The sequence below is a fragment of the Gallinula chloropus genome, assembly GCF_964237585.1.
Source record: "Gallinula chloropus genome assembly, chromosome: 2".
Lineage (NCBI taxonomy): Eukaryota > Metazoa > Chordata > Aves > Gruiformes > Rallidae > Gallinula > Gallinula chloropus.
In genome coordinates, this window is record NC_140086.1 from 98,313,540 (window position 1) to 98,457,718 (window position 144,179).

Below are 144,179 nucleotides of genomic sequence, written 5' to 3' on the forward strand. Positions count from 1 at the left end.
TCCAAAGCAAGTAAGATGTATGCAAAATAAGTGGTTTGAAGTGTAAAAGGACAAGTTTTAATAACAGTTGCTTGAAGCTTTCCCTAAAATTATTTTTCTAAAAAGTCTTGATCCTGTTACTCTGCTTGGCCAAGGTAGTTTTAGGTGTGAAGAAGGTAACGAATTTCCAGAAAGTTTTTTAGTGGGGGTTCTTTGTTTTGTTGTGTGCTACTTCTTGTTGTATTTGGATTTTTGTGGGGTTTGGTTGGGTTTTTTTCTTTGTTTTTTAAGTAAAATATTCTTAACTCTACCTCTTGATTTCTGCTCAAACAAGTCTTATTTTTTTAATTAAAAATTTTTGAACTATTAATTTGGCATTTGCAGAACAAGCTACTAATTGCACATTTAGTGCTGTGTCCATTTGTGGGCCTCTCACTACAATAAGGTGCTGGACTGTGTCCAGAGAAGCGCATCGAAGCTGGTGAAGGGTCTGGAGCACAAGTCCTGTGAGAAGCAGCTGAGGGAACTGGGCTTTTTTAGTCTTGAGAAAAGGACTCTGAGGGGAGACCTTATCACTCTCTAGAACTACCTGCAAGGAGGGTCTAGAGAGGTGGGGTTGGTCTTTTCTCTCAGGAAACAAGTGATAGGAGAGAGGAAATGGCTTCAAATTACTCCAGGGGAGATTTGGGTTAGATATCAGGAAGAATTTCTGTAGGGAAAGGGTAGTCAAGTACCGAAAAGGCTGCCCAGGGAAGTGGTGGAGTCACCATCCCTGGAGGTACTTAAAAGGTGTCTACATGTTGTACTTGAGGACATGATCTAGAGGTGGACTAGGCAGGGTTAGGCTGTAGATGGACTTTATGATCTTGAAGGTCTCTTCCAACCCAAGTGATTCAATAATTCTATATTGGTGTTAGCATTTCTGTCACTGTGATTCCAAGTGTCTGGTAATGCCTTAGCTCTGTAAAGGCAGGGACACATAGTGACTGACTGTCCAATCTCAAATATATAGTAGTATGCAGATATAGAAAGAGACACATGGTGGGGGGAGTGGAACTAGACAAAATTCCACACTATACGGTGATAAAAATTAGGGTAATGAGACTGTCTTGATGTGTAATAGCCATGACTAAGCCTCTCAAATTTAAGGATGATGATTCTGTATTTTGGATATTTGGTGGCCTTAACATCTGGTTTAAACCAATTAATTAAGAAATCTTCTTTTAAAGAATTGAGTGTGGGGGTGATTAATAAAGACATTGCGTAATTGTATCCATTGTGCCTTACAAACCTGGAAAATTGCCTCCCTTCCTCCAGCAAAGCCCATTATTTTTATGCTTCATAGAGGAATAAACATAGTCCTCCTTACTTCAAAACATCCCTTTCCTCTGATCCTCAAATAGCTACTCTTGGATAATTTCTTGCCTTTTTTGCTGAAGATCTTGATTTATCTCCAGCCCTGCATATCTTTAAGCAACACATCAGAGCTCTCCCACTAACAGTGTTTATTTTCCTCTCCCACTCTTTAGTTCAAAGTTGGCCCCAAATATTTCTCCGCAGCACATTAATGTACCCAATGCATACAAGTCACAAGGGTAGGATTTAATAAGATTTTCTGCACAGGTGGAATACAAACTCCCTTAATATATACACAAATAGTAGATAGGAAATGCTTAAAATTCTGAGAGTGCCCTGCTTGTAGGGTGAGTTCTGATTAACAGCTGATAAACAGTACTCGAAGGTTTCCTGCCATATGTAATAATATAGGAGATGAAAGAGGATGTAAGTTGCTTCAGGCCTTGTCCATTTTACTGAATGTCATGTTGGGGATTAGATTTAATTTGATCCTTTGTGCGAAGAGGTTTTTTTTTAATAAAGTAGCCATTCAGATTAAAGGATAAATTAATATATTATTCTATAGTAATAAGTGTTAAATTGGATAATGTGTGGCCTCTGATGGTATCACAGAAATGACTTGCTGTGATAAAATCTCGCTTGTACAGTGGAATATAAATATCTCCTAGAAACTGCATCCCCCAAATAAAGGGGTTTGTATCATCCAAATCTCTTATCGTGGAAAGTGAACAAAATCACACTGCCCTTAGTTAAGAAGGAAAAGGGTCTGTTGCAGAAGTCTTGTTGAATAAGTGAAACAACACGTGTTTCTCAAGCACACACCATCCGAACCTGAACCTTTAGAGTCTGACAGCAAAGTCAAAGAAAACCTCACAAAGCAAGGCTCCTTTGTATTCTAGCCCTGTTGTCTTAAGATGGCTTGAAGTTGGGTTTGAGTTGACAGTATAGCTCTTTGAAATGGCATAACTTCTGGATAAAACCCCTCAGACCCTGCCCATGGAGGGAGATGGCATTGCCTGGAAGAAGGTTGTGCAGGCTCAGGAGGAGTGAGGAGTGATCCCTGTCCGAGCTCTGCTTCGTCCTTCCTGCAGAGCTAAAGGCCGGTTTTGCTCTATTTGTTCTATTCTGCACCTTAGCTGAGGCACCACGAGACCCAGAAATTACTTAAATAGCAACACCAGAGATGAGAATATGAAGATTGGTTCACGTGTTAATTAACCAGCTTCACCTTATCATCCACAACGCACCCTAAGACTGTAAAAATATGCCTTGGTGTTTCTGGCTGTTTTTTAATAATTCATACTTATCTAATGAGAACACCTGAAGTGATATTTTATTAAATTTGATGCAAAGTGCATTGAACCCAAGTGGAATAGGCTCCAGTCCTTTAATGTACTGTGGCAGAAGCTGAAGTAACTTTTTATTCTTGGGTATTCTCCTCCTGAAATAATTATTGTCCATTTCTGAACTTGACTACTTTGTTCAGGTAGGCCTTGTTTATACCTGTATATTCTGGTTTTAAAGGGTTGGGTTTTTGTCAGCAAAGTGTGAGATCATTCTCTTCACAAATGATTGGAAAACTGGGGAATAGTTTAATACATGAAGAGCCTCCTGTAAGACTTCCAGGATGTGACATAAGCCACCTGACACTTCCAGCTAGGGCTGTGCAAGTCGGATGGAAAGAAGGTGATGTACATAGTGAAGCTACGATGTGCATGAGCATTCAGAAAGGGAAATCTTGGGATTGTGTGGTTTTTTGGTTGGTTTTCGTTTTCTTTTTTCTTTTTAACAGATTGTATTGTATAATTTAAGCCACCCCTGTAGGTGGTTGTACCTCTGCCAGACAGGAACAGATCACAATCCTGTGTCTTTGAGAATCCTAGTCATTACCTTTTAAAATCAAATACAATGAAGCATTATAACAATATGCAATAATATCCAGTTTCTTGCTAGCTGATTAACCCTGTGCACCCACACACAGAATTAACGTGACTGGTGACCACAATGGTAGGTAGTGGTGCTGGAACCTGCCTGCCCGCTGAGGAGATCCTACAGCATCATCTGCAGGTTGTGGCCAGTGATCATCGGTCCTTCTCCTGTCTTTTCCATGAGTGAAAGTGTCGTGTGGGCTTGGGCTGCCCGTATGCTGCGTGAGCAGAGAGCCAGGTCTTTACTGGGGAGCACTGGATTGACTGAGTTGAAGTTTTCCTTCTGCAAAGGTCTGGACAGGCATCGCAACTTGCACTGAGTGAGTGAGTGAAGCTGTGTGTGAACCCTCACTAATGCAGAAAGTCTTCAATAAATAGTCTTGTCTGCACAAAAGGATGGGCTTCAGATGTTTGCCAGTAAACCCTATTTCTCTCCTTTGTTGGCCTCAGAATGCCTCTCCCTGCAGGGATACTCTTCTAGACACTGATGCCTCGGAAACTTTTCACACTGGAAAAAAATTGTTTAAGGCAAATTAATCACAAGCTGGCTTCGTGCTCCTCTCTTGTCCTATCTCTGTAGTTCTGTGTCTGAAATGGGAGAGAGAGTTTGGGAGGTTTGAGTTGTTTGGGCCGGCTGCAGTTATGTCTAAATGCTTCTCTGCCTTTTAAGTTCTGATAAACTTCACGCAAAATTATTTCTGTGTTTTGTGACTACTCGGTGTGGGTGTGTGTGTACAGCACTTTATATACAGAGATTAGCACAGGCCTGGCTAGGGACCTACTTTGGCTACAGTTTATTTCCTATCTGCGTCTAACTGGGTGTTTAGTCTTAGGATGTAAAACATCTGCTGCTGGTATCTAGAGAGCCACTGTTGTCTACGGTAACTTCAAAGGACATTCACCTAACTAGATCTATTTATTATTAGTTTAAATCAATAATATTTTTTACTTTTGAATATTAAAAAGTGTTACAACATCAGAATATTTGTTATTCTTTCCTTGATGGTAAAAGAAGGAAAGTCTCTCACACTGATCTTGACTTCAGGATTTTTATTTTCATCCGAGTCCCGTGTTAGGACAGTAACTTTATTTATACTGGGCATATAAACGATGCTGTCTATGTGATTTTCTGAAAGAAATGTAGCAAGCAAACAATGTAACTAGACACATTTTGTAACCGAAATGTGTTAAAAAATAGTCTGGTATTGCTCTGGTGGGTGGAAGCTCAGCAACAGTAGGTTAATAATTGCTCTGCAGCCTGTGGTTGTGGTTAGCAATGAATGCGATTTCCAGGAATTTCAGGTTTTCACAGATGTTTGTTCATTTTATGTCATTAACTGTAATGACTTCAGCTTTTCATGTGCAGTTGGTTTTTTTCTCCTAAATACCTTCGTTTCCCCGCAATTCGTATCCTGATTTAGCAGAAACTTTCTTTTTTTCTGGAGTGGAACTTTCAATTTCTGTTTTTCAGTGAAGGTGGGAGTAATTGGGTTACCTTGATTTTAAAAAATGTATTTATTTGTTTTTAAAGTGCCTGTGGAAATGGAAGTGCACAGTCCTCATGGCCTGTGTTACTGATGTAGCAGTAGATGATTTAAGAGCAAATGAAATTTCCCTTTAGTCCTTCAAGTGCTTTTAACCTGACCTTTTCAGTGCAATTTTCATGCCTACATGAAACAAACCACCACCAGAAATATTCTAAGTGTTTTTGCTATCTCTGTGCAGGTGTTTCTGATGCATATATATTGGAATATAAAAATCTGCATATTCAGCCTTCACTAAAGCTGATAAATCGCTGAAACAGCTCTCGCATTGCACATCCTGTACATAGGTGGCTTTGTGAACTAGTCATGCAAACAAGAGGTTTCTAGAGATTTTGTTGAAGAAAAGAGGAAAGAGGCTTCCTATCAGTATTTAGGGCCTGACTCTTCTTCCAACTCAGGTCTTCTGTGAGCATTTATATCTGTGTGAAGTAAGCTTAAGGAGAATTAAAAGAAAAAACAAAACTCCACTGGAATCTACATGGCTCAGGAGGTTCGTAATAGGATGAGTGTCTTTACTTCAGGTCACTGATTTAAATCCCAGTTAGAAATAGCCAGAAGTCATTACAATTTGATGGCGGGTTGGTGACCTATGAAATGAACTGGTGACGGGAGCTACCAGTTGCCACCAGGATGCAGCTACATTTTGCACCTGTGAAGCAGATATAGTGGCCTGCGATTAGAGAAGCCAGAGGGGTTTTTTTCCTTAAGGGACACCTTGTTTCTCATTGCCCAGCCTGCACTGAACAGTGCACAGTTGAGTTTTATCCATTAATAGGAGATTTTCTTAGAATTACAGTCTCGGTAGCTGATCCTTTAAATCTGCAGAGACAACCAGCTGCAGCCTTTAGGTAGTAATTTCTCCTCTGCCTGGCTTTTATCTAGTAAATATTTGCCTCATTTTATGCATATGGTGATTTCTTCAAGCTTTTTCTGTCATCACTGAGGAAGCAGGCTCTCTTTACCCTCTCCCACACTTTATTTTGGTTTGGTAAAAAAAAAAAAAACCTAAACCCCAAACAACAAAACAGTAAAAAAAATGAACCCTGTCCCTCTGAATGTATTGAAAATATTTATGTACGTATAGTTGAAGTCTAATATAAAATACCTATTGACTAACGGACCCCATAAATTACCCAGCATCTGTGGAGGCAGAACCTGGTGTTTATGTGTAATAAATACAGAATTTATAATTTGACTTACAGCCAGAGGTTACTGACAGATTATGGGTGTCTCTTATCTGATTCCAGAGAGTCACATATTACGGATGGCATATTCCTTTCATGACACCTCTGGCATTGAGTAAAGCACCAAATTTGAAGAGAACAGGCATATTTGAGCTTTATTATTTTTTTAATTTAACACATTTTCTTTAAAAAAAAAAGCAGACAGAGAAAAGGGGCAGGGGGCACACAAAGAGGCCTGGGGTTAAGTTTTAATGTTTCAAGCTGTTACCTTTGGAACTTGGAGTGAGCTTGACTGGGACTCTCAAAGCACAGCTGTCATGACTCAGCAAGTTGCATGCATGAGACACTGCAAGAGTGAAGCTGGAGAAAGCGTGCTTTTCCTTACCTACTCATTGCCTGCTGTCTTTGGGTTTGCGTGGGGGCAGGCATTATCAATGTTGATGTCCATGACATTTTTCAGTCTTTCCACCAACAGCTCACTACCTTAAATCATGGGTTTAAGGAAAGTTATTTCCTGTTTTACCAATGTTGACCAATATACACTTAGACTTTCTTGAGGGAGCACAAGAAACATTGTATGGGGACTGTGTATGTTCTGCCTTCTTACTTATTAAATACAGTGATAAATTCAACTTTTATCAGTCTGGCATTGTTATTACGTGTTACCTTATTCATGTCAAGTAACTTTATTCAAGACTGGGACTCCTCAGTATGATGGTTTTCAGTCTACAGTTTGTTTTTAATAAGTGCTTATTAAAACAAGGGCATGCTTTGAAAGAATGTTAGCAGGGTAGATAAATTGTTTTGTGTAAACAGTGACAAAGGAAAAGAAATTGGTAAAGCTGAACAGCTACCATTTTATGAATATGGATCTCCTATGGAAAGCAAGTATTCTGTATTAGTCAAAGGCACAATTTTTTTAATAAATCACAAAAAAAATGGGGTTGTAACTTTCCAGATGAGGTTTCATTTGAAAAATCTGAGAGCAGTGGTAATGTTGAGACTGATAATAATATTGACCCAAAGGACCAAAAAGACAATTATAGAGGTTAGAGACAAAGGAACAAAGAACAGTAATAGAGGTCACAGGCAAATGGAAAACCAGACAGTTAGTTTATCTCATGTCTATATTTACTATGCTGGTTTTACCAGAGCTGGTGCAGTATTTCTGTGCTTATGGTGACCTTGATATTTCTTGCAAAAACAAATCATATTCCATTGCCCTTCACGATGGCAGGTGTATGTCTGCATTTTTGCCATACCTCTTTCTGCATGAAAAGGGTCAGACTCATAAGACCTAAAGAAATAGGAGGTCAGTAATCACATGGGCCAAAATCAAAGTGGAGAGACTGGGCTGGCTTGCTAGATCTGTGGCCAGGAGAACTTGTTACTGTGCAGAGCAGAAAAAAACCCTGTTGTGCTGGTATGGGCTGAATTTTCAGGGTAGCCCCGTGGTGGCCCTGGCAGCTGGCACTTTGCCTGTTTGCATGGCTTCTGGCAGGATAGTGGAGAAAAGTCCTTCCTCTGCTTCCCTTTCCTTGGCTGCTCTCCTGCTCCCTCCTTCATCTGGTGCTTTCTAGCTGTCTCAGCAACAGCTGACCTCCCTGAATGTTGAAACCTCCCATGCCCTGGTCCTTACCAGTACCTAGGGATGCCCAGAGTCAGAAGAGGAGCAGCTTTGCTCTTTCTGTTTGGTTCTTTCTCCTGGCCCTTCATGTGTGAAGGGGAAGTGTATGCTGTCTTGTAGACTTTTTTTTTTGTAATTATTTTATTGAGGGTTGCTGACTGTGTAACCACACCCACACCACATGAAGCAGAAGTACATGTTTTTGGAGGAGTGCCTATGGCTGCGGAGATGGGGAAGTCCCAAATTAGATTTTGAGCCCGCCGCAAAAACCCTATCTACTATCTTTCCATTTGTCTATCCGGACATATTATGAAGGCATAAAGATATATTATTAAGCTACAAACAGGTGTTTCATATGATAACAAGGTGCCTGTTAAACCAGGCTAACATTGTAAGCAGCACTCCAATCTTTTTTCCAGCATCGTCCTGTCTATTCTCTACATGAAGGAATTCAAGACAAGGATTTTACAGTCTCTGTGCTTCACGAATATTCTGCTGAGTGCTCAAGCAGATTTATGAACCAGGGAGATCACACTGACTGTGATCCTAGTCTAGGGCTTTTGTCAGTACTGTGGGGTGCGTTAAAAGAAGTGATGAACTAGAAAGGCTGATATTTTCAGTATAAGCCAGAGAGGAGGATAATTAATCAAATCAGCTAAAAGCTGCTAGAAATAACTTGAACGTTGTCTGAAGGTGAGCAACATGGATATTATCAAACAATATATTCAGAATGTTAGTCTCAGACATCCAAAAAAACCCCTGCCATATCTTTGTAATGATTTTCAAGATATAAGTACTTTAGATAATGTATATACAATATCTCATTCTTGTAACTATATTTGAGCTTAATACAACTCAAACAGATCAAAATTTTCAGGAAGAACTAAGTCCAACTCAATGGTTTAAAACTTTAAGGAAGAAGAAAGACAGGCTGAAACCAGAACTTCCCAAAGATAATCTTATTTAGACTGTAATAATCTTCTATTGGAGTAGTACTCACATTTGTATATAGCATAAATAGGAACAAGAATATGGAAAATTAGTTGTTGTGGTTTAGCCCCAGCCGGCATCTGAACACTACACTGCTGCTTACTCACACTCCCCCACCCCTGTCTCCTACAGCAGGGTGGGGAAGACAAAGGCAAAACCTCCAGGGCTGGGATAAGGACAGTTTACTAGGACAACACAGGGAGGGGGAAATAACAACAGGACTTAGAATATACACAACTGTGACATGCAATGAAGTTTCTCACCAGCAGCTGCACGACTCAGACTGCACGCTCAGACCCATCACAAGCCACAAATCTGCGCCCTTCCCTGACTACGCCCTCCCCCCCCCCCCGCCCTTTTATACTTATAGTATGAAGTATCACTTTGGCTAGTTTGGGTCACCTGTCCTGGCTGTGTCCCATCCCAACTTTTGGTGAAAATTAACCCCATCCCAGCCAAACCCAGGATAGTAGTGGTTTTTTTGCTTTCTCTATTAAGAGTAGCATGAAAGTGGCCTGAATTTTTCAGCTTGCAGTGGAGTTTTCATTATTCATAATAGAAGTTTTCATTTTGAAAGAATAGCAACTGTAATAGCAACCATCATATACAACCATATTGCTGAAAAAAAGTCCTTTTTTGCACTTGTTTGGGAATTACCTATTTCTCTGGGGATCCTTGTGCAAGGTCTGTTAGAAGAACCTTAGGCTCTGGAGAAGGAAGTGGCAGAAACATTTAAAATGGGCCCAAGTCTGTGTCAAGTAACTTATTTGCCAGGTAAGAAGGGTGGGTTAAATGGGGCAGAGCAAAGAAAACAAGATATAAAGGCAGGTGGACAAAGAGCCTCTGGGGTACATATATAAAAAAAAAAAGAAAAAAAGAAGTTATGCTAATAGGGTCTTTGAGATAAAAATTTCCTTGGCTTGATCAAGAGGGGACACTTGATGGAGAAGAAGATCAGAGAGGATTTCACTACCTTTTTTCTGGCTCAGGGGAAAACATAAGGAAAATGCAGGTAGTTCATAATCAGTTGCAAGTTGTATTTTCTTTCTCTAGAGTATGGATGTTGTGAACAACCTTCGGGTGAGTCAAAAGAATGCAGTGCTGGAAAGCTCATGTTTTTCTACCCTTTTGGAATAATACTGGGGTTTTGCAAACAAATGTTTCCAATATATGCATTTCCAAAACAAACATCCTAAGAATTTGCTGAGTATGTTTCTCTGGACAAGAATATAACCATGCCAAAACAGTTCTTTCATTTGCAACCTTGTCTGTCTCGGTCTTTACATTTACAGGAGTGGATTGACCTGATGATTTTATTCATACTTCTACAAAAGAGAGTAACAGTGAAATCAGCCTCTGCGTATAGAAGAATAAAACTGAAGGAAAAAACAAAAACTTGCTAGGACAGCAGAGCCCAGGAGGTCCTCTTAGTTAGTCTGCTAAAGGACCACCTTTTGCCGATCTTCCTCTGAACTGCCTGTCTTCCTATACATGGCAACATCCAAAAGCTCATAAGCATTCAGATGCTTTCAGAAGATGAGTGCTGGTTCACTTCTCAGGGAGGTGTCAAACAAGACTAAACAACTTTTTGTGCAGGCTTTTCTTACAGTAAATGTAAAGGCAGTTGCTGGAGCTGATGTATGCTAACTTTTCTGCAAGTTCCCTCCTGAAGTTTGACATCTCCAGTGGCATCTATTAAAACAGAAAGAACTGAAACCAGTCCTCCTCTTCTGAGGATCTCAGTATCAGTGGTTTTGTGGATCTTGCATAGTCTGCATTTCCTCTGTACGGCCAGGAAAAAAGACCAGAAGGGATCATGTGGATCTTCAAATCCGGCCTCTTGAAGACTGCGGGTGAAGGGCCACCACCTGTTCAGTCTGGAGAAGTCTGCAGGTGATGTGCTTTTGGACTCCTCCCATTTCTAGTATAACAAAATTTATACAAGAAGCCAAAAAGCCCCACGTAGGATGTGTAAGGGCAGGGAGACGTAAGCAGCACCCCAGATCTCTGCTGCAGGCTGGGCTGCCCTTTGTGTTGATCTGTAGGTGCTTGCAGCATCTGCACACATTTCTGGGCTTTGGGGGTGCCAGTTTTCACATCACTCCTGTGGCGCTGACACACATTTCAACACGTGGCAAACAAATGTTAAATGAATGTCACAGCCCCAAAACCCCACTCAGCTGGTGAACTTCAAGCAGTTGTGTGTTTTCTCGGTAAATGTAATAGAACAAAAACAAGTTAATGTAAGTAATCCCTCAAAGAGATTAAAACAATCCTGTAAGTGCATTATCTCTGCAGGAAGGTTTCCTGTCCTGTGCAGCCAGTCTTGCTTTCAGGCCCCCATTTATAAAATTAGCTGTACACTAATTTAATGTGGTGGTGAGACATAAAATACATTTTACAAAGTAACTAGAAACTAAAGCCAAACAAATTTAAAGTGAAGTGCAGCTTTGGTTGTTGGTCTTTTTAATAGCAAGGCCGACAGTTGACTTATTTCTTAAGGGAAGTTGTTGACTGTGTATCACACAAGGTTTTAACAAAATGGAAAACCTTTCTGGAAGTTAGACGAGTTACATGAGCGCATGTGAAAACCAGAGAAAATAAGGATGGAAGGAATGAAAGGGCAATGGCTCAGTCAACATTGCTCTTCCCCCTGTGCCTACCAGAGCTGCTCTATCACTGCCCTTCTCAGCTGGGCAGGAGAGAGAAAATACAACAAAAGGCTGGTGGGTCGAGGTAAGGGCAGGGAGAGATCATTCAGCAATTACTGTCACAGGCCAAACAGACTCAACTTGCAGATATTAGTTTAACTTATTAACAATCGAATAAGAATAGGACAAGGAGAAATAAACCCAAATCTTTAAAATGCCTTTCCCCTACCCCTCCCTTCTCCCAGGCTCAATTTGACTCCCAATTTCTCTGCCTCCTCACCCCACAGTTGCACAGGGAGATTAGGAATGGAGGTTGTGGTCAGTTCATCACGTGTTGTCTCCATTGCTCCTTTCTCGTCAGAGGAATTCTTCGTTAGCTGCTCCAGCATGGGTCCCCCACGAGGTCACAAGTTCTGCCAGAAAACCCCCTCTGGTGTGGGCTTCTCATAGGGCCGCAGGTCCCATGAGGAGCCTGCTCCACACAGGCTTCCCGTAGGGTCACAGCCTCCTTCAGGTATATACACCTGCTCTGGCATGGAGTCCTCTACAGGCTGCAGATGGACATCTGCTCCACCATCCTCCTCCATGGGCTGCAGGAGGACAGCTTGCCTCATCATGGTCTTCTCCACAGGCTGTGGGGGAATCTCTCTTCTGGAGACCTCCTTCCCTTCCTTCTTCACTGATCTTGGTGTCTGTGGAGTTGTTCCTCTCCCACGTTGTCACTCCTCTCTCCAGCTACAATTGTGTTGATTTATGGGTCCTTTCCAACTCAGTATATCCTATGATTCCCTGTTTCTTCCCTCCCTTCTTAAATATGTGTTGTAGTTTTGTGTGGCTGGGTTCTGGTGGAGAAGTGGGGGCTGCAGTTGTGGCTTCTGCAGGCAGCAGCTAGAAGCTCTCTGCAGGCCTGACAGAGTAAACACCAGCTGACTATGGTGAAACAGGCTGTCTCCCTGCAGCCCACGGATGATGACAGGGAGCAGAGATCCCATCTACAGCCCATGGAGGACCCCATGTCAGAGCTGGGGGAGAGTTTTGGAAGATGCTGTGACCCTGTGGGAAGTCCACGTTGGAGCAAGCTCCTGGCCGCAAAACGTGCAGCCTGTGGAGACTGACCCATGCCAGAGCAGGTTTGCTGGGGGACTTGTGACTCTGTGGGGGACCAGACTGGAGCAGTCTAGGCCTGAAAGTTGGTACCCCATGGAAGGCAGTTGTCCTGATGCACTTGGTAAAGAACTGACGCCCCGACAGAAAGGACTCATGTTGGAGAGGTTGGTGGAGGACTGTCGCCCATGGGTGGGACCCCATGGTGCAGCAGGGGAAGGGTGTGAGGAATGTCCCACCCAAGGCGGGGTGGGGGTCAAGAAGGAAACCAACTCATGAGGAACTGACTGAAACCCCCATTCCAATTCTCTGCCCCTCCCTATGCCAGAGTGGAGTGGGAAGAAGGGAGCAAAATCATGACTAAAGGGAAGTCTGCAGAGAAGGGAAGGGTGGGGGGAGGTGCTTTAAGATCTGTTTGTGCTGCACATTACCCGACTCTGGTGTCACTGTGTGTGTAGTGTAGTGTAGTGTATTGTAGTGTAGTGTAGTGTAGTGTAGTGTAGTGTAATAAATTAGAGAGTTTTCTGTCCTTTTTTCCATGTTGAGTCTGTTTTGCCCATTACACTAATTGCAGAATGATCCCCCCTTGTCCTTATCTTGACTCTAGAGCCTCTCAATATCTATTTTCTCTGCTGTCCAGCTGAAGAGGGGAGTGATGGAGCAGCTTTGGTAGGCATCTGGCCTCCAGCCAGGGTCAAACCACCACAGTATGTTATCCCAGAGGTGCTTCCACCACTGTTGATGGACTTTGCCACTGGTAGGTCTGTCTTGGAGTTGGCTGGCATTTGCTCTGTCAAACATGGGGGAAGCTTCTAGCAGCTTCTTACAGAAGCCACCTCTGTAGCCCTCCCATTACCGAAACCTTGCCACACAAACCAAATACACCATGAAACTGAAGGACTGAGAAAACAAAAATGAGGAGGTAGGAAAAGATAGATAAAACAACGATGGAAATAGTGTAGATGGAGAAAATAAAAATTTAGCAGTGCCAAAAAAGTCAGAAATGGAATGAAAGGAGAAACAGTCTGTACAAAGTAATTTAAGAGGAGAAAATTGTGAAAGTGCTATGATAGTTGCTTCAGAGCACACAGTGCAGAAGAGCAAAAGAAGGTGAAAGGAATGGTAAAGAATGACAGCTCTAAGGAGGCATTTCACGTGTCTGATGTTACATTGTGTTATGCATTATCGTTTCACCTCAGAAATCCAGAATGAAAAACAGCGAAATGCATTGCAGCAGAATGTGGGAAGACAATGTCTGAGAGCAACGTACATCAGCATGGAGTGATGGAAGAGCTGGGGGCAGTTTCTCTGGGGTGCGAGGCTAAAAAGGTTGATACTGGGTAGAGAGTTATAAAGTGTTTTGAAGAACAAGACTTGAGTGTGACAGCACTGGGTAGGAGGGAATGGTTTGAATGAGCCTCAGAACTAGGGAAGGTGGGCACAGGAGCTGGAAGAAAAGGACGAGTTGAGTTGCTAGCATGGAATTAGCATGAGCTGAAGGGAAATAGGAAGGGATGTAGGTGAGCAGGGGTTGTTGGAGGAGTCAACACTACACCAAAGGCTAAATACTGTGCCCTTCCCATCCCGTTTTTCCTTCTTCTGAGGACACACATCTCAGGATCATCCTCTGTTTTCTGACTTTGAAAAACTTGTCCAACCATGTTGGGTGTGGGCTACTGTTAATTACCAATTCCTGGTAACTCCTTCGAGGTTTCTTTTGCTTTTAAGAAGAAAAAAAAGAAAAGAAAAAAAATTGCAAGCTGCACTTGGGGGGCATCTTTGAAGCCTGATCAGCTGCTCCCATGGGGCCTGGGGGCTGAGGAGGGGGACAGCGCTCAGGGCTGCCTGAAGCCAGTGCCAGCAAACCCGCCGTGCACACTCGGTGCACCGTCCCCGCGTGCACACCGCGCACCCACGCAGTGCACGCACGCACGAGCACCCCCAACGCGCCCCTCCACGTGCGCACACACACACGTGCAGACAAAGGGCGGCAGATCCGTTCCCCGACACCCCACCACACCCTGCCCTGCCCGGCAGCCCCGGCCCCGCCGCCCCGACGTGGGGGTCCCGTTGCGGGCGGGCCACCCCGCTTCCCCCTGCCCTTCCCCGTGCAGCGGGTCCGGGACGCTGAGATGCGGGGTGGGCACCAGAAAGTTAGGCACTGGGGGAGAGGAGGGGGGGAGCGGGCGAGGCGGGGGGCGGAGGGGCCGCCCCCCCCCCCCGCGCCTTTGTTCAGCGCCGGGGAGAGGACCCTTGGCGGGGCCGAGCGGAGCCGGGCGCGCACACACTCGCACCCGCTGCCGCCCACGCCCCGGCCCGCAGCGTGAGCCGGTCCCGTGGCCCCGCCGTCGCCACAGGGCCGGGGGGTGGGAAGGAGGAGGAGGAGGAGGATTGAGGCGGAAGGTGTCTCTCCAGCCTCCCTCCCTCCAAGGTGAGTTGCAGCTCTGCTCCGCGATTCTTTTGTCTCGGTGCGAGGCCGCCGCGCACCCCCGCCCCGCCTCGCCAAACTTTCGGCGGGACCTCGGCGCCCCGACGGCCGCTCGCGGGACGGGACCGGGGCCGGGCAGGGATGCGGGGGCAGCCGCGGTTTCCGCCCGGGGCCGCACCGTGGCTGCCGGCGGCGCCCGCGGCGGGAGTCCCCGTGGGGGCGGCCGGAGGGCAGGTGAAGGGGCCGTGGGGCCGTGGGCGGCCCCCTCCTTCCCTTTTGGTTTCTTTGGGACGGATGCGGTCGGCCCCGTCTTTGCGCTTTACGCAACAGGTAGGGATGCCAGGAGCTGGCCGCAGCGGTGGTTGCACGGAGCTGTGGCCAGGAGCTTTCGGGGGGCTTTTTTTTGTTACGGACTCGGGAAAAGTGCAAAGGGGAGGGGGAGGAGAAGCCACATTCTTCCCAAATTCCCCTTCAGTTGTTTATTTATGTACTTCCCGTGTCCATGCAAAAAGGGTTCGTTTCGCAACTCCGGAGATTTTTGTTTTTTTTTCTTTTCCCTTTTCTTTCTTCTTTCTTTTTAAACTTTATCTTCCTTTATGTCCCGCCTTTGCCCGTCTCATTCCGGGAGATCAAACTGACCGAAACTAGATACTCAGAGGCTTGTCCTCACTGACAGTCGGGGGAATCCAAACAAAGAGGTGCATCTACCGGAAATAATGATTTGAGAGATGTTTCTCTCCCTTTCCACCCCCCTCCACACCCCCCGCCTTGAATTACATTGTTTTTCTGGTGCGGGGTTTTGGGTGGGTTTGTTTTGTTGTTGTTGCTTTTTTTTTTTCCTGGGAGGTTCAGTTCGAGGGAAAGTTTTGCGCCCGAGACGGGGTCGGGGCTGAGGAGGGATGGAGAAGACGGAAAGTTGCGGTGGTGGGAGGAGGCGGAGGGGTGGAGAGGGGGGGGCGAGGGCAGCGCGGGACCCCGGCTGCGCCCGGGCCGCGGGGGGAGCAGGGGCGCGGGGGACCTGCCGCCGCTGCCGGCTCTTTGTCTGCTCGGGCAACTTGAACAAAAGGAGAAACTCGGATGAACTCTCCATCTCTCCCTCTCCTCTCCCGGGTTATCTCATCTTCGACAACTTTATCCGGAGAGATTTACTCAACTTTCTCCGAGCTCTCCCGCCGCTTAAAAGCAAACGGCCCCGCTTGTAGAGGCTCGTAAGGAAATCTGCTTTCACAGTTTAAAGAAAGGAGAAGGTACGTTCGGACTTCGGGCTTATTGTTCTTTCTCGGCTCCCTCGGCGCGTCCCCACTCCCGCCCCGCTCCCCGCAAGCTGCGCTCGGGGCTGGGAGTGCGCAGAGGGGGGAGGCTGCGGCCAGCCAAGCCTTTTCTTTGTACTTTTCGGAGCACATGCAGGTATTTTCGGGGAGGATAAGGCTCTCCGTTCCGCCCTAGGTCCGCTAATGCAGGCTGGCGGGGGGGGGGGGGCACTACTCAGGGGGGGTCTTGCCTCCTCGCTGTGCTTTGTGTTTTGTTTTAGTGGGTTTAGTTTATTTCTTTATTGGCGGAGGCGGGGGGGGGGGGGGGAGATGTATGGGAGGGGGGAGTTGGACAGGGAAGTGGGCTCAGAGAGCTTTCTGGGTCGGGCTGGGCTCCTTGAGAGTTTGGACAGAGGAAAGGTGAAGACGGGAAAAAGTTCTTGGGATCGTAGGGAGTCCTGGGGGCCCTGGCTAAGGAGTGGGGGCTGTGGGGCTGGGCAGCGCAGCGCAGTGCTGGGGGCTCCGCTGGATGCCAACTTGGGCCGGGGGTGGGCCGGGACAGCACAGGGGGTCATGCATTGCTGCTCTGGGACCATCCAAGGGGAGCAAGGTGCGCAGAAGTGCGGAGGGACAGGTTTAGGAAGGGAAGGACCGGAGAGAGGACTTTGTTCTTCTGAATACATTGATCATAGGGGAGGGGGAGAGTGGGAAGGGGCAGTCCAGACTGGCCTTTCCTCCGCTTGCCTTCCCGGCACAGTGCAGTCCACTTCGTCCCTTTGGAAAAGCGATAGGTCCTTGGCTTTTGTTCCATTCATTTTCGGTATTCCTGCTTTCTAGAGCAGGCGTCGCAACTTCGGAAAACTTACTCATGTGCTCTTTGTACTTTTCTTAATTATCTTGATTCATTAAGTATTTTCTTATTTCCTCTTCCTTTTTCTATTTTTTCATCCCAGCCCACTACTTTCCTTTCCCCGTGTTATTTGCTTGTCCTAATACGTCAATTGTCCCTCTCCTTTCTTGGATCTACCCATTTCCTAGTTTCTGAAGTCTACTTTTCCATTTTCTATTGTCATTCATTCTCCTTCTTGCAGGTCCCTTTCCACCAGATCTTGCTTGCGTTTCATGTGAGAATCTCTTTTTGCCAGGATCTTTCTTTTCATGCAAGTGTAGATAGCCTCAAGTTTCTCCTAATGTGAAACAAACTTCTTGTTCCCTCTCCCAAAATTATTCTTCTGTGGTCTGCCCTACATGCATATTACTCAGTTATGCAGACAGAGCTCCTAGCAAAAATTCTTGTGCATCCAACAGTATTCACCTTCTCCTTTCTTCTTGTCCTTATGTTGGTGAACATACATCTTCCAGTCTCTAAAAGCTTCTTCTGGTCCTCCTCCTTTGTCCTTGGTGTGGAAGTTTGTTTTCTCCCCTTTTCTCCCACTCCAGCTTGGCAGATCTGACGCTGTTCTTCACATCATTATTCCTTCCTGTGCAGACTGCTCAAACTTTTTTCTCCATTCCTTATATTACCCTTCTCAACCTAAGCAAAAATTTGCAGTTGGTAGTTCTGAAGGAATGGCACAGCAGAAGTACCAGCATAAACAGGCGCATGTTTCACCTCTTTGGCTTGCTCCTTGCTGGTCTGAGTGTCAGCAGTGGTGATTGTTGCCCAAGCCCCAGTTGCTGTACCATATCTGCTGGTGGAGGTGCCATGGAGGTACATTGAGTTGGGGCTAAACAGGGGAGAAAAGATCACCCTTAAGTTCTCTCCCCCACCATCCTGATACGTTTCCCTTCAAAAAGGTTGATATCTTCTATTTTTGCTACTGGGGCTTTTTTCTTGACTTATTCTTTTCATGAGTTTTGAAATACCTGCCAGGGCAGTTGAAGAGCCATTATATTACCTTCTTTTTCTGTCACTTCAATGCTTTCTGTAATGCAAGACTGTAGAATGTGTGAAGAAGTATGAAAGCCCTTTTCTCAAAGCATTGAAAGTACAAGAGTGACAGCATCCAGCCTAATTCTTCTGTTACACTCCAGCCTGGTGATGTTTTTAAAGTGAAATGCCATCACCAGGCTTCAAGCTTAGGATGTGTCTAAATCTGTGAAGAAATGTGTGTTTGAAATTATTCAGAAGAATGTATTTTTGTATTTGTGTGTTAGTCACCGAGTGGTGCAGCAGAGTTACTGTGCTGAACTAATGCTTATTCCTCTTACTTGAATAGGGCAAAACGTGGTCATTGGGAAAATGGGATGGTTGCCAGAACGCCGGTCTGTGATGGGTGCCATATTGCTTCACTCTCTGTGTGGTGGAATACAGCTTGGGATTCTTCAGGGGTGGTTAACGTGGTACAAACTGTACTGTACAGCTGCTGAAGGTCTTAACCATTTGGATTTGTACATCACTTGATTGGCTCCTGGAAGAACTCGAAGAGCCTCTTGCTGAAACTTGAGGATATTGTGGAAAACGCCAATGAGACCCATGTGGATTATATCACTATCTGACACCAAGGATCTGCAGCTGATGAATGGTATGCTTCCCTCCTGCTGCAAAATTAGTATTTTGATGTATGAGACACGGTAAGTGTGTCATCTTTGTTTTACACAAACTTGCTTGGTAATCTTTTTTTTTTGTTATTTCTTCTTTTGTCATTTCCCTGCTGCTGATGCCTACCAATAGTTTTGAGTGGTGTAATGTGTTAGAAATGCCTTACTAAGGGTTTAGCAAGGTGTATAACTTAAAAGTAGAAGGAAAATATGAACATTAAAGTGGTTTTGTTTTCAGAGCTGATACTTTCAAGGTAAAGACTTTGTTAGGTTTAGGAGTGCTTAGCAGCTTTAGAAAACCAGGCTAATTAACTTTTAAGAAAAATAAGTTAAAAACAATTTAAACAAAGCACTTGCCACAACTACCCTTTTCCAAACAGCTGACTTTGTTTGAAGACATGTTACTATTTTGAGTTGAACTCAAGAAAAACATCTTCCATTATTTAACCTCTATTCTTCCAACTAGCAAGAAAAATCTTAATGGGTGGCTTGTATGGAGGAGATAGCAAATAGAAATATTGCACTTAAAAATTCAAGGAATTCTTCTGTTTCATATATTTTTAAAGTTTTGATTTAAGGTTTCTTCCAGAGTGTGTTTGCATCCTGAATGTCCTGGTACTGAGCAGACAGCACTCAGTTTTCTTCTTGTTGTGTGGCATAATCGGTGTATAAAAATGAAATGAAAACTAGTGGAGAAAACAGTTTGTTAATGAGTTATTAATGAATTACAAATTTTTCTTGACTCTAGATTAAATGTTAATCCAGTGGTGAGGAACTCATTGAGCCTCTTAGTGAACTATGAAAATTGTGAAGCAGACTTAAGAACTGTTTAAAATCTGATCCTTTATACCTGCTTTGCACACCTCTTATTTAGAGCTGAAAATGAATGACATGAAAATAGTTGGTGTGGCTGTATATTTCATCTCATCTGATTGGTTCCAGCCTATACCATATGTAGGGCAGACAAGAATTCATAATCTTAAGAAAAGTGCTGAGCTGGCTGGCCTACTTTAGAGCAAAAGAGAAATCTGACTGCATAATCACTTGTTATCCTTTCCAGTTGTAAATAGAGATACAAGAAGCAACGCAGTCCTAATTTCCTGGTTCTGTGGCTTAATAAAGACCTACTCTTAATTTTCTTGATTATTGAGGCTAAGCTTTTTGTTAGGTCCTGAATGCAATTAAGGCACATTTAGGTTTCCCTTCTTAATATTGCTCTGCATTTATGCTATTTTTGAACTTTTGAAGTTAGCCATGTGAGAGTCCTTATTTCGAAGGCTCGAAAAAGGAAAGTCTTAGGTTGTTTGTGGAAAGAGGGAAAAAGAGAGCAATAAATGGATTGTGCTGGATAAAAATATTTAGAGCTGCTATCTAGTGTCTTCCTGGAAAAGAAGCCCAGTCATTGTGTTTGGTATTTAAAAGAAACCAAATCTGCCATCCTTTTTTCTTTCTGTGCAGATTTTCTTCTCTTTCGGTTTTACCTCAGGCACGTGCCACTCTTTAGGAAAACCAAGCTGGACAGAAGAGGTACACTTCATTTATCTGCCTGAAAGCCATTCGCTTTCATCAGCACTGAAAACCGAAGTGGATTTTTATTTAACAGTTAATGTAAATAGAGAGAAGTCCTTGTTTTAGCTTAATATGAGAGTTTGTGTAGATTGAATTTCATCATTGCTATAGGATTCAGAATATATTAAGCACATTATTAGATACAAACACAAATGTATCTGGAACATTTCAGTCGTTAATAACTTGGTGACAAAGCTGTTAAGATTTAAAGAGAGGGAATACAGTTTATCTGTCTTCAAATTTCTCTGTATTGTTTCCAGTAAAATAAGAAGATAAAGATAAGATCTGAAAGAGGAAAAGCAGGGCCAGCCAGCTAGGAAACGTTCAGTGTGGTAGTTCCCAGCTGGTAGGCGTGCTGCACTGGTGGGTGGTGAGACCCTTGCAGGGCTTTCATGGAGAATGGAAAGTTGTTTTTATTGAGTTTTCTGGCTGGAGTATCCTTGTACATTTCCCCTGGGAGCAGTCCCATCAAGAGGGGCAGCATCAGCAGGTGAGGCAGGGATGGACGGAGGATGAGCACTCTGGGGAAGGAGCAGTAGCTGAGCTCTGGGAAAGGTGAGGGGGAGTATCTGCTTTAACTGGGGCAGGAAGCAGCCTTGCTGCATTTGCTGGGGGCAGCTGTGAGGAGTTCTGGAGTTGCTGCTTGAGAGGAGGGATTCAGGTAGGAGTCTGTAGCTCTGAAGTGTGTGGAAAGGGTTGTTCCTGTGGCCTGTCTCTGGTTATGACTGGGCAGTTAGTTGTTTGCTCTGCTTGTGATTGTCCCACAATGTGATGGAAACACTTGCAGGTGTCCTGGGCAGGATGGGTTTGAGGACAAGCTCCGAATTTCCCCTTGCAAGCCTACCCTGGGATATGTTGTTAAGCTGGTAGTAGGGTGTACACCTAAGAGAAGCTAAGCAAACTCCTGGCAGTCTGAGCAGTGTTGCCTCCTTTGAACTGTGCTCTTAGTTAAGGAGGTCTTCTAGTCAACATGCTTTGTTGTGTGAAAAAGGGTCTTGCTCTGTGTCACTAGGGTGAGAGTGGCTATAGGGATCTCTGGCCAATGTAGCACAAGTACAGAAGACCTTTAATGGGCTGCAAGAAGTGCAGTAGTGCTGTGGGTAGGTGAGTTGTGGTGCTGGAGTTTTGAGGAATGGGCAGAGGATAAAAGGACAGGTTTTGTAACTTATGGATTTTTAGGTAACAAATGGATGAGGTGGTGTATGGAACAACTTCCTATCCATTAACGTGTAGGTAGAAGGGAAGATGCAATAAGGACCTCATTTTATTTCTCTGATTGATCCTTATATTTAGTTGAAGTGGGGTTTCTTGGGGGGGTGAACTCCAGTAAAAACTTCTGCAGAACCTTGTGCCCTCCCCCACTAATTCTTGATGCAAAATGGAGACAGGGCTGTGTTCCTGGGGCCCTGCTGCTTTTTGCCCCTCCAGTGAGCAACGCTGCTCCTGGTAGTGTAGGACAAAGGTGCTTCCTTCTCGGGATGCTTTAGTGGAGCACTCTTCTGGGGATGCAGAGGTACGATTTGACTCGAGTAAAATTCTGGGAGAAAACTTCTGGAAATACTACTGTTAGTCACTGAAAGGGCTTAGGAGGAGGATGGCATGGTAAGTAATGACTTTGTGCTCCTCGCTGGGAAAAGTGAGGTTGAAGCTGTAGGGCAGGGCATATTTCCAGAACGGAGTTGGCTTTGCAGCTTTGGTTCCATAGAAAACAGTATTGATAACAGTGTCTGGCTGTTTTGTTTGGTGTCCCTGTTGTCTGTGCCCCGCCCCCCCCCCCGCCCTTTATTTTTGCCAATACTTGTTGAATCTCTTGTGCCTAATCATAGTGTAGCAATCATAATTGTGATTATAATTTTTCTTTTATTTCTCTGCTCTCACTTGTTTGTCACCTTATGGGTAACTTGAGGCACACAATACCCTTGTAGAATCAATGTAAGCATTGTAGTATTGTTTGTTACTATTTAGCTTGTGAGAGCAAATTTTATGAGAGGTAGAAGAAAGTTGATCAAGACTAGGAGAGTTGCCACTTGAAATTAGGGGGTGGTGGTGGAGTTTACACTCCCCATTCTATTACAGTTACAACTCTGAAATACTTGCATGAAAACTTGAAGTGAAATGGAAGCTTCCAACACGGGAGCTGCTTTCTGTAAAATGCTATCAGTTATGTCAAGACAGAGCCATATGGTGTCTGGAATAGTTTTCTTTCTCTTGATTGGATTTATTTTGTGTAGCAAGAAGCTTTTCAGCTCGCTAACAGATTCTATTTTGTGGTGGTCTTTTTTTTTTTTTTTAACTTGCATTGTCATAATGTGAATTTTGTCACAAACCACTTGTGAAGCCTTCTGTAGGGTGCTGTTGTACTTGATACGTTAACCTTTCCTTGATTACAATACATAGATGTGCTTGGGTTTGGTAGGGGGAAACAGTTGAGGTAGATGGATTAAGAGTATTTTAAGACAAAATTAACTGAGGTCCTCATATGAGGACAGGGACAGTATTTCCCCTGAAAGGTTATGAGACTACTGCAAGTGTGGGTTCTGTGTTTGTATCAGTGTGTGTTGTAGATCAGTGAAAACATATTGCATTTAATTCTGTACAAAGAAGAAAGAAGAGAAAAATGCTCATACTTAATCTAAATGTGTGTGTTGCTGCTAAAAATAGCAAAATGATTACCTTATGCTTGAACTAAAAAGAAGCTACACTTCTATTCAAGAACAGTGTTCTCCCCTCATGAGATGTACTAGATTTTGATACAGCTGAAATGTTCCAGTACCCGTTGGTTTTGGGTTGCTTTTCTCTGTGTGGGTATTTGCATTTTTAAAAAATAATTTAAACTGTTTCTGAAGAATTTTGTACGTGAAACAAGTTCCCTTAAGTCCTGTACGGGCAGATGAGTGTGGTGTTGCTTTGGTTCTCCTTCTCCTGAGGAGATGAGGGAGAGCAGCGAAGTAGAACTGTGAACGTCTGCATGGGGTACCTGGCAGGGGTGGAGGGGGAAGGCATGTGCTTGTCACAGCACTTAATGGGAGTGGGTATTCTGGGCCAATAAGGATAGAGGCTGACTTAGCTGCGTGCTAGTGCTGATCTGTGAGGAAAGGACATGGTGAAGCATCTTGAAAAGGAGGGCTAATAGCTAGTGATTGATGGGCCAGAGAAAGGAGAGGTGGATTTCATGGGAAGGGACGAGAAGCAGTTTGTCATAATTTATGTGTCTGGAGGCCTGTGCCATCAGAGCATTTCTAATGGAAAAATGTAGTGAAATCCTTTAAATGGCCTCAGCACAGGTTGTAAATATCTTGGGGACCAGCAATATTGGCTTTTTTTTTTCTGGTGTGTGATAAAATTGTTTCTGTTTAATGCTGTACAAGGAAACAAAGTTGACTTTAGTTTTGCATGTTTTGAATTAAATTTGCTCCGAAAATAACTGTAGCCTGCACCTGAGGATACGAGTTAGCTTCTTCTCTCTGCCTTTGCAATACCCTGCAAGGCAAATACTCATTTTGGTAAGGGGTTCAGGAGGCCCACGTGTTGCTTTGAGAGTATCTCAGACGTGAGACTTTGGCTGCTCATTTAGTTACCTTTCAGAATTTACAAATGGATATTTTTTTTCCTTGCTTGATGTCAGTGCAGTGTTGCTCTGTGTGTATGCTCTTGAAAATAATAGAAGTTGTGATGGCTCCAGAATGCCTAAGAAGGTACCCTACATTTATGCAGCACGCACTGAGGTGTGTTTAAGGAACTTGCTGGTGTAGTGCCGAGAAGGATGGTAATTTAGGCCAGTAAGCTGCTTTAACTGCATAATGGTGGTTGCTGGCAGTGGTCTATTAATTGTTGGTTCTTAGCTGAGCTTATATATGGTGTGACTTCAGCTCAGCTGGTGCTGGAGCTGACCTGAGCAGCTGGTAGCTCAGGGGCTCTTCTCTGGGCTCATCTGAGGGGTGTGAGCATGGACTCAGTCATGCTTTGTAGAGAGGCTGTAGTTTCAAGGTTTTGGGCTTCAAGTGTTGAAAACTGACGAAAGGCAATGGGTGCAAGCTGGAGCATAGGAAGTTCCATGTGAACATAAGGAGAAACCTTTTTACAGTGAGGGTGACAGAGCCACCGGCACAGGCTGCCCGGGGGGGTTGTGGGATCTCCTTCTCTGGAGACATTAAAAATCCATGTGGACACGCTTCTGTGTGATTTAGTCTAGGTGATCCTGCTCTGGCAGGGGGGTTGGACTAGATAATTTTTTGAGGTCTCTTCCAACTCTTAATGTTCTGTGATTGTAAAGGTACTGGAAGAGACGTTCTTCCCCTTACAGAAGATATGTGGCCTTATGGGTAAAAACCAGAAGATGTTTGGAAGGTGTGTTATCTCTGTGGCTTATGTTTTCCATAAAGTTTTATGATGCAACATAGTCAGCACTTCATTCATTTGAGCTCTTGGACTGGACCTGTGGAGCATGTTTAGGCACGGGTCAATATTGAAAAGCAGACATTGGAAGGAAGGGTGGTTCTTGTTCATAACTTGATGTTTTCAGTGCCCTGATTTTTTTATTTTTACTTGTGGAAATTCATTACACTTGCAAAAGAAGGCATGAAAGAAATAGAATTCTAAACCTAAAAGCTGTTTCTTCATCATGAAGACACGTTTTCAGCTTCAGGATTTGTATAAATTATTTTTATATTCTCAAATCTATGCATTATGTGGCTTTATCAGTTTAATGTTTTTCTTTTGCATATGGTCAAAATCTGTGTCTTAGATCATGGCTGGCTTATCAGATTTGGATTAACTGCCATTTCTTATTTTCAAATAGCTTCTTTTCCATGGTATCAACACCTGATATTTGAATATTATCATCCATCTTCAGGAGACTTTGATGCATGAGCATTTCTAGCCTAATTTAGTTGACGATTTGAATGCATCTTGAAAAACTTTGTTTAAATTGAAAGAAAGTTGAGTGATTATTGCTTTTAAGGCATAAATGGGAGCACAGCTTGCAAAAATAAATTAGCTGTCCTTGTAAAAATCTATATTCTCGACTTAGTTACTCCCTATACATCATCTATGGGAGTTAGCTAGGGAGGTTTTGATGTGTATCTCCTGCAGGAATTCCAGCATGTGGGCAGTGGAGGAAGGAAGTTATAGTCTGGTATATGTTCATGATGGTTCATTTCAGTCCTAGTAATAGGACAGAAAAGGAGGTATTGAAGTCAACAGTGAGATAAAGTTGCTCCCTCTCCCCAAAGAACGACAATTTGCTACATGTCCATTGAGATTGGTTTTGGACCTCACAGTGCTTCTGGATACAGGATTAATTAGATGCTAGGTTATTTCAAATATCTTGTTTAAACTCATACTTAACACCTTCCCCATATGCATGTAAGAGTGTAGTAGTTTAAAGCTAATACCTGAAATATTTTCATCAGCCAATTTGACTTATGCAGTGTGCTTTTTTTTTTCCTGTTCAGCCACAGACATTTGAGTGCTGTCTCTAAATCCACTTGTTTAGGTTGATTTTTCAGCAGAGCAAAATAATAGTTGCTATTGATTCCAGTAGTGATAGGGACTACTGGGGTTTCTGGAAAAGCAAGTCTGACACCAGAGCCTCTCTCTGTGTGTATATGTATACACATAGTTTTCCACACTTCTTACATGCTATATTATATATAGAGACGTATACACATGCACATCATACAGTCCAAACCCAAAAGTGTGGTGCCTGAGGCGTCTTCTTGAAGTAAAGCATTTCTCTCCCCCCCCCTCCTTTCGAGTGGTGTCTAGTGCATTCCTGAACTTTTTGTTTCGGTCATCTTGTGTTGCTAATCATCTGTGTGGTGTTTCCCTTTCATTTTGGCTTGTAGCTGCTCAAGACAAAATACATTCCTGTTCCAAATTACTGTTTTGTTTCTTGAAATATATCTTGTGTGTAAATTCTAATCAGTCAAAAAACATATAATGAGAAAGTGGCTATTGAGTTAGTAGTGATGAGGTGTTATGCTGAGAGAATTCACTGTAATCAGCTGTAAAACACAATAGCATGCTGCTCGCTCTCCCCTACACTTCTCCCCACCACCCCTGCACATACCTCACACCCCCACCTCTCCTAGTGGAAGAAGACAACATCACTGAAAAGCAGCAGGCACATCTGAAATGGAGCTATGATGAGCAATACAAGGAAAAAAGTCTTTTGTTTTTAAACTTGTAATCAACCTGGCTTAACTTTTTAGCTATGTGTATACGTATGCACGTACCTGTGTATGTTGGTTTGATGGAATCCATTGACTTAAACTGTGCACAGTGTAATACTTGAAGTGGCTAGAGGAGATTATTTTTTTTTTTAATGATTTCAGTAAGAATTGCTGTGAGTGTCATCAAAACTGTGTGGAATGTTACCGCTTGTGGACTTCACACAGGGTAGATATATTAGTGGCTCTCTGTTTGAGACAAGTAAAAGGATGTTTGCAAAGGAAGACCAGAACCATTCCCGGATTGATTTCTTTGCATTTGCAAATGCAAAGAAATCAATCTACTGCTTCGACCTTGGGTTGCATGTTGCAGTTGAAATAGCTTTTTGCCCTGAACATTGTTGCAAAAGGCAGTAAGTTAAGATATGACAGATTGGAATGAGAGTAGGACAGAAGAGAGGTAGAATAATAATTCTTTTGCGGATTTGTGCGTTTGAGATTGTTGCCCAGGGCTATGTATTTTGAGCCTTTTGTTAGTGTTGGTAGAGTCCTGGGGCAGCATAGTTGGGTTGTCCAGTAACTGTGTAGGATAGCACATTCTAGACACCAAAAAAAATTGTCTATAGCATTATTAAAAATAAGGATTTGCAGACACACTGTAATCTGGTAATAGAAAGCTCCCCTTTGGATTCAAAAACTGGTTTGTTGTTCTACTGTATCAGAAATGGCATGTCTGAGCAATGGATGCTGAATTAAAGCAGTGTGTATCATAGGCTTCTGGTTGCTTAGTGTGAGTGGTGCCATGCAAACAACCCAGGAATTGCCAGGATCCATTTTATGGATAACACTTCCCCTTGTGTGGGTTGTTTGTTTTTTTTCCTACCATAGGCAGTGGTTTATGGTCAGGATTTGTGTAAGAGGAGCAGGGTGTCTTTATTCTTATTTTTCATTCTGAATGTTTCCAAGCTGAAGAGAGCTATGAAATGTAGACCCTGTTATTTCAGGTCAGTGCTTGGATTAACTTCTTGGCAAAAACTTGTTATGGATCATATGCTGTCATTGCTGCAAAACACAGTACGTGAAATAGGGTATCTCTAGTTCTGCTTAGGTGAGATCAATTTCTCCTATGAAAAACAAAATCTCTGTGGAGAGGCAGGGGTTGAATGCAGTATAAAAACCGCTTGCCAGAAATACACTTGATAGTATTTAGCTTTTGAGAGAGATGCTGCAGCTTAGTGTGTCTCTCTAAAGAGAACCACAGTGCACTCGTAGGAAGAATATTGGCCTATCTGTTGGACAACAACTGTATTCTATATGCTTTTAGTGAATTTTGACATTTCGATGCTCAAAGATGAGAAATACAGGCTGAAGAATATTGCTGTGAACTGTTGGTGCCTGCATTTGGGTTTAGGGTCATACTTGCTGTGCAGCAGAGCTGGCAAAATCTATAGGCATTACTAGCTGTCTTATTTTTGTTTTCCCAAGTGGGAAGAGGAACAAATAATTCATTAGGCATAATAGAATATTTAATGTCCTCTTATAATTTTTGTATGGTTCTTGTCCTGTCTTGGTTTTCCAATTCTTGGATTTAGCATTGCTATGTTAGCTGCGTGTACCTTATTTTATGTTGAAATTGAAATAAGTAGAAATTGTATTTGAAAAAATTCAACATTAATTTAAAAATGAAATCTCATATTTAAAGGGTCAAAGCCTTTAGTTTAAGGAAAATTATCAGTATAGAGGCTCTCTTTAACTGAAGCGGTCTCTAATTTATACTTGATTCTTCTGCTAGGTTAATGTTAATTAGTCTAACATATCACTCATAAAAGATGTCATAGTTGAGTCATTGTGTAGGTAACAAATCTTGCACTGGCCAGCAATGAAGAAATATTACCTCTATTAAAACCCACACTTAAATCGTGGAGTCAGTAAGGACTCATGACATTTTGCAGTCATCCAGCTTAATGCATTTTAATGCCTTCGGTGGTGCGAGGTTTTTTCTTGAGGGGGGTATGTTGGGGGATAAGGAAGTGAGGCAGACCTTTCCGTTTATGTGGTGCAGTGTATATAGCCTGTGCCAAATGAGATAACTGGGAGAAATGCTGGCTCAAGCTGGATTTAGGCCTGGATATGTAACACTGGTTTAGCCTTAAAAATAATTTGTCCAGTGTTGGGTTACCCAAGAAAATCATGCAAGGACAAAGGGAAAAACCCCTCAATTCTGCTTATATTCAGAACACATGTAGTTTGATATTAACAGCTAGAAATTTACAAGTGTGTATGTGGGTAATTAGCTAAGCAGTCTCATCCACCTCTGCCCTGAGACAAGCATCAGAACTGGGTCTGTAGTAGCAGGCTAATCGTAGTTGTAATTGTGGAGTTGTTAGTGTGACTCTTAACATTTTTTTCTTACACCCCCCCCCCCCCCGCAATAATCTCCCTGCCTCTCAGAGAAAGTGATGGTGTGGTGCTGCCAACACTGCTGTGAGCCTGTGCCAAGTCCTGCCATCCAAGGTATGGATGGATGGGGCGAGTTAGTCTGACCAGACCTATAACCAAAAGATGGTGACCACATTAATTTATTCGAACCATTGGCATCTGAATGTCAGTGAGGACTTGAATAAGCTTTGCTTTCTCTGCCTCAGGAAGCCTGGGTGTAAGGCCTTTGGTCTCAAGGGTCAGTGGGGTATCAGTTGAACAGTAAAGACAGGCAGGCATGGTCAAGAGACCATGACTTTGCATCAGAAATGTTAAGGTGAGTATGCTTATGCCACCTCCTATGCTAAAGGCCATAAGCACTTACGTGCTACAGGAGCAAGGCAGCCCCCCCAGTATGCAGTGGAGAACATCTGAAACTTTGGAAGGGCACCTCATTGCACCTAAGAAATCACAAACTAACCAAACAACATCTGCTGGCAAGTTGTGTGCATCCCTGTGAAGCAGATTACTCTAGGTTTGTGGCCAAGTAAAGACAATGAGGTTGGTCTGAGGAAAGAATGGTTACCCCCTTGTAATAAAATGCAGGTGAACTGCCAATGTGTTCTATCACCCCACAGTCTGAACGCCAGGAGGAAGTCGGCTACCTCTTCAAGCTTTTAAAGTATCCCACTAAATTCAGTTTTTCAGATTTGAGAAATGGCAGCTCTGCAGCAGATGGAGCTGGTGGAAGAACAGGAGTATTCTTCTGACACCTTTGAAATCTTGTGTGCATTTAAGGTCCAATAAGGCTATTTGTAGAAAGCAGAGATGGTGATTATTTGAGCGTGAAAATTCAATGAAGTAGTGTTCCAAAGAACGTACCATTATTTGATATCCTGCTTTACTGCTAGTAGAACTGGTGTACTTGTTGATTTTTCTCTGCACAGTTAAGTGTGGTGTGAGACAACTATAGTTGGGTGAAGACAAGGCAACTAGCTCTTTGTGGCTACAATCCTCAATGTGTCACATCGACTTTTTAATGAGATCCTACTGTGTATATAACTATGAACATTAGGCTTTCCTTTAACTGAAGGAGACCTCTTCCTACCATCAGGTTGCTCTTCAGGCGCTGTTTTCATGAAATGGTTTTACTCTTAGCTTCCTTAGCCATTTGCTCATTCATTCATTTGCAATTATAAGTTCTGCTTACCAGAAGAGTTGAAAAATTGTAGCAAATGAGACTTCTTTCTGAATTTGCTCCTCACCTTGGATTTGCATTAAGCTTTCAGACTTCCTTTAATTTTAACCATGGAAACGGAATATATTACAGTAATTTTATTAACATCAAAAGGCTTCAAATTGTTCACGTGTAGCTCTTAAAATTTATAAAGCAGCAGTTTAAGACTTTGAAATTCTTAACAGATGCTTAGCTATGTTCTCAGTATTTGAGCTTAAAGCAGAAAGAATTTAACTCAATTATAATATTGTAAACCTTTCCCCTTTGCTTTGCATAATTAAATATTTTCATTTACATAGTGTGGAAGTTTAACATTCCAAACAGGGTAGATGAATAGAAGAAAAAGGCAGACAAAGTTGCGTCTTTGAGGCATGCAGAGTAGTAATGCACTCACTGATAATCTTTCAGTCCCTATTATTAATTTTAACTAGAAATGCACATGTGAACTTATGTGGATATGAATTGGATTTAATGTGTGATTTAAAAATTTTTTAATTGGGTGCATCTCCTGAAATACTCAGTAAAGTGCATTAGAACTGGGGCTGGAATACAGCAGCCTTGTTGTCTTCTGTTACTACTTATTTTATATAGTTAGTGGGAAACGTCTAGGGAAAATTAAGGCTTCCTTTTATTTGTTTGGCCAGCTTATGCAGGAGATGGCTTGAGCATGCAAGTCTGTGTGTCTCTGATTTACAACTGGTGTAGGAAAAACTATACTAGAGGTGGTTATTACTATCACTTTGAGTAATGTTGTGCATCAGGTTCACCAGCCTGCTGTCAAGAGTAGTATCTCTGAGATATAATATGAAGCATCAGGTGTTGTGAGGGCTACAAAATACACCCAAGATCTGCAAATAAACAGGTGCACTTCTCTAAGCTACTGTTGTTTGTCATGTCTGTGTCAGGAAAACGTATCAGACAGAAATTTATCTTTTCTGCGTTTCTGCAGAAATTTAGCGTGACTTTTGTTGTTTGGTTTAATGTTACACTTGAATCTTCTTGGACGTGGGAGGATCATTGATGTTCTCATATATCAAAATGAAGTACTTTGGATTCTTAGATTCCTAAAATCTTAAATTATGTAACATATTACAGATTGCTTCAAACAACGTGTGACTAAATGTAGGTGTGGAAAATAAGAGGAAAACCATCTCTTCGGTTTTGTTAGTGCCTTTTTTGTTTTCTTACCTGGTGAAGTTTGAGAGTATGTGGTGTGGTTTGGTCGAATGTCATGCAGCAAAGCACTGTGGGGGTATTTTTTTTACAGCTATGGCACACTTCAAATATTACATTCAAAATGTCAGTTCATAGGATAAATGCGTGTAAGTATTCTATAGTTAAAGTTGAGAGGATGGGTTTTTAGACAAAGATTACAGTAGCCACTACTTTCAGCATGTGGATGTTATGGCACATATCAAAATACAAAAGGGAATGAAAATCCAAACAAAAAGAGCAGCACCTTTGCATATGTATGTGTACGTAGGCATTGTGGGGTGGGGGGGACACCTTAAAAGAAATTGGTGTATTTATTATTGCTCTTTTATTCACATTTCCTGCAGTCATCCTCAGTTGACAAGCTTTAGGAAAATTTCAGTGGTACTGATATTTCTGGGATTTTCTGACAATTATCTGTGTTTCTTCCATTTACAAATAGTTTTTCTAGTGCACTATAGAAACATTTGTCATCTTTTTTGCCCTGTTTGATGGCAGTGAAGATAAGAGAGCAAGATGCAGGTGAAAAACAATGAGAATCTGTTTTCCAGTGTAGCAAAATGTAATGTCCTTAAGCATCTAAATTCAGGTTACTTGCGTAAAGAATAAGTGAAGCTGCAAAGATCTCATTAATTTTGATTTTTATATAATCCCAAAAGCTTGTAACAGTGTGTGCTTTTGTATCCTTTTTTATTGCCTCTAACATTGATCACTACAGAATGCTTGCAGGGTCTAAAGAAGTCTTTGGGACATCTGAGCACCTTAAAGATAATTTTATTGTTAGAAATGCAGCTGAAGGCTAAGTGTGGTGTTATTTTAATTTTTGTTGTTGCTCTTTTTGCTTTAGGTGTTGGGTATCTTGCCAGTTGTCTGTTCTGTTCTCGCTTCATTAAACTTGTGCTACATTTCTGAAGGGTCGTGAGAAGTTTGCATTATGAAGTAGCTGCTTAGCTTAGGAAATGTTAGTGTTATCTAGTGTTTTAGATGGTTTTGGTTTTGGCTTTTTTGAGTTAAGTGAATGTATTGGACAAGTGTCAGTATGGTGGTCAGATCAGTTGTTTTCATATATGAGGAGCAAACATGGTTCTGTGATTTATTTATTTTTTTTTCTCCTTGTTTGTGTGTGGTGAATTTTTTGTTTGCTTGTTTCTTAACTGGATGTCCTAGCTGTTGCTCTCCAGCTGGTTTTCTATGGTACCATATTCTCTCTGGCTCTGTTCCTGTTCATTTACAACTGGATTTTACTGTACTGAGGCTTCTGTTTGAGGTGAGATAGACAGACAAATGCCTGCCTTCACCTATGTGTATGAGGTTGGATTTGGTTTCTTTTGGTAGTAAGAATCCAGTGCAGAGTGCTTACTGGGTTTTGTTCGCAACTAGTTTATACTATATGCCTTAATTTATTACAAAAGTAGCATGGTGTTGCTTTATTAAGCCTTTCACTCTCCCTTTTCCTATTCTTCACCTTGTCAAAGACTCTTAAAGTAATTTTGTGCTCCTTTTCTCCTTTAAAAACTAATAACCCCTACCTCAATACCTGACATTCTGAAAATAATATGGGAATATTATTGGACTCCTGGGAGTCCCTGGAGTACAACCATTTATTTGTGTACTATGTGCACTTTTTCTCAGGGGTTTATTTACCCAAAGGTTTAGGGGGGTATCTGTGCTCTTTCTACTTCCCAAGTCATTAGTGATATGTGAATGACAGGGTCCAACTTTAACTATTGGCCTGTAATCTCTGGGGGTTAGTATTCCTAGATGTTTTAGTACCTGGGACTGCTGTTAGAAGCTGCAATGAATAAGCAAATCCTGAATTACCTGCATTTAATTAATCCTAAGGCCAGGGAATTGTTCCAGTAAATTTGCACATCTGGAAGAGTGCCCAAGGTTTTTCATGAGTTGTTATAATTTGAGTATTAACCTCTGACTGGAGACTAGAATTAGGGTATCATCCATGTAAAACATAGTTTGTCTGTGGGACCTATTTTAGAATTTGTTAGTGTGTATCAGACCATGGCCCTGATTAGGTTGAAGAGGAGTGGGCCAAGAAAATACTTCTGCTCTGATCTTGGTTGCAAGAAGTATAATTTTTTTAAATGCAGTTTGAATAACAGACCCCTCCACAGCAGTTTAATCCCATTGAGAAACGGTTAGTGTATCTCATTTTCCTAAAGTCTTTGATAGGATAATCCCAGGTAACCCCATCATAAGCTCTTTTCAGCATCTGGCAATATCCCCAATGAGTGCTGTGATACTTCAGGTGACTTGATTTGTTGCTTGAGGTTGCCTGGTTCAGGCTTGAACACAATAAATTTAACTTGATGTGTTTTAATAATTGTGACTGCAAGTTTATTGAACTTGAAAAGAGGGTAGTGGAGAGCTTTGGTGTGTAATCTCTCTGTTGTGGGAGTTTAGAGGCACACTAGAGTGAAGTATTACTGCAGCTGAGGAAGACCATGTTGGGAAACAGTTTAACTGGATACACCAATCCATGGGACTGTGATCCTTGTGTCCTGGTTCTGGCCAGGCTAGAGTGTTAGCTCACCTGTGCTGGTTGATTTGGGAGGTTGAGTTAGCCTGGACTGTTTTCCACAGCACCTGACACTACTACCCATTTTATGGGCTGAGGTGTCACAATTTATTTGAAACATGCTCAGCTGGGTTTTAGTGGACATAGGGGTGTGTTTGTGTGGTTTTATTTTTTGGAGGGGATGTGTGTGTTTATGGGTGTAGGTAATAAGCATCCTTTCTTGAAGTGCCTTGTGGTGGTGGTAAGAATATTTTGCTTTGCTTTCAACATTGCCTAGACCTTGTGTGGCTTTTGTAGCTATATTGGTTTTAATCTAAGAGATGTTTCTGAAATGTTGGATGATGAAGTTCTGGGGAGGACCCTCCCTCCTTCCACACCAGTTGTGCCAATTGGAATGGGAATGTCTTATGGGGTGCCTGCCTCTAGAGCATCTGGGCAGAGTGTTACATCCCTCTGAGGTTTTTCTTTCCTGCCTGTATGGTGGGAATTTTATTTCTTCTTTCAGTTCTGACCACTTTGCTCTACGAGGTGATAGATGGTCCTCTTGTGTATCACTTCTATGCAGAAGCTGTTTAATCATTTTACAAGGACTTTTAGGTTTTTGTTGGCTACTTTGGCAGGCTTGATCTCAACTTGTGTGCTCTATGATCAGAATTTGATGTGTTGTTTTAGGGTGGGGCTTTTTTTGTGTGCAATTTTTTTTTCTCCTTTCTCCTTCCCCGTTGGAACGGGAATACTTGCAGGTCTCTAGTTTGCTGTTAGCAAAATCCTCCTCATCAGTACCTGGTAGGAGGGAGGTATCCGTACCCCCTTCCTATCCCTGTCCTTTGGGAGGGGAAGTTTTAAGTGAACTGGGGATTGTATTGCGTGCTCTGTGATGATCTTTACATAATTATTTGTGTTGAAGACTACTCTGATGTGGTGAATATGAAAATGGTATCTTGCCAATCTATACAGGAAGGATTTATTGTATTGGTAAGAAGGGGGGAGACCTCAGGGGCAGGAATAGTGATAAGTGGTTGAAGTTTTCCCTTTGGGGGACAAGGAATAACAAACACATTAGAACTGTTTGTGGTACATCTGGGTGCAATAGACAATGACAGTGTAGCTGGTAGCTCAGGAACTTTATTGTAGGGTGTATAAGTGGTTTGATTGAAGGCGGACATACTCAAGATACTCACTGAGCTGTTGTTGGTGCTTCGGGAAACATGCTAAAACAGAGTGAGTTTGTATTTACTCTTTCACAGTTTACAGTGACTTATGGCTTGTGATAACTGGAAGTGTCTTTGTAGTTAACGATCATCTGATGTTTTTGTTGGCATCACTTTTGAACCAGTAAGAACTGGTAGTATTCACTGGTCTCACTGCCACTGAATTCCATGGTGGACTTCATGTAAAGGAATCTACTTTGTTTTGGTTTGAACCCGCTGTGAGCTGGGTTCTTCCAACAACCCTCTGTTAATATAACAGGAAAGGTAACTACTTCTTTCCAGTGGCTTGCATTCCCTTGCCATCTAGGATCTTGCAGATCTCTGCATTGTCTCCCTTCAGTGGCCTATTTAAAGAGGTTATGAGGCTAAAGGAGCCACATGTAGGAGCTGTCTCTTAGTCATTTTAGAATCATAGAATGGCATGGATTGGAAGGGACCCCAAAGATCATGGAGTTCCAACTCCCCTGCCACATGCAGGGACACCAACCTCCAGTCCTGGATCTACACAAGGCTGCCCAGGGCCCCATCCAACCTGGCCAGGGACAAGGCATCCACCACCTCTCTGGGCAGCCTGTTCCAGCACCTCGCCACTCTCTCTGTAAAAAAAAAAAAAAACCCAACAAAAAAAACCAAACAAAAAACAACAACAACAACAAAAACCCCCAAAACCCCCAAACTTCCCCCTAATATCTAATCTAAACCTTCCTTCCTTTAGTTTTAATCTATTCCCCCTTGTCCTGCCATTATCTACCCTTTGAAAAAGTTGATTCCCCTCCTGTTTGTATGTCCCCCCGCAGCCTTCTCTTCTTCAGGCTGAACAAGCCCAGCTCCCACAGCCTCTCTTTGTAGGGCAGGTGCTCCAGCCCTCTAATCATACTGTGGCCCTCCTCTGAACCCTCTCCAACAGTTCTATATCTGTCTTGTATTATGGGCCCCAGATCTGGACACAGTATTCCAGACGGGGCCTCAGGATGACAGAGTAGAGAGGGACAATCACCTCCCTGTCCCTGCTGGCCACCCCTCTTCTGATGGAGCCCAGGATACCACTGGCCTTGCGAGCTGCAAGAGCACACTGCTGGCTCATGTTAAGTTTCTCATCTACCAGAATCCCCAAGTCCTCAGCAGGGCTACTTTCAAGAAGCTCTTCTCCCAGTCTGTATCTATGTCTGGGATTCTTCCGGCCCAAGTGCAACACCTTACACTTGGCAGCGTTGAACCTCATTAGGTTCCCCCGGGCCCACCCTTCCAGCCTGTCAAGATCCCTCTGGATGACTTCCTTTCCTTCTGGGGTGTCGACCACACCACTCAGCTTGGTGTCATCCGCAAACTTGCTGAGGGTGCACTCAATTCCATCATCCATGTCATTGATGAAGATGTTAAAGAGCACTGGTCCCAAGACAGACTCCTGGGGGACACCGCTTGTCACCGGCCTCCACCTGGACATAGACCCATCGACCGCCACCCTTTGTCTACGTTCTGTCAACCAGTTTCTTATCCACTGGATGGTCCACCCATCAAATCCACATGTCTCCAATTTAGAGATAAGGATGTGGTGGGGGACTGTGTCAAAGGCCTTGCGTGAGTCCAGGTAGAAGACATCAGTTGCCTTCCCTTTATCTACCGATGCTGTCACTCCATCATAGAAGGTCACCAGACCGGTGAGTCACGACCTTCCCTTGGTGAAGCTGTGCTGGCTGTCCTGGATCATGCGTTCATCCCTCATGTGCTTCAACATGTCATCCAGGAGGATCTGTTCCATGATCTTCCCAGGCACAGAGGTGAGGCTCACCGGCCTGTAATTTCCTGGGTCTTCCTTGTTCCCTTTCTTATAAATGGGAAGTGATGTGACCTTAATTGTATTCTTGATTGTGTTCTTTATTCTGTGTTTTCTAGTTCTGCTGTGTCCCACTGAGAGAAGAAACCAGGTTTATGTAATGGTATACCTATTGTTTTCTTTGTATGCATAATATATGCGTAATAATAAAGTCTCTTTCCTTTCTATTTTCCTTTTGGACTGCTACTGAGAATCAAGATATCTATTGTAATAATCTGTGGTTGTCCCAGAACTTTGTTCCTTACTGGTAGGCCTCATGGTTGCTGATGTAAAGGGAATACTAGGTGTTTGTTCCCTCTCATCCTTTCACTCCACATGTATGTGATTTTTTATCTATTTTTAAAATTCAATTTTACCTATAACTGACATGCTGTAGGCACTGAAGATTATGAAAACCTTTTCTCAGAATTTATAGCTATACCAGCCAGAATGAAACTGAAAACCTATAGCCCTTCCAGAGCTGTCCCAGCCAACAGTGAAGGCCAAAATAGCTGGAAAGGCTCATTCCTCAGGGTGTCAGATAGCAAGTAGAAGAATCAGAGTAGGGATAGTTTGTCCTCATTGTGGACTAAAAATATAGATGCTTGTTTTTATTTTTGCATCCAGTATAACGAAAGAAAAAGGAATGGGTTTTTTACTACTTACTAAGAGGTATTGGTGGAGCAGAGGTTTTTAAGCAAATCTGATTATTTCATTTTGACAAATATTTGTAGCAGAAACTTAGCATGTGCATTTCTACATGTTTACTGCTACATTGTTTTGAAAGTCATGTGTCTGACAGCCATAATTCTGTTTTTGGCTCCTGAAAGTTTCGTAGAAAGTAGCAAAATAACTCTCATGATACAATCAATTTAAATCTTTCAAATGGATTACATATGCTGGGGATCAGGAAAACAGGAAAACAACAAGGTGCTTCAAGTGTGTTTGAAAAGACCTAGTGGGGCTGTCCTGAAACTGTGCAAAACCCAGTGAAAATGTCTTATTTCCTCTCTGTACAAGGTGTATAGGTACAGCACAGTAAAGATGGAGGGTGCTGTCACCATGCCTGGACACAGACTTAACAGACAAGGAAGGATTCAGAGATTAGCAGGAGCTGTGATGAAGTGGCTGAGAGGAGAGGCATTCGGAACAGCGAACATCTCCCTGTGTGTTACAGATATTGGACGTATTTTCATTGACAGCTTTCAGCTTTCATGATTTGAAAGTTGCATAGGGACTCAGATGATATCTGGCAGTTACAGATGTGTTTTTCTATGATTCATGACCAAACAACTACTACTAAAAAAATTGGTCAAGTTGTGTGTTCTACTCTTGTTAAAGGAAAAATTAAAAATGGTACCTCTGGTTTGGTTAAAAATGGACTTCAATTGCAGGAGCTACTTCAGAGTTTTGTGCTGTTTGGCTGCCCTCTGTATACTCCTATCCCGTATTATCAATATAACTATCTCTGTTCTAGGCAGGATTTTGATTAAAGACATTTGCTTTGTGATTCTTAAAGTGTTAAGCTCTTTGAAGAAGGGGTATGACAGATGCTTAGGACCAAAAGGGCAAGAAGATCAGAGTTCTTTTAAACTGGTCCCAAAAGAATGGGGTGTTTAATGAAGCTATTAATTCTTGTGTGTCCCAGAACTTTAAAACCAAACCAAGCCAACGAGTCTGTCCCAGTTGTACAGGGAAAAATGGAGCCCTTTGAGCTAAGTAAGCATGAGTTGGTTAAACTGGTGTTGCTAAAAATGTTTCCTCTGTAGAGATGGTATAGCTGACAATGTGTACCAGTGGTCTTATAAGCTCAGTGAACTTGAGTTTCAGGCACTGTGGATTTAAATATGTAATGACTAGCCTTCAGTAGCTATGTCTAATCGCTTGGTGCGTCTCTGTCAAAATTAGAAAGAACCTATTAAAAAGGATTTGGAATAATTTTGATCTGTATTAATCATATTAAATTATTGAACAGCATCAACAGTGCATGTATCATCACCCGCTGATGCTCTTTTCTTGAAAAGTGGCAGAAAAAAGTCAGTCTGCATTGCTAGAAACTGATGTCAGTCACCAGGGGTTTGTAGATGTATAAAGAGAAAAGTAACTCAAAACAAAAATCCAGTTCTTGCCTGTTTCCACTGCCTGACAAAAAATTGATACTTTGCCTGGCTACAAATGTAAACTTCGGTTTCTGCAATGTGGGGGGTCTTTTAAGACTGCTTTCTTAGATGTGTATCAGTTTAGGAAAATAACATCACCTCTGCAGACCCTAAAAGAGCAGGAGAGAAAAAAAGTTTACTTGATTCAGCTATTTTCCCAAGAAGGCCTCTGAGGAATAGCTTTAACAAATTGGGAAGGGAGGAAGGGAGAACTAGTGGACTTCTGTGGTGTAGTACCAGTGGTGCTGATCTCGGTAGGTGATACAGGGGTCTGATTGCACAGGGCACCTCAGAAATAAACATTGGTTATCTGGTTAGAAGTACTAGAAGTTGTCTGTCAGGGATGATGGTTGTGTTGTGATGGTTTGAGTTTGGCTTTAGAAGGCTGATGTGGGGAATTGTACTGATTTTGGCACAAACATCTCAGACTTAGTGTAATTTTGCAGTGTTAAGAGCTGCTTGCCTGGTACTTCTTTTCTGTCAAATGGGTTCTTGAATGGGAAAGCCCTTTGTTCTCAGTAGGACACCCTTCACTTTAGGTGTGTGAGGTCACAATGCCCCCATAGGCATCAACCAACCTCTGGCACCTGCTTTGGGAATTCCATGCATACAGTTTATTTGGTGAGAACTGCAAAACTGGGCTTATTTGTAAAGAAGCGTGGTGAGTGTCAGGAATCATTCAGACAAGTATTTCATTTCTACACTTTCCTGTTTGCTGTTCTGTAGCTTGCAGCCTCAAATATAAAGGGGCAGAACTTGCCAAGGGGAGCAAAATCTCTCCGGCTTATGTTACGCGTGTATCTGAGTTGCTAGAAAAATGCCTCTGTTCTAAGTTGATGGATTTTTGGAAGAGCATTTTACCTACTCTTGGTGTGCTGTTCTGTTTGGTGGGGGTTTTTTCTTTTACTTTCTTTTCTTTTTTTTTCCTCCTCCTCTTCTGATGTCAAAATGTAAGAGTGAGTTGCAAGCACGTGGCCCTTTTGCCACAGCACTTGGCTCTGGGTATAAGTGGCATACCCCAGGCTATCTGTGCTGGCAGTTGGCCTGAGAGAAGTGTCCACATTCAGAATTCTCATTAGGGACAGTGAGGGATGGCTTTGCTGCGAGCTGCCCTTTCCCCCTTGGCATGAGCCAGGGAAGGAGAGGGTTTCTGAGAAGTTGTCAGCGCTTGATAGCTGTGCAGCAACCTCTGCATGCAGGATCGCTGGAGCAATGCTGAAAGGAGAAAACAAGAATCATCTAGATGTCTGTTCAAACAGTACCCGCTAAGCTTGCTGAAACACACGTAGTACCAAACATGTCAGATGAATCAGGTCTTGTCTCTGGTATCAGATGGGAGTTGAATATTGCATAAATATCAGATTTATTAAGAGCTCTTTTCTTGTTCAGTGAATATTAAAGAATAATTCGTCTTCTGTTGAATAAAGGATAACCTGTTGATAACCATCTTTTTGAATCCAAAGATATCAGGACTGCATTTGGAGAGGTGGTGCTTCCAAGAAATAGATCAGTTGAGAGAATATTTTTTCCTAATTTCTCTTCAGTGAAGAAATGCAGAGATATTAGTTAAACATTTAAAAAAAAAAAGTTATTTCTTGAGACTCATAGTTCGTTTATCCAGTTAAAAGTACCTGGTGGAGATTTATGTAGGTCTTTAAGAAAAAAAAAAAAAAAATTGAGGTTCTCTTAAAGGGGTCTAGCTCAGGAGTTTATTTTTTATAGTTGTGACACGCTGGCTGGTGTGTTCTGGTCCAGCCAGCATGTCACATGCACCACTGTGCTATCCCAGTAAATGATCATACTTGCATTGCTAGCTCTGTCTCTTTGTATTTATACAATACCTTATTTCTCAACTTTTCAGTTAATGCTTAAATAATCCAGTAGGGTATTTATAGGGTATTTCTGCTTCTTGTTCCTTTCCCTCGAGTGAGAACAACAATATATGTTGTGAGGTTGCACAGTTAAATTGAAAGTGTTTCCAGTGCTAGTGTATATCTACATGGAGCCTTTACATACTGACATGTGTCTGAGTTTAGAAATTATGACCTGGTGTTATTGAGTTTACATCTCTATAGCTGGGTCTGGTGCTTAAAGCAAAGATTTTGGCTATGTTTGCAGAATAAAATAAATCTGGTGTATAACAACTTTTCAGGGAAAAAAATATATTTCTGGAGAAATACTTAGAAATGCATTAATTTACTTGAGCTATAAATAAGGTAATTGTAAATAGGAGTCATTAAAGCTGTTTAGAGGATGAGTCAGACTTCTGGTTCCAAGTGTTTTATAACAAAATTACCTAGCTCAAACTGAGAAACTTTTTCTAAATTTAGTGGTCTTGATTGTGTGGTGTTCTTGCATGATGGGAAAAATTCCTTGCTAGAAGGTGAAGAAATGTTTTAGCTCAGAGTTTAACGGAGTTAATTCTTTTCTTAACAATAGCTGTCTTTTCATGTGGTTTTCACATGCCACAGTAATCCTGCTGTCACCTACTGCTCTGCCATAAAAGGAGAAGTGGCGGCGCTTTTTTTTTTTTAAATCAGTGTGATGATTTGGTACAACTGGAAGATCTAACTGCTTTTTATTCAGGTTGGGGTTTTAAGTATGTACTGAAAGAGATGGTGGAGGAGAGGAGCTGCTGGGCTGCAGCAGGCTGTGTGGTGCAGAAGGGGGGTGGAGGGGCTGTGTGTCTGTCTTCCTAGGGGAGCAAGGGAACCTGCTGCTGCCCTTGAGGCTGGCCTGTGCCATGCTCCACTCCATGGTGGAAGTGGGGCTAAGATGAGTTGTCAGCATTTCATAAGCCACCTAATCTGTCCCTGAAGGCTTTAGTGCTGCTCTGCTTGCCTTTTGAGTCCTATTGCTGTACTGTGCTCTACTGTGGGGGGAGTCTTACCAGTGCACTGAGAGGCTGCTGGGGGAAGGTTAAAGTGGGCAGCTGCCTGTGCCTGCCCTGGCTGGCTGAAGAACAGATGCCAGTTCTACATCGTCTGTTACCTCACTGAAAAATGAGCTGTAGGACCTAGGAAACAAATGCACTTCTCATTCTTTCGATTTTGTGGGTTTTAGTCATGCAGACCTTGGAATGAAAACACTGCAGAGCAGCACGTGAAGCCTTTCCAGGCTGTTATCCACAAGCCTTTGGTGGTGGAGTGTGGGGTTTTTGTTTGAGGGAGTAACTCTGAAAGCCTGGTTTTATGTCTACAGACAAAGAAGAGTACATACACAATATACAGTGTCTGTAGTGAAAATGGTCCCATTGGAGGATTTCAGTGTTAGGAGTGCAGTCAAGGTATTAAGTGTGTTTTGGCTGTCATGGAGATATAGGTGGGATGGCGTTATCTATTTTAGGTTCAAATGGAGCCACTCTGTGGTTTTGTTACTTTTGTGAGTTTTGTGTTTGGCTAGGGTTTTTTTTGCCAGTATAAAAGCAGTGAAAAGACAACTTTGTTTAAACTCTGTGACTTAAAAAATATTTCTGCATTTAAAAAAAAAAGTTAAACTGCCATCGGAGTAGTAAGGGATGCTAAGTAGAAAAATAAGATAAGAAGCTGTTGGTAATTTGGTTCTGAGGCTTGAGTGGTTTTTGTACAAAACACTTGGGTAGGTTTCAATTTTTTCCGTGTTTCTTCAATATCTAGATGTACTAATAAAATAACAATTTATTTGTATGAGCAGGGATATAAAGGCTGTAAAATATATGCTTTTTTATTTAGAGATAAAAATGAAATCTATTATTTACAAAGGCCCCTTTCTGAAAGGTTGAGTTGATGAAAATATTATTTAAAAAAAATAATAGTTCAATATTTTCTTGAAATAACATTGAGTTTAAAACTGACTGGAGAGTGAGGCATGAGCATATTTAAGCTTGAGGAAATTACAGTAAGTTTTAAAAAAAAAGAAATTAATAAATGTACTGTTGAACTTGTAGAGAAAATCAGCTTGCTGAGTGGTGGGGGGCTGCTGGATTTATGCCTGAGGTGTGAGCATTTGACAACGGCAGTCTGCTCATACAGAGGGAATATTTTTCTTTCCATTTACTTCCTTATAGTAGCTCTTCCATTCAAAATTAAGAGCAAATTGAAGGAGAAGACAGGATAGCTTGTTTTTCATCTTCTGGCACAAGACAGCACTGGGTGTAGTAGGTGAAGATCTACTAATTTTAAACACTGCAGGGCACGGTCACCAACTGAGTCAATCACATTCACTAAATGTAAATAGAATTTCTGGCAAAGTGCTGGAGTTATTGTGAAGATGATAATGAATTTCAAATGAAAATGTCTTGAAGGTCCCTAAGAGGAGAATTTATTTTTTTTTAGGAAAATATACCTAAAACCAAACAAGCTCTAGTGGTTTGGGGTGGTGTGTGTTTGGTGGGGTTTTTTTTTAGAGTGGTGCAAACTGTTTAGAACTGTTGGGTTTAAGTCCCTTAATTTAAACAATCTTACTGTGATCAAGGTAAGAGTCTATGAAGGGTATTTCCTTTTCATTCATAAGTATTGGAAGTGCTGACATAAAGCTATATAGATAAGGACTATTTTTATCCTTGTCTTTACCTGCCTTTTACCCTCTTGAAGTTAGAGGCCCTTTTCAGGGGGTCTACAGATGAACGAAATGTGTGTCTTGAAAGCCTGTATTTTGTAATTGCATGTGGAAGCTTGTGAAGTGGCATTACTGATAGGGTTGGGAGTTCAGGATCCATGTAAATATTTGAAGGATGCGAATGTAACTTTGCTTAGAATATTTTTTCTGTGACAAATCTGATGTCTAAAGTTCATCTGAGGAACTAATATTTTCTATAAGTGTGGGGCCTTTTTCTTCACTTACACATTGTAAATAAAGAACTTTTTGTTTAGTAGCATTTTATCTATTATTTTCAATTAATGGAGTGTTTTGTTTTGAATGGTTGTTTAATTTTCCGTAGTTCAAGAACAAAAGCAGTAAATAGAAGGTGACAGTTTAGAAGATGATTTAAAAAAACCCCAAAAACAAACAGGAGGATTAAAAACTGGATTCTCCCAACAAACCCCTAGATAGTATCTCTCTCTTCTGCTGTGCTCATTTCCTTATCTTCCCAATCCTAAAGGTCAAACAAAATCACACCCCCACACCCTCCTCTCCCAACTCCAACTCCAAATGAGAAAATCTTTATGCCTTAATTTCTGAATCTATTGCCTTGCCTCATGCTGTTAGACTCCTCCATGCAGTGGGGATAAGTATCCTAGACCCTAATTCTAGGAAAGTATTTAAATGTGTGGTTATATTTGTTCTTGCTATGGCCAACACTGAGGTCTAGATTTTTTTCTGAGTAAAAACCACTTTTTCTGGACTATAGGTTGCAAAATATCCAGTAGTAGTCATAGGTGGAAAACAACTGTATACCCTGCTCGGAGTTTATTTTTGATACTCTACAGGTCACACACATGATTCTAATGGGTTGTATATTAAGGTATTCTTCACACCCTACAGAAGAGAGCGAGGTAGTAATTCAAAAGAAAGTCCTGAAAATAATTTTGGTTTTATAGGGACAGCAGGAAGTTTGAAGGCTGATGAACTGAACGCTCTTAGTAATTGGACATATTCTGATGTGTGAGTCTAGATACTGCTAAAATGTTTCAATGTGTTGAAATTATGAAAATGTTTGTCATTGGCAAGTTAAGCTGAAAACATCAAGTTGCCTTTTAGGTGTCAGAGTGTTCCTTGGTAAATGTTTTTCTTGATTGCAAAGAGAAAGCAGGAACCAGAGTAGATTTAATGAGGTACACAATAAGTCTACAAGGCAATCCTGCTTCTTGCTTCTCTGTTACACGGGTATGGCCTGTGATGAATGTGTATTCACCATGTGGTGCAGTGTTATACCCAGGGCCTGTGCTTTCTGGGTGGAAGGGTTTCCCCTCTGCGTGAGCAAGAGAGATTACTATGTTTCATAGTGACTAGTTGTTGCTTTGGGCTCTTGGCAGAGTATTAGGGTAGCTTCTGGTTGGGTGACGTTTGGATCTGTCTGTTTTGCAAGAAAATATTTTGGCACCATATTATGTGTGGTTTGGTCCAGCAGAAGAGCATGTGGGATGTGTAGCCTTCAAATGGAAACGCTGTAGGAGTATTTATTTTAATCCCTTCTTAAATATGCATCATGGCATGACTAAAAATACCTGCCTACTTCAGTGGAGTGAAGAAAAGCGCTGTAAATATAAACGTAGGTGGTGTGAATGGCTGAGAACTGGGTATCATTTGTTGTAGGCTTCTAGGGGCTGTTTTTTGAGGAAGAATCTAAGTTGCATGTGAACAACTGGCCACATTTTTTTAATTGTTTATCCGTTTATAAACAGCTGGATTTGGAATGTAAAAAGATGATGAATAAAACACAAAGTTGGTTCGTTATCTTGGATAAGGTCAAGAGCACTAACTGCACCGTTCAGATCTGACTCATTTTGTTTGGCTGCGCTGAATGTGATGAAACTATAAAGGCAGTTTTAAAACACTTGGCTACAAATAACTAGTCGGTGTTTGGTGTTGCAGAGTCCACGTAAATCTTTACATCTGGAATGTGTGAACCCACGAGTATCTCCTGTTAATTATACTGTTTGACATTTCCAAAGCTAAATAAGAATGATGGCTAGTTATGAATCATATCTTGCCTTGCTGAAATGCCAAGCTTCATTTTATTGCAATAGAGATTAAGGCCAGCAGAGTAGTAGATATTCTCAGCATCAGAAATTTTGCTACTGTCAAACTGCTGATGCAGCATTTGCTTAATATAAATGAACCTTTGCACCTTTATTAAGTGCTTTAAATCTAGAAAAATTTATGCCTTATCAAAAGGTTAATCCTGACAAATTATTGTAAATTATCTCCTGTCTGTGCAGTGCAGGTGCATTGAGACTCATTCTCTGCCATGTAGCCCGGTGCTTATTTTGGAGGATTGGAAAGCATCATTATTGGTGCTGGTGGCACTGGTGTGGTTGGCAGGAACAACTGGGAGTTGATCTTACAGCACTCTAGCTGGGTCAAATCATTGGGTATCAGTTATGTAGAAGGCAACAAGCTTCACTTCTACTGCTAAATATTTTTGCATACCAGCCTTGTTTCAAGAAAGCGTGGAAGAGACGTGGCTAAATAACATCAAACTTAGTGGCATGTAAATGATGCAGTGAATTAGGGCCTCAAGCTGTGGGCTGTGTGTGTTTTGGTTTGGTTGGTTGGTTTGTTTGTTTGGGTTTTTTAGTAGGATAGCATGCACTTTTTGTCTGGGGTGCTGCATTATTAGTCCACTGTTCATGCAGCGTGCATGTGGAAATACCCTCTGAAGCAGTGAGTGCTGGGTAACCTTCCACCACCACAAAAAAAAAAAATCCAGTTTCAGGCATTTGAGTGTGCTTAACCAACCTCATAGCTCAGACTTAAGCTCTAGTACCTGTCAGTTTCTGTTATTTCTGTTTTGACTAAGAAATACAAAGAACTCTAACTGAAAACTACGTTTTTAATCGCAGCATAAAGTTATGCAAAGGTGCAGGCTTGTACCTGTGTAACTACCTCGTTTGCTTTGACATTTTATACTTTCTCTTACAACATAAAGTATCTGTAAGTACACTGTGGGGTACATTGCATTGAAGTAAAATTCTGAAAACTGCTGTTTTATGGTAACTCCCATGTACCTACAGGGGCACGTAAGCTGCCTGGGCAGGATGCTGCGCTTTCTGTCATATAAGCAGCTGCTGGGCTCCTGGGCAATGAAATGGGGGCACAGTGCTGCATCTTACGTTGATGAGCATTAACCCTTAAACAGGCATACCCACTCAAGGGCATTACAATGCAGGAATTTTTTTCGTTGTTGTTGTTTGTTAACAATGCCTTTTCACAAGTGTGAGACCTGCTTGTTGTATAGCGGTTCAGAAACACAGGTATTTGCTGCCTGAGAGTGACCCATCTTTATTATTTTTCCCCTCTATTTGAGGCAAGGAAGATGCATGTGAAAGGCAAGTGTGACAAATTTTGACAAAAGCTTTGTTTTAACGCCTTGCAACTTGACAGGGCCCAGTGCTGGCCTGTAATACCTGACTGCAGAAACTGAGCTGTGGCCCGCATCTTCCCCTGAAACAGGCCCTTTTGAATGCAGGTTCACTGCTTCCTTTCACTAGGAAACTGTCAAGCCCCCCTGTTTCCCACCTTCCCAGGAGAGCCTCTGACCCACCCAGTCACAGGGCTGGTTTTTGTAGGGGGTATTTTGCTGAGGTGGTGTCAGCCTGCAGAAGGGAGAGCAGAAGGGAGGCCAAGGCTGCTGCTGTGAATGTCCCCTCTCCTTGGTCCAGCAACTATTTATATATTTTTATCGAACAAATGCTTCCGCCTTTTGCTCCCTGCTGGTCTGGTGGTGATGTCTCCCTTTTCTTTTGCTGAGGTACCTTTTCTTCTTTCTCCCCTTCCTCTTGATTGAAGTCCTCCCTTTAACCTCCTATTGTACCTACCCAATTCCATAAATTCTTCTTCTGAATTCCTATTCCTGCCCCACAAAAAGCCCCTTATTCTCAGAGGGGAGTGTGTTTTTTTGCCTGGCCTCTGAACAGCTGTTCTATTCAAAACGTCTCCCCCGGAGTAAGAGGCATCCCACAATTCATTGCTTTTTTTCTTTGCCATGGTAAAAGCTAAAAGAATGTTTAACAAAGACCTGCAATTTGTGAGGGGGGTGGGAAATGTGAGTGTAACTTAATAGTTTCAGAAAACTGCTGAATGGTGTAACTGCTGAATAATATAAGCCTTTAAAGAACCTTTTTGAAAGCTTTATCCTTCTTCATAACCAGCTGATAAAGCAACAAACTTGCAGAATTTGATACAAACATCTCATTGGGACCTCGGTGGCAAGGCATGTAATTTTTTATTATTTAATATTTCAAAGAATCTTTTTCCTTCTTGCCAATACGAGGTGGCATAAAATTAAAGCACACGTTACATGTTGAAGGTTGATAACGGGTAGGTGATTAATGGTTTGTATTGTTATGAGGATTCTGAAGCCAGTAATGCTATGCAAATACAAATTAAGGACAGTAAATTTGCAAAAAGTCGAGGGGTTTTTAGTCGCATTTATCCTTTATAGCTCTTACTTTTTGTTCTAAGGATTTGTGCACATTTGATAAACACTGTTTTGATCATGGGAAGCATTTGTGTTATGAATTTAGATAATAATCTGAACAAGTTTGTTGCAGAAACTGTGTGCTGAAATTGGTGGTTTAAAGGAATGTAATCAAGTTAAAATTAGTTTTGTCTCTACACAACAAAACCTTTAACCTCCTCTTACTTGCAGTGTGTAGCTGCTTGTTCCTCATCTTGCTTTGGGATAAAATACCTTATTTTTTTTGCTAGTTTACTGGGTGCCTTTGGTAGCCTTTCCTTCCTACACATTGGGTCCCAGTGCGTTCTCACAGAGGTCACTTGTTTTTTGTCTGAGACACCTTTTTGCGGCAGCTGGGAACCTCGTGATAACACTTAGTTTTGCATGTATTTAATTTCAAGTGCAAACTTGCGCTATTGCTGCTTCCCGAGTCAAATCGTGGAGGGTGGGGAGGAGGGGGTGGGGGTGGGGGAACTAAGCCTGCCATTTTGATGGGCTAGCATTTCTCACGGTGGCCGTGTTTCCATCCCTGCGTGGTGGCTCATGCGCTCACAAATACACTTGAGGTGACGTGAAGGTTTTGGAGCGCTGCAACTGCTCGGTCCCTTGCTCACTGCCTTGTACCCGCTCCCTGTTTTACGAACCACCTTTTTTTACCCTTGCATGTGTGCCCGGTGTGTCTGGGTCTTGTACCGATGCCTGCCCTGAACCCTAAGGACGTGTGATGTATATCTATGTCTATATATGTGTGTATATATAGAGAGAGGGATTATGTGTATATATAGTGTGCATATATATAAAAAATACGGTGGATGCATCCACGAAGGAGCCATTGCGCTGCATTGCTTCAGCCCTTTGCTTTGTGAGGGCCGAGTTGGTGGACAAAAGATCCCCCCAGCCGGGCTGGGACTGGGCTGGCCACAGCGGCCCCATTGTGAGCGGGGCCATATGCATATGAAAGGCTCTTTAAATATGCATTCGCGCTAACCGTTGCTCTATTGTCACCGGTTCGTGTAATGAAGGGTCCCTAGGTATTCATTAACGTGTGTTGTTTCATAAACATTTCTTGTGCAGAATTCGGAGCCACTACTATTTCCGTGGAATACACAAAATCAGCTTTTTTTTTATTTTAAATTTAAACAACCAGTTAACATATAGAAAAGCTTATGTTAGCTTGGGCAGACTCATGCAAAATATTCATGGCAGAGTTAAGTGCACTTAAAACTGTCCTCTGGTGTTGTGGCAGTGATTACTTTCCCGCTGGTGATGAAACTAGCATTTCAATGAAAGCCAGGCTTCTCTGGTCACAAGCCCTATTTGCTTTGCTGATCTCTGGTGTATTTGCAGGTATGTGGCTCAACATCGCATAACTTCTTTCAGGAAGCTTGTTCAGCAATTCTGCAAATCCAGTCCAAGGTATCCTGTTTTCTTATTGCCAGGTAGCGTGAAAAACCACGATTTAAACGGTCGCTAAGGTTTTAAGCATGTCAGAGCTCCAGTCTGCAGTGGCTACATGGAGGCTTGCATTGTGTCCGTCGCAGCTTGAGGAGCCACACCAGCGGTCTCTGTCTAGAGACTGAGAAGGAGCTTTGTGAAAAGATGACATTTGACTACCAGATGCATTCAAAAACAGGGCCGCCAAGCATTTCCCCATCTGCTTCGACCAGAGCAGCAGTGGTTTTTAATGCCCGTGTACTCATGATGTAGAGGGAGTGGTTCCACGTTTAATACAGGTCTTCGTTAGTTTTATGTAGTCCGGTAGAGTTCTCTAGTGCGAATGTGAAGAAGAGATAAGTCACAATAATCACCTCTCTTCCTTCAGCGTGCGTCTGTTCCTCCCGATGCTCGTCGCAGGGTTTCTGTTGCTGCCTTTTTCTTTTAGGCTGGCACAGGAAGCCTCCAGGAATCGCATGAACGTTACCGCACCTGTGCAACAAGGATTTGGATGTCGGGCAGGGGACTGGAGGCAGCAGGCAGCTCGGTGACGTTAGATTCTTGCCGTGCTTCTTGGGAGTACGCGGCCAGCTGGTGCTGGTGGGCTGCTGCTGGAGTAGCGCAGGGCATGTGAAAAATAAGACCTTGCTTTCTATGGCAAGCATCTCTCCTCCTGGGCTTGCAGTCTCTGCAGGGCACCTGTCATCTTTACGCTGAGTGCCAGACTTCCGTGGTTTGCAGGAGTAGCCAGCAATAAGTTCGAAGGACTTTGGAAAAGTGTGTCAACGGCCCCCTGACAAAGCAGCCTCTGACATGCAAATGCAATTCTCTGACACCTCATTTTCTGATCTCTTCCAAAGCCTTTCCGGTCCCAGCGTGTAGGCGCCGGTGATGCTGTAGTGTGGCATTCGCGTGCTTAGACTGTTGGTCCGTTCTGGAGTCACTGGAAGGAAAGAAGCAGCCGCAGAGCCTGATGCAAGAGATGTGGTTGTGAATTTTCAACGTGTTACAAATAGTAGTGAGAGTGGGAAACACAGCCTGAGACACTCTTCCATCTTTTCCTATATTTATAAATAGTGTGTTTGTGGGTTTTTCCTTTGGATTCAGAACTTCAGGATGTATATCTCTTAAATACTGATTTAAAGTACTAAATCTGTGTGATTAGCTGAAGATCTCCTAGCCATTTATCACAGATTCCCTTCCTGCCCCACCTCTCCCCCCCTCCCCCCTCCCCATTGCTCAGTGCCTTTAGAGATTGCTGTCACTGAGACAGCAAAATTATTTCTGCTGTGAAAGAGCTGGAGTTTGAAGCCTTTGGGTAGGATGCCAGAGTCAGGTTGTAAATTCTTGTTTAAGCTTCATTCCTGACCTCTAATCGCAGCTGGCTCCCAGAGTTCATAGGACTCAGACCCACTCAGGTCCTCCCTGTAAGATGCTGACCTGCTCATTTTGTGCATCTCCTGTCTTGGATGTATGATGGTAGAGATAGCAATGTTGTGGAACCCAGGTGTTAAAAAATTCTTGATTGCTTTTCACCTCCCATTTCAGATAGTGTCTGCATAAGAAAGGCTGTGTTTCAGTAGCATGCCTACTGGCAAGTGCTCATTTATAAGTGCTGATTGGCAGGGCAAAACTGTAGATTGCCAGCTCTTAAAGTGAGATGCAAGAAGAAAATAAGTTGTTTTTACAAGTAGTTATATTATTTCCTGTAAAGTGAATCAATATAAAATCCAGGCAATGATTATCCATCCTAGGATTTAGTGTTATGGTGTCTTCTTTGCTGGTTTAAATTAATATGATGAGAATGGCAAGGACATGCATTCTCTTCTGCTGTCTCTGCTATGCAGATGGCAGTCCTTGGGCAGGAGTGGGATGGGAGAGGACAGTGTCCTACCCCCTGGCAGAAAACGGCTGCAGCTTCCTTGTCAAAGTCCTCATTTACTGCTATAAACCTCTTCCTCTCCTCTTATTTATAGGGAGAGACAAGCTTTCAGGCTTTGTCTGTGGAATGATCCAACTGATGTTTTTAGTAAGACAACTTATGTGAGCACTGCTTCTTGTCTGCAGATATCGCAAATTATACAATGAAAGTAAGAGAGCAAAGCACCCAGGGAAGTGCCATGAGTTGCAGTCTATTTGCAGGCAAACATTGTGCAAAGGTTATTAAACAAAATTGTACTGAAACAACTTGTAAGTGTTAGGCAAATGATGCGGGCTGTGATCTTTATCAGGGGCTAACCTAAAAGTTAGATATGGAGTAGGCTTCCCGAAGGTGATCCTTTTGATTTCTGTGTCTACCGTGGAGTGGGTATTTACATCTCATCATTCCCTTGTTATTCCTTTGTTTACACTTAACATTCCCTTGTTTTGTGAATATAGGTCACAACCATAGACTATTTTGCGCCGCTTTTAATCATGAAAAATTCATGACTGACCTTGAGAAAAATGGCTCCCCGTGTAGTGCCTGTTACTGGTAATAAGTAAAAAAGATACTTCAGTGCCTTTTCTGGGGTGAGGAAATATCCCTCTATATTGGGAGGAAAACAGAGCATTAGGTGAATCTTGTAAGATTTTATCACGGCTGTCTTTAAATCTGTGATGCTGGTTGGCTGCTGCACAAGTCAGTCCATTAAAGAAATGTCAAGTGTAATTTCAGGAGAGATATGTTTTAAAACAATACATGCATAAAAAAATAGCATAAGGAATTTGCCTCTGGGCTGCTGGGAGGGTGACACATTAATTGTCACAGATGAAGAGGTAGACCCCCCTTGGAGCTCATGATTTCACTGTTCATGATTTATTAGTCTTGCCACTCATTAGAGGGGGACACATGCTATTCTCATAGTGTTGAAAAGGCGGTCTGGCTTAGCTAAATATTTGAGCAGCAAACTTTTAACTTCTGAAGATCTACCTGTGTATTCATGTTACTTTTCCTCTGCTTTTTTTATAGAGCAGCAAGTGCAGCTTGTGTGGTGTGGGTTTCTTTTTATGTTGTTGTTCCCCCTTCCTTCCCCTCACACCCCCCCCTTCCCAGCCAAGAATTGGTGCTTTATGATAAATACTGATATTTTCTCTTTTTGTCAGGATGTACTGAAATGCAGACAGTTAAACCAGTGGTTCTTGCATAGTACATAATAAATCATATCTTGTCTATTTTTTCTTTTGTACTTCCTGTTCAGTTTATTCAATCCAGCGCTGTAGTGAGATCAGCTAGATGCTGCTGTTGCAGCAGAAGCAAGACCGTGATGCTGTGGCAAGTACTCCCCCTCCTCCCCCCAGTGTTTATTGCAGCTCAGTTAGTTTCTCTGCCAGTATTCATCTTGGTCTGCACACTTTCTTTCGTGCACAAGCATGCTTTGCTGTTTAGCTAAGAAATTCCACTCCTGTCCTGACAGTGATGATGACCCTCACCCATCAGTTTAACTGCAGGAGGAACATGTGGTGGTGTACAAAAACAGAAATGAAAGTCTTTGATGTGGCCCTTCTCTCACAGGCCTTGAAAATGACTGGGAATATTTCCCTGCCTCCTGTGAGCATTTCTGCCCAGACTACACTATTATAACAGAAAAGATTGAATTTTAAATTTATAGGGCACTAAGAGAACACAGTAGAAGAATATAAACATAAGAACCTGTTACCCAGGCATGGCTTTGGTTATTTTGCTGCCTCCAAAGCAAAACTCTTCTTCTTAAAATAAGATAAGTTTGTTTGGTACTGTGCTGAATAGGGATGCCACATGATTGATTTTTTTTTTTTATTACCCCCACCTCTCATAAGATCAGCTGTGATTGTGTAACAAGTTAAAAAAGCACTTTGAGGTCTTTTCCTTATGTAAGGCTTAGAACCTGTCAAGATCACGATAGTTTTCCAGAAATTACTGATCATTGGAAGACATGTCATACTAACTCTGTTCCTTCTGAAGGCACTGAAGTATATCTGAAATATCTTTCTATATCATATATTGATTTTTATATATACTGAATGGCGATGCAATTCATCAGCTTCAGCATCAGACCTTAAATTGTAAGATTTATTTTTATATATATATATATAAAATCTTACCATGGGATCTCAGTACCATCACCTTGTTTATCTGGTGGGCTTGTGTGAGCATCTCTGGGCTTGTATTGTTGGTGTGTGAGGAAATACCTCACAGAATACCCAGCTGAATTGTGAACAGCGGTGCATAAGGTGATGTGAGGCTTTTGCTCATACCACTGGTCCTCTGCCTTGGGTGTGGACACAGCTTGTGAGCATCTGCAGAGGGTAGGGAAGGCTTGACTGGGGGTTTGCCAGAGCCGAAGTGGGGAGAGCTGAGCTGATACTCTGCTATTGGGATAGCAAGAATGGGGAGGATGCCCGCATGGGAGCAGCATGTCTTTCAGAGCTTTGTCTGTCTTTGGGAAAGATGTTCCCAGTGAGTGCTTCTTGGAAGTACTTTCCTCTTTATGCCTGAAAGTGGATTTGTTTATATTTTCTAAAAAGTTAACATTCTTGCCTTGAAAGAGAGCTCACCACCCCTAGTGCAGCCACAACAGGTAAAAGAACAGATCTATGCCAAAAGAAACCTGCCCGCACTTGTCTCCTGATGGGAGTTCCTGTACATCCCTCAGCCCCCTGAAAGGGAGAGGGAAAGGTGCTATAGGCTGAATATTCATCTTTGGGCTTGAGCTTGCCTCAGCCAACTCTGGCTTTTGTCTGTTAGTGGTTTATTTCTTCTGTTTGGTAGACTTAAATTTTTGCGGGTGTTTGTGGGGGGTGTGTGTGTTTAATGCCTTGTTTCTGTCAACTTGTCACCTCTTTGCCAGAGTCTGAAAAAAAAAAAAAGTGCAACTTTCAGAATAGTAGTGCCTCCAAAAAGTCAATACAAAAGCCATCAGGATTGAATTTTAAGATTTGGTGTTTTTTTGAGACAGTATCTGGAGATTGAAACTTGCCATATCTTGGATCAGCCTGCTGATCAGCATTGTGTGTGTTTATTTCTTTTGATATTTTTATTTAACAGGAAGCCCATAACAATGGTTTTGTGCCCGGATGCTTGGAGAGTGACAAAGGATGTAATAAGCATTTTCCTTATTGTGCAGCTTGCCAAAAAGGTGCTGAGTCTGGCACGGGCACATTGCTTGTGACTGACATCAGTGATCACTCTTAGGCCCTTCATTAATTTCCAAGGATTTTTAAGTATGAATTTGTGGCTTCATACTACTTCTAGTTCTTCTTATGGTCATTTGTATCACATTATTCCAGTGACTCCTATTACTTTGGTGTAGTGTATTTCTAGAAATTCTGAAAATCTGTTTCTTCAGGTAAACTTAGCTTTATGTACTCCACACCTGTAATGTGCTTCCACTTTATTTTTGCTTTTGTATGACTTCAGAATGTTTAAACTTTTTTTTTCAAAATCAGATCAACCATAAACCAAACTCATTAGTTTGGTTTATAAAACCTTGGTTTTGAAACCTTATATTCCAGGAGCTCTCTAAAGATACTGATAGGCAGTACTACTAATCTCCATTTCTGAAGCTGAAACGTTTCTTTTGCAGTCAATAGAGTGACTGGGCGGTGGACTTGGTGATGTGTGTTTTATTTGAACTCAAGTTTCCTTGCTTCCCACTTCCAAGGATATATACATACATATATGGTTTTTTTTTTTTGGCAGACTACTTTGAATGTGATTTACTAAATAAATAGGATATGATTCAGTGTCACAAACACTGCCATAGCACAAGAGCAGGAAAATAACCTCAGAAAAAACCAAAAACCACTTTAAACGCAGTCAGTGTAGCCAATTACACTTAATGGATGTAAGAGGGCTTGCTTTCTTTAAAGCTTCTCTAAAAATCTACGCTATTAATCTCTTAAACCAAGCTGCACCATGCTGACAGTTTAGAGAAGACTTTTCCATTGAGTATGTCAGAAAAAAGTAGAAGTATCTTGAAGATCATGAAGAAGGTGCCTCCAGCACACAGAAAATTGAGATGGGCTTGCAAAACACCTTAAAATCATGACACTGAATAAAAACATGTAATAAAATCTAGGCAATTGCAGGAAAGATTTAATGGCCAGAAAATCTAAACTGTCTTCATGAGTCTATGAAATATATTAGATAACTAACTCTACATCTAGCTAATGCACTTTACCATAATTGCACGCCAGGATGATACTAACCACTTTACCTTGATTTCTGAGGCAACATCACAAAATCCAGCAGTTTGTGATATGCAAGTGCATATGCTTTCAGTAAGTCTTACAGCTTCTGTTGCCCATTAGGAGTTAAATTGAGTAAAACTGATTTTCTGTTGCAAAACATTCTCCAGTCTAAATAAAACATCTTTAGTTGAGGCCACATTTAGTATAATCACTGAATTATAAGGTTGGAAAAGACCTTTAAGATCGAGTCCAACTGTTCCTGTCTTATGCTAAACCATATCCCTAAGTACCTGATCTACCCTTTTTTTAAACATATCCCGGGATGGTGACTCAACCCCCCTCCCTGGGCAGCCTGTTCCAATGCCCTGTAACCCTTTTGGTGAAGAACTTTTTCCTAATGTCTAATCTGATCCTGCCCTGACACAGCTTCATGCCATTTTCCCTTGTCCTATCACCTGGGCAAAGAGACCAACACCCATCTGTCTACAACGTCCTTTCAGGTAGTTGTAGGCAGTGATAAAGTCTCCCCCCCCAGCTGCCTCTTCTCCAGGCTAAACAGCCCCAGCTCCCTCAGCTGTTCCTCATATGATTTGCCCTCCAGCCCCTTCACCAGCCTGGTTCCCCCTTCTAAAAATATGGAATGCTTCATTAATTTGGATGCCATAAGGTGTTTCCTAAGTTGTAAAAACAAATATGAAGTACTTGTTTATGCAGGGAGCACGTGCTCAGAGAGGATGCATTAGTATTAGTGCATCCTTCTTTTGACCTTGGATTCATCACAAGGTATAGTTGAGCTAGTGTGAAGTGGCAAAAGGTGAGGATCCATGACAGCTACAGAGACTGACAGGAGATCTGGGTTTGTTTCTGCATTTTGTGCCAGGCTAATGTCACAATAGATAAGTGGGCTATCTGCTCTGGCTGAAGGGAGCGGGGCCCTGATATTCACTTATGTGCATAATTTTAGTCCCGCATGTGTTCGGTTTCACTTGTGAGGAAATGTTTGGTTAGTGAGCTAAAATCTATAAATTGGTGAACACAAATCTGATGGCGACCTTGGGTGTCACTGCTTAGAGCCATTGAGAGTTTCTCAGGGGCAGGGCTGGGGTTTTGCTAGACCTTTGCAAACTTACAGGTAACTCTCTTGCCCCACCGAGTTTACAGTGTAAATATTGTTATATAGTTGCTGTATTTGTAAATGCTTGGGAGCTTGCCAGGAGGGGGTTGTGTTTGTGCAGAAGGGCTTCTTGGAGAGTCTAGCCTTTTTTGCAAATACCATACTCTGCTCTCACTCGTGTGCAAGTCAGTAGTACCCCAGCAATGCAATGCACTCCCCCCCCCCCCCCCCCCCCCGAAAGTGATGAGTACACAACGAATAACGCAAAAATCTAATGAAAATTAGTGTTTATTGTTAACTTTCTGCTGTGTTTGGATTGTGTATTTTGTTGGGGTGTCTTTCTCCACTCCCTCCCCTCCCCCCATTTGTTTCTGTCTCTCTTGGTTACAAAGCCCAGGAAACAGCTTGTAGTAAAGCTGTGCACTCAAAAATCCGCCGTCAATCAAGTGTGAAGCCTTGGCGCCTCTAAGTTGAGGGATGCCACAGTTTCCCAGTTTGCAGCAGGGTGGCTGTGCTGGCAGCACATCCTGCATCAGGCAGGCATGGCTTATTTCTTAGCCATTCACGGTGCTTTCTCTGACTTCAAAACAGCCTTGGGATTTGTGATCTCTTGTCCTCCCGGGTTTCCAATGCTGCTCCCTTTTTCCTGTGCCTTCGAGAGGGGAGTGGCTTGGTTTCGGGCTTGGGAAGAGTGGGTAGAAGTTTGCACGTTTTAACTCGTTTGCTGCAATGAGACGTATGTAGTGGGTATTTGGAGGGCAGAAATGACACTGTTAAACTTCTGTCTTAAGCTAGTAACTGAGACTAAAACACATACTTCAAAGAGAAAGCCAGTATAACTTACCTGTTCTGCTTCTCGTCACTTGAATGAATGACACAATTATACATTTTCCATTTGAAAATACAATCAGATCATATTTATATCACTAATGGTAATATAAATATTATGTATCCCTCTGCAGGTGTTGGTGAACTATTTTCTGAAGGGGGTGAGAGAAGTCTTTGTTACAGGAACTCAGTGATAGTTCTGGTTCATCACTAGCAGTGGCACTCTTTATAGTGTTTAGAGGATTGCTTCCACAGAATGTTATCTGAAATGCTTTTCTGCTTTTATCTTTAAAAAGAGAGCAAGAGAGTTTAAGGGGGGGTGTGTGTGTGTGTGTAACTGAACCCTTTGTAACAAGGTGAATTGGGCTGTGTTGTCCCAAGAATCAGTATTTTACAACACTTGTTACCCGTTGTATATTCCAGTTACATGTCTCCTTGGTCTGCAGACCTTTAACAACTTAAAATGGGAGTGTCTCTGAGCAACCTGACCTGGTGAAGATGTCCCTGCTTCCTGCAGAGGGGCTGAAATAGATGGCCTTTAAAGGTCCTTTCTGACCTAACGCATCCTATGATTTTAAGCCTTGGCTGTTAGTTCAACTTAAATTTCTGTTTTACAAAGGTAGAGAGTACATGTCTCAACACAACTGCATCTTTAAACTATTGCCAACTTTAGTTGGTAAATAAAGAAGCCACGTATGTAGCATATAAAGGACAAATAGCATACAGAGTAAGATTAGTCTGATAATGCTATTCCTTTTCTTGTTGCTACCCAGCTTGCTTGTGACCCATTTTTAAAGACTAAGACTCAGCTGCTGAAACAGTTATTAGCAAAATGAGAGCTTTACCTTTTTCTTCTAAAAGTAAGATAACATAATTTTTGATGTGGCAAAACCCACCTGTTGTTTCTGCATGTTTTTAGAGACCATGCACTAAACTGTTAAGGTAATGGGGCAGGAGGAGAGGATGTGAGAGAAATGAGGAGGTAAAATGAGGTGTGAACCTAAGGTGATAAGTTTGTCTGATGTGAAGGTATGACGGGGCCAGTCTAATGTGGGCTGTAAGTGAGGGCTGTCTTCAGTCTTATTTCCTCTCCCTGAGGAAAGAGTAACATGAAAAATACAGTTTTAAGATTGTGTTTTGAAAGGACTTCCCTGCAGATGTAGAGGCTAGAGCTGAGCTTGCTGCAGGCTTGGATCTAGACCTTTTTTTACATAGAGAACAGAAATGATATGGGTGACATTTGTATTTGCTTTAAGATTTGGCTGCACTTTATTCAGCTTGTTTCCTACTTCTGTTCTTGATTTCTGGAACAAGCACAACACCTATCCTAACCTGCGTGAATTCTTACGTGTTCTGTTCCCCTCTAACTTCTGCCTTTCAATTCCCTTTGCTTCCTTTGCAAAGCTAATCAGTGCAAAAATAACTTTATTGAAAAAATAATAATGATGCTCAATAATAAAGGCTTATACTCCTGTGGGAGGCTGGACAAAGCCTGTAGTACAAAGACCTTCACAGATGATGAATGTGGTAGGTTTTCTTTTTTCTTTTTGGCCAAGCATGCTTTTGTTTTCCTACTCTGTTTTGCCAAATAGTTGGCACTTGCTTCAGTGCAGTGTAAGATACAGCTTTAATTTCCAAATATTTAATGGTGTTTCCATGTCTTAACTGTGGTGTACTGCAGCCTTTCATATTGACAGCTCGATGTTTTGTATAAATTAACAGGGGAAACCTACATACTTTGGCAACTCAGAAGAAGGTAAATTGTGTTTTGACAGTTGTAGAGACTTTGAAAGATACTTTGGAGCGTGTTGAATTTTAATGACTGAGGGCTACAGGTACGGATTCTGAAGCAATCAGCTGAGGTGAGAGCTAGCTGCTTTAGCTGTCTAAGAATACAACTTTATTGAGTTGCAGCTCTCTTATTATAAATTTGCCTCTGCTACTCTGAGTGCAAGGTACCAACTGAGATATTCTGCCTCGGGAAGTAGAACTCTGAGGATGTTGAAGTTGCTTATGTCACCCTAAAGTTAAATTAGTTACTTGAACTATTTGTATGAATTTGGCATTTCATCACTTTGCATGCACATACTGTGTGCAATTGGATGCATCAGTTATGATCTTGTTTCTCTTCAGATACACTAGTGCTGACACAATTTTTGCATAATTGATTGTAAAATTGGTATCTTAAGGTTTTTTGTAGTCAACAAAAGGTTGTTGACTCAACAACTGGGCATCATATACCCAGTAAATACCTAGTGTGTGGCAATCCCGCTATAGTTTACTACTCTTTCAAGCAGTAAGATATGGAAAAAATATAAAAGACATTAATTTCCTTTTTTTTCTCAGTACAATAAAGGAGCATTTCCATTTTTCATGGTCTAGTTAATGAAAGAAACACGTTACTTTCCACTAATGTAATTGCTAAATATGTCTAGTGTCAGGATGCTTAGTTGAGTTGACTACAGAAGTAGAGGAGAACTTGTTACTCCTTTGAAAGCTTGAGTTTGAATATTGGCAATCATTTCTGTGGAGGTCCCAAAAGAAACTGCTTTGCAGAGGATTTGCTAAGCTATTCTGCAGCTGTATCACACAGTGAGCGGTACTCATGATTTCTTAAAAATAAATACATAAGCTCATGATATATGTTAGTTAAAAAGAAAAATCCCATATATTCTTCTAAGCCTCAAAGCAAAAAGTATTGCGTAGGCAGTGCTCCTAAAAGTGGAAAACGAAGGCAGAGTGAAAATTAGACCAGCTCCCAATAGTTTGCTCATGCTTTTACTACCTCTTTTTTTAACATCTTTAAATTCTAAGTGTGAACATATTTTATTTAACGATGTGTGACAGAAGGCATAGGCTTTTCTTTCCGTTTTCTAGCAACCCACACTTTTCATATGCTAGAGGATGTTAGTATGAAGAGCGGTTTCCCCCCTAGGAAAATAATTCCCATCAGTGGTTGAGGGGAAAAGGGAAGAAAGGATCTAGATTTAAGTATTCCGTTTTAGTTGAGGTACTACTTTAGCCAAATGAAAGGAGGAAAGCTAAAATGAGTGTCATCTCTTTTTTTTTTTTTTTTTTTAATTTCATCAAAGCATCTTTGCTTTATCCCATAATGACCAGTAGCAGATGCAATGCTTTCCAGTTGAAGTTACAAGGTACAGTCATTCATTGCTATGAAAATGTTCTAGTTTGGCCCAGGAGATCGCTTCTGGAGTGCAGTCAAGGCACCAGGAGCCAGGGCTGATCATGACCACATTGATCCATGTTGTAGGGCAATCCTGCAAGCACAAATTGGATTTCTTTCAGATAACACTAATTCAGAAGATTTACACCTACAGTGTACTTCACCTCCCAGTCACCTCTCTACTGGTGTATAGGAGCTGATCTGAAATAAAGCTCCTGAACTGTGCATTGTGCAAATGTTGAGTGCTGAATGTCCGCTGTCTTGAGCTACTTGTCTGCTTCTGGGCTGCATGATGTGATAATGTAGGTGTAGCTGTGAGGCCTTCTGGGTGCCCTAAAAATAAACAGAAGTGGTACCAATTAGGATTTCTTTGTTAGCTTGGGTGAACTTCCTCAAAAAGTGGGGTGTTTTCTTGTTTCTAGCCTGTATGGAGATTTTTGTCAAGTTGTATTGATACCTCACTTTTAATACTTTGGTTTTGAGGAACAATATTTAAATTAAACACTTATTATTTGAAATCACTAGAATGTGATGTTTCTGCAGATCCTCTCAGAATTTTGGTAGCTGCCAGCTGGCTTCTCTTCTGTGATGGTGGATAGAAAGTGTTTCACATAGGATTTGTTGTTAAGCTACATTACTAAATTGAGAAACCTAAAATTTAACGCTGTAGCTGCTACAGTAATGCAGATAAGGCATCAAATATTCATTATTAATGACTACTTGAGCATAGTTAGCGTTTTTCTTGGTTTAGTATCAGATAAGACGGTCTTTCAAAACCTGCCTTGAATGTTTCAAAGCGTTCTGGTTATGAGCTTTTGTGTTTTTGTTGGTCTTGTGACTCCAGATACCATTATAAACAAGTGTACTTCGATTGGGCTTGTGACCCCAGTCATAACTGCTGTCACGCTTGGGGGTTATGACACCTTGTTTGGGACTTGATGCATTAGAACTACATGGAAGAGTTGTTTTCTTGCTAATCCATTAGGAGACAAATGCAAATAACAGTTAAGAAAGCAGTGAAACAGATTAATCATGCAGAGGGTTGTTGTCTTTTTAAAAGGGATACTGAAAAGTAGAAGATAGTTATGTATTCAGTGTCTTAGTCTTTTGTTCCCTTCGTGTAAAACCAAAATACCAAGAACTCACTCATCTTAAATGCATTTGTGAAAACACACAAAAAGTGACCAGCATTATTTTAATGCAAATGCTTGTATTTACTTTGGAAAGTAAAATAAAGACTTTAAAGTGACCATGAGGTGACATCTGTTTCTCCTCTCTTGCCCAACTCCAAGAGCCTTTCGAAGACAGAGATGCTATCTCACATTGAGAACTTGTGTCAAAGTTCAGCCTGGAAAGGCTTGTGTTACAGTATGCAGACCAGTGGTTTGTAATGAAGGTTTTAATGACGTTGCTTCAAAAACACAGGAGAAATGCATGAAAAAGGCAGGGAACTTGAGTATATTATTCCCACATCTAATTTCCTTCATTGTTTTCATACCAAAGTAGTTATTAAAGAAATCCAGGCTCTTCTAGCCTGTGGGTGTAGGTTAGCCCTGTTCTGGTTTGCTTTATGCTCAGTTTATCTAAATTAGTGAAGCTTGTTACTTGAGAAAGGTGACCATAACACATCGTCTAGGGGAAAAAAAGTTTTTCTGAAACAGGAAAGTGAATGCTGATTCAGATTGGTGATGTCAGTGTTATTTTGTCTCTTCAGTCCTAAAAGTGGTTTGAGGTTTCTAATTAGTAAAGCCTAGAACATAAGGATCACAAACTATAATATTGAAAATACAGAGGGCCTTTTTCATGTTGCTAATTCCTTACTGTGATGGCAGTACTTCTAAGGAGGTAAGGAACCTGTATCTCATACCTGGCCATGTAATATTTCTAAGTAGCCTTGGGTGGTGTTTTTTCTCTCTTTACTAATAAGAGTCCTTGTGACCTGTGGACCAAGCAGACACTATCCAGGCATGACTTGGTTCATAGCAAATGTGACTGGATCCCAGAAATGTGGACTCCCCATGAACAGCTTCCAGGCCCTATGGATGGCAAACAAAAAGCAAGGAGGAAGTCTACAGTTCTGTGAACATGTCTGAGACTACTCCTCAGTGATGTCTTAGTGATGCTTCTGGGCAGACTTTGCTTTAGCTCTTACAGATGTGGATGAGGGCCTGTGCTTCCTTTCGCAGAGGTGCAGGCAACTCTGTTCAGTCACACTGCCTGATAACTACTCCCTTGGACTGACAAAGTATCTTAGAGCTAAGGGCAAGGAGTGCACCCCCATTGTTGGTCGTTACACCTGATAGCTTGAGTGCAGTTTGGCTGACACTGCCATTGATAGCAGCTCAACACTTGAGCAAAGCAATGTAACTCATGAAATCCCTTCCATGAAAACAGAAGAGGCTTTGCTAGAGGCAATTCAGGACAGTGCTGAGAGACTTTGGGTGTTGCATGGATGCAGCGCTAGTATCTCTGACTTTCTTGAGGCTCAATTCCTGCCGGTAACATGTTGCATTGCTGTTCTTGTTCAGTTTCTAATCATTTGATTATGTGCTTTCACGAAGCGTCTCCTTTCTGCTTGTTGCTCTGGTAAAGATCTGATTCTCAGATGAAACCTTTTCTCTAAGGATAAATTCAGACTGAAAAGCGTGTCTCTAAAGTCTTTCTAGTGGTGACTGTGGGACTCACTCCGAGGGATATGAGATGGCCTTCCAGTTGTGTGCAAAGTAAATTCAATTGTTCAAGGTTTTTCCTGTTTCATGTGGATTTCCAATTCGCTCTTTGGTCTTGCCCTCAAACTCCTTAATTAAGATGTGAATTTCAAAAGGAGGTAGACAGACCTGTGCTTTATTCCTTAGTGAAGCAGCAGGGGTGAAGGTGGCCAGGCACAGTGAAAACAACCCAAGCTTGGGAGCTGAATGTACTGTGTGGTAAGTGACTGGCTTTTGAGTTCAGAATGGAGAGATTTCCCTTTAACAGCTCTAAATATATCAGGTTTATAGGACTCCAGAGTAGTTAAAATGTCTCCTAGGAAAAATATTAGCACTTAAGAGTTTGCAGTCTCGAGCACTATTAAGTAGTGTCTGTGGTGCAGTGCATGAGGTGCAGGGTGCTATTTACGGAATGTCTTCACGGTTATTGAACACTTTGTCTTGTGCTTGCTTGTTCTGCCACTGTCTGGTTTTTAACATGTTCTAATGTAAATTTGAGTGAGTTTGTTAGACTGCCTTTGCCAACATTTAAATTTTCGTTGTTACCTGTTAAAATTAGAGGACAATCTGACTGTGGGGGAGGGGGTAGTCGCATTCCTATGACTGCTTATGTCATGATGTAATCCTGCTAATGTATTTGCTTTAGTGAAACTAAAGTACTTAAGCTGTGGAATGTGGCTAAGCACTGTTAGAAGACAGGCAACAAACCTGCTGAGATGCAACATTGCCCTTACTGGCTTTGCCTTAGCTTTTTATGATGAAATATGTCTCTTGGAAACATAATTCTTATTTCTCTTCTTCTGTAAAGCAGAAAACAATTGGTTAAATATTATTTTCTGCCTTGACAGTGTTTTGTCATAGCCTCAGATTTCTGTGCTTGGAGGGAAACAGCTTTTTGCCTCCAAAGCCTCCGTTATGAGGTAGAACAGCTAAAGAGGCAAAAAGCTTCCTAGTAGAAATGTCTCATCAGGACTTTGAACTGCACTGGTTTGTAGTGGGAGGTTTCTTCGGTGGAAGTTGAGCAGAAACTGCAGTAAATCAGTACATTGTGCTGATAAGAAATTAATGACATTAGTTCCTTCCATGTCTGGAAGACTACAAATGCTGTGGCTTTGACACATTGAAATACAATGCCGATGTGTTGACAGGAAACAATGTAATTAACATTTTTCGATAGCTAATGAATGAACACTTGATTTTTACAGGCTGCAGATAAGTTGACCGAACACGTTTGTTTTCCAACTTTTTTCTGTGGGCTCTCCAAAATTGTAAAGAACAGTATTTTCTCAATTTTCATTTTAATTCAGTTGAAAGGCTTAGTATTCTGAATTTGAGAAGAAACTACATTTTTGTTTATGCTGTGTACTCGATTGGCAGGCAGGCATTTTCACTGCACACTAAGCTTTCAAGTAGACTTTTGGGGATTTAAAGATTGCAACATTCTGTGAAGATCTTTAAGAAACACTTGGCTAGTCCAAGCTAGTTAGATATTCTAATAGGTGTTTAGGGGTTTTAGGTGTACAATGCAATCTAAACAGCTAACCCTCCTCTTCAAGATATCTTGAGAGTCCTCTGGTATTCATACAGGTCTTCTGGAAGGGAAAAATATACAGTTTAATGGTTCTGTAGTTTCTGGCAAATGATCTGTGTAGTTATCGAAAAAGGTTCTACTAATGGCCTAATAAAAATAAATTCACAAGGAAAACCAGAGTGTCTATCAAAATGAGTTTCATCTGAGTCTATAATGACAACTTAATTTCAGTTAAAGGACCAAGGTGATAGTGTACACTGGATACACTGCCTGCATGTGAATAGAGGGGTGGTTGTTCTTTATTAAGAAGCAGCAGAAGAAACTAAGGTATGTGTGGTGTTTATAAATATACTAGTTAAAAGTGCCTATAGAATCGGTTGATATTTCCTCTGTCAACTTCTGTAAGCCTTTCCTGGCAGAAAATTAAGAGGATGAAAAAATTACTTTGTGGACTTAAAGTATATATTCCATCTTCTGAGAGCAATTAATTTTTTATTAGTGAGAAATGAAGCATATGGAACATAATTTGATAAAGGCATGTTCTTGTTTTAAGCAATTTTATTGGTGGTTATTTAAAGTAGAGGCCTGCTATAATGAGATAGAGGCAGAAAACTTCCTCTTTTCTGCTGTCAGTTATCTTGACAAAATAAAATCCTGTAGAGATACTAAAGTAATATAAAAATCACAGAACCATAGAATGGTTTGGTTTGGAAGGGACGTAAAAACCTATCTAGTTCCAACCCCCTGCCAGGGGTACCGTCAGCCAGACCAGGTTGTCCAAAGCCCCATCCAACCTGGCCTTGGATGCTGTCAGAGAGGGAGCAGCCACAGCTTCTCTGGGCAACCTGTGCCATGCCTTCACCACCCTCATAGTAAAGAAATATTTCTTTATATCTATTCTATACCTACCCTCTTTCAGTTGAAAACCATTGCCCCTCATCCTATTACTATATGCCCTTGTAAAGTATTTTTACAGAAGGCCTTTTCTGTCCCTGTACTAATTACACAATATTCAATGGTATTTAAATCAGCTATAATGGAAGAATTAAACTTAAAGCCTAGCTTTTATATGAAAAGCATAGCTATTCCTTCGCTAACACTGCAATATAATTTTTATTTAAACTCAGATCATTAATGGAAAACTGTTTTACTATGAAAGGAAATGGACCCAGCCAGTAATTTCTGCAGTCTAAAATCCTCAAGCAAACCAAACAGTCTTATCTGCTCTGTTTGCATCATAAACAATATTAACACATGTAAACTGACTCCAGGACTGTGATTTAAATTTGATCAGCAAGACCTTTTATTTTCAGAAAAGGGAAAAAAATTCAGGAACTCAGCTACTTTTAAGGATGAGAAAGATTTGTATGGAGTTTTAAGAGTTCCTGAGAAAGTGTCACTTGCACAGATCACTGTGGGTGACGCTTCAAAGTCTCCATCAGCTACAAACAAGGGCCTCTGGTGCTTCAATTTACCTGGCAGCTTGGAGTCAGGGGTACATCAGCTGTTCTGTTCTTTTTATTCCATTAATTCTTCACTCCTGTAGTCCTGAGCACTCATCCATTCCCACCCTAATACCTTGGGTACCTCAAATGGATACGAAAACCCCTGCATACCATAGCATCCAGCAAGCTAGTTTGAGAAAGATAAAGGATCACAGAGTAGCTGTCAGCTGTCTCACCTACCTGAATGAATGTGGGGGTGGGAAGGGAAATAAAGGCAAGCTGAACTTGAAGGGTTAAATTAATGCTCGCCGGCCAGGTGCTGACCAGGATAGGAAGGTGTTTTCAGAGATTCAATGTCCCAGAGTGGAAGGATTAAATGAGGAAAACAGCTACCCATACATACACAACCCACCAAACACTACCAGTTGCTACTTTATAGAGGAAGAGCAGAGAAGAGAGGAAAAGTCCATGATAACTCTACTCCACCCTCAAATTTCTGGATGCTGTCGTGCAGCTGCTGGATGTCACATCTGGTAACAATATACTAACACACACCACCCAGCTTTATTCTCCTCTTGTTAGCAAGAACACCCAACCCATCATGAAAGTGTCAACACAACAGCAAGAAATCTATGTCTGCATGGAAAGAAGCTGGCACAAGAGAAATCACAATGATAAAGAACAGAGGAAACATTTGGAGAACCAAGCCAAAAAAACCCGACCTTCCCACTCAATCTAAGCCACGTACACTAATCTGATAAATGTAGTATAAAACATTGAACCTAATTTGATTAGGGTTCCTGGCAACGCTAATGATGTCCTGGCAACAATGATAAGTTTCTCCTGTTTCCAGCTTGCCAGGAAATGAGGTGTCATTGGGGTTGCTATTGTGTGGGACAGAGTGAAAGCCATAGAAGCCCCACAAAGAATGTATCAGTAGGTGCAGTGTGCACTGTAAGAGTTACGCCACTGCAATGAAAAAAGAAGTGGTGGTCACTGTTCTGCTAGCCATAAGAGTGGCATTCTGTATTCAGTGATTCTTACTCACAATTGGTTTGTCCACTTTGTTTTCTGTGTATTAGTTTAAGATTGTGTGCTGTTTTGGAATTTATACCTCAGATTGGTTTAAGACAAATCCTAATTGTTAAAAATGACCATGCAACAATCCTCTCTTTACATTATAATTTCCCACATTTAGTCTTGAAAATCAGGCTGCATGTTTGTACTTCCAAAGAAATGTAGACAAGATTTTAGGTTTAAAAAAACCCCCAAACCCACAAGACAAACTCACAACACCCTAAAAAGTGAAAAGCCTCTGTGCTATAGGAGCTCTCACAAGAACTGAACTCTGTTCTGCAGTGACATCGAACTCTGATAATTATGTGATTAATGAATCTCAGTATTCATGCTAAGCACTTTTTCCTAAGAAGTAATTAGATGTATTTAATTGCTGTAGCAGAGTGAATGCTGCCTTGGTTCATTCCTGTGTTTAGATTCAAATTGTGAGAGCTAATTTTTTTTGTTATATTCTGGACTTTGGGAGTTAACAAAAGAATGGGGTTTAGATGTGCTTAACAAGGTGGCAGTGTCAACATGTGCTCCTTAAATGGGAAATGTAGAGGGTTTGCTTTTTAAAAAAAATTCCTAGCAGAAGAGACTTGCTAAATTGTTGATTGTTTGTAGTAAGAGTTGTGAAGAGAATCACCAGTTAAGCATCACATGTTGCTGCATTTTTCTTCAGTGAAGTTGTCATCGTGTTTCTCCTACCCCAACTTGAGGTAGCGTCTTGAGTGATGGCATTGCACCTGGGAATGTCAGCCAGCTAAGGCAGATTTTGAAACTGCTTAGTGCTGCTGGTTGTTACACCCACTGTAGAACAACCAGGGCTTGTGAATGTATCTGTGCATCACTGAACTGCTTCGGTGTAATGTCCAATGTCTTCAGCTTCAACAGCAGCTGGTGGTGGTGATGAAGGGCACATGCATCTGCTTCCAGGGCTTGGGTTTTTCATCTGGCAAGTGGTAACAGGCAAGAAAAGGAAGGGAGAAGAGATATTAAAGCCTTAAACCACTGCCATTGTTTAAGGAAGCACACGTTGAAAGCTCTTAAAGTTAAAAATAGATTGCTGCAGTGGGCAGTGTGCCTATGAGTTGGTAGCTAATCTTCCTTAGGTGCTGAGGGTTTCTTGCATCTGAACACTTCTCACTCTACAGTTATCTGTAGGAGCATCCCCTGTATGGTGTGCTTCACAGGACTAAGGCTGGAAGCTGAAAGTATATGCTGTGCAATGTGGCCACTCTGCCACTTCTCTGTCACCAAAGACCACAGCCAGATTTGGGTTGAATGTTGAAGGGGCTGATCAGCAGGGGCTGAAGCAAGCAGAGTGAAAATCATTTAGAAGGTGGAATTGTAAATATTCCTCAGCCCCTCTTAAAACCACTGTGTGCTGTCACAAATTGCTAGACAGTTATGACCGAGGGAGAAAGAACAGTATTTTTGTGGTTAGGACATTGGGCTGGTGTCAGTAGATCTGGTTTCGCTGCTATAAACTTCCTGTTTGTCTCTGTCTCTATCTTCTGTAGTTCTGTGTTCCCTTATGGAGCAGAGGTGATCATGCTTTTCCCCTTCTTTTGCTGGCTCTCTGGGGCAGGGAATGTTTCTTGCCCTGTCTGTAGGTCAGCAGGGCTCTTCTGGTTAGTCAGTATTGTATTCCCACCTGACAACATTGGGCAAAAGCATACTGTCCAACAAACTGGCCAGCCCAGTGAGGAGTGTGTTCATATAAAAGGGAAGTGTCCCCTCCAGTGCATGTACAGAGACATGTGCAGCCTGTGAAAACAAGCAAGAGCTAGCACTACGTGTGTGGTAATGGCCACCATGATGCTGGAGTAACTGCAACATGGTGGGACAGCATGCAGGATTGGAGTGATGTGGTGGACAGATGTGGGTTCTTCAGGACTTATAGGAAGGGAATATGAGGACTGAGGGAGTTTTCCTATAAGTGAAGGAGCAGCTTGAATGTCCAGAGCTCTTGTATGGGACAGATCGCTGGCAGGTAGATTGCTTGTGGGTCATGATCTGGGATAGGTGAGTAAAGGGGGCAGGCATCATGATGGGAGTTTCTTATAGGTCACCTGATAATGATGAAGCAGCAGACAAACACTTCAGACAGTCTGAGGAAGCCTCTGGCTCATGGTTCTTAGGGGTGACTTGAAGGTGTCAGTCATCTTCTTGAAAAGTGACATGGGTGATGACGGAGATGCAAACTAGCCAGGAAAATTGAGAGTGTCAGGACTGACTTCTTGATATAATAGGCTTTGGAGGGGTCAAGCAGGTATGACACATGATTGCATCTGCTATTCACAAAGCAAAAGTGATTGGGAGTGATAATGGCAGCCTTATCTGTAGCCACTGTGAAATAGAGGAGTTCAAGATCCTAAAGGGAGTGAAAAGTGAAAGTAGAAGGTTGTCAGACCCTGGACTTCAAGGAAGCAGGATTGAGCTTAATCAGGCAACTGGTTACCGGATAACACTGAAGCTCACGAAAGCTGGACAGCTCTTGGACAGTTTCTTCCAAATGCAGGAACAGTCTTAACAGTCTTTACAGTCTCTGGAAAAAAAAGCAGATGTATCAGGAGAGGAGATCAGCTAGGCAGGAAACCCATGATGAAGTTCCAATGCAAAAAGGCCACATAGAGGAGGAAGAGAACAATGAAAGGGATTTAGAAACACTGTCCAAGCACGCAGGGCCGGTGTTAGAAAGGCTCGACTGGTGTTGATGTATGCAAGTGGTGTTAAGTGCCACAAGAAGAGGTTCTACCACTTACGCTAGTAGGAAGAGGCTGAGTGAGGAAAGTGTAGGCCTTCTGCTGAGTGGGGTGGGTGAATTGGTTACAGCAGACACCAGCAGGGCTGAAGTACTTGTGCTTCCTTCACATCATTTTTCATCAATGAGGCCTCACAGGCATCTCTACTTAGTGAAGGGGTTCAAGAAATCTAAGGAGTATCACAAGGGGCCAAGGACAGTGTCACGGATTGCTTGAGAGCTCAGCCCATGCAAGCCCAGGGGGACTGTGCCATATCCACCTCCTGAGGTTTTCAAGACCCAACTGGACACAGACCTGAGCAAACTGATCCTACAGTTGGCCCTACTCTGAACAGGAGGCTGAGCCTGACCCTGAAGGTCCCTTCTAGCCTGAACAGTTCTGTGGTCCTGTGTAACGTGGAGTTAGGATGGTTGTTGGCAATCGTTTAGCTTGCTGCTTTATTTCAAAGTGTATGGCATAACCTTGTATGTAGGGAGAAAATTGCTTTGGCTATTCATAAAAAAGGAAATTAATTTCATAGCATGTCATGGTCTGTTTGGCCTCCCCTTACAGGAGGTTGGTTGCTTCAGTGAGAGGCTGGTTCAATGTGGTCACCGCTGACTCCAACCCCCATTACAGTGGGCTCCATATGGAACCTTTCCACTTGTGCTTATTACTGCTTGTCAATAAAAGATTGCTCAAAGCTGCCAACAGCAGTTAGTGTGCCCAAATCTTCTCGCCTGGTGGGGTCCGTCTGATGTGAGGAGGGCAGTGCTAATGTCTTCTTCGAGTCTGACCTGTGTGATGCTATAGTAGTTTCTCTTGTCCTGAACTTCTCCAAGCTGTTTCCTCATATGGAGATGCTTCTGACTCTAGCTGCCAAGGGCTGTGCTACAGTGATGAATGGGGTTTGTACTAATAGTTTGCTTGTAAAATGCTTTGGGAGTCTTCCCAGTGAGAGGCTCTGTGTCAGGAGCGAGAAGCTGAAGTGTGAATCACTGCCTTGCCTTCTCTTGTCAAGCTACTGGGGCTTAAATTCCGAATTGTTCTAGTTTTTCTCAATGGGCTTATGAAGAGCTGCTGCTGCTTTTTGTATGAGTAGTTATGAGGAAGCTGTGAATATTGGGCTATAGCTGAGGTGCTGTCCTGTTCTCAGGATAGTATTGAAAGCTATTTTTAAACTTCAAGACCTTTTAAAGACCTTTTGTAGGATAGTGCAATAATGAGAATCCCCCCCTCCCCTTCCTCCAAGTGAGGATGGAAGAGGAAGAACAGGGTCAGGTCTCCCTTAGGACAGCAGTATTCCTGCCTACGTGCAGTTTGCAACAAAGGACTTAATTGATAGTGCATTTTCCTTGTGTCCCCTTTCTTCACTTGTGGAATCTTTGATTTTATTTTCTTTTTTCTTTTTGGAATGTTCAATCACCTCTGGTATTACTTCTAGCAGTGTTTCTTGGTAAAATGGAAGGCATTGTATCTGTTAATGTTAATATACTTTTAAATGCTCATTTCGTTGTGTGTGGTTATAGTCTTGAGAATTTTCTTTCAGTATTCTGCCAATGTCTTCAATACTCATTTGACTCCTTAAAAATCATAACAGATGTATTTCCTGGTTTTAAACTCTGTAATAGGAAGAAAGGAACCACAGTTTTCCCATCTCGGTGATAGCCTGAAGCAGGATGTGTGGCACACAGGCATACACAGACTTTCACCAGGAGGAGGAAATTAACTGGCTATGAAGTAGGGAAAGTTCACCAGGCGCCATTGCCCTCCATATATTTTAAGGGGAGCTTTGAATCACTAGGCAAAAGGACAAAACCTATAATAAACGTAGTGTCTCTGCATGTTAGTGTGCAGTGTTTAGGTACCAGTGTTGATCGTGTCTCTGGTAAGGTTATGCTGCCTCACCTATTAACAGTGTTATTGTTAAGCTCTGTCTCTTCTATTTTTTTAATGTTTTTTTCTTAAAGGAAGGATGCTTTAATGCTCTTAAATGAAGTACTGATGTGTGTTGTCATGGCCAGATTCTGCTGTGTTTCCAAGTGGCGTGTGATGGGAGTGTTCAAAATTTACCCAGATATGTCCTGTCAGCTTTTCAGTCCTTACTCTTTTTGCTGCCTGGAAAAGTGAGATTAAGCAGCTTATCTTCCCCGAGACCTGTGCTGCATTGAAAGCCGCTTCAGAAAAGCTAAGGAACCTTCAACAACTTCTCTTAAGTTAATGTAGATTAATAGCAAAAAAACCCAAACCCAAACCAAACATGGTCAGAGGTGCTACTGTTAATGAGGTTTAAAATATGCTTTAGTTTGAGGAATTTGCAGACCAGTGGAGGCAGGGAAAAGGTGTAACCTCCAGAATAGCCTAGTCCATTAGAAAACCCCAAGTTTTCTTTTTAAGTGAACTTTGCTTGTGATATTTCTTTTTCCATAGTTTGCTGATTGTGTGATTGAGTGCCTGTAGGCAGTGATTGAAATCTGTATGGATGGAAAAAGAAATAACTCTACTTCAGCTGTTATTTTTATGAGTGCACAGTAGGGAGTGAGACTTCCTCACTGGGGGACAGCTCCCCTATCCTCTGGCCTTGAACACCCTTGAAGCTTAGTATAGTGTTGAATTAAGTGTAGTAATGCTTATCACAATGGATTTGTCAAAAATGTTACTTTACTTTAAATCTGTAGCACAGAATTTTTCCATGGGATACTACGGGTATAGATAATTAGCTTAGCTTCATGACTCTTGTATATTAAAAATTGCTGTTGTCCATTTCCTGCTTAATTCTTTTCTTAATTCTTTTTCCTGCTTCTTGTAAAATGGTACTAATGTTGTTTCTTCTTGCTGTGTTATCTCTCCTCCTTATTTTTGATGTGCTACCTATTTTTCTATTGGAGAACCAGTGTTGACCCCCAGATTAGAATTTGCATTGCTTATTACCTAGGAACACAGCAGGTGCTGTCCTGACAGGTTCTACTTAAATGATGGTTGAATATTAATTTCAATGTTTTTCTAGAAGTGACAGAATTCTGAGAAAAGGTACTTGAAGGAGGGGTTTGCAGTGAGAATGGCTCAGGAAACTCTGCTCAGTTCCGTTAGCAAGCCTGTCTGTGTTTTTTTTTTTTTTCTAATTTTAGCTGTATGCCTGGGATTGGGTGATACTTTGTATCAATGAAGGGTTTTTTTGTATGCATTACTGTTTTGAATTCTATCAACAATGGGGCTCCAGCTATTCTTTCTAGCGATAATAGTTACAATGGTATTGAAATCTTAATATGTATAGTATTTATGAAGTTTTTCAGAAATGCTTTGACCTGGCTGGCCCTGTGTGTGGAGCCAGGAGTTAGACTTGATGATCCTTATGGGTCTCTTCCAGCTCAGGAGATGCTGTGATTCTGATGTCTTGATAGTAAGATTAGGAAAAAGCTCATATTACTATTGAGAGATAGTCTGTAGAAATGTATAAACATAGAATAAAAGATTTCATGGAGATCTTGTTCAAGATGAGTGAAAGTATTGTTAGCAGTAATACTTCATTTGGAGAGTCTTATTTTGTTCAACCTGTGTTTACTATACAGAAGTGAAAAGAGGTTGACTTTTTCAGTTTGTGTTCCTTCTCTGCCATGTATCATCAGGGGTGCATGGCACACTTCTGCCATCTCCATGGGAATTTCCAGAGAGCAGCTGGGAATGCCCTGAGGAAGCCAGTTGATGCTTCCATTGATTTATTTTCCAGTATCTTCCTCCTTTAAAAGTGAAGTTCAACTAATAAATGTGAGAGAATTAATTTGTTGCCAGCGGGAAGGGCCATTAGAAGAGTAAAATTTCAACAAATCTCTCACTTATAGGACTTGGCCTTCAAAGCTTACAAATGGGATATACCGGGAAAGTTGTTGCCAAATTTGTGTTTGAATGCTTTCAGCCTGGGGTGGGGTGGGAGGGGGGAAGGCAGTGTATATGATTATCTCAACTGGGGTTATAGGCTTGGTTTCATGATTTTTTTTTTTTTGAAAATTTTTTTTCTTTAGGTGGTGGTATATTATTATATTAAAATTATGTAGTCAAAATGATTGTAATCTTACTACTTGATGCAACAGGACTTGTTAATGAGAAACCTAAACTCTTGAAAGAACTGGGGCTTTTAGTGTGTGTGTGTGTATATATATATATAAGTGATATATATATATATTTAAATTTGAGAACAGGATGCTACTGTTCATTGACTTCTAACCTTTGCTGTCTTATGGGCAACTGAGTGGAACATGTAACACACTGAGTAATATCGCGCTAATGCGTGGCTTCATCTTTAACTCTAACTTCCTGTGGCCCATCATAAAGTGAGGATTTCATGTGAGACATGTTTCCTACCAAATGTGGGTTGGCCGTCATGGTGGTTGATTGTGAAGTGAATGAAAGCTGCTAGGGTGCCAGTTTTACATTTAGCCCAGACATGCAGTGAAATACTTGTCCCAAGGGCTTTGTTCTTTCCCTCAGGTTAGTTTCTGTATTTTTATACTTAACCATCACTGGATTCAAGTCCGTTAGCAGTTTAATATTGGAAACCTTGCCGTCTTCCTCCTAGGGACTGTCTTTACTAGATAAACCAGAGCGTTTTTCTTTGCCTTGGTCCTGCGTGCTATTCTGTAAAATGGCACAGTATTAAAATGTCCCTCAGAGGTGTGAGGACTGTGGGGTTGAGCGGCTTATATGGCATCTGGCCCGCAGTGCAGGCCTAGCCTCTCTCTCTGTTGGTGGGACTGTTTGTGTGTGGGTTTTTGGCTTTGCTGGATGTTTGGGTGTGGGCGTTCTTTTTAGTGAAAATGATTCAAGTTGCTGCCATATTTTCCCTGAAGTTCCAGGTATGGCTCAACAGCGCGTGTTGAGCAGCTTTACAGCTTGCTGCTGACAAAGAGTTTCCATTTTCCCCCTTCCCGCCCCCAGCCGCAGGCTCCTGCGGCTTCCCTTTGCCCGGCGCTCCTCACACCCGCTTTCAGCTGCCTTGTGGTGCGAAACGTGTGGGAAAGCGATCCGGCAGACAAAATAGCTCTGGGTTTCCTCCGCTGCTTTTAGTGAGCAGCCAGGCCGTGTGAGGGCAGGGAGAACTTGCAGCAGGAGCTGGAGGGACAGAGCAGGGGAAGAGGGCTACCAGTTTCGGGGTGGCGAAGGGAAAACAGGAAGGGGGTTTTTCCTCTTCCCAGCAGCAGGCAGTGACCGGTCTGCAGCCATGCCTGTGGTTGGTCCCTCATGTCTTCTCGGTGCATGTGGAGTGGAAGCTAATGGTGGAAGCATGAGTGCCTCTGGGTTTCCAGCCACAGTGGGCGCCGGGCGGGGGAGTACGTGGTGCACAAGTCAGGCCTTTGAATCCTGCCCCCGAGCTCCATTTGAGGTATGTGAGGCCATCCTTTGGGGGTTCCCAAAAAGTTTTCCTAGTGCTTTGGCTTAAGTGGCTTGTGCAAAGTGTTCAAGAAAACCTGTGGGTGGAAGAGAGAATGTGACTGTAGGCTTTCCTGAGTCCCGGAGGCGAATAACCAACAGCTAAACCCTTCTTCCTCTCAATGTTTTTCTTTGATAAGAGCATGAGCTCAGCTCGGCTGAGATGCCGAACCGACACAAAGGCTGTTTGTAGTGGGATGGCTGCAAAATGAGGAAGCGTGACTGGCAAGGATGCAAATGTGCAAGTGGCAGGGGTCAAACACTGACACATACTGCACTCCCTTTGTTTTATAGCCATAACCTGTGGCGATGACCGGCCATTTTCAGGCCACGCTAATTTTATTTTGTTTCTTATCTCTCTTTTTTTTTCTTTTTCTCCCTGTGTCAGCTCACAACTTATGGAATAGCAAGAATAGGCAACCTTTTGCCATTACTGCATGCTGCCACTGTACCCCACTAATTTTTGCTGTGGGATGTGGTCAATTCCAGTGCTCTGTGCCACAGAGGTTTGGTGTTCAGATTAAGGGGAGAAAGCAGCATGTTCAATCCAAATAAGAAAATACTGCTTTTCTTTCGTGGTGTTAAGGAAAAGCTGACAAGTCTTATAACCTTCAGTTTTCTTTAACTGCTACATGAATACCTCCTTACTTGAATTTTTATTTTATTTTTTTTTCCCCTGCCCAGGGTTTAGCATCCCTGTCAGGCACTCTGGTTCTGTGTCAATATAGTGGCTTGTAGACACAAACGGTATCAGGCTTTAGAGGTGCAGGAGACACAGTAGCATTAATGTAACATGGTTGTAAACACCGATAGGGCTTTATCTGTGCCTCCTTGCAATGATTTTTTTTTGTTGAATATGGCTTGCTCTGAAGTAGCAGCTCAGGTCCCCTGTGTGAGATTTGACGCCACTGGGCTCAGCTAAAGAAATGTACTATCTTCCAACATCATGGGTTTTGTGGACCCTAAAATAGCATCAGAATAAATAAGCAAGCAATGAAGAAAAAAAATAAAGAAAATTGGTGAAAGGTGCAACCCAGGAAAAAAGCACGTTAAAAGGATAGGTGGGAGGGGAAAAACAAAACGCTTCAACTCCTCAATAAATGCATGGCTGCTCTGGCTTTCTTCTCCTCCTTCCACTCTGGCGTGCCTGTTGTCTTTCAACATTAACCTTCAATCTCAGTGTTTTGTGTGCTACTGCTCCCTGATCTCTGCTCATGCCCTTGCTTCCCTGCTGTGCCCCTGGCTGAGCTCAGGGCTGGCAGCTGGGGGAAGCTCGGTGTGATTTGGAGCTGTGAAGTGCTGTATCAGCACGTGGGAGATTAATTTTTTTTCTTCCTCTTACTTGGAGAGGGGAATTAGCGAGCTCCCAAATTCACTGGATTTATTGGAAATCTGTGCCCGCTGAATGTTGCTGGCTCTGCTCTTGACAGGTGCTGAGAGGAGATTTATAGAAACAGCAAATATTTGCTATATTTGAAATATCTGAGGATTATTTAGATGTGACTTTTTATCATCAGCTCTCCTAGTTCAATAATTTAAATGCATAGACTTGAGTCTTTGGAAATTTTTAATCTCCTTCTCTGTTCAATTTTATACAGGTTTCATGACTAAATCCTACTACCAATGAACTAGTACAGGTCTGAGCCATAGATTTTTGAGAAATTTTTTTCTGGGTTTTTTTTTTTTTTTCAGTTATGACAAAGTAAAAAATATGGAGAGGGCAGAAAATGACTACAGAGGAAATGCTCATCACAGTAGAAAAGGTTGGGTTGTGTTCAGCAGGCTGAAAGTAATCCTGAAAAAACTCCTCAAGAAGCATGTCTGTAGCAGACCTTCCCTCTGTATTTCTGCAGGATATTTTTTTCCCCGCAAAACATTTTTTTAGAAATATACTTTTGTAGGTAAGTCATACATCACTAGCTTTTAGAAGGAGACACGAGAAGATGAGAAAACAAAAAGAAAACACTTAGATAACTTATTCTGGATGCCAAGATCAATAACTGTAGAAGGAAACAACAATAAAGCAAACCATTAACCTTCCCTCAGGTTTCCAGCAAAATACATAGAAATCGATGTCAGCTTTGCTGTTATTTGAGAGAATAACAAATATGTGCTCTGACGCATGAAGCCTGGAGAACAGGTCCAGAACCGGTACCCTGTATGGAAAGGTTGGCTCTAATGCCACCTCCACAGCTGTCTTCATCTGTTGTCGAGCTCTTTTACCTTTATCGCTGTTTCTGACCCTACTTTAGACTGGTTAGGGAAGTAGCTGATTTCTGAGGGAAAGTCCAGAATTGGTAAAAGCAACACCTTAGCAATTTGCTAGTGACAGAGAGATGGGGCTGTTTGGGACTCTGTGCCACCTGTCCTGTGTTTCATAAAACAAGAACAGCTGATTTTGCAGCTCTTTGGTCTTTCTGGCAGCCTGGGCAGAGCTAGAGATTGCCAGAATCGCGTAGCTGAACTTGATTTGGTTAAGGTAAAGATGATACAGTTGGGATCAATCTCAAAGGTCTTTTCCAACCTCTGGTGATTTTGTGAAATTAAGCAGACAAATGGCAACTTTCTTCCTTTGTGTTGTAACTGTCGTGCATCTTCTTCCTCCACCACACAAAGTTTGCTGTTTACAGGTACTCTGCTTGGAGCACTGTGCTGTGAAGCACTTCAGTAGCACAGGGCCTGCTACAGTGTTTTTTCTTGTCCTTCCTTGGTGAAGAAGCTGAGCTGATTTTTGCTTATTTACAAGCCTTGATGCAGTTGTCAGCTCCTGCCATTTGATATCGCATTAATGCACTCTGTCTGGGGTTACTTGCCACGATTTCCGTAGGAGCTGATGCAGCTGTAAAATGTGCTGTTTGTTTATAAGTATATTTTCTTTCTGAACGTCTACTTCTGAGTGTCCTTCAAGATTTTTAAAATAGTTCTTCCTCTTCTCTGTCTCTTACTGTAAGTCAGTTATGTTTGGTTTCGGTGTCTGAGAGCCCATTTCAGCTGGAGGTGGCAGGGTTTTGGTGTGGATATCATGTTGTTTAAATTTACTTTTTTCTTAGGCTTGGAGAGAGCATGAATTTATTGACCATCATGGCCTCTTGCAAAGCCCAGTTTGTGGAGGGTGTAGAGTGTGTCTGAGGCTTTGAGTTTCTGGTAGCGCAAGTCATATTTGTTCAGCTTACGCTTTTTGGATGTACTTTTTGTGGTGACTTTTATACATGCACCTTGGCCATGGCAGCGCATTCTTAGACTCTGAAGGAAAAAAGTTCTCTAAATTATCTTTCAAAATATTTTTGATTAACTGATTACCAAATTGCTATTCTGGGAAAATCGGAGAATATCAAATCCAAGCTGAAATTAAAGAGATGTGATTTGATCAGAGGTCACAGACCTGGAAAGTTGATTTATAGCAACATTGGACTCTAATTTCAGTTTTGTATTCACACAAAAGCATTCAAATGCATTAAAGAAATGAGATGTATTCTTGTTTTAAATCAAGATATTGTGTTTCTTCTCTTTCCTTAAGTCTTCAACTTCACCTACAGCTTCAATTTTAATCCTGGAAAACTTTGAGTAGCTGTATATAGTGAATATACAAATATATCTCCTTTATTTCAGGGCCTGACCAAACAAGCACTGGTGAAAGTACTTATTTGTGGGTGGGGTTTGTTGTTTGTGGAGGTTTTTTGGGGTTGTGTTTTAGTGGGTGGTTTTGTTTGTTTAGTGTGTGTTTTGGTGTTGGTGGGGTGGCTTTTGGTGTTTAGGATTTTTTTTTTTTTTAGAGGAATGGTTTGGTTAGTAACAAGGAACTGTTCCTAACCTTAATTCTCAAAAGCTGAATCAAAACTGTTTATAATTAAGCTTGAGACTGTTTTCTTAACATCATTAGACACTAAAAAAAGAGAAGAAAGTTTCTTTCTACCTGCAAACTTACCTAACTGCTGGCTTTAGTCTCACGTCCCTTCAGAAAAACAAGACCAAAAAATCTCCCCAAACATACACCCCCACACCCTGCTGCTCAAATACGTGTGTGTGTACATATTTAGAGAGCCTGGTGAAGCAAAATTGTTTTATGGATGTATATGCATGGATCAGTAGCGATGAAATGAAAAGGTTTATAAGTCTAGATTTTAGATTTGTCTAACAAACTATTTAAGTTTGCTTATGGAGTGAAGAGATAAATATTATAGGTACAGCAGCTATAATAAAATAGAGACGATAGCAGAAGAAGCTATTGCTCCAAAGAAGCTACTAGTGTGTTTTTGTTTTCCTTCTTTCATGGTACTCTGTAAAGAAGGCTGCTTTTTTTTCCCCCCCATAAGCATAAGTCCTATCTTACTCTAGAGTAACTCTCTTTGGGCCCTGTGGCCTCATGCTTGGCAGGAAATGTGTGGGAGAAGATGCAGCAGATTGTTTTGTTCAGAGGAGTAGCCAGAGCCCACTGCGAGCATTAGAAATACCCTGGCAGTCGCCACACTGAGCTTGTGACCTGCTGAGGCTTTCAGCTTGACTGCCTTGGCCTGCGTCGTTGGTGTGATGATAGAAATGGTTAGGCAGTGGCCGTCTTTCACCTTTCCTCTCCGCTTCTAAAATAGCCCGTCTGTGTCATTTGCAGCACTTCAGTCTGCTTGAGCGCTTAGCGCTTCAGCCTAGTGCAACTGGACTTCCTGCCCCTTTCTCTTCGCCTCACGGGAGCAAAATGCATCCAGAGTGACTGCTCCAGATGGATTAGTAGCTAGTGTAGGTAGAAATCTAAATTCTTCTGGGCTGGGAGCATCTGGGAATGGGGGGGGTGTGGTGTGTCACTTTCCTTGGTTGCGTGGCCCCTTCGCTTGGCTCCTGGTGCTCCCAGGCCAGTCGGTGGCCAAAGTGAAATCCCAGCAGTTGCACGTGCACATGTGGCAAATTCATTCTCAGCTGTCTGGGCTGGGTTCCTCTTGACTGAGCTGCCGTCCTGTTTTACAGTTTCAACACTGCTCGCCCCAGAGACGTTGTCTTCTTCCGTAATTAATCTTTTCATTCTTTGTAGAGTCTGAACTTCCTCTCAATATCCTGTTTAAAGTGTTTATTCACCCGAGTGAGTCTCCAATCTTTCCTTACCATTTTTCCCCTCCTGCTCGGATGGGAGTGTGAATAATGCTTGTATTTCTCAAATGAGATACTTCTGTGTTAGAGTTAAAGTCTTTGAGCACAACCTCACTAATTTCCTTGGTTTCTCAAAATACATCATTCTGAGATCTTAAAGTCCCCATTGTGTTTATTTTTGTCTGTTTGGTGGTTCTCATATATTGTGACACATGCAGTAATTTGACAGGCAGCTCTTCTATTCAGTCTTTGCATATTGCTAAGGCAGTGGCTGGAATAGATTCATCTCTTGTCTTTTCTTGTGTTTATGAAAATCTCATTAATAATAGGGGAAAAAAGCTCTCAACACTTTTTGGTCAACATTTATCAAACAAGGTGAAAGAAGCCAACGTATTGTAGTGTCAGAAAGGGACAAAGAATTTGTTCAATGAAAATCTTCACACTTTCAACTTCTGTGTATGCACTCCTCTTACTAGTCGGAGCAGGGGTGAGACTACAGGTTAGTCTATATATCTCTGTGTGCCTGGTGGCCTTTTAGTGGATTATAGGGATCCAAAATGGTTTCTGTCAGACTTTTGCATTCAAAGTTGGTATCCTGCCTGCGGACTAATGAATACTCTTGCCAATTCCTAGACTGAAGAGTCAAGGAAAGCAAAGAGGAGAAATGAGATATGTGCTATGGAGTGATTTTTGTACTTTCTTAGTACCTCCCTCTTTCTTGTGTGGACAAAGGCTACCCGTGCCTTAAATGCATTGTTTTTCAAAAAAGCAAATATCAGGTATGTATTTTTAACCCAGTAATTTTAGGGCCAAGCTTAAACACACTGACACTGCTGGAAATAGGATGTGTGTGGCTGGCACATGGGGTGTACTGGCTTATTAGCAAAATCCTGACCATAAACTGTGACAACTTTTTTCCTTATGTCTGTTTTCATTATCACTGTGTGTGCATTCAAACCTGAGCGCCCATTTCATGAGTGAAGATGTCTCTTCTGTGCCAAACATGTAGACTTATCTGAGCATAATAATAATTTAACCCCCCCACTCACACAATAAAAGCTGTATGTAGAACAATACTGTTACGTGCACAAAGTGGGAAATGCAAAAAGGTTAAAGAGAGTTTAGAAACCTGGCCCGCAACATGAACCAGAAATGTCTTTGTGTGGGTTTTCTTCCTTTTCTTTCCTTGGAGATATAAACACCCATGTGGAAAACCTCCTCTTAGCCCTCCCATTTCATTTCTTTCTGTTACTGAAAGAAATCCAAGTTCTCATAGTTCACATAAAATGGATTCAGTCCAGGGAGATCGTTGCCCTGTTCTCATTACAAATCTAGAAGGCTTCATACTTGCAGCGTGTCGCTGTGCTGTGAAGAATATAGAGAGGGCAGAGGCGCCTGCTTGGGGGATGGGGAAGAGGCAGCGTGCCTCCCCCACCCCTTGCATCGAGCAGCCTTTTCAGCGATGATTTCATGCTGATGTGAGCATGAACCAGTGTAAATCCAAGCGAGGCCAAACCGTTCTCACGGGCCGAGGGAGCTGATGTGGGAAGGGGAGGCGCTGGCTGCGGCCCTGGTGCCTGGGCTGCCTCTGCGGTGGGATGGGGCACGGAGCTCAGGTCTTCTCATCGCTGATCCCTGACCTGGCTGCCAGCAGGGAATGGCAGTCAGAGGAGAAGAGATCTACCCGAAACTGAGTCAGGCTGCATTTGAATTAAAATAAATATTTAGTACATGTTTTTCTTCAGGACCCTCTTGTGTGAGGCTTACTAAATGTCAGTGTTTAATTGAAGTGCAAACGTAGCTTTAATTAGAAAGGGTGTTTTTGCTCAAAGCGGTATGCCATTGATGACTCGGGTTCGTAATTCTGTTATTAATGGCTTTTCCTAATGACCTGGTCTGAAAATTCCCAAACCACGATCCCATAGATCACTCCAGGTCTGCAGGGAGCTGACACAACGTGGCAGCTGCTGTTAGGCTTCTTGCCAGAGATCAAATCATGCAAAAAGCAGCTAAAAACACACTGAATACTTGGGGTTTTTCCCTTTTTTTTTTCTTTTTCTTTTTCTTCCAAGTATCAAGTGCTGTTTATTACATCCCAGCTACTTATTTGTTGAGCAGAAGGGAGAATTCCCAAGGACATCAAGGTTTTGGTGAAATGGTCTCTAGTAGCAATTTCAGGACAAGACATTGCTGCCACTTTTCCTGTGTGTTTTTTATTATTTCTTTTTAATTATTTATATGGGTTGGTGTTACATTAAGGCTTACTCCTATCCCCCCTATAATGATAGCTAGGTGACTTATGGTGTAGAAATGTTCATTTCTGGTCATCAAAATACATGTAATGTTCCATATATGGTCTCTCTTTAAATCCTATATGTGGATACAGAAGATGGATGAATTTACCTTATAAAGTAATTCACTGTTTCGAATTTTGAGGATGACAGGTTTTGGGTGTGCGGTTTGTGTTGGGATTTTTTTAATGTCAAAATCACAATGTTTAGTAGCCTAAAAGACAAGTTCTGGTCAACTATTTTAGGAGGTTTTTTAGAAAGACATACCTTTTTTTTTTTTTTTTGAGCTGCACACTTAATCCATATGAATTCTGTCAGTTTTATGAATTTTTCTTACTACTAGGATAGATAGTAGTCTCTAAGACTGGAGAATGCTTTCCTGCAAATAAAAGGTTAATTCTTTTTCTGTGACTCAGGAAAGGAGAAGACTTTCTTAAATTGTGGGAAAATTTATTTTTATCATATCGACAAGGATGTTGGGATGAAACAAATGCTTTTTTAAAGACGGCAGCTGGTTCCATCCTCCAGGTCTGAAGTATTTTCAGTGTCATCTGCTTACAAGCAGCTGGAAGCAAGCCTATATGGGTTGCTTATTTAAGAGGTTGATGTACTTTCTGTGGGGAATGCAGAACTGGATCTCACAGAAAGGAATATATTAATGTTGTCAGTGATGAGTTTTAATAAATTGTGCCTTTGAAGAAGTGCTTTACTCTGAAAGTCCTTTTTGATCTTCTGCAAATAAAAATACCAAATGTTTGACCGTGACCAGATTGCATTTGTAAATGGTAGTTTAGTTTAGATTTGTTGGTTGATTTTGTTATTTTTAGATGAATTTGAAACAAATCCCAATAAAGAGAAACTTTCAGGGGAGGAGGATTACTTTTATGTTCCTGTTACTGGTAAGGGAAGGAATGCCTTTGAATAGCCAAAACCTCACATAAGGATTTTCTTATTCGTGGTGTAAATATGATAGTTTTCCCTACTCCATCCAAGTGCTATCTAGTACTAAGTCACTAGCAGAAAGATGACTATCAAATATCTTCATTGAGATGATGCACGTTGTTCAGCTGATGCACTGCTTTGCAGAGAATATGTAGTCAGTGAGGAGGGATTATTTTCACTTGAACAGTTCTCATGATGGAGCGAAGATGAGGCAGCAGCAAAGTGGGTCAAGCAGAAGCCCACATTCTTTGTATGGAATTAAAAAGAAAATAAGATTTAGGGAGAAATGAATTTAGCCCCTTCTTTCTTTGCTGTGCACACGTTCCGTGTTTTCTGGTGTTGTTAAAACTGGTAATTCCGGGTATATATCTTAAATTCTCAGCAGTTAATATGTATTCAAGATGTTTCCTTTAGGAAAATTTTTCCCCTTCCCATGTGCTACCTAGGGAACTGTGAGCAGCAGTGCCTTAAAGCGAGAGCAATGCCTGGTTTCATGTGGTAGACAGTGGAGGGGAAAAAGAGATGGCAGTAGTGTTTTCCTAGTACTGTGCCCACTCACACTGTGAGGTACTTCCTACATGTTAAAATGGTGTGTTTGCAAAAATACATTGATCTATTAATTAAAAAACACCCCTAAGTATTATGAAATATAATTAAAGATACGCTTATTCCTAAATTGCATACAAGCCTTATTTATTTTCTAATAATTCTATGAACATTGTTGTTAAATGCCTGGGTAATTGTATCAAGTGATCTGTAGCACTGAGTGATGGTAGCTGAGGACATTGGATTTTGTATAGGTTTGTGTTATGCCCTGTTGCAAACCTCGCAGAAAACTGTTTCTTTAGAAAAAAAGAGTGTGTTTTGAGCTTAGTACATACAAGTGGTCATGGATTTGGTTTGCGGATGCATGCTTTCCTGCTGTCAGTGGGCTCAGAGTCTGGATCCTGGCACTGCTGGCTACTTGAGTCATGGTATTGCAGTGCACTTCCTGCATGCAGCTTCCTATGTTTGGCTCATTTAACACCCGGAACCTTCATACCTGAAATGCCAGTATTGTTATTCTCACACTTTTTTTAGAAAAAAAAAAACCCAAACCCACACCACCCTGAAGGGTTGACATCACTATGAATCAAATACTCATTCCCCTGATCTGCAAAAGGTGTTCTTTGACTGTAGCATTCATTTCTGCGCAGCTATTTCACGCCACTAGGTTCTCCTACTTTTGACGTGACCTATATAATATGTGCATATTGAACTGTTTCATTACAGAACTGGTATGTCTGACAGTCTATTTATCCTCCTCTGATAAAAAAATGTCTGATTTCTGTACCTTAACAGACTTACAGACACTTCTGCAATCCTTTTGGGCTGTACACTCTCACTACAACACCTGATGTGAGACATAGACCTGCTTGCACAGCAAACCTTTGCTGCTTCTAAAGATGTGGAAGACACTGCTTGCACAAACTACCAGATCTTCACTTACAGAAACTGAGCAGGCATCTGAGCCTTCTCCACAGTGCTGCTCTGCTTGTGACCTTTGGAGGACAGGATTAATGTGTGTATCTCTAGTTGGTTTCTCTAAAAACAAACAAACAAAACCCCAGCCCTAGGATGCAGGTGCTGCAGTAAATAAATGGAGATCACAGGATTTCATGTTGCAAAGAGATGCTGTCAAATTGGAAGGTGTAAGAAAAAGAATGTTTTTAAAAGGCCTTGTTCTAGGGTATTTCCTCTCAGGATGTGCCCTCCTTTAGTTTTCTGAAAAGTTTTAAACCACTTAGTACATTTCAATTCCCACCCCCTAATTTGTATTATGTGGGCAACTTGATCTGGGGAGGAGTGCTGTAGGTGGACCAGAGTTTGGTGTATCAATCTGTCTTTTCTGTTGCTATATCTTTTTTTTTTGACAATGGTAGAAACTTACACTACAGCTTTCACATGAAGAGAATGCAAAGCTGCCAGTGTAACTTAGATATGTATCCATATGACTTGATCAGTTTCTTCCTGTTTCTTTTATGGGAATGCTTTAGCATGAGCTTTATGTCACTATTGGTCCATTTGCAATTAATTATTCTAATATTAAGCAGTTGTGTATTTCTGAGTATTCCTTTAAAATTATTTTGGGATACAGTTGTGGGATGACAAATGTTGATAAATGGCTATAGGACAGCTCCACATGAAAGTCTGAAATATCTGAAAGTCATGGGTTGTTTTTAATAAGAAAAGTCGTCAAAGAATAATTTTTAAGTTTGAAGTTTCCTAGGATTGCATAACTCTGTAGTAAAAAGAAATTAAACCAGAAGTACTTCCAGGTTTTCTTCAGAAGTATCCTATACAGTACTTCAAGATTCTTCAGAATGAAAACTTCCTTGCAAACTAGGTTTTAAATGGTCACAGAAATGTGAATGGAGAGGAGATAAAAAGGGGTCTCCAAGTTGTATATCATGAACAGGTGAGATAAATAGGATCCCATCACAGTATTGGATCATGATAAAGGGGCAGCTGTTATCTTTTTAGCTCTGCTGCTAAATCCATGCCGGATTTAGAGCCAAGACGTTTAAAATTGTGGGAAGATGTAGACTCTGTTACAGTATGGAAGTGTTCTTCTGGTACTGAACTGTCACCTGCACAAGGGCACTTGCTATACTGTTCCACTTGTACCAGAAACAGTGGCTCACGTGAGATGAAGTTTCTGCAACATGTTTCTGTGATTCCAGAAGCTTCTGGAAGCTTCTCCCCAGTGCTTCATCCTGTTTCTTTGGGGGTTCAACACTTTGGCCCTGTGTGCAGCATTCTCTGAGGGATATAACTGGATCGTTCTTAAAAGCACCTGTGTTGGTGACAGGTTGGTCTCTCCTTTTTTTAGGAGAAGTGTTAAAATTAAGATAGTACAGCCCATTTATCTGAGAGATGCAACTTTCAGAACTCTTGTCCCAACGCTGAAACCTACTTTCACTGCTTGTTTTGGTTCTGGTCTGCAAAACTGATGAATATTGCCCTGTCTTTGAAGTTGACTAATAAAAATCTTAACATATCATTTAGATTAAAGAAACTTTATTTCATTAAGAAATATCATGTAACGATTATATTTGGACCCCGTCATCTTTTTCTTTTCCCCTGTTGGTATTATTCCATGGTGGCCTTCAAACAAGGGATCCTGTTGAAGTCTCACTGGGTGGCCAAAAAGCAGAAGATTGCAAGAACTATAAAGATTCGTGTTTGTTTTGGGCGAAGGCTTCAAAGACTCCCAGGCTTTCTTACAAAAGGATGCAGTCAGGAAATGGGAAGGCAGGGAAAAAAAAAAGATCTGAATCTGTTTTATATAAAAGGGGATCGTAAAACAACAATCCTTGCTTAGCTTCAAGGGAAAGAGTGTAGTCATGGATTGCTTTGCACTACGTGTCTTTGTCAATAAAGCTTCCTCTTTCTTCTCTTTACACATACACTTTACTAATGTAAAATACAGCGATACGTTCATAAGGCAGATTGTAAATAGTGTGCTAAAGCTTAGTAACTTAATATGTGTAGTTTGAGGTGCGGGATGATGGGATGTATTCCAGTCCATATGTTCTGCAGATTCCAATTAGTAAGACCCTCCTGCTGCTATGTGGGATAAAGTGTGAGTTAGGATTCAAAGCTGTATGGCTTTTTTTTGATAAGTTATTGAGGAATTACCTCATCAGTTCCTTCTAGTACTAAAGAGAACTCACTCATGTGGCTTGCCCAGGCTGGTCTATATCTGGAGGGCTTGTGATTTTGTTGTATATCACCCATGTTAGTCATTTTATTAGATGATGTTAAGATAGGGTTGTAAATCAGAACTCTTAACATGATATTATGGCTGTCTGCAGGAACACAAGCCTTTATATACCATGTGAGACTATTGGCACTTGAAGAATTATGCACTGATGCATACTAAGGATGGATGAAAATAAAAGGAAGAAATTATTTCTTCTCCTGTTCAATCAATTGACTCCTTTCATGAAGAAAGGGAGGAATGTTTAGTATTAATATACAGCATCTTATATATGCTGTTAGCAGTGTTATCTGTTATGTTCGAAAGATCTGGTAGTTTTGGTCAAAAAAAATCTTATCTAGCCATAATTTTTAGATTCCCACCCCTCATGTTTCTTTCAGGAGGCTTCCAAGTAATGATATTGCACACAGGAAGTGATTCAGCTTGTAGAGTGGACATAGGCAGCATATGTATGCATAAGGAGATATGTGGGATAGTGAAGAATTTCTTTTGAAGTCACCATGGAGCAGAAGCCTCAGAAAAATGACTTAGGAGTACTCAAGGTACTTGAGTCAGTTCTTTGAAACTGTTACCCTTAGTCAATATTTGCTTACCTAGATATTATTGCTTGTGTCCTTTCTGTTCATTAATAAGTTGAACTTCACATTGTTTTCATTGCAATGAAGCTTTTTTTAAAGTGGGGATCTGAAGTTACAGAACAACATGCATATGCAGTGTTTCAGATGGTTGTCAGGGGCATGCTGTCAAGCATAGCAGTGACCTGACTGTGTTAGAGGTGCTCTTGAGCTTTATCTGGGTCTGTAAACCAGGATGTACCAATAAAACAGGGCTTTTGTCCTGTCTTGGTGTTTAAATGTAGCTAATGGCTCCTCTAGGTGAAGAGGTGACATGCAGCTGAACTAAGTAATAGTTCAGCCTAAGTCTGATTTACCCAAGGCTGCCTGGGCAGCTGAGATCTCATCTGTGCTGCTGGTGGTTGGCCAAATCACTATGCGACAAGCTAATTTAGGAAGGTTCAATTTTAAAATCACATCTTTTTAGTCCCTCACCCACTGATTTAATGAAACTGAAAGAGGAGTGGCAGCAGACGCTTCAGTGTAGCAAACTGGTCAGAACCCAAGCTGGTTAACTGAATGTTTAACAGCACTACATGGGAAAAATCAAGTAAATTTAGTTTTCTTGGCAATAGTTACTCTTGTTTTCCATTTTAGGAGGATCTAGGGCTCTGTGAAATATAACTAGAGATTGTCTTTATAAGTCCTACTCAAGTCAGCTTCCCAAGACCTCTAATGCTTAGCATTGACTCTTAAGTCAGATCCAAAAACTCTCTAGATTACTAAAAATAGATAGTACAGTCTTTGATTTTTGAAAGATTAGTGCTATGGATGTAAATTACAGTTCCATTTGGGAAGGGTTGCTTGTCTAAATCCTCCATAAATACCTTCAAGCCAATAATAAAGGGTGATGGGTATTTATTTTTATTTATTTTGGGTTTCTATTGGAGTGCTTGTTCCAAGAACGAAGTTTAGTTGGACTATAGAGGCAGAAAAAGAAACCTGATTTTATTTCCACTAAGGGATGAGGAGATCAAAGCAGTTTCGGAAACCAGACCTGAGAACTTTATGGAGCTCGTCAGACTACAATGAGTATCCTTACCACAATACATTCAGAGCCTTATGAATGGAAGCTGTGATGGCCATTACACTAGCAAAAATCAGATTTGCCTCTGGAGTGTCGGGTGTTTGGTCAGCCTTTCTTTCTCTGCCCTGCCTGAGTCACTCACTGCTGTAAAATCAAGAGACTTTTGGTTTTTATTTATGCTTAGACATACTTATTGGTGTTGTGATGGCACCAATGGATGTTTATCTGATGATGCTTGCTGTTGTATAAGCTGTAGTAATATGATAATATTGTTGTTTCTAGTTCTTCACTGAAGTAACTGATTTTATCAGGGATAAGAACACTATCTTTTTAAAAAGGTAACAATTCTCCCTTCTGAATTTGCTACCGGTATAATTTAATTAAAATGTATATATTCTCAGTGCTGTTACAACTAAAAGTTGGATTTCTGATTCCAGAAATCCATACTAAAACTTTTAGAAAAGGTGGTTAAAAGTGAGTGACTGTTTAAAGGTACCCAAGTAAAAAAATAGTAAGAAATAGTGTTTGGCAGCTTATTTGCAGTTTCTTGTGGCATCCTTTTAGGAGTTTGAATATAACGGTTCTTCCCTATCTGTTGGGTGCTGCTTTCATTTGTGGTTGTATCAAGACAACAGACTCCTTAAAAACAAAACAAAACAAAACCAAAAAACAACAAACCAACAAAAAACCCCCATACACAGTTATAACTTCTGTGTTACGGACACGGGAATTTGCTCAAGTCTGTGTTCTTCAATGATTTTGTAGTGAACGTTGCAATGTCTTTGGTTACAGTTATTCACAGGAATTGTAACCCATAGGAAGAAAAGTACAAGTCGATATCTGGACTGCTGCGATTTTTTTTTTTTTTTTCAAAAAATATTTTTGTCAGTGCAGAATATGTATATGTAATAAACTCTGGAGTTGTTAAGTATAGTGAGAATGATAGAAAAGTGCCTACATTTTGTTGTGACCATGACTCGTAGAGGATGTGTTTCCTATGGCTAATGCTATTGCAATTTGCCTGCCTGAAATATGTCCTATGTTTGTGCACAAAACTCCTTCACTTGAGTGATCTTTGGGCTTGGCTTGTTTTTGTTTGATCTTCACCGTCTTTAGCCAGTCATAGTTGTATTTTCCTAGAGTGAGTTGGGAGTAAATGCTGCCTCCATGCTCTCAGGCCAGATTCCTTTGCTGCTTTATGTCTCTGCAGTACACCATGCCACGTGGAAAAGGATGCTCTCAAACCCCATTGAAACTCCTGCTTCTGTAACTAGCTGAAACTTGACAGCTTCGGTACATGTCCTGGCAAGCACACGCAAGCTGTACTTGTGAACTGCACCATGGATGATGACAACCTTGTAGTACCACCCTGCACCCCCACCCCAAGCTTGAGCATTTCTAGAGTCCCACAAGGCACGGCGCTCAGATGCTTTCCGAGCGCTGGGCACAGATGTGTGCAGGACCGTGGCGCACAGCGCAGGCATGCTTCCTGCTGCCGTGGGTGGGCGAGTGCAACCGAACCCGGGGTCTCTGGAGGAGGAATGTGAACATCTCACAGGGGTTGGCAGGAACAGCGCTGGGGAGCTCCTCCTTGCTTTCCTTGAAATAGATGTTAGCATTTTTTTAAAGAAACCCCACAATAAATAACAACAAAACCATTCACATCCCCCCCCCCCCCCCCCCCCCCCAGTATTCAGCTCAGCCTCCCAGAACTAGGAGGGTCTGCAAGTTCAGAGGAGAAGGTGATGTGGAGGGGAAGCCTGTCAGCAAAAAGGAAAGCTGTCATGCCTTTGGGGAGTCAATAGGAAAATAAAACATGAAAGCTACTTGCTGTCTTAGGTGATTTTATTACTTTAGTGGAAGGATGCCGTTGATAGTATGAGACTATTCTGCCTGTATGTGAAGTACTGGTGCTGGTATTGGTATTATTTCTGTTCTGTGTCATCCCAGACACTTTCTAATATGCAAATGTCACTACTTACGGAAAACTAAATGCAAGTTAAGTATAGAACTAAAGCCATCTGGTAGTTCAAACAGAAAAGTTAGATAATTAGCTGTTCTTGTCAAGGGACTGTGATTAAAATAGGCCATCTTCATAATAGTGACTAGTTTGCAGGGACTTCCTGAAAGCCACCTGGGATAATGATAATGAAAAGAACAAAATTAAAAAGAAGAGGGAGGTAGTGTCATTACAGCTCATGATGATTTTTGTAAGTGAATTAAGTCAGCTTTTAATTTGAAGACTGTTATTTTGGTGCATTTGAAAAGAAACAAGATTGAGTTTTCTGGCTTCAGCAATATAATGCAATTAGGTCAGCCAGGTCACTGCTGAGCATCCCTAATATTTCTGTGTAAAGTTCTGCTTTCATTGCTTACATTCTTATTAATTTGTGAGTGTTGTTGGCATAGCTCATTTTCAAAGACCACTCTGATTGGTGTAACCTGGTTGGTCCTGCTCAGGAAAATGACTATAAATGCTACAAAGCCATTCCTGTATCATTCTTTATCAGGTGGTGATTGCAATCTGCATGGCAATGTTAGATTAATATGAATTTATTTTGATAGTTATCTTTTAAGGAAAAAGCTGTTTAGCAGATAGCACTTAAAGGTACCTAATTGTGTGGTGGGGGGAAGGATCTGTCGAGCTTTGGCAGCTCTAGACCACTCTCCAGCACTACTGTGGAGGGGGCTCTGTACTCCCTTTGGCCTTTCCTGCTGAAATCTTGTCCTCATCCAAGAAAATAGCAGCAGGGAAACCTCTAAAGACTGAACAGCGCTTGCGCTTTCTTGCATGTGGATTCCTTAGTGGATGCCCTATGCCAGTGTGATAGATTTTAATCAGTGAAGTCTGACCTGAATCTTTTTTTAAGCTGGGGGTCTTTGGAAATACAGTGTTGAGGGTAGCTATGATAAATGGACTAGTAGGATAAAATAAATGGTTAGTGAAATGGTAAAGGAGGAATGCTCCATCACTGGTATGATTTAATTAAATATATTTTCACTTCTGATGGATAAAAACTAATTGAAACTTATATGGCTCTCTTTTTTTTTGACAGTTGCTACTTATTAAGTAATTCTAGTAAAGAGCTGCTTATGCTATTCCAGATAAAGATTTTTAAAGAGTTCCAATGTGGCTGCAGTGTTTTCTTGTATAGAATGTGCTGCACATTTCTCTTGAGAAGCTAGGAAAGATGAATACTAAAATTAAAATTTGGGCACGAATTAAAAATACTCTGGCTTTTCTCTGCTTACGTTACCCTTGCAAAACTGCTAGTAAATTATTTTTGTTAAATGAAGCTTTTGTTTTGTCCCTTAATTTCTTGCATAGAAAAGCAATGATTTGAAAAAAGTTTTATCTGTTAAAATTCCTCTCGAACTTGGGAAGTCTGGGGATTTCCAAGTAAAAATAAATATTTCTTGTTTCTACACACACAAAAAAGGGCTATGGTGCTAGGCAGATATTGAAGTCTCAAAAGTGTCAAGGGTGGTCAGCTTTTAGAAACCATAAGTAGTCATTGCTGTGCAGTGTGCTCAAGTTGCTGTGAATGTGGAGGTACAAATGTTTCTGGTTGGTTTAATAGGTCAGACTTTAATATTATTAAAAAGGCAACAAATGTACACACACATGATCAAGGTAATAGAAGTCTAAAAGCATTCTGTGTAAAGCAGCAACGTTGATGTATCTAGTGAGAACTTAGCTAAGGCTTGTGGTAAGAAGTACTTATATCTGAATGCTACCTTAGGAATTTTCTTTTTTTAACATTGAGAAAATCAAACTGTCACAAAATTGCTTTTGAAGTATTTTCTTGGAAACCATCAGGAATGGAAGATCCAGATTTTAGCTTCTGAATGCAGGTTATCACTCGTGCTTTGAGTTCTTCCTGATCATGAGTTGTTTCAATATCCTTCTAGACTTGGTGACCCGATGGCCAAAGTTCTGCTTCATCTTATCTTTTTTTTTTCTGTGGCAAACACTGGGGTAATGCCCACACAATCTGGCATTCTTCACATTCCTATTGTTATTTACTTACACAGGAGAAAATGGACTGAGAAGCTGACAACCAAGCTGAAGCAAGAACAGGGTTTTTGCTTGGTACTCTTACAGCTGGTTTTAGATAAATCTTGCAAGTGAGCAAGTGACTGTCAAAGGTATGAGATAATGGGCTGGGTGGATAGGTTTGAGCACTGTTAAGCCTGAGTGCTCTCTTGATGACTGCACTGGAGTTGAATTTAACCTGGCTTTAAAATTCAGACTTTTTTTTTAAGAACTGAGTTTGTTTTGTGGTATGGCAGACTTTTAGATTCTCTCCCTCCCCTGCCTTGTATTTCTCCAGTGTGCCAGAGTTGTTTTCACATCTGCTTTTTGATGAGGTGTCTGATTATTTGTTTTGGTTTCATCCCGTTCTTTGTATGAGCTGGTGAAATTCAGATTTTTCTTGTAGATAAACCTTTGGCCTTTCAGTTGCTTCTGCCTTGCAAAGAAATTAATTCCTTCAAGCCAGTGAGTCTGCAGCTCCAGCTGTGACTGTAGATGAATGTTCTTGCAGGGTCATGTACTGTAGCTCTGAACCTAAATAAAAGGATTAACAAGAGTTCACTTAGAGGAAAAATGCTTAATTTCACCATAATAACTATGAGGATCCATAGGGAAAACCAATAAAGCTTTACTATTAAAATTGTTAACAAATGATTATTCCACCCTGACCCCTGTTCCTGCTGTTATTGTGCTTTTGGAACAGTAACAAAGGATGGGATTGACCTAGTTCATGGTAGTATTTAGTCCCTGGCCTACAAATGACTTCCCACCCCCACCCTGCCATAATTTCTTGTCTAGTTCTTTTAGGAGACGATGAAGGTATTTATGAAGGAAACTGTTTTCTGATGTGTTCCACACAATCTTCTGCCCCGAAACCTTGCTTGGCACAAAGGAAGAATGGGTATCATGTAAATAGCTATGCTGGGACCGAGCCTGACAGCCAGCAATGCCCAGATGATGCATCTCATTGCTCTGGAAGAGCATGTATGCTTTCCACAACTAGCACAAGCTGCTTTTAATGATTCCTGGCAGAAAGGGAGGATTTCCAGAGCGACTCTCTTCGGCTGCATCCATAGACCTCATAGTCTTGTCTCAAAGCTGCACCCCTGTCCAGGAGACAGGGAGAGCAGAGAGGGGCTCCTGGAAGGGGCAATCCTCTCTCAGGCTGTTGGTGGCTGGGTACAGTCCCTTTCCACTTGAGCAAGTGATGTGAAGGGTTGGGCCACTACTTAGGATGATAGTCTGGTCCCTGAGGACTCTCCTGTCTAATGGAGATGTGAGGAAAGGATGGAAAGAGGTTGATCATAGTGATATTGACTTTTTCCTCAGCATTCTTAGGACTCCTCAGGCAGCACTACTATCTGAGTAGTCAAAGCAATACTTGTATCCATTTCCTCGGGAAGGAAAACATGTAATTAAAATTGACTAATGTGAGTGCCCTTCTTGGTTTAAAAAAAAATCAAACAGACAAAAGTAATCCAATTTTAAAGGTTAAAGCTTGATATTAGCTTTCTCTCTTCCTTCATTTGGCCCTGGATGTGATCTGGGAATGCTGATTGGTAGGTTTGGTGACCCTCCTGAAATCCTTGGCTAGCAAATGCCAAAGCACCTGCCTGGGTTGCCTACCAGGAACCCCTGGTGTTGAAGCCCAGCCTGTGGTGTATGAACGGGTCTCCCTGATAGTGGTCTGAGGTGCTGGTGAGCACCAAGAACTGGGAAGCATTTTGGGTTCTTTTGTGCTTTCCTGTTTCTTATTTTTACTTCAAAGACTTTACCCCTTTGAGACATGTTTGTGTCTAGTATATATTTGCAAAGAAATGTAACTTGTAAAAATATTCCTCAGTCTTTATTTCATCATGTAATACTTTTTTTTTTTTTTAGAGAAAAGAGAAAATTATGGACAAGTGTGCTGTGTTTCAACAATGGTTTTCATTTATGACCAGATGAGAGTCACATTAAACTTTGAATGTTGAGCCACTCTTTTTATTTCTCTCCTGTTGTTTTTTTTGCTTGCACACTCAAGAATATGGTTTCAATTTTTCTTCCTCGTGAATATTTTGTGGACCATCTTCTGGATGTATAGGGACCACCAGCAGGCTGACATGGTTGAGGAGCTGCCGACTGCATAGAATTCCACATGAACCTTTGTTCTTTGCTCTAACCTTGCTCCAGCACTCTGAGCGAAATGTTTCTGATGGTCTCTTGTTTAATACCCAATGTGGCTTTAGTCATAGGTGGCAAGCATCCCCTTAAAGGTAGGGACTAACTAGGGACCAGTTAGGAATTCTCAACATGTTATTGTTGGCTGTGCTTTAGTGATGTTCTCTAGTTTTCTTATATCCTTCAATGATCTTAGGGAAAAAGATCACTTTTCAGAAGTTCCACAGATTCTCTTGAAAGAGACTTGACTTTTAAAAGTATGTTTTGTGGAAACATGGTGTTCCTGAGTGGTCTGGTTTCTTTTTAATCTGGCTAGATTTCCAGAGACTTAGTGTTACAAAGTGAAAAATTTAGGCCAAAGCCACTGCAGGTAATGATAGAACTGTCAAATCTTTCATTGTTGCGTTGGTGAGTTCACACTGATAGAATTTAAACATGGACAAGAAATTGCAATCTAGGACTCCATCCCCTTGGAAAAGCCACTTACTATCTTGAATGCACAACAAATTTATAAGGTGCATTTTAAATAAAACTAATTTACAAATTTGCATTAGCAATTAAAATATTTTGTTGTGTAGCAAAAAATGCTGTTAAGTTGGCCTTCTCTTGTAAAGGCACACCAGGGTCTTTCATGTCCCATCCAGACATTGTGCTCAACCACACTGTGGGTAACAACTCATTGGCCTGAAATGTTCCTCTCCATTATGTCTGGGCTGTCTTGCTGAAGACTGAGCAGGTTGTGTGGGTGTAAAGGAAGGTATACGTTAGCCAAGACAGGCTGTTGCTGCTAGTGTAGTGTCTGAATGAAGAAAGCACAAAATAACATTTTTATAAATATAAAAGTGCTAATTTGATCTGTGCGCTAATTAATTTTTTAGTTTAATTTGTAAGCAAAGCAAGTATGAGAGGATTCAGTAGTGAAATAAGAATATCACCCGATCATACAGTTTTTCAACTTATTTCTTAACGCAGAGCTGCACTGAGGCCTCTAGTATTAAAAGTTTGAGGCTTTTAACAGTTATGTAAAATTGGTGATGTGAAAAGATGTAAATTAGAAAAATGATTGAAAATCTACTTTTCGTTGTAGAAATGAGGGTAACTTGTAATTCTTATGAAAGCATTTATGTGCACATACATAATATTGCATGGGCAGAAGTAATATTAAATTCCGTAGATGTTGAGATGAGTATCCGCATGTGGTTTTTGTAAGCTTCCTTTTGTTAATAGGTACAGTGAAACACAATTGTAGCCATATCTAGTGGGATGCTTTGCAGGCCTTGTTTACTGGAGTAGGCAGCAGAACTGTCCATGGGAAGTAAATGCATCGAAGGAGCAGAAACAAGAATGTTCTTCCACATGTCACCGATTGCTAGAAGTTGGTTGGGACCTGCTGAGGGGTTGCATCTTGCAACTTGGTTTTGATTAAGATAATTTTATAATGTGTGTGAGCGAGAAAATGCGTGATGTAGGTGTATCTCGCAATAAAATGTGATGTCTTCCATAAAGGCAGAGCTGTTGACAGACTGTTATGAAGATGTACTTCTGTGTGCTAGAAAGTATGTTTTGCCTGTGAAGTTTATGGAGATATGCTTGCACATTTGGTAGTTAATTGCAGTACCTGTAGTCTGAAAGGTTCATTTCCTAGATAGCTTACTGCATAGCTACTCTCTGGTAATCAAGCAGATACATCCAGCATTAGCAGCACATGCTATTTCCAATCTGGATTTTGATTTAGAAAGAGAATACTTTGTAGAGATATAGTGTAACTAATGTAAGTTGCAGAGCCTTTCAAAGTGCTTGTGGCTATAAAATCAAAATGCAGCCCTGAAGAATGTCATGTCCAGACTTTTAAAGTATTCTTTATACCCAGACACTCAAGAACTATTGAGCTTTCCAAATGAAACTGAAAATAAAGGGAAAAAAATAAGGAAATACATGTGTGTTACTTCTAGCATAAATAATTCTTTCATTAAAATATACAGTAATTTGGTAATGCTGTTTCTTTTCCTGTGAGACCTAAAACTTCTCTGTATACGGTATGACTTAATATCAAGGAGTGAATATGCAAACACAGTGTGGGTGCCAAATCATTGAGCCAACTAGGGATGACTGTTTCTCTTTTGATACTTGTATTTTTACATATCATGTTGATTTTTTCCATCTCCAATTAGTTGTCTTCAGTAATTGCATTTCTTGCAGTTCTAGTTCTGCCAGAGATGAACGTACCAAACTTTCTTTGAATGCACACAGGAAAAAGTTTAAACAACAACTTTGATTTAAAAAAAAACCTGAACAAAAAAAAGTCTTGCAAGTGCAGCATAAGACTGAACTCTGAAGTATTGTTGTTCTACTTGCTGTGGATTTCTTAACATCTACTGTGTAACGTGCCTATATTTGTCTTTAAACATTTAGGAGTTCACCAGATCTTTTTGTGGTGTGGTTGCTGAAGTATTATCCTGGGACAGCAGTAGTGATTTGATGAATACACTTCAGGTAAGAAATCAGATGTATGGTTTTTCATTAACTTTCCTCATGTTGTTTTGGTTAAGCTTCAATAGTAGTAGTCTTTAACATCACAGCATCAAAATTCACTGAATATAAAATATAAATCTCTTGTTTTACATGTATGTTTACGTATGTCTCTCTGTAAATCATTGCAAGCAGGTGTTTGTTTTTTCCTTTTGATTGGGTAACTTTGACAATAGATGATGTTGCATGTTAAATTGGGTTTTAATGATTGAAAGACTATTACAAAATACTGTCTGCCACTTCTAATTCTTCCATCAACCTGCCTGCTCCTACAGGAATTAGTTGAATCTGCTTTGTTAGACCAGAATGGAGCATGTCTTCCAGAAGGCTTGACTTCTCTAAACCACATTTGACCTGATAAAAAATTTTTGAGGCTTGCCTATTAGTAACCTTTTTACTGGTTAGTCTGTTAATAATTTTAGCGAAAATATGACCATGAGGAGGAAAACAGAGCAATCTTTTGTGCATTTGTAGTGAATTCCAGCCATATCCCACAAGGGAGATGGTAGCTTTTCAGTCAATTCTGTCGTTCTGCCCGTGGTGAACCAGTTTCATTCAGTCAAGTTGTGTGCTTGAATGACCAGTGTGACGCTCAGTTTGAGACTTCAGAGACTTCTTGAGATTAATTTTTCTCAGTATATCCGCTTCTTTCAAAGATATGAATGTGATGGAAATACGATAAAAGGAGAACGTGTGACAGGACATGTGTTGCTTTGCACACAGTAGCAAACTTCCTCGGTCATCTTGTGTTGTCTTGAGTTATCTGATGTTGATAAACTAAGATTATTAGTAATGCGTAATTATCTGATGTCATTGATTAGAATGGTGGGAACAAACAAACCACTGTTGTTACAGTCTTTACCCATGCAGCTGTATTTAAGTATTTCCTTAACTTGAATTTTATTTCACATTAGCAATTACAATGGTAGGTCTTTAATATAAGGACAATTTCAGCATTTTTTTCAGTGGTTTAAGCAACTTAACTTGTTCTTTGAGTCTATGCTGGTTCAGGGTATAGTCATCAAGTTCCTGATGTCCTTGGAAGTTGTTAAGCTAAGCTTATTAAAACCTACACAAAAGCAAGCAAAGGTTGGTCTTGATTAAATTCTTGCTCTGTCACAAGCTTCCTGGGAAACTGTGGAGAAATTCTTCAGTCTTCATATCAGTGTGAGGTAAATGCTGATGTACCTATGCGCTAGCCTAGCAGGTAGAGAAGATGGTGTGTCTGGAGTGCATTTTTGCACAACCCTGGGCTGTCCTGATTTTCCTGTGTGTGTGAGGTTCACCTTGCTGTGCTGGCAGTGTAGAGCTGTAGGTAGCCAGTGCTCAGAGGTTGAGTTGGTTACGGCCAAATGTATGTTTCAATTAAAATAAAAGACTTGGGCTTATATGAAACTGGTGTCTTAGTATGTGTCTGAGCTTTAGTATCTCTGGGATTCCAGTTGCTGTCCTCTTCCTTGTAAGAGTACTGTGAAGGTAAACATGGTGGAAACCTTACTGTCTTCAGGTTGGAGCCAGATGTATTTCTGACATAGGCACACTGGTAAAGACATATCTGAAGGCAAGGGCACTAAATGTACAAACAGATGACCCTGGATTTTACTTTATTCTGCAACTTGCAGACTGTAAGAGCATGAACACAGCAAATGCATCAAAATGCCAATATCTGTTAGATCAAGGGACCAGGTTAAGCCTAGACCTTTAAGGAAGGAATAGGTGCCTCCTGTCCCAGGGAGTGATGGGTAGCTAGTGGTAGTGCTATGGTTGTTACCCAGATCAACCTTTCATCATCTGCAGGTAAAGAACCTGAGTCAGTGGTGGCTTCTGAGTTGAGTAGCCTTGTCTATACTTCTCCTTCTGTGAATGTCAGATTATGTTTTGAACCCAGGTGAATTTTTAGGCTTTGCTACTTTGTGTTGTTCAGAATTCCACAGTGGAATGCTGGGGGAGGGAGGGAATGCTCACTGAAATTAGTTTTGAATCTCCTACTTGCTAACTTAATTTAACCTGGGGACTAGGGCAACATGCTGGGAGAATCAGGAGTTCAACAGTGTCCTCCTGCATGAGTGTGGTGGAGGAAAAGGATGTTGTGTGCTAAGCTCTAAAGGTTTTCTTTTTAAATAGGTAGACCAGAATCTCTCCAAACTGAAATCAGCTGAAGGACTGTAGCAGCTCTCCCACTGCTGGTGCCTTTCCTAATGTGTAGATTTGAGGCAGCTGCTCAGACCTGTCTTGCTCTTCTCTTTGAGCTCATTTCCCATTTTTTTTTTTTTGTAAAATATGGGAAATTTTTGTACCTCTTGGAGTTTCAGAAAGTAGTAGAGAAGATGGTCTGTCTCCTAGCTGTGAGGCAGTTGTCCTGGCCTTTTTATTTTATTTTTTTAAATTTGACAGAATTCAAAGAATTCAGGGTTGTGTGAAAGAAACCATTGTAAGTTTAAAATATCCTGGGGACACACACTCAATGGGTTGAACCTCCCAGCAACATGTAAAAATACAGGACCATTAATCAGAGCTGAACTATATTTTTGTCTTGTTTTCTCTTGTATACTTCAAATATTGCTTTTGGGTTCACAGAAACTTTAGATGGGTTAAAAAGTTATTACCCAATAGTGACTTTACTGCAAAATCATTGTACTGAAGACCCGACTGCACATATTCCAGCTAAGGTGTCAAGACTATGGAGGGAAGTGTGAATATTGCATAAATCCACCTGGCTTACATAGATGGAGTCAGAAAAATACACTGTGCAATATGTATGATGTTAACTATTGTGATAGGATTGCCGGACTGGAAAAGGCTATGGCTTTGCTGGAGGTGAGCTTCTCTGAAAAGGTAATGTTTGATACTGAATGTGCTAAGTACAGAACAGAGAGTACTACACTTCTAAGAGTAAAGGCTTCTATAGTTCTGCAAATCAAGCAGAACCAAACCTAGCTCTTAGCTAAAATCTTAGAGCCAGTTGAAGGAGAATAATTTAATTATACTGATTCTGCTTGTTGGCAGAGAATATTTGAGAGACAGGATTTATGCAGCTGGGTAAAAGTTGGATTTGTTTTTCCTATCCATTTTTGGTTTTCTTCAAAATACAGTGGAGATCTTGGACTCAATATCTGCTCCTGATTACAGAATCAACTTAATACTGTACCCTGATTTCCATCCCATCTGCCCTTATTTTCCCTTCTGCGCCTATATTTGGGGCAGAAAGCAGTAAGGCAGCTCTTAGAACAGATTGCCTTAAATGTTCAAGGCCTTTAGCTGAATCTTTCTGAGCTACAAGGCAAGTTGGATGTAATGTATCATTTAAGGCTTTGTCAGCTGAAGATGATTCCACTGTGTTTGTTCTGATAACTGTGGGAAAGCACATAAGACTGCCAAGCTTTCTCATTCAGAGGAAACACTTGGGCACTTTATTCCTTATGTACCCCAGAAAATGGACAAAGGTTTTCTCCTTCCAGGAGGCTGATGGACACTGAAACATGCCTGTGGTACAAAATGGGCAGCTTTTTAATGGAGAACCAATAGGAGGAACCCCAAATGGAAAAGCTTTGCAATACTAAAACTGTGGTTGAACTGTTTGCTCACTGTTTTAAATCTTCAAAAACGGATGATGGTGAGGAGAAGAACAAAACTGCTTCAGTGCTTCCTTGTGTATAAAGGAGTGTATGAGAAAAATGTGTTCTGAGTGTTTGGAAGGGGAGAAAGTGAGTTGGCCAACTTGATTAGACTAAAGAGAATAAGGTTTATCCGCAGATCATCTGGATGCATGTGAATATACGGAGGTGGATTGTTTCTTGCCAGAGACTTGTATAAAATTGAAAAAACAGAGCAGTTTTTTTTCTGTAGCAGGATATAACTAGACTGTAAACTTTGGCAGGACTCAACATCTGACTGCTTCTTAACTCTGACAGTGTTTTTGTAAAACTTATTCTGGAACTGGAATAAATGAGAGATGTATCTATATTCTCCCTCATGTTAATTAGGTGAAACAAGTTTTATATTTGTCCAGAAAGAGGTCAAAAGCAAGCAAAAAATCAAGAATGTAGGAGCCAAACAAGGATAAGTAATAAGCCAACTTCTTAAACTGGCAGTGACATACCAAGAGTTTGGAAAAAGTATGCTTGCAAACTTCCTTTATTATTATAACCTCTTGAACAGAATAATCCAGTCCAAACAGCTATAAACACTTTCCAATAGAGAAGTTTATGACCTAGTTTCTGACTGGAACACAGTATCACAGTGTGTGTGGAAAGAACTTAAATGAAGATACTGGTGGCAGTACCTCTAGAGCATTGTATTAGAAACTCAGTGTATTTAGGCATGCCTGCCCTTTGCAAATATTTGCTAAGTGGAGTCAGGTGGAGTTGAAGGTAAAACATTTTCAACTTTGCTGTTTCAGGAGACATTTAAGTGCCTAGGTTGGTATGTAGAATTTTTGTAAGATGTCTGAATTTTTTTAACAGAGCACTGTTTGGAAAAATAATTGTACTAGGACTATTTCAACAGGAACTCTGCAATTACAGGATGCCTTTCTAGATCCTGTGACCCTCTAGAGCAGTGAAGGGAGAGGGGGGGAAGGTACATTTAGTCTGCTCACAATTAAAAATCTGTTCTGGAGAGAGACAAGGGAAACTTTGATTAGATTTCCTTTGATTCATGGCCCTCCTGTGTGGAGCAGGGCAAGGAGTTGAGGGGAATGTGCTGGGGGGAGGTGGAAACAAAAATGTTGAACTTGTGTTTGAACAGTAAATCTTCTTAAATTAGAGCAGTATGTCTCTTTGCTTCTGTATACCCTTGCAGGAGGCATCATAACAGACCATGTTGCAAGTAGCTGCCCCAGTGAGAGGCTGGCAAAAATGGTACCTCTGTGATACAGAGGAAGTAAACTAGATGAGCTGTTACAAGGTGGGAGACTTTTGGGCTTGCTTCCTTTTCCTGCTTTTCCTCTGACACTCTGATGCCCCTGAAAGCAAGAGCTGTGCTGATTTCCATCAGCTGCAGCTTCATCTATCTCTTTTTTTTGCCTTTTCAAGGAGGTTGGGGTGATACTGAAAACACAGACCCTTCGTGTCTCATCCAAGAAGAGTTTCTGAATGCTGTTGAAATTAATGAAATAATACTTTGTTAGATAGTAAGAGCTATAGTTAAAATCCTTACAGTGTTTCAATTATTCCTTTATTATTCCAGTTGCTTTATAACTTCCTGAAATGCTCATGTCTCCAGTTGAAATTTTCCAGACTTGATCTTGGCCTGACAGTGACCTTTCTTCCCTTTTCTTCTTTGTTTCTCTTTTCTCTGTGGTATTAAATGAATATGGCTTGGGCGTTTCATTTATAATGAGAGGAAAATAGTAGGAAAATACGCTTCAGCTATTAATTTAAAACTCTGAGACTGAATAGCTCAAGTGGTGCAGCTGTTAGAGAAATGGTGGTGAAAATAATCAGAAGTACTTCTTGAATCTTACCAAAATCTGTGAGAGGGGGCACTCAGAGGGCTCTCAACTTTAGGTCTTAAATTTTAACTTTCTCTCTGTCATCCACGTGCATTACACTGCTTCATAATTATCACGTGCAGTTACTTTGGCCTGATCAGAAACTCTTATGTGAAAACTGTTAAAAGACAAGTTTTAAATAAAATTTTCTGACCAGCTCTACTCAAGTTGTAACTTACAGTAGTGTAAACCAGAATCCAGTTGTCTTATGGGATGGAATTTATACCTGGGACGAAACCGGTAGAAATATGTTAAGTGCTTTTCCTTTAAATTCTGGCTGTTATCGTGTCTATTTATTAACTTACCTAAAGACTACTGATGATGGTGATGTTGATAAACAGCAAATTGTGGGCTTTTATTTCTTGACTTGTAAGATTTGTTTCAAGAAAAAGGTCATGTGCCTGCCTCTTGGCTTGCACACAGGTATGCTTTGTCTTAAAGACTGGCTTTTGTCAAGGACACTCAGTGCTGTTTCCCTAAAAGAGTATAAGAAACTTTTCATTTCTAGAATTGGTTTCTCTTGATCTCTTCTGTTCCGTGGAAAATATCAATTCATGTGCATTCATGAATTATCTTTGTTTCCATTGTTAAATGAATGTGTCTTCCCAGTGATGAGGACAAGTATCTGACTCTAAAGCTGCAGGGCAGCAGCAGACAGAGGATGAAAACTGAACTGCCAGTAGATCTGGCAGAGGTTCCCATTGCCCTCTCCTGTCCTTTAATATATGTTTTAAGTGAATTCCCGAACTCTGAACATCAGAACTCTCTGATATTGTAGAGGACGAGGACTGTAGAAACTTTCTTCACTGTCTGTCATTAAATTAACTTTTGTTGCCTGCAACATTGTCCCTTGCAGAAGCCCCTGGATACTGTTCAGACACTGCTTCAGCAGCACTTCCAGCTGCTGGTTGAGTAAGGTGCTCTTCCTATTGCCAGAGAATACTTACTTCTTGTTGGTAAATAGTACTATATGTATGGTTTTCTTAATATTTAAGATTCATTCAGTAAGTACATGTGGTGGTTCAGCTCCAAGCAGTGGCTGAGCACCATGTGCTGCTCACTCACTCACATATAAGCCGCTTCAATCTTAGCAGCCTAATTGACGTGCTAGTGGTTTTGATTTTTTTCAGTGGTTTGACTCTTGGGTATCTGGGCATCTACATAACATAATTTTACAGTTAGGTTCTCTAACTGGGCAGAAATGTACCCTCTCCAGAAGAAGTCTATGCCCAGGATGTGCAGAGCCTCTGGGCCAGTCACAATGGGGTGCTTTTCCCAGTCGTTCCCAGTTAGACTCACTTCAGCTTCTAGTAGTCACCTGTTCAGACTCCCCTGTTGCTCTGGCAATGTACTTCAGTTCTTACCCTTTGTAGTTTGATGGTATTAGGGTACATTGCGCACTGGTGTCTACTAATACTTGCTACTTCTGTGGATCTGATGTGCCAGGCCATGGGATCCACACAGTCCAATAAATCTGATTATCTTTTTCCTTCAACTGGCTAGAGGCAGGGCCCTTCTAATCTTGCTCGTTATCTTTGCTGTTTACCTACAAAAAAGACTTAGAGGTTCCTTCAAGAAGATCAGAGGTACAATTACAATCACACAGTCCGGTGGGCTGTCTACTAGAAACTGATGCAGGATTCTTCTTGGAGGAGTCTCTTTTTATAACTGTGTCTCCTTGCAGCTTGTTCACTTGGGCTTGGAGGGCTGAGGTAGGTTTCCCATCCCGCCTCATGTCTTTGCCATGGTCATGCAGGTAGAACTACAGGATGCCTCATGGTGTGTACTTTTAATAAGCTCTTTCTGGAAGAGGGGAAACGCCTACTTCAGATAGCTGAAATTGTGGTCTGCACAGGTGGGCAGTAGGACATGTCCTCTTTGAGTTGCCAGACCTCTTGAGACAACTTCTCCACAGCTGAGACTGGGGAGGAAAAAAGACTTTCTTCAAACAGATGGAGTTGGCCAGCTGCCTCATCCGCTGTTGGTGCATCTTTCTTTCCCCAGTCTATTATGGCCAGTGAGTTAGCATATGATGCTGGTGCACTCTGCAGAAACTTAGGCTGCATGGGTCAGCAACATTGGACTTCATCAGGATCAGTGGATAACTGCAGATTATCAGGATCATAGCAAATTAACTCTCACACAGCTAACCCCCTCAAATACTGAATACCCTGCTCCATGGTCATACACTTGCCTGGCTGACACACTGCTGCTTCAATGAATGGGTACCTTTCTCTTACACTTGATAGAAGTCACCTCCAGAGGCTGAGGACTTGAGACTTCTTTCCAATCGCTGTGTCAATGCCTCCTTCTCTGGACAGGGATCCAAGCTGCTTGGCCTCCCTGCCTTCTAATTCCAGGCTGCTGACCCCATTGTCCTAGCATCAGAGTAGCCAGGTGATGTGCTCCCCTGAAAGGCAACTGAAATCTGTTCTCATATCTCTTAGCTCACTCAAGGGCAAGGATTGGGTTACAACCTCTGCTACTGCCTTCTCTTCAGGTTCTTGTGATGGTCCTGGTTCATCATGGTCTTTCATGGTGCAGATTGATTTATTTGTGTATTTCTTCTGTATAGGGGCAACTGATATTGGTACTGGTCGTATATCTGGCTCAGCTACAGGATTGGCCTCTGAGGCTTGAGTACCCATGGTGGTGGTTGTGGACACTGGAGGAGCTGAGTCTCTGAGACCTAAGTAGCTACAGTGCCTGTTCTAAGGGTTCTTTCTGGCTCAGCTACAGTGTTGGTTTCTGAGGTTTGAGTAGCCACAGTGACTATGGATCTGTTTTTCTCGTCTAGGTTTTTGCTCATACCCTCCCACATGCCATGCCACCCCCGACACTTCACCCCCAGGAAAGATCTCTTGGCAATATTCTTGAAACAATTTTTGGTAACACATAACACTTGAAAGACATTCAGGAAAATGAGCAGTAAGCATATACTGGCCTGAACATCCTAGGGATAGTCAAAGTTCTCCAAAGATTCTGTGACAAGCCTGAAGGAAAAAGGGGAGGAGAAAGCACCCCCCTGTCTTCCCCTTAAATTGAGTGTAATTATTGAATGATGCTGTGTTGCCCAATAGATGGAAGTGACAGAAATGCCATGTAGAAATACCCTCTGAGGCTGACAAACACAGATGATATCTTGTCAGGAGAAACAGAGCCTCTGTGGGCTGGGATAAGGACGGTTTTCTGACAAAATCGCCATGAAAGGGGAAAAATAACAGCCCGAAGCAAATTTCACTTACACGTGGTGGTAACACAGAGTACCTTATTAACCTGGCAATACCAGAGAGTACTGCATGACACACAGACCTACTGGATGCCCCAGCCACATTCAGGCTGCCCTGGAGGCACCTGGGAGCACGCCCTCCCTGACCAAACACTCTTATGGGGGATTGATGTCAGGTGATGTGGAAACAGCCTGGGCTAACTCAGCTCACCTGGGTTGCCTGCTTGGCGAGGTTAACTCTGGCCTGGCCAGAACCAGGACAGTACGGAAGTCCCATCACAACCACTTCTACCTCTAAAAATTAATTGGAATACATCTGCTTGTATCAGCAACAACTATCTTAGAGTTACATTGATTTGTCATAAAATGCAGTGTCTAATACCAGAACTTTACAGAAACGTCTTCTGTGTAGACATTTTATGCCTCCAGAACAGGAAGGGATGTTTTCTTTAATTTAGCAACCAGGTTTCAGTTCAACTTGCTGTTCTCTTGATGGGAATCTTTTCAAATGTGGGATCCACAAACTTCGTAACTGTGTTAAGGATATTCGTCAATGGGAAAAAATGTTTGGGATTAGTTTTCTAGGGAAACCCTTGGACTCCTGAACATGGCAAATTACTAAAGTGGGATTATTTGGAACAGGTACAATAAACTTCAGAATTGAAAAATAAAGTGCATCCTTATTTTTTTTAAGCTAACCTTGCTCATGCTAATGGGAATGAGGAATGCGTACTTTGGTATTGGCAGCAGGTAGTGAGTACCACTGCAAATGTCACAAGTATGTGAGAATCGATGGGCAAGAAATTTTAGGTGAAATGAAGTAATCAGAACTTCCTTGAAAATGACAAACTTCTGTTTTTGTGAAGCTCTCCATGTCATTTCAGTTTGTCATTGAAGCTACTGGCTTAGTTTTCCTCTCCTCTGTGCTACCCTTGATTTTATGCTTCCAGTTGAATTTTTAAATGTTAAAATTTTGAAATCACAGATATTAAAATGAAGACTCAATTACGGGAGTATCCAGAAATGTTTCTTTTGAGGCTTTTGGCCCAACCTGCCTAAACTCTACACTTGGAGGGGTGTGTTCTCGCATGATTATAGCTAGATGTCTGTTCTGTTGACAGCTGCAGGATATTTAGGGTGGACTAATGAAAGGAGCATGGACATTATTTTATCATGTTTGGTTTAAGTTCAGTGGCTTCTGCATTAGTCTTTTGTAAACACTTCAAGGGTAGGCATAAGTATTCTGCCATCCAGAATGAACTCTAGTTTTAGAAACTTTAGTAAAAAGTCTTTCTGTGCTAGAGTACTTAAAAAACAATGGGTTATCCTTTAACTTTTTGAATCAAGTTTAGTGGGGAGTGACAGTCTTAATTCAGGGTTGGTTTTTTTGTTGCAGTTATTTTATTATTAAACAGTCTATGGTGACTGGTACTTTGGAAAAATTCAGTTCAACTCCTGAAATTCGTTAATAAACTTTGCCACTTCACCAGCCCCCTCCCCATGTGCCTCCTCCTATGTGTCTGCTTGTAAGTTAATAAAAGACACACCAGACAGAAAACCCAGTGTAGGCAGAAAAAGCTCCCCGGGAGAGCTGAAGCAACTCCCACACAGTAAATTCACAGCTTGCTGAACGCTGCCGCAGTTCTGCTGAAGGAAGGATCAGAAAAACACTTTTTTGGTGTCTGGATAATTGTGTGAATGCACCCTGGGTGCCTGACCTCCCTCCCCCACCTTCCCAGGCCCTGAAAAAGTAACCATAATCCTCCTGGCTCCTGTTTCCTCCGCCAAAAAAACACATCAGCTCTCAGCTTGGAAAATGTCCTGCTTTTGCAGATGTGGTCTGTCCCAGGGAGGATGGCCCTCTCCCAGGCTGAATGCTCCTTGGGTCAGCTGTGCGACAACATCTCTTCTCGGCCCTCTTGAAAACGATTAATCCTGGTTATGTTACTGGTCTGTATACAGTTGGGGAGGTCTCTTATTTTGGGGGTCAGTGTAGGAGGGATGTATTACAGATTGCATATCGTTGGTTTTTGACATTGGGTACATACGGTGACTCATCAGGTTAGTTTATATGTCAACTAAAAATTCAACTTCAGAATTTAAACTTGTTTTAGCATGCTTACAACTCAAAGGTTTTAAATCCTTTTTTTTTTTTTCCTTTTGGGGTCACAATTAGCATGTAGACTTGTTTGCAGGGAGAGATTATGCTGAGGTGCAAATACTTGTATGTTGCAAGGAAGTGAAGGGGATAGTGAGTTATTGCTGCAGGGCAGACAACTGGGGCTCTGTTGAAGGGGGAGGGAGGGAGATGTACCCTTATGTTTCACTGTCCTGAGTGGGCTGACTGCAAAAGCTGAGCCTCTGCTGTGTGCCTCTTTGCTGATAGCAGTTTTATTTGGCTCATATGGGGAGTGAATTAGAAAATGTTCAGTGTATCTGTAAAAAAAGTAACAGCCTGTCTGTGACAATAAACTGGGAAAGGCAGGAGAGGGCTGCTGAGTCAGGTACAGAGGTACGAGTGAGATGGGAGATTGGAGGAAACCAGGGAGGTTTTGCTGTGATCAAAGCAGGACCGAGCAGGAATATTGTCTTCTAGCAGGTATGTGTTGCTGTTGTCTGATGGAGATGGTGCCTGCTTGGCTTCTGCTGGCGCCCAGCCTAGCCAGCCTTGCTGTACTTTCCCAGGACAGATGCATCGTCATGAGAGATTTCTGCGTGCAATTCAATCGCTCTGGTCGGACCACCCTTGGATAGGCAGATTACAGTCAGTTGAAGCTATGTTGGTGGTAGTACTGCATTTCTGCGTCTGTAGGTTCAGATACTCTGGAGATTAGGCCTGTTTCAAGCTGTCTCTTTCATGGCCATACCCTTCATCTGATCCCAATCATTAAGAGATTAGGTTTCTTGAAATATCACCATTTGTTGGCTCCCCTGGCTGGAGCAAACCACTTAGCCCACAGATGCGGGAAGGCTTGAATAGGTTTTCAGTGTGAAAGAAATGCTGAGTGCCCAAGATGTATAATTTATACAGAAGAACAGTCTTTCACCTGCAGAGTTGGTAAATGTTGGTAAATGCTGTTTCTCGTACTGTGGTCAAGGGCATGCTTACACTGATAAACTGGTGGAGAAAGGAATGTAGTGAGAGTAGGTGTTTCTTTGAAGGAACAAATAAAATAAAACCAGGGATATGCATCACAGGTGGAGAGTGCTGATCTCCTAGCATTTCCTAAATGCATGTTGGTTTAAAACTTCTTATTTTCTTTGGGGACTCTTACAGGTTTTGAGCCTTGCGTTTTTCTAAATAGAGCCTTTGTCATAAAGAGAAGTTGAGTACTTATTACCTCAGGATCTATTAAAAATCTCTGAACTGCAGGCAAAGTAGTGTGTGGGTCATTCACATGCTGCGCTTTCTGAGGAGTCTGAAAGTAACCAAAAACGAGGGGTTTGATGCTTTAGTGATGGAGGATTTGGCCAAAGCTTTGGAAATAGGAGTACAGAACATTGTGCTTTTGTTTAGAGGGGGCTGCTGGCTGTCTAGCTTGACTGCTTTATGTTGGTAAATACTGAATTTTGATACAGATAAACACTAATGTTTTGCCACTAAAAGACCACGCTCTGGTTCCTGTATCTGAAACCAGTTCCTGGAGTTGTCGGTATGGGTCCTTCCTGCAGTGCTCTTCTCTTGGCATGGGGTGGGGAATTCCCTTGGTTCTATCCTCTGAGCAGGGACCTAGCCCTAGATGTGTCTTGACTGCAGCAAAGCTGCAAACATTCATGGTAAAGCTCATTGTGGGCAGAGCATGTGTGACTTGTTTATTAACAAAAGGTCTGATCATTTCAGACTTGCTTTGAATGGTGTTCGCATTCTGGTTAACCCTTTGCTTTCCTTGTCTTGTCAGTTCTTATTGAAAAATTCACCTCCTGCCCCCAGTGGCATAAAATGTTTTTGTCTTTTTTATTTATTTTTTTTTTTTTTTAGAGACTGTTGGTAAGGAACAGTGATGCATTCTTCTGTTTATGCACAGAATGGTTTGGGTTGAAGGGGACCTTTTAAAGATCACCCTGTCCAATCCCCCTTGCCATGGGCAGAGACATCTTCCACTAATTCACGTTGCTTAAAGCCTCATCCAACCTGACTCTGAACCCTCTCAGAGAACAAAAACTAGGCTGGATTAGGTCCTTTGCATGTTCTCTGAGTTAAGGTAATAATAAAGTCAATCACATTATTGTATACAGTTCTTCTGAGTCTTAGTGAAATGAAGAGAATATTTCCCATGTAAAAGATGGTAGGATGTACATAAATGTTTTATATATATAGGTTGCCTCATTTTCACAGTTAACATCCAAAGGCATGTTTTCCTGTGAGAAAAGAGGTTTTGGTCAAGCTGTACTCCCCACCCACCCCCCAATCCACAGAGGTGTAACGAAGTGTTTTGCAATGAATCCACAGTTTTGCTTATACAACTGAGAAAAGACTCTGACTAATAGTTATGAGAAAAGTATACATTTTATTCCTTTTTAGAACTACTTAAGCTTTCAATGCTCAAAAATTACTATTTTAAATAGACTTTAAAAAATATCTGCGAATCCTCCCACATAATTTACTTAAAGTTTTAAGACAGCTATGATTGCCTTCTCCTGCTTGCAGCTGTTCCCTTTTTCTTGAAATTTAGACTGACTGAAGCAATTGGTCTAGACATTGTTGTTTTAATTCAAGAGGAACTGTCTCACCGATCTTTCAGTGTTAACCATAGACAATGTGTATGTACACACATACCTACAGTATATATACATTTAGAAGTGACTTTATTGTATGGTTTGGTCTATAAAGCCAAGTAGAGCAAGGCTATTTTTGCAGGAAGATCTCACCAAATGCAATTATCTAAAACTCCAGTTCCACTAACAGTTTTCATCTGGCTGCCCAGGGAGGCAACTCAGCAGTGAAGCTAAGCAAAGCAAGGAATGGATTGCAAAGGTTTACATCTCTCTTGCACTTGAAGCTCTCCTTGTTTAGCTTTACAAGTGGACTGGAAACTTAAAACTTGGGCTAGAAGGAGTGATCTCCAAACCTTGTTGTCTGACGTGGATTCCTGAACTTAAAGAGTAACTATTATCAAGCCTCTGAAATTCACCCCATAAATTAGGAGTCTGGGGTTCTCCAGGGATTCTGGTATGGGGCTATGCTGTATGGACTGAGTCCTCGGCAGGCATGCTTTTTGTGTGTTGGCACAGGAGGGCTGGGGAGGCGAGGAAGCGAACCCCAAACAAATCAGACCTTTTAAACAACAATGTCTAATGATGTTGGCTTTAGTATAGGTGCCATAGGGGGAGAAGTGGTGTTTAAGCATTAACATTAGCTTCAACACAATACTGTGTAGATACTGTGTAACTTCTCTTCAGCCTGTAAGGTTGCTCTGGATGTGCTGCATGTTGCTGCAGCCAAGGTCAAATGTGGGTCATGGGGGTGTGCATATGTACGGACTATCTATAGCAGTATATAGCAGAAGCATCTGTGAGCTGCAGAGCTTTGCCAGTATCCCATAATGATTTGAAACACCACTAGGCTTAAAAAAAGTACACTTTCTCATAGTGTTAGCTCTTCAAGTGTGTAATGGATATTCTTAACTGCACTAGGAAAGCATATACAGTAATTAAAACCCAGAGCAGAAGAATTAGTCAAATTTGGCACAAATGTCTGAGAGAGTGTCTGCTTTAGCTGTAGACATAAATGAAGCACTAGCCAAAACTACTTTCAAAGGCTTTAATTACATCTGTTTTAATTTAGGATATAAAATGCAGGATATTATTTTTTAATATAAAAATAATTTATGGCTAATCTGCAGATTGCAATATCCTTCCAGTAGGAATGATGTACTTGGAGTGGGATAATTGAAAACTTCCTTTTCGAGCTGTTTTTTGTCTGTGGTGGGGTATGCTGTTCAGAACCTGATGTGCTGGAGCTAGTGAATGTTTGTTTGTTGTTTTCTTCTCTATTTAACTCTTTCCAATGAAGAAAGGGACCTAGTGTGTGTGTGCGCATGTTAGTTCACATTCTGGCTGCTTGATGGCTGCAGGAGTCATTCATCTGTGGAGAGTGAGTTCAAAATGCTCCCAATGAGAGACTGCTAGGTCCAGGTGAAGGAGGGACTGGAAGCCTTGCAAACCTGGCTGCTCTTAGAAAGGATTTTAAGAGTGTCTTTCGAAAAATTAGAGCTGTTATGTAAATCAGCTTGTCCAAACGATCCAGATCTGAAGGAGTTGGGAAGATTATCTGAATGAATTTCAAATGCTACTGGCAAGTGTATTGGATGAGTTGTGAAATTTAATAGTGAGTTCAGCAAGAGAAGCAAGAAGAAAAGGTCATCTGTTGTCCTCCCACTCAAACAGGCAGAGGAAGGGCAACCAGGAACTGCTGCTCAGTGAGCCTCAGTTCTAGTCCTCATGTAAACACGTACACCAATGAATAAGGCAATAGACTTAAAAATAGAACCTGTGTGTATCTGAATAACAGAAACATGAGTTAGAAATGATGTATCTGGGTAACAGAATCATGGGTCTTAAATAGCTTGCTTGCATAAATATAGAAATTGGGCCAGAAAAACTGGAAAGCCTTTTTTGCCAAAATTATACTATTGGTAGTAGTAGGAAACTGCAGTTCAGATGATGTGACTTGATTCTGAGGGAGTAACATATAATGTTTTCTTGTGAAATCTTGCTTAAAATACCATTTTAATTGACTAGTCTATGAAACTTGGCACACAGACTGGAAGTGAAAGCGAGCAAAAATAAAACCCAAAAAACCCCCTCAAACCCAGAAACAGATTGCAGTAACAACATACAAGGTTAGGGACTGTTATCAGGTGGGCATTGTAATACCTTTCCCACTTTAGATAAAGATATCTTAAAGTTCAGATGTGGCATGCTGATGCAAAGTGACAAACCCTGAGCTCTCTTCCACTTCATTGTATTTTCTCCTGCTCAGAGGGATGATCAGCTCTTCACAAATGGCTTAGTCTCAGAACCTACTCCCAACAAGAGGATATGTATTTTTAGCAGGGTGATGATGATTTTTGTCAGAGGAATGGTTCCATCATTGGTTTGGTCACCTTGTGTGTGTGCCTGTTAGGCACATCATGTTTTAAATGGCTCCAGCAAAACTTTGATCAACTAACTGATGTGGTATTTTAAAGAACTCTACTCCACAAATAAGAGGCTCAGGAAAGTGGAGTTTCTCACATAATTGCACTTCATGTGATTGCTGAGTTAGATATTTAAAACCCCACCAAGTGCCAGGAGATTTCTGATAACAATCCTGAGCACATGGCAGTGCTGCCCCAAAATTTTAAAGTTATTTCCCTTGAAAAGCTGAAAAACAAAACCATGTTGTATTTGAAAGTAATTGGCAAAAAATTGTTGCTGACAGAGGGCTCAAACAAATCAACAAGGGCCTTTAAAAATAGCATGACCCCAAACACAACACTCCTCACAGACAAACAGATAAACACTCTCTGCAGCCAGTGTCCCCACAAAGGAAAGAGACCAGGAGATTTAAGGTAATAGGAGATGCAGAAAAATTATCTGTTGGCTAGAAGTTTTTACATCTGCCAGTAAATTTATAAGCATTTTGTGCTTCCTGGTATGTAGAGAATACCCCTGCTGAGATGGGAAGGGTGCTGGGACTCTGGACTCATGAATAGAGTCAATGACACAGGGATCCTGCTGTGTATGATAGGCTCTCCACAGCAGGCTAGGGATGGATTTTGGTGCATGGTGCTTTCTGTGGGTGTCTGGACAGTATGCTCTGATGCACGTGGCCTCCAAGTTACCTATTCCTGCCAGATGTTTGCTTCTGCTTCCATCTCCACCCCTTGCCCCATAAATCCTCTTCTAGAATAATACAGGAAGTCTTTAAGTGTACTCTGTTGGTGTCTCCTTTGTCTGCAAAGAAATCTACTGTGCATTGGGCATTAATCCAGCTCTTGACCCTTCCTGTTCCTCTATATGCTCTGCTTCCATTGGTTTTGCAACAAAAGGGAAGGAATGGGGTGTGCCAAGACTTGACTACTTTTGAACAAACAGCATGAAGTAAAATGTATGTAAATAAGCAAACAGCTTTTTAAAAATACCATACCTTCTCAGACACTATTTTATTCTTGTTGCAGTGGTCTGTATATGTGGAAACTGAAGATCAGGGTCCCTTGTGTTTTATGCTAGGTATGAAGAACTGCAAACTATGGCCAAAGGAGCCTAAGCTTTCAGTTGCCAAATACAGGACATCACTGGGTGATCTACTAAACTTTTCTCAGTAATAGCGTGTACTATGAATTTCCTGCATCCTTCTCATTCAACAAGGCTTGGAACTTAAAAAGCCCCCACAGACTAAAAAAAAAATATCACAACTGGTCCCTTTTCTCCCTCTTCACTGCCATTGCCTTGCAAGGGGGAATCTGCCATTGTTGTGAAAGCATGTTGTAAACGATATGGAATAATCTGCTGCAACATTGAAATACTTAATATTAAACTGGAAGGTGTCATTGTGGTGGCATTTTGTCTTTGCTTTGCTTTCCTTATTGTTGCATTATCACTTGCTGTACACACCCGCTCCCAAACATAAGCTTTTTTTAGTAAAAGAACAAGTAACAATGATTATCAGATGTGTCATAGGTTTATACTTTGGTTGACTGTTCTATGTATTATGTAAAAATCACAATCTGTTATCATAGGGCTAGTATTGTGGAAGAACCTGTTAAGAGTAGTTTTCATGTACCTAAGAGCTGCTGAGACAATTTTGCCTGAATTTTTCATTTTGTCATTTATAAGGATTTTCTGTTAGTGGAAAAGAAGTTGCTGCTGCTACTGGAGCTGAGAGCAGATTGCTGCTGTTAATGATCTTCTAGAGCATAGACTATAAACAGAAAGAAATCTGAAATAGAAATCTTCTGAGTGCGTGATACAAGAAATAACTAACATCTAGTTTACAACAACTGCTGAGGCTCCTATTTTTAGACCTCTTTGTGGCTGTGGTGGTATGTTGTTATTTTGCCTTACTGCATCATTTTAAAGATGCTTGTCTGCATCTCTGCAGAGGTGAAAGGCTCCCTTACACAACCCAGCAGAACTGCTTCATTGTCCTTTGCTTGAATTCGATCTTTCAACTGGTCTCATACCTTTTGTGCTTAATTCTGCCAAATACAAAGGTGACATGGGTGATCTCCAGTGCCAGGTACTCTGGATCTGAATGTCCCCAAAACTGTGGAGAGCACACTGATGGTGCAGCAAGCAATGTTCAGTGGTGGTAGTCTTTAACTGCTGCTTCCCTGAGTTTATCTCATTGGATAAATAATTAGTTAAGATCGTGGTTGGCACAATTTCTGCCTCCCTGTTGCTTTCTTCATGCCATTATCATCACAGTAAGCTGTGTGTTTGCTGTGTACCTCATGTCAGCTCAGGATCACAGCAGAATTAAACTCAAGGTGGCCAAAATGGTCAACTCCTGATGCTGTTAGCCCTTCCGCTGGGGATATTTCCTTCTCAGCTGGAAAACCCCCATGGTGAAACTTCTCCTTCATCAAAGCAGCCCACAGCTCAGCGCAGCAAACCCAAACTGTGGTTTTATGTTCAGAGCAAGCAGCCTTATATTGAAGCCAACCCCTACTGGTGTGTGGGTGGCTGCCAGGCACAAGGACAAGCAGTGTGGAGGGAGTAACCACTGCAGTCCTCTGCACTGGTACTGCAGGAGTTCACCCATGACCGCCTTCAGCATCTCTTCACAGGAATACAGCGGTTTGAAACTTGTTAGATATCCTGAAAGAAGGAAATGCAAACAAACAACAGCTGCACTGTGTGTTTTGAAAGTCATGGAAATGCCAATACAAGAGTAGGGTTTTTTTTGCATGCTACTTCAAATCCTTTTTTGCAAAGAATCAGAAAAATACTGATTTAGGGATGAGCAAACAAGCTTGACAGAAGTAAGAAGCAACCTGTGCTTTTTCATCTTTTTTCAAACTGACTGGTATTTATGGTTTGGGTATTTGTCTCTGGTTTCAGAAGAATTGGAATGTCTCACTCTTACTGATCTACTTCAGCATTTTCCTCCTTTGGTTCTTCTAAATTTCTTACATAGAAAGTCTTGAGTTTCATAGGTTGCTCCAGTTTTCTAGTGTGGACAGAAAAATTTTAAGACTGCCTTCCTGGTTTTGTCAACTAGTTCAGAAAGTTTGGTAAACTTCAGATTTCCTTATTTAGTTTTAGAATAGGTTGGTTTTGGTTGGTTAACACAGAAATGGATCATGAACACAAAGCTTCTTACTGGAACCAGCATTTAATACTTAACTCTGCTTAATCCAGTGCTTTTTATTTGCATAGGCAAAGGGTTATAAAGTATCTAAATTTAATGAGTTTAATTAAGAAGCTTAGAATAGTTTCTTTTTAGTTTCTTATAGAACAGAATATGTATGTTAACTTGATAGGTTGTATCACTAATCTAAAGTGATTTAAGGTGCTGTGAAGTCAAAAAGGTCTCATTTAAGGCACGAAAATAGAAAAAGATGATTTGGCTTTCCCTTATAACATTCATTAGGTTGCAGTTTTGTATTGTAGTACTATATTTTGGGAATCGCTTTCCTTCTCTCTCGCTATATGAAGCATGTTTAATTGAAGCGATGAAGCACGGTTTTCATAAAATTTATTTTCTCTGTAAAGTTATATTCTGGCTTTGGTCCATTTACATTTTCTCATCTGTTGAGTCTGCTGAGCACTGACAAATACAGGTGAGACAGGCAGCCTTTACTTGCAGTGACTCTGTCAGTGCAGGTCGCTTGCTTATTCCATATTTATCTGTTCACTTCTCTTAGAGAGCTCATTAATCCGTCAGCATGACACAATCCTTCCAATGAGCTTGTGCCAAATGTTACAGTAGCACACCAGCAGAAACCTGTGAGCCATTTATTTTTCCAGAGATTAAATAAGATCGTTTTCCTGTCATCCAATATTTATGCCCGGTGCAGTCCAAATTCACCAATGTTTCCTTTTCAGAGGGAAAAGCATAGCTGTGCAACAGCATTGCCCAGAAATTTAGTTCAGGATTTCGCATACTTCCTGCCTGAGCCTCTACCCTGCATCCCTTTGCTTCCAAGCAGAAGGGTAGCACTGGGAGAAGAGCATGAAATAGGCTGGGCTGGGAGGGAGAGCTCTGTGCGCCCAACACCAGCGGTATTTCAGACTGAGCTTGAGAGCTGCTCAAGAATTACTGCTGCTTGTGACTGTTTGGCCTGGCAAACTGTCAGAGCTATTAACTTCAGAATAACATAGCCTTAAAGAGAATGCAGAGGGGGAGGGGAGGGGAGGCAAGGGGCGCTTTTTCTTTCTCTTAAAATGATGCCTCATTAATTTATGGAAGGACAAAAGGCTTCTGCTTGAAGTATGGAGCTTCCTGAGTTCTGGGTGATTTATAAAAATAGTCGGGAATGTGAATCATCCAGGAGAATCTTGGGATCCAGTTTTGGCTTCTTGAAGCTTTCAAAGCCTCATAATTCTGTAAATGGAGTTTACCTTGCTCTGGCCTTTGCAGCTGTGCCCCCAGGTCAGTCTGAATTCCTTCAGATCACTTACACCTCTTTCCGCCCCCCCTCCCGCCCCCATTCCAATATACGTATTGCTCTTTTATTGTATGCTGCTTAGTAAAAACAAAACAACCCCACTCTCTTCCTATACTGCTTAAAATATTATGCTTATCTGTAAGGATGTGAAGCTTCAATTTGACATGCTGTATTTTTTTTGTGAGCATATGCTCAGAAAGCGAGGTGCAGAGTATTTTGGTTATTTGTGAGTCTCTCCATCTTGCTGTGAAAGCACCCTTGCTTTGTTTCAATAGCCATTTTGGATGGTAATGGTGTTTGTTAAAGCAGAGTCTGAAATACAAGCAGTGTTCTTTTGCAGTTAAGGCAGGCAGATAAAAAAAAAAAGTCCTTTATTAATTTCAGGACTTACCCCAAAACAAGCAGCTGTTTGACTGCAGCTGAAAGTGCGAAATGTTTTGGTCACCTCTTTCCTGGCATTGACAGAATTTTTGGACTTCTGCCAGAGAAACAGAACACAATTGAATGTATGAAGAAGGATACCATAAAAAAACAACCCAGCAAAGCAAACACCAGTAGTAGGCTTTTATGAGGCTGATTCTTTGCTCTTTATGCTGGCCTAAGCAATAGCTTTTTGTTAGCTTTTGTATTAAATCCACTTTTTCTTCTTTCTCTCTTCTAGTTCTCTGGTTTTGTCTGTTCCACTTTCTCCTGTGTTCTTTTTCTCATGTGCACTTTTCATGTTCTTTCATTAGCACAGATTTTCTTTTCCACTTCCTGCTCAACAGTTCCTTCCTTTCTTAAAATCCATTTTTCTTTACCCTGTTTTTCCTCTCCTGCTATTTCTGTGCATTCTTCTTACCCTCCTTCCCTGCACACATGTCTTGGTTAGGCCCTCCTCTTCCCCGTGCTTTTCAAAAATAGCCAACCTGCTTAAAAAAGGAAAATGCAACATATACCACCTTCCAACCTTTCACAACCCTCACCTCTCCCTGTGGCCCCCTGCCCTCCCCAAACAAACCAATCAAAAAAAGCTCAAAGCCTCACCCAAATAGTAAAAATCACAAACTTGGGGGACCCTGTTGACCACATACTTCAGGTTCTTGACAAAGTGGGAAAGGTGGTACATACATAAAGCCGTTGACTTCCAACTTGAGTGAACGCAATTATAGAAATCCCTTTTTTTTTTCCTGGCTTCTAAATGCACAAAATCTCAAGCTCCTAGGAACACTTTAACAGGGAAGAATCAATATATTAGAGGGGTGTCACCTGTGCTGCTAGCTATAGCTGTTACTGTGTCAGCATTTCCATCATAAATTCTTGCTTTCAAGGGTTTATAACTCTGCCATTAAAATTCACTGCCGACTGAAACTTGGCATACAAGGACTAAGCCTGGAGCAAACTTCCCCCGCTTTATAATAACTTTTTAAGCCAAAGCAGTGCAATGAAACCATTAGTCTAATGATTATAAAAGCAGCATTATTGCAATCAAACTCCTCAATTTACTTATTTTGTATGTTAGTCTTCAGTCTGGATTTATACTTCAGGTATCTTTGAACAGGAGAATGAATGGACTAGTTAAAAAATTAAGAGAAGAGAACATCTCCTTGATAATGCTTTCATGATATCTCTTGAAATGGATTTCAGTAGGCCATTTATTGCACAGCTCTACTGCTGCAAAATAAGTGTCTTAAAAGTTCTGTACTTTAAGCCAACTAAGTGTAGATCATCGTATGTCTTGAGAAAAATACAATAACATTACCTTTAAATCAGGAGACTGAATACTCTGTGGTCTTGGGTGCAGGACGTCGAATGTTTCAAACTTACTGCAGTCTGACCCAGCAGGATGGGGCTTCCCTATGTGAACTGCAGGCTCAGGGGCTCTGCCTGCTGTCAGCATTTTCAGCTGGTGACCTGCACCAGACGGACTGCGTTACTCATCTGTCATCACTGGGGAGATGCCTCATTTCTGGGCAGATGAAGTTTGAGACAAGCAGGATCCTGTTCTTAATGAGGTAATTTAGGTCACCCAGCAACCGCCTGATGTGGGGCAAATTTCTCCTGTCTAATTGCCTGGGGGCAAGTATCTATCCACACAGCCTGCTGCCAGAGCACTTGGTATTAATTGGCACCTTTTCTTGTCATCCTTGCAGGGAAGCTTTAATGGGAAAATAACCCTTTCCTCCTCCTAAAAGCAGGTATTGGGAAGGAAAGAGATTTACAAAAAAACTGACCAAAGCAGGTGTGTTGATCTGTCAAGGTAATATGCCTTTAAAGTTGTACGAAATAATGCTCAGTCTTGACAGCCACAAGGTCAAATTCTTGAGGCCCAACAATAACAAAACATTGATTTGAATGGCAGCAGGAAGATAAACCGACCAGCAGACTTGCCAGTGTCTCCTCTTTAGGACTCACCTAGACCAGCACAGCTGTGTGAACGCCAGTCATGGCATCACCAGCCCCTTGTTGCAGAGCTGCTGGGCTGAAGGCAGGATGGGTAAGCTAGTTGTGAGTCACCTGGTGGTTGGGAGCTATGGGGAGGGAGGCTCAGGATTGTCCTGTGCAGCCTGCTCTAGGTGATCCTGCTCTGGCAGGGGGGTTGTACTAGGTGATCTCCAGAGGTCCCTTCCAACCTCTCTCATTCTGTAATGTCCCACTGGGTCTGAGCCCCGAGGGGGCAGTCAGAGGCTTCCTTCCTACTCTGGGGTGTCTGCCCGGTAACACTGACAAATTTTGGGTGCCTTATCTGGCTGCTGTGTGGCCAGCCTCATGAAAAGCTGTGAGGAGTTAGCGTGTGTGTGTGTGTGTGTGTGTGTGAGCAGTGCTGGAGCACGCGTGTGCTACTGAACTTGTGGCGTGGCGGGGAGGTTCTGGCCGCTGGCCTGCCTCCAGCGGGGCTTGCCAGTGCTTGGGCAGTAGCTGTCCTTCAGGGAGCAGTTATGAATAAACAGCTGGATAAATTGCTTTCCCCCCCACCCCCATCTCTGAACTCTGACACTGTAATACGTGTCCTCAGATTGGCCTAGCTAATAGTAGAAAATGGCTGGGTAAAAGGATGAGAAGATTTATCAGTCCTTTTAAATGACCTCAGACTTTTTTTTTTTTTTGTAAGGATGGGAATAGCTTTCCTGACTTTCATATTGCTTTCTGTCTTAGAGTGGGTGTTTATGACATAACCCAGAACTACTTTTCTCATGCGGTCTTGCCCTTCTTTCTCCTCCAACGCAGCAAGCGTTTGAAGCTCTGATCACTTCCCTCTTGCTGTGTTGGGGGGGGTGTGTGTGTGTGCACATGAGGGGGGGTGGGGGGAAGAGCAGGCTTGCTGGCAGGATCTTATTTTACAACATGATCTATATCAGAGGCATTTTCAAAGTTTACAGAAGCTGGTTCAAATCACAATAAATAAAAGAATCAGGAATCTACTGCGGTAGTGTAACTTATAATAATAATAATGACTGTGATTCTTCATTTTTTCCAGTGTCAGAGGAACTGCCCAGCCTTATGGCCAGGCTTCCTGTCTCTTCTGAGAGCTTGTCCAGGAAATGGCAAAATGCACAAAAAGGGTCTTTGTCATTGAAAAAGTTTGTTGTTGTGCAGTTGAAGTACCAGCTGTTAGATATTTCCTTACTCAAATTTGAACCCTTCCTGACGTTTCAGTCTTCCAGTTATTCTACCCAGGTCACTGGTCTGTAGTGTGTCTATAGTTAGCATATTACAAAAGCTTTCTGGTCATCTGAAGACTGAAGAGCCTTTCTATAAAACATTGCTCCACCAAATATTAACCACTGTTTTTCTGTGGGAGTAAATGAAATGTGGAAACTGGAGGGTTTTACAGAGAAGTTTGAGTGCATAAGCTACATCTCTGTTCGCATATTTTGCAGGTTTTGAGAACTGTGGAGCTCACTCTGAAAAAAGGAGAACCAAAATGTTCCCCGTGGCCTGTTGGGAAAACCATGGCCTCTGTGTTGTAGAATGGCTGTAATGACTGTATTAGCCAAAAGTCCCGTGTTTCAGCTAGTTATTAGGTTTATTTTGCCCTTAGATGACAGTAGTCCAAATAGATGTGTTTGTGATTTGTAAATGTTTTGACAGTTTTGGAAGACGTGTATGTTTGGAGGGGTGAATGAGAGACTCTGGCTTTCTGGTGAAAGCTGTTCTGATCAGTGAAGCATGGAATGAGAAGTATCTGTGTGTCTTTCCTTGTTCTAAGGTGTTACCTTTTCCTTCCCCTCTAAGAGTTCTAACTACAGTGTTATTGCTGTTCACCTTTTGCAGAGGGATGTTTGCAGATCACTTAAAAGAAAATTCTGCACTGGGACATAACTATAGGTTCTATGTGAGGCATATCATGAGAAGTTAAGTTCCAAAGTTTCTAAAATAGTATAAAATATGAAGACTTATAAAATATTGTATAAAACGGCATTGACCTTGGGTTTAAAAGTAGTTTTAGCCGTAAGTACATACTGAACACAGTTCTGATCACTGAAAATATTTCTTCTTTTTTCTTATGGAAAACCACAAAAGCTGTGCAACTATTGACCAGAAATGGACAAATGACAAGGAAAACAGTTTTTGTATTTTCATGGCTTGGCTTAGGATTTTTAGATGCTCAAAACAGGAATAGGCAGGGTAGTGCTCTAAGTGTGGTGCAAACACTATTTCTGGGTGATGTTTCCCAGCTGATCTCCTAAATCATCTCAATTGTTCAGGCTTAGCTTCTCCCTGTGTGAGTGGTCTTTGTTGCTAGTGCATCTCCCTGGAGATGAGCTGGTGACTTCTGAGAAAGTAGCTGTATCCTTTGGAAGTAGAGCCTGTGATGCAAAGCAGGCTTATTATTATAATTTGGTATGCCTTTAGAAACAAATTGTTTTCTTCCAGAAGATTTCCATGCTGTGTCAGGTACAGGCTAAACTCCATGATGGAGATTTGTAGAGTAACTGTAGGCCTACTGCCTGATGTGTGTGATCCCCCTCTCCCCCAGCTGCTTTTGCAAAAATATTCCTATTTATTCTGTAAATACTCAATCTATGGTGCTGAGTGACCATCTGAGTTTCAGGCAGTTAAGTATGGTTTCTATACCTTGATCCATGGACTGTAGATCCCACAAAGGATACACAGAGAAAGCCTGGTAAGAGGCTGAAACTTCCCTTCCTACAGCATTAAAGCTATCTTGATGAGCTATAGTGCAGGCACCTTGACTAGCAGAAAATGTCTTGAAAGGAAGAAGACACATACATCTTAGGTATTAATATATATACATATTTTAATTATAACATGATACTGTTCAGTTTTATTTGGTTATAACGTGGTGCTATTTGTATGGAATGAATATATGTATTATCATAGCTGGGGAATAGTCACCTGAAGAAAAGTTAGTTGAATTTCAGAGCCAGCTGTGAGCAACACAGTACAAGTAAAATGAGCTGAGTTTGATTAAGTGACATTGGGATACAGATAAAATAAAAACTCTGGCCAGTAAAAACTCTGCTTTTGCATTATATGTTCTGCCTTTTAAGTCAGCTCATGAGCTTTATATCACACCCTCTGTTCCTTTGAGCCATGCTAATTATAAGGTGGTACGTAACATAATCAAAATACTTATACATGGATTTTACACAAGCAAAGAAACTTTTCAAAGTACCTGGAGGAGAGAAGGAGAGATATTTGAAGTTAGTTTTGGTCATGTTTGAGAGTCAAAACCAGAATCTGTTACTAGGCTTATGCATACCTAGAGTGATCTCTGTGTGTCCATGCTTGTGTGTTCATACACACGCATTTCTTGAGGCAGCCAGTTTATGGGAAAGGATGGGGGCAGGTAGGTTTTGGCTTTGTTTGGCACCATGAGAAGCATCGCACATCTTTTTTTTTTTTTTTTTTTTGAAAGAAAACTACTGCTGATTGGTGAGGAGAAACATTAATATCCCCCCTGCTATGCTTATGGCTTTGCCAGAGCAGGAAGCTGCTGCCAAACTCCCAACCATCAGCGACATCCTGCTGGGGTGTGCCTAGGCTCTGAGGATTACAGATGTGCAGTCGCCTGCCCTTTGCTGTGCCCCCAGCGCTAGCTATGAAACCGTGGGTGCTGGTGTGGAGATCTGCAGCCTTCTGTGGTCTGCCCCAACTGTTGATGCTGCACCTGCTTGAGATTGTGTGTCAGGCCAGTGAGCAATGGGCTTTGCTCCTTGCCTTAAAGAAGCTCTTTTCCCCAAAAAGATGTCAGAGGAGACAATGATGTTGAAGAAAGAGGAACAGTACTTTATTTGTTCAGATGGTTTAAAATGCCTTAGATAGAAATAACAATTGTATTCTGTTTTTCAGTGACAACAAAAGCCTTGACCCAAAGGTTGACCCTACGTGCTTCTCACACACACACACACACACACACACACACACACACACACACCCCCACCCCTGCCTTCCCCTGCTCCCCTTGTTTCTTCATCTTCTAGCCAAGGAAGAGCTAAGCTGAAGCTCTGGGCTGCCTACAGGTTTTCAGGAAGCAGTGACACGTAGCTCCAGCTGCTCTCCCCCTCCTTTCCACATATTGTTTCTGGATTTGTCAGAGAACATGCTGAGATGAGAGACTTCTATTTTTTATTTTATTTTATTTTCATTTCTTTTTTTTTTTTTTTGGTCAGGTCTGATGCTGAATGGAGGCAGCTGCTTTATTTAGAATATGCTGGGGAAGAAAAACACAGCTTAGGGTTAACACCCTCCTGGTGTTTATCCATAAATATGAAATAGTGCAAGAACAGCAGATACATATGGAGCACTGTGATTGGCTGCTGCTGATGTCATACTGATGTCACTCTAGCCGGTAAATGAACAGATCGGCTTTCCCTGTTGGTATAAATTCCATTTCATAGCAATGCATTTTTAGGGCAGCATTGCACTTAAATGATGGTGGATGCCTAGGCCTTTGCTTGAGTCTAACGACATTGTGTCTTTCTGTCTCACTATACCAATGTGTGCACCTGTGCCCCCCCCCCCTTTGCTTTTTTAAAATTTATTTTTCCTTTTAACACTTATGTGAGCAGTTGACTTTCCTCTGAATGAAATGGTGTGTGAGTGGGGAGATTAAAGCTAGTTTTTAAACCTTACATGCTATGATTTTATGTTTAGGCAACATGAATGTGTATTTGGGAGGATGGATAGATATGCATGAGTGGAATCGAGGGGAGCAGATTAAAAGGTACCTTTGTGGAAATTTATTAGGTTTCTACCCAAACTTTCCTCATAAGTATAGGTAAAACCATGAGTACTACACTGTTTTACTACTCACTGGTGGTGCATTCTAAGATTATCAATGCATTTTGAGGCTATTTTGTTAACACATGAATATTCCATGGCATGCACATCAAATCAGTCAATATTTCTCTAAAGTGGAAATACAAATTCTAGGAAGTGCTAGTCTGCTTTTAACAGAAGACAGGGAAAGGGCACAAAAAAGAAAACCTCTTGAAGTTTGGGATTAGTTGGATTTTCTCACTCTAACCTATCAATAACAGGATTTTTTTTTCCTGAAAGTTGGGAAACACTATTTCCAAATCAAGCCTTAAAATGGAATGAATTTGTATACGTAGAAACATATTGGAAAATGGTTATCACAGTGGTTTTGTTCCATTTCTTTATAATAGAAACTCCCTTTCCATAATCTATCTCCCTCAATTGACAATAAGTAATTTTTAAACTGATGTGGTAGGCCCTTGTATAGTTGTAGGAACTGTATTCCCAAGGGACTAAAAAAAGAATTGCTAGCTCAGCTCACGTGACTGCTCAGGAATATTATGAATGCTGTAATGTTCCAGATTCTTTTTAGGATTAGCGAAACTTGAAGCAAGCAGCTTGACTGACACCTTAGAAACATTCTTAGTGCTAGATCTCCTCTGCCACATATACTTCTGCATTTCAAGTGGCCAGTGACCATAAATTTGACAATTCAGAGGGAGGTGAAAAAGTGATTACAAAGTGCAGTGGGCTGTTGGGGGTATTTCTGAGTTCCAGGCGAGATCCACATCTCTGACAGGCTGTAATTATGGGTGAGCTGCAACCTACACTGATCCAAACTTATATAAGAATTTCATGCACAGGTTTTTGCAGGTGGTGCCTTGGACAAGTCTAGCAATCTAAATCAATATTATTGCTTGTTCTGTCCAGGTGGGAAGGCATTGCTCTGCTGTTCCTTCTGCTGCTTTTTCTTTCTCCTCCTCCTCCTGCTGTTTGATCTGGTGAAAGCTGTTTTGGATTGAGCAGGCAAGGCTATCACTCACTATCGAGATACTTAATCCCATGCAGGTGCAGTTTGAACAAGTACAGAGGGTCTCGAGATTATGCTGGCTGCAAAGCTGGGCAGAGCCAGGATCTTGCAGATGGCCTGGGTGGGAGGTGTGATGGTCAGTAACACTTCACATCTAGAGCTTCCATGCTCCTCTGTGCCATTTCCTCTCTCCCTTTGGGCTTTCCTACAGTGCTTCAGCAGCTCTGGTGAGTTACTGGGGTGAATATCACTTTGCAAGCAAGCAGTTAAGCAAAGGTTGTTTATACTTTTTATGTGAAAATGTAGGCAACTGAAAGGAAACTGCAGACAAGTAGACATCTTTTCTTTCATTGATGTTGGTGGTCTAACCTTTTAAGCCAGGCTCTTTTTTTTTATTTGCTTCCTCTCTCTACCCTGTGATTTTAAGCCTACTTTAAAAAAAAAAAAAAAGAGGCAGGATGTTGCCACTGGCTGCATCTCTGTTCCAAATCCAGCCCTTCCACTTCTGAAGGGTTGATTTTGCCAGACTCTACCTCCTTCCAGCCCTAGTGATCCATTCTTGCCCCTTCCTTGTGCTAAAAGCCACTTTTTTTCTTCCTCCCCTCTCCCCAACCCTCCCCCCTCCTCCCCCAAGAGGTCCTTTATGGTGCTGTTATGGGTTTGTGAACTGTTTAAACTTCCACGTCTCCTTTTACTCGCCTTCCCTGAAAAACACACCGGAGACAGCCTTTACACCGGTATCTTAGGAGAAAAGACCCTAGGGAGAGAATTTAGGAAGTGTTGGCAAGGGAAGCAAATGAGCTGTGATTAAAGTGAGTCTGGGCACCGAATAAAGGATCCTTAAAACCCTTTAAGTTTGAACTTTATGCAACTCTCCGAGAAAGCTGGATAGGGCTTTGGAGGAGGATTTCTAACCTCAAAGTCATTGCTTGCTAAGAACTGCTGCTTCCCTTGTGGCTTCAGGCTGGGCATGGGTTTCCACAATTATACTGTGAACGGGAGCACGAGCCTATATTTAGGATACAACACTTTGTGGTAAAAAAGCTACATATGGCATATGAGCACCCACTTAGGAGCTGAAAATACATCTTGCAGCGCAGCTTGTCTTTGAATGAAGTCATGCTTAGGACTGCAGTGCTTCAGCATGGTTGGATTTCCCACCTCCCTCTCTCTCCCCCTTCCTGTTATTACATTTAAAAAGTCTATATTAAGTGGAAAACTGCCTACTTGGATTTTAAACACGTGCCTGCCTCCGTAATAGGCCATATGCAACTTGTACATCAAGACTTTATACTGCTGTCCTTAAGCAATTTTGTTACTGGGGGTGAAAGAGGGTAATTCTTGCTGCATTTCTCGGTTTTCACTTAGTTTTGAAATGTTCGTAAGCTGGGGACAAAATTAAAAGGACTCCTCATCTTTATTTTTAAAGAGGAAAGGATATTGTCAGTGGCTTAGTTTATCATGCAAGATTTAATGGAAGTTCTTAAATTAACCCCTCGGGCTTTCTGTGTCTCCACCGCCCATCTGCACTGTGGCTTTGGCAGTGTTTCCTCAGTGGGGGTCAGGAGATGTCAGATCTTTTGTGAGGGCAGGTAAAGCATGGGAAAGATAAAGATCCAAATTAAACTCTCCAGTTACTGTGAAGTGCTGCATGACGCTGTCTTGAAGGTGCAGTGTGACAGCGTAGTGAATACATCGAATCTTAATTTTTAACATATCATCAGATACTGTTACCTTATTCTGCCAGGTCCTGTCCTTCAGAGAGGTTTGGGGTTTTTTCCTTCCTGAACTCAGAAAGCAATCTCTTATAGGCAGAACATTTAGAGGATATTAAACGACCTATCCTATTTCTTACTTGCTTCAAAGTATCCTTGTTTAGATTCAGAGGAGGAATAATGGAACCTTAATTCCTTCAATTTGAAAATGTTAGGATTAAAAAAGAAGATACGCTGTTTGTTGATGCTCTTCATTCTTTCAGAGCTGCCGCCAGCAGCACCTCTCCAACTTGATCCTCTTCAAGAGAAAGCTGTAAATGAAATATCTGCAGGCTTTCCAAAACGAAGCTAGATTAAAGGAGGAAGGTGTTTTTTCTTCTCTCTTTTTATCTTTAAAGCAGAATGTTCTGCCTGTTCTTTGAAACACTTATTCCAGTGATAAGGACATAATTATATAGCTCCTCTGTGCTTATGTAAATGCATTCAGCTACAAATTTTAGAAACTGGACTTCTGCTCTGTCAGTCTTCACTGTTTCATATGCTTTGTTTACACTAGAGATGCTCTTTTAGCTTTGCTCTTCAAAAAGATTTTGGGGAGGAAAGCTTCTTTTTTTTCATTAACAACATTATAGATATTCCTGATGCTGATAGATTTTCTTATTTTTATTTTTTTTTTTTAATCTAAAAAAGAGAGAGGGAAATGGGGGAGCTGGGGAAAATCTGCCAAAGCATCATGGCAATATTGGTTTGGAGGGCAGAGTCAAAATTGAATATGTAGGATTTTTTTGGTTTTTTTGGTGGGTTTTTTTTTTGGTTTTTTTTTTTTTTTTTTTTCAGATCAGAATTTTCCTGGCACACTTGGGCTGTAGATTATGGGTGTCATGGGCAGGTGCATTTGTTCTACATTTTTGCAGGGATGGGGGCTCCAATTTTATTCCTACACAGCTCTGGGGTTGGTTGCATTGTAGCCCTCAGACCTGCATGTTGAGATTGCAGCTCCTGGCTTCTACTGGACAGCAAAAGCGAAGTGAGGTTCTTCCTCTGCGTTCACACTTGAAATAGCTTGTGTACCATATTTTGGGACTTCCTCGGTTAGAAGAAAGCAGAGAGGAAAGAAAATACATAGACTTTGATTTTTTTAAATTCAGTTTTTCAAGAGATTTCTGCTTTTCCCCTGCATCTAAGTATGTTGCAACTTTTCAAGAGCTTTCCATGTATCTCTTCCTCTTTTGAGACCAGCTTTAAGTATCCATTCTGAGGTGCCAAGGATCTCTTGGCATCGCTGTTTCCAGCTCATCATTTACTCCAGTGCCAAGTTATCCTCAGGTACCCCATCATATTTGCTTGAATTGCACTTTGTTCATTTCTTTTCTGGATTCATATTCAGAGTGAGATGAAAGTTTCTTGCCCCAGTCAACTTTTGGCAGCTGGTCATCTTATGCAAAGCACTACCATATTTCTGGAAGAGGTGCCATTTTGTGGACTGTAAATTATGTAATACCGGAATACTTGTTTTGGACAAGTGTGTCTCACCATGTGGAAAAGGAAAATAAACCCAAACTATTCTGGTTATGAAGTTCAGGTTGCAACATAAGAAGGCTTTACTAAGACAAAACATCCCATATTCAAATAGTCTCTGTGAGTCAGCTTGCAGAATTATGCGCTCTATGCATATGAACACATTCAAACCATCAATAGTACCAAAGGGACTGTTATGTCCATTAAAATTGAGTTTAGATTTGAATTTGGGGAACTTCTTGGAGTAATAGAAAACAATAGAAAATCAATGTTCAGCTCATTGGTAAACTGAGTTGCCAAAGGAGTTTGAAATCCAATGCCATCTCTTTTACTTGATCCTGCCTTAAAACTTCAACAGACCGTGTCAGTCTTGAAGCAGTGTTTGATATATTTTTAGCTGCCACAGAACAATCCATTCTTGAATGCTATCTGTATTTCCTGGGAAATACATTCTCATCCAAGACAAAGGAAGATGTTACACATGGAATAAAACTACGCTAGGATGTGGTAGCTCTTAGAACCTTCAAGCGTGGTATTTTTGGGTATGTGATAGTATATCAAAGAGAAAATTAATTATGTAATGATTTTTCCTAACACCTGGAGCTCATGCTGTTGCTGCTTCTGCTGCTGGCTAGCTGTTGTTTTTCATAAATCACTCTGTAGGAAAAAATTGAATCCAGTGAAATGATGGAAAAAAGAAGTCATGGCTAGAAAGGAGGAAAGCAACATCTAAATATTTAACTACCACCCAACAAGTTCAGAATCTTCAGGAATTTCCATTTTCCTTGGCTTGTTTCTTTGGCTTACAGCTTGGAAAAGGAACCTGCCTGGTAGATATCTGGGGCTGAAAAATAACCACCTCACTCTATATTCTGGATACCTCAAAAAAAAAAAAAACAAACCCAAAACCAGAACAGCACCCCCACCCCTACCCCCAACCTAATAAATGAATTAAACCAGAAATGTCTCCAATCATGTGCTTTATGGTTTTATCTCAGACTTTAATGAAGGCCTTTTGTACACTCCAGGGACTTTCACTGATGCATGCAAATGAAGCCATGCAGTGAGTTCTGTGATCAGGATATTTTCCTTCCATTATATTTTGATCTTGCCAACTCTCATTTTGGCATTTGGTTTGCACATGTAAATTTGCATGTTCTGGGGAGCTACTGTTTGTAGCACCTTTTTTGAACAATGGTGGGGAGGAAAAGGGCAGGAAGGATCTTAATTCCTTAACAGATGCCTCTTTCAGTCAGATAATTGAGATGTGAAATAATCAGCAACATTATTTTGTATATATTTTACTTTTCCCAGGTCAGAGACTGCATAGTTCATGTGAGCAGGAGTCAGCCTTTACACCTGTAATAACCACCACTCACAAATAATTTTGTGTGCTGTGCTATTGGACTTCTGAAAGAGTCAAGGTCTAAGAACCTAACAAACTAAAACTTAGAATACTACATGCTTGTTTTCTCTGTTTAGGTTTTTCAGCAGATGTTCATTTATTTACTTGGGATAGTAGTGGTGCACCAATGTACCGATGCTGATCAGAGTGCTTATTTGTTCTTGTTTTCAAATATCTTTCAAGGAAAGTAAGTGTGAACGTTAGGGACTACGATAGCTTTAAGAGGTTCATCTGTAGTCATCTTTTCTGTGACATTTTCTGCAATTAGATGTATTATTGGACTTCGATCACCACCAAAGGATATAGAAGATGATCCTTGATTTCTATGTGCACTGTTGGCCACTGGGAGAGTACCCCTATAAATGCACTCATTTAATTCGGTGAGTTAAGTGTATACCTTGCTTGTATATAGAAAGAAAATGCTCACAAATCTCTTCTGTAGTGGAGCCCAGGAGGTTTTTTAAAAATTTGTTATGATTGTCACTCCCTGCTGCTAGAATAAACACCTAGATTTATCAAAGCATTTGTTCTAATCAGCAGGAGATGTTTATCTATGAAAAAGGTCTCTTGTCTTATGTATTGTCAATGAATTATATATCTTTACCATGTGTCTAGGAAACACTTTTCATCTCCACTGCCTGAGATGAATGCCCTGTGCTTCACCCTCAGATTCCTGTGTGGGGATTATTCTGTGGTCACGTGGGAGATGAGTCAGATTAAAAGATATAAATTTGGTGGTATTCTTTGTGGACTGACTCCTTTCCTTTCTGTATTTACATTGCATTAAACTTGTAACCTTATGTTAAACTGAAATTCTTCATGTTGGTATAAAGAAAGTGTCTGTCCTTCATCCTTCCAATCTGTTTCCTACCAATGGATGCTATTCCATGAAGTTAGTTTTGCAGAAATGTTGAGGTAATGGAATCAGATTATTAAAGAGCAAGGCTTAAGATATATCAGAGGATGATATTAAACACAGTTAAACTATGTTAATGTAATTGCCATCTTCATAAATCACATATAAGGTGTGATTGGAAAAAAACAAGCTAGTAAAATCTAATGTTTTATGCTAATTGTAAAGAAGCAGCTTTAAATTTTGATGCGAACGCCCCTTATCCTAAATTCTATAGCTTTCTGCCTTTCTCCTACTACTAGTAGGAGATCCCTGAGGGTTACTTAGAATTGTCTTGAAATTTGTGTCTGCCTGCCTGCCCTCCTCACTCTTCACACATTGCCTTTGTTTATTGGGTTGTCTTGGTGTGATACTGCTGATGTGAAAGGGCTGTTATGTGGTAGTGCTCAAGCTCTTTGCATTTCCTGTCTTGAACACAATGTAGGGTGGGGCAGGACCTCTGGAGATCATCTAGTCCACCCACTCTCAAAACAGAGAAACTAGACCAGGTTGCTCAGGGCTGTGTCCAGTCACCTTTTTGAATATATCTAAGGATGGAGACTTCATGTCTTCAGGAAACCTGTTCCAGTGTTCCAGCATTTACAGTAAAAAAAAAAAAAAAAAAAGTGTGTGTGTTTTCCTGTGTTTATGTGGCATTTCATATCTTTCAGTTTGTTCCTGTTCCCTCTTGTTCTTTCAGTAGGCACTACTGAGAAGAGTCTGTGTACTCATACCCCTTCCCATCAGGTGTTATTACACACATTGATAAGCTCCGCCACGTTGTCTTTTCTCCAGGCTGAACGTGCACAGCTCTCTTGCTCTCTACTCATATGTGCCTAGGATTATTCCTGCCCTTAGCATTTCCCTTTGACCTTCATGAGACTCCTTTAATTCCTTTCTTCAGCCTGCTGAGATCCCTCTGGAATGTTTTCCAGGATTGCTTGCTCCATCACCTTCCCAGGGGTCAAAGCAGGGCTGACTGACTGACCTCTAGTTGCCCAGATCCTCCATCTTCAACTGAGATCTGCTTTGCTCTGGTCCTTGAAATCCTCTCCCAGTTGCCATGACCTTTCACAGTTTATTGCAAATGACCTTAAAATGGCATTGACCACCTGTCTCAGCAGTTTTGGGTACATCCCTTTGTGCCCCAAGTGCTTAGAGTTTGTTTATATGTGATCCTAAGCTTATCCTTTTCTAACAATTGTAAGTCTTTCTTTCTTCAGACTTTCCCATTGGCATCAAGGACTTTGTTTTCTGTTAAGATTTGCCTTCAGAAATCCCATGTCAGCAGTATCCATGTCCTTTGTCACCAGATCCCCTGGCCTGTTCATGCAGAGGACCCCCATTTCCCCTCGTATTCCTTGTATTGCTGGCATGTTTGTAGAAGTTATTCCCTTTGTGTCTCTTGCCAGATTCAAGTCCAGGTGGAGCTTAACTTTTCTAACTCATGATAAGCGAGACATGGAGAACAACTAGATGGTGCAGGTTGTCATTTTCCTAGAAGCACTGGTAAGCCAAAGAATCTTGAAAGCTTCTCTGTAACTTGTGACACAGAAAAGCTTAGGAGCACAGATGAAGTACACTGGCAAAGGGTAATTTGTGTGCACAGTCATCTGAATAGCCTTGATGGCAGAGGGAAGTGTATGGAGGCGCAAGCTAAAACTGCTGTTCCTTTTTTATTGTTTTCCATAGCCACATATTCTGATCAAACATCTGGAAAAATGTAGGAGGTTAATGTTGGTTCATGTTGGGCTGGATATCAAAATATACATGGAACTTAGAGGGTGTTGAGGAGTTGAGCTGGATCTTGTTGCATGCTTTGGCAAGAAGAGGCAGCAGATAGGGAGAGCAACTGGTTTCCTACATTCAAAGGGGCAGGAATTGCACAGGGAATCCAAATAGGTTCACTGTGATTTTCAAACAAAGGTAGCAGCCTGCATCACCTTGTGAGTGTCTTGGATATTAAAGCAGAGAGCTACAAGGAGTGTTCCACATACTATAATGAGTTGTGGAGGGGGAAAGGGTGACAGTAGCCCTGGAAAGTCCCCATTGTGCATCGCAGGGTGGTCCGAGACTGAGCAGACCCATGGCTGCTATGCTGTGAGGTCAGCTCCTTTGTTGTCTTGTTTTGATATTGTGGAGACTGAGACTTCCATTGCTTCTGGTGCAGATGGAGAAGAATTTTGAGTGTAATGTGGAGTGCAGCATGTGATCATGGAAAATGGGCTGAGATGTCCATCCCTGTGTCAAAACAGGAATTGATTGTCCCTATGTCATTCCTGACAGATGCTTGTCTAACCTGTTCTTGAAGAACTTCACTTATGGAAATTTGCCAGTTATCCTTGGCAAACTATTCCAACACAGAACTATAGCAAAAGAGAGATTCTTTTTCTAAGGTTCAGTGTAGAAATGTTTTGCTACAGGGCTAAAGTCTGCACGGCCCTGAATGTTTGTTCTGTGTGTGTGGTTGGTGTGTGTTTGGTGGTGTGTTTTTTCTGGGAAAAACCTGCGTCTGCTCACCTGAAACTTAATCTAGTGATGTGTGATGCTGTCTTCTAAAATATTTCCTAGATGCAGGCTTTTCTTTGGTGTGGGGTGTACACATGCGCATATGAGTGCCGCGGGATTTGTTTTTCTTTTATTTATCTTTTTGCTTTCTTTCACATACATGCTAATGGACCATAATTTGCTTGGGAAGTTTTTAATCCATTTAATAATGGTAGAGGTTAACCTGTTGGACTTTTCCAAAAAGACTATGCCATTTCCTAAAATGATCTGTGGAAGCAATGTTACAACGTGCCCCAGCTCTCCTTTAGTCTGGGTACTTCGGCTTTCCTTTCCATGCACACCAGGTCAGGTAGGTCTAAAGTTTGGAAGGCTGATGTGTGCTTGGGACTTGATCGGCCAGAAAACTTCAGTTGAGGTGTGCAGGCAGACCCTGAAACTCAAATTGCTCTTGTTTCCCTAGTTTGGAGATAAACTGGAATTACTGTTTGCCTGCCTGCACTCTTATTCTTTTTTCCTGGGCATTAGGTGCAGAGGGTCTAGGGCATGGTATAAAAATGCTTTAATACCTATTGGGAGTAGACCTTATTTACCATAGAATGAAAACCACACACAGTTGTGTAGTGAAGTACAATATGCTACTGTGTCTTCTGGAGCCTGAATTACCTCTTTGAAATGGTACCAGTTTGATTAGCGGAGGCAGTGCATCAAGGGTCATAGAAACGTTTTTCTGGGGAGTCCCTCTCTGAGGGGAGAAAGGACTTGGAGTGCTACAGCACTGTTTTTCTGATTTTTGCTGTGAATAGTCAGCTTTTGAATGCTCATTTCATACTAAGACCACCCCAGAGCACTTCCTATGTACCGGAATGGTGGTGTCATGGAAGCCCAGTAGTTTGTTGTGAAATGAAGGGTAACTGTTCTAAAAGCCTGCACTGGGCTCAACCTGTAAAAAGACAAGGTAAGACTGCGTCAGCCACGTGCCACAGGTTTTGTTGTGAGTAGCTGTACTCCACTGAACTGGTTGTTAAAGCTCACAGCATCGAGTGCTATCTACTCCTTACATAAGAGATTTTGTACACAGTTATTAGGCTTCATTACCTGGGTTTTAAGTAGATGTGTAGGGCATTTGGATCAGTTGTCACCATCTAAGAACAACTCTTAAAATGAAGGCAAGCAATTTGTGCTTAATGTAGTAGAAAAAGGGGGAGCCGGTGGGAGGACTGGCAGGATGAAATAGGGGGAATGTGCTGGAGGCAGTAATCCAGAAAGATGATTTTTGCATTTGCATTTTGAATGGATTTCAGGGGGCAAGATTGCTTCTCTCACAGCCAGGAGGAAGGAGATTATCTCGCATCTCAGCAATAATACTGAGGGCCTGGATGAACGTTTTCGTTTTATGAAATAGCAAGGGAAGGAGGGCTGCTAAAGATGCTAAAGCAGGCAGGATTTTGAGCCAGCCCTGGGCACATGGAAGCGGACAGAGCACAGAGCCAAAGGCGACACCCAGGCATTGTGAGAAGAAAATGATTAGAAGAGAAGCTGAAGGGCAGCTGTGTGTTTCCCTCAGTATCAGGGTGCATTTTGGTTGACCTGCAGGAAGTTCCCTCGGGGAACTCAGCATTCAGATGTTTCTAACTTGGCATTGTTTGTAGTGTCGTGTTGTATTGCTGTCTAAATTCTGCAGTGTGTTTACAAACTCAGGTTTGCAACTTGCTGCAGCTGTGCCCTGTGGGAGCGTAGCTTGCACTCGCTCTGTAGATTAGGATGCTGATCAGACTACACCTTCACTGAAGCATTGAGTTTTATCCCCACGGTAAGGGAAATGGTGTGCATGAAAAAAGCATACCAGAGCAGAGCCCAGGCTGTGAAAAATAATGGGCTGCTACTCAAAGGACAAAACCATGAACTAACTTCTAAATGCAAACATTTTGGGTTCTGCTTCAATACTGTTTTGGTTTCTCTTTTTTTTTAATGTCTAAAAGAAAACCCAAAAATTTTCATAAAAAGCAAATGTATTTTGTGAGAAGCATTGCTTACAAAGAAGCTCGTTTTTCTGTTAAAGAGTCAAAAGTCTTTTTCTGCCCATCCTATTTTAATCTCTGTTTCCTGTTTGTTTTCACCATTTGTAGACTGGGAAGGAAGCTACTGTGTCTTATGGATTTTCCACGCTGTGGTTTCTATTTCTGCTATGAGAAATTAGCCTTTAAAACAGTGTAACAAAAGGCCTTTTTGCAGTGTCTTTAGGCTGCAAAGAAGTTGGAATCAGTAGAGAAAATGAAGATCAGAACAGTAATTTTTCTCATTAAGCTCATGACCAGTAGGAAATGGAATAGAAATTGTGTTATGGAAGGCTTTTCACTGTGTTTGCAGCTATGGTAAACCCTGGAGAATTACATGGTAAAGATGATGCTTCCGAAGGAGCTGGTTCTTGTTTTGGGCAGGACACTTGCACTGATAATAGCTTTAAATCTTCTCAGTACTAAAATTCTTTGCTGAAAATTCTTTTGGCTTATTAGAAGGAAATATTTTCAAGTAATACATTAATAATTTTACCTACTGATTTACCTTTACATTATGAGGCAGCTTGGATTAAGAGATTCAACTGGTTCTGTTTTATGGCTTTTTTTCCCCACCCTCACAGAACAGTGCTCTTTTGTTTGGGCTTTTAGCACTTCAGGTGAAAGATTTTAAATTCCTGCAAACCTGTCTTTCCACTTATTGAAGTGGCATGTGAAAATATTACTTTTCACAGTAAGATTTTGTAATTGCAGTGTATTTGCTTTTTTCTGCCTTCTCCCCACTTTCTCAGAGTACTAATTTCTTCTGTAAGTGGGGGGGATACTTTCAGTGATAGATGTGCAGGGTTGTTTTGTGTGGTAACAGGTCTTTGATCACCTTGACTATATAAGAAGCAGCTACATCAGCACGTAGCCCAGGGCTGAAACCTGTATGTAGCAGATCTGCTGTATTTTTTTTTCCCACTTTTGGCCGTAGTTAGGGCCTGTGAATTGGCAGGAAATCTGGGTGCCATCTGGACTCACTCTCTCTGCTCAGGCGAGGTCTGGGAGGCTGGGAATCCTACATCGCTCCTAGAGGGAGTGTCGGCTTTTTTTTTTTTTTTAATTACACTGTGGGACAACCCCGAGTTTTTCCCAGGATTGTGAAAACACACAGTCTGCCTTTCCCAAATCTTTTGAGGTTGCCTTTTTTCCCTGAGGAAGGCCATGAAAATCGCTGCATAATGGGCTTGGTTAAAACATTAATGTCAGATGTGACTTGACTAAACCCTGGAGCTAACCTCACATGAAGACTACTTATTTACTTAAACTGAATGAAGAATTAATAAAATAAGTTGATTTCACTGGGGCTTTCTAATCAGCTGAAGTTATTTCTTTATTCCTGAAATGAAATGATAATGAGTAGTTGTGGAGAATCTTTCTGAATACCTTTGTATTTTCTCCTCACAAAACACAAAATCACAAAAACAAGGACAGTGCATATAGAAAAGTTCTAAGTATGTAATTAATAAAAAAAATAAATTAAACAAAGCTGATACCTTTTTCCTGAATGTTGCTTTGACTTCAGGGTTGCAGTAGACCGTGTTGTATGTGTGTGTTTACTGATTCTGTCTTGCAAGCAGGAATATGCTAAGTACTTATCCTTGCTTTACCCAATGCAGCTGAACACTTCCTTGAGAAAAATATGATAGAAGCGTGTCCCTTTTCTGCTGAAAGAAATCAGCATTTGTCATTTACATATGGAGAGATTGTTATTCCAAACATTTTCAACCGTCTCCATTTTCTGAGTAGCAGAGGCAAAATGCCTTGACTGAGAATGCACAACAGGGAAGAAGATTCTGTGCTTTGCCTCTCATTTCTCCTCCTCCTCTTACCCCTTCTCCAAAGTATTGCAAATTAATGAGGGTGATTAGTTATCCACTTGCAAAAACAGGGCTGATATGAAGCACTGAAGTTTCACTGTAAGGTAAATTAAGCATCCACGGCAGTGGATAAGCTGTGGACTTCATTGTACGACCTTATTACTGTAAGTGCCTTGTGTTCCATGGATTTACAGTGGATTTTTAACTGATGACCTCTTCATGATAATCTAAATAGCCAGGGAAAAAAAAAAGCACATATTACACTTCTGTTTCTGGGGACAAAGTCAGAGCATTTCTGTACTCTCCCTGCCTGGGTGTTTTCGTTTGCTTTCCACTGAAATTGGGGTATGGAGATGATTGCAGCTTGGGGCAGCTGCCCTCTGGTAATGACAGTGCTGTGTCCTCTTACTCTAACTGGAAGCTCAGGGTGTAGGACAAAACTTCCTATTCAATAAAAAATCAGAAAAAATAGTATTTGAAATAACTGTGTCTGAGGTGCTTGTACTAGCCCACCTTATTTGATACCATGTTGTATTTCTGATGATAAAAGCCTAAACACTTCAACTCTTAAAACCTTCAAAAGGTAATTATTTCAGGTGCTAAATTTCAATGATGTTAGAGGTCTGGATGAGAACTGTTCAAGTATCAGCTTCCACCGTGCTAATGTAGAACACTCGTTCAGGCATGATAATCTTCTACTGATGTGTGTGTGTGGAGTGAAGGTTTACCCATAATCTGAAGGGTTGTGTTTGGGTTTTGGGTTTTTTTAATACATGCTTTTAAATGTCTTTTCAAATGTCTGACACTGTCTTTCAGTGAGCCAGCACTGCTGGCTCCCTTTGCAGCAGAAAAGCTTTGTACATTGCCACCAGTAACGTATTCCACTGGGCAAGGCAGCGAGCATTAAGATGCGGTCTGCTAATATGCTCAGGCAGAAGGCTTTGCCATACATAGAATACTAATTGTCAAAATGAAAGCCAATGTTTTTTGCTTCCTGTTTCTTAACACTTAACAGAATCTTTTGTGACCCTGACCAGTGCAATTATACCCAAAGGAGAGATGTCCCAATTTGTCATTGGGGTAGCTTTGGCAATGGGTGCTGATGCAGCAGTAGTGAAGGAAGTGTGAGCATGCTGTAGTGTTAAAGTTCATTTCATAGGTTTTAATTAATAAGTTTTCATGATTCACCTGCCTTTAGAAGTTTTTTAGTGTTGCAGTTTACATCAGTTTTCTTCCCTGCTAAGACCTGAGGTGGAAGAATCATCTATTTGCCAGTATCTTCTCTTTTTTTAAAGAGATTCTTGCCTAAAACTGTGTTGGGTGTTGGTGTTCCACCTCCCTGGCCCACCCATTGCTGCAGGCCAACATTTTCAATTAGGTGATTATTCAGTATTCAAAGCTATTAATTTGGGCTTGATGAGGCATTAATAAAGGTAAATATTTCTAGCTATCATCTGATGACAAGGTAGCAATATGGTAAGAAGGAACAGGTTAGCTAAGCTTCCTCTGGCTTCTATTTTTAGGACTTGAATTTTCATCTGCTTTGAAAACTTTTGGTTTTGCTCTGATTTTTGTTGTTTGACTTGTGAGTTCGTGCTGCTGCCCATTTAGCTTCCATGCCCATGAGTTAATTTCTCTTCCTTTACATTTTTCAGGTGCTTAAAGACAGAGTGAGTCAGTGTTTTGCAGGTGAAGGTTTAGACAAGTTATGGATAAAATAATAAAGGCTCTGTCTAGATTTTTATCTCAGAGCAGCAGAGGCAGATGGTTGTGAGAAGCTGATGAATCTGGGTGGTCCTGATGTCAGAGACTGCCATAAGGATGGATGTTCACAGCTGGGGTGTAGGGAGAGGAAAAAAGACCCTGAAATTCTGAAATAGGTGTATTGGCCCTTAGTTTTGCTATGAGAGAAGCCCACCTTATTTGAAAAGTAATCTAACTAGTTATTTTAGCCTTGCTTATCTTTAAAATAGCAGCTGGAAACAGTAATGCAGTCAGGAGTACCTCGCTTACTCTGGGGACAGAAAAACTGCGATGCAAAAGACCTGCTGGAAATTAAGCCACATCACCCATTCCATATGGTTTTTTTAACAACTTAGGTCTTTCATAAGTGAGATTTGGAGCGTTTTGGTGATATGGTGAAGTTTATGGAAAAGTGCATTACGAGAGACTAGAGCTGTAACTGCAGTGATTTCATAGTTTATTTTTAGGCACTTTGCATTGAAGCTTGTTAATTCAGGGTGGGGGTGAGAAGGGAAGGTTTGCTTAGAGTTGGGTTAAGCCAAGGTTATCTGTATTTGCCTCAAGCCTAGAAGAGTTGGCAGGAGAATTGACTAAACTTTGAACTTGCATAGGCCTGGCCCTCGACACACTCATGCGTGCATACACACACACACACACACACATCCTTGAACGCTTTCTCAGCCTTCCACTCCAGCCAACTTCTCTTACAAGCATACCACAATCCTTTCCAGCCCACGCTGGGAGGATATTAAATACTTTTTAGCCTAAAACTCCTGCTCCCTCCTCCTCCTCTTTGACTTTCCCATCCATCCCCTGTACACTCTCACTGTGGGGAAGGACGAGTACCGTTTTCTCTTATCTCCTTGGCTATGAGGGTAGTTTCACAACTGTTCTGTGTTTCAGTTTTTCACCTACCACAGACTTAATGTATTAAAGTGGGCCAAATCTGGCACTCCTTAACCCAGACAAAGGTGTTATTGAAGTCTTTGGGAACTGTGCCTGGGACTTGGTGAGATTGCAGGCGGTGGTATTTAAAAGAGCTTTCCACAGCCACTTGATTTGATTGAAGGAACTTTTTTTTTTCTTTTCCAGTGGAGGTAGCTTAATCAAGACCACGCTTTCAAGTTTGAAATTGTCTCTTATTAAGCTACCTGGGAAGAGGTATATATCTCCATGTTTTCAGGTTTTGCTACATCAGTTCCCAGCCATTTCTACTCTGTCCTCTGTTTGGAGGCAAATCCTAGCAAAGATGCCATTTATTTTACCTTCCACTTCAAGGTTAGGCTGGACGGTCTCAGAAGGGATAGTGAGAAGACAAACCAGTAGCCTTTTGAAAGGAAGAGTTATGACAGCTTGTTATCGGGTACAACTGATTGTCTGCCAAGTGATGTGATGAAAGAAACACCCTGGCTGATACTTTGACTTTATAGCACTAATAAAAGACTTAAGGGCGGGAGGGGTGATTTAAACCTCCCTTGTATGAGGCACATATATCTCCATTCTTTTGCTCTGTGATTGATGAAAAAGTAGTAGGGTAAAAACTAGTGGGTTTTTTTTTTGGGGGGGTGGTGGTGGTGGGTTGGTGAGTTATACAGTTGCTAATCCACTGGGAACAAAATGGTATCAGAATGAATTGCCAACAAAGAGAGAACTGGTCTGTGGTGTTAGCACCAATAGCCCTGCATGGATTTGGGCAGGAAATATTATCCTGACCATAGAGCGTCAAGTTTGATAGAAAATCCATAGCTGAGAGTCAACCTGTAGAGCTTTTCTATATTTATGTTAAAAAAGATGATAGATTTATTTCTTTTAAGACTTCAAAGGAAGAAAATGAAGGGGTAATAAAAAGTTCAACTATGCCAAAACCTACCAAAATACCAACTCCTGAAAAGGGTATATAGTGTGTTCTGGGCAGGGAGGTGCTGTTGTAACCAAGGGCAACTCAGAGAACTGAAGTATATACTGATTTCCCATTAAGTGGTTGAAAAGGAATATTGAAATAAAGCCTTTTTAAAGAGAGAAAAAAATTGGGAAATGGTGCCTCCACTGCCAAGATGTTAATTTTTGTCTGAGATATCATTCATTATAAGGTTAGAGGAAAAGCCATGCTAGTGGCCTGCTCTTTAATCCTCAGCTTTTTCACTGATGCCAATGTGCCCAATGTCTTTAAGAGCCTTGCACTTGGGTCAGAGCTGAAAATCTGGCCTTCCTGATCTGTTCCAGTTGGTGGGCTTCAGTGGGAGATCTAATGCCTAGGGTGGGTCCTTTTCTCAGACTTAAAGGCAATCCAGGAATCTGGTCTGTGACTTGTAGCTGGAGAGCAAATTACTTCTAGCTGAAGTGCGGTGAGGCCACGAACTCATCTAGCATTTAGCAGAAGGATTTTGTGGTGTGAGGAGGTGGAGGCAGAAACCGAGGACTCAGCCCAGTGAAGATGCCACAACGCTGCAGCTGTGGCAGGTTAGTGTGTTGACTTCCATAGCTTAATGGTGCCGTACGCTTATGTGTCTTCCACTGAGCTTAAAAAAAGGTTTGCCTCTGGCTAGTGGGTCTCCCAGAATAAACTGCTTTAGTACTACTTGTCTTTTTTTTTTTTTCTCTCCTGTAGAAACCTTGGTGAATGTCTCTGTCTTGGTTGCTGACTCCACCGGTCCTCTTGGCCTAGCTGCTGTGCTTCCAAGTGCTGGGTGACTTGTTCCCGGTAGAGTCTGTCCTCAGAACTCATGCAATGAGTGTGTATGACTAGAATAGCCTTCTTGGCCACTTAGACGTGTGTTTAACTGAAGTTTATGAAGGTCCACTGAATGAAGCTACCAGAATTATACTATAAAAATGTACTACTTTTGTTTGCTTTTACATAGACACACATTTTAATTATTGAGTCATGTCTGGACATAAGTGTTGGGTGTGTCTTTCTTTTGTTTATTTTTTACTAATGAGTCTTTCCATAGTGTGTACATGTAAGGAGGAGCTGGGGCAAATGCCTAATAGCACAATAAAGCTAAATAAACCTCTTGTGTTAGGATGGGCTGCTTTTTTTTTTTTAAACAATCATGTCTGTGTTTTTTTGAGTTTAATCTGTGCCAAGATTTCTGTTTGTGGTTTCCTCATGTACTTGTATTGTGCCATTTCATCTACACCAAAGTTTTCTTTCCATGTTCAACTTTTTGTTTCAGTTGTGTTACATTTTTGCCTCATTTTTTTTCTATCCAAACCCAAAATGTCTGTTTTGATTTGCCTTTCATATTTTTCCAATGATGGAAACAGAGATTAATGTGTTGGACTATGGAGTAGTGGTTGAGTTTCTGTTGCTCAGCTTTTTTTTTTTTACCATTCACTTTTACAGTACAATTAACATTCCTCCAGGCTGACAATAGCTCTAATGGAAGCCTGTCTGTGAGCTGAGAGCAGAAGTGGTCTGGGAGTTAGGAAGCTTAAATAGTGAGGTTAAACAGGTCAAATGAGAAAAAAACAGCCATTGAAAGAAGTAAATAGTACAAGAGATTAGAAGAAATGATGAAGCTTAATGGCCAGGTTTTGCTTTACTTACGTGTATGTAAATTCTCTTTGTTTTGACATCAGCATTCAGACCTTTTTTTTTTTCTCCTGGAGGCTCAAAATGTTATTTTCTTGAAATACAAAAAGTCTGATGTCTTGCATATTATTTTTCCCACACACGACTTGGTGAGATTCTACCATTCTCCATTAGAGGTGCTTCTTTTCAGACCTGTGCTCATTGAAAAAGAAAATACCTTCAGTTGGCAAAGATGGACGGTGGTTTGCAATCTGCCTGTTGTTCACACAGGTGCATACAAATTCTGTTTTGCTTGCAAGACACCACAAATATTATCACTTTGTTTTTTCCTTGCTATGTGCAAGCAGAGTCCAAGATCAGATAGAAG